This window comes from Pinus tabuliformis, chromosome 7, assembly GCF_031772625.1.
Source record: "Pinus tabuliformis cultivar Carrire ecotype Pingquan chromosome 7, CPIR1, whole genome shotgun sequence".
In the NCBI taxonomy this organism is placed as follows: Eukaryota; Viridiplantae; Streptophyta; class Pinopsida; order Pinales; family Pinaceae; genus Pinus; species Pinus tabuliformis.
Genome location: NC_142293.1, coordinates 1,730,089,472 through 1,730,233,650, shown reverse-complemented (window position 1 = coordinate 1,730,233,650; position 144,179 = coordinate 1,730,089,472).

Below are 144,179 nucleotides of genomic sequence, written 5' to 3'. Positions count from 1 at the left end.
AAGTTTAGGGTGTCAAGGTAGGGTAGGGAGGTTGATTCCTCTTTTTAGTCAGAGAGAGAGAGAAGAATTATATTGCCTGCTTCAATAAGACTATCTCTGATCCCACTTTTACTTTCTTATGTAAAAGAATATTTTTTTTCAAAGAAATTTAACTCTATAGGGGTTTGCTATAAGATGCTTGTAGCAAAAATAATTCACTCAAAAATTGCGTGGAAAATGAGGAGAAAATATGCCAGTTACCCCCCTTGGGATGATTTATTTATGTTTCTATTGTTTTAGAGAAAGGTTCTTGTTGCTTTGGACCCTTTTTCACCTCTTGACCTGATCCTATATCACCTCCTTTGTAATCATGTAGCAACTATGTTGGATCCTGCAGCACCTGCAAATCAACACTGTAGCTCCTATGTAGCACCCTAGGTAGCCCCTGGTAGCATCTAGCTCGACCTTCGATGCCTTAATTCCTCTCTAGCTATTTTGGGAATGAGAATTAGTACAACTGAAGTCGAGTCTTGTCCTTTTATTTCTTTTTTTGGTAATGGGTTCAGCGTGCTTAGTGATCTGGCCTCTACATGTATTTCCTTTTTTATTCATTATCCCCACTCCTCATAATTATCACCTTCCCCACTTTAACTTTTCCATGTTGCATGGGTGGATAAGTAAACTACAGTTTTACTATTCAAAGGTGGCCAAGTTTACTGGCCACCTCCATCCCATAAAAACTATATCCTCTCTCATTAAAAATATTTTTTAACCACTATGCACATAGGGAAGAGGCAATGGGTGTCATACTTGAGCCTACCTATGATGTTGAGTTGTTGTAGATGCATGCATTCTATTGTTGAACCGGTGGTCAATCAACTACTCTCTGAAGGTGTTATCTTCAAAACTTTTGCTTGTGCAGAGGTACTCATTTGAACAAAACAATTTTATGATGTTGTTTGATATGTATTTAACTGATGAAGTCTCTCTTTCATACAAGTTCTTATAATGTTCAATCTTCTACTGCTGGAGTGGGTTGGTGACCTTGTAGTTTCCTCTCAAGGATGGTGTGACTTCTTTAAATCTCAAGGATCACCTTTTGATGCTTCAGGGTGGCCAAATTTTCATTCTGGAAGCTGCAATAGTCCCCTGCCTTTGGTTTTGTTGGAATTTTGTAGGATGCTATAGGATTGGTCTCCTTCCTATATCAATCACATGGTCCTTTCCAAAACCTCATATTTCTTCATGAACTACATTCAATGACTTGGATAAATCATGGTGAGCCTAGGGACAAGTACAAGAGCTCTGATGGTTGTGAAAGCTTGAGAACAAGGGTTGGAGGCAGAGCTTTGTTTTATTTTCCTTCTTTTTATTTTTTCTTTTATGAACAAAGGTGGAATTTTGGGAAGGAAACTGGTTAAATGGAGTGGGTGAGAGGTGAAGGAGGCTTGATTAAACTCTCCTGACATTTCCCAAAGGAAAACATGAGTTTTGACCCATTTTCCTAAAAAGAACTCAATCATGTAGCACTTATGGTAGATCCTATAGAAATTTAGGACAACCCTGTAGCGTTCAAGACAATCTTGTAGCATTGTAGGATTGAAGCAGAATCGAGTGTAGTTGCTTGCTAGGTGATGAAGGAGTGTAGAGATATGGGTGATATGATGGAGGAAATACAATGGCTATGTTGAGAAATGGAAATATGGGTTGTGGTGTTCCTTCAATTGTTGTCCCTTTGACTGTCTAGAATCCTACAAAATAAAAGTGTTAGTAGAACTAATGTAAGGACTCCTTGACTTGCTTCCTCCTTTTGTTTCATTTTTTCTCATATTTTTTCTCTCTTTTTTTTAGACATGTAAAATTCCTGTCAAGAGGTTTTCAATCTACAGTCCTGCCCTAGGTGCCTTTTAGGAGGTTTTCACCTAGGGATATTTTCACCTTATTTTCCTTTTATTTTTTCTCTTAGGCTGCCTCATGGAGGTTTTCACCTATGCCCCTTATTTTCCTTTTTTTAATATTTTTTTATTCTTCTTTTTCTAGTCAGAGGTTGGGTGAACTAAGGTTTGTGAGATCCCTAATTACATTCAACTCCTTTCCTATTGAACTAGTAAACCCCTCTTTTGATAGAGGTATTTTGTATAACTTCAACCTGTAACATTAACAAGCAATGGAAGACCTTCTTTGTCAATTGTTTTGATTTGGACAAACCCATTTTCATAACATTTTTCCACTAGATAGGGGCCCGACCACCTTGTCATCAATTTTCCCTTGAAATACTTGAATCTTGAATCATACAGAAGGGCCAAATTACCCTCTTGGAAGTATATCTCCTTGACGTGTTTTTCATTCCAAACCTTCCATTACAGTTGGACTACCTCAGTGTGCATGAGAGGCTATAATATAAGCTCATCCAATCCATTGAGTTGGAGCAACCTTTGATGTTGTGATGCAGTAAGGTCTAAGTGTAATTGGGTTTCCATCCTTAAGGTATTGTATTCAAAATAAATGGATAATTGGGCCTTCTTTCCATAGACTAATTCAAATGGGATAAATCTAGTGGTGGTATTTCAAGTGGTATTGTAGGACCAAGTGGTTTCTATAAGTCAATTTGCCCAATCTTTTCTATTGCTACTAACAACATTGGTCAAAATGTTCTCCAAGACCCTATTTTTCACCTCCACTTACCCATTATACAGAGGGTAATAGGCATTGAATTTCATGTGCTTGATGGGGTGCTACTCCGTGACGCCTTCAACCAGATTGGATGTGAACTGTGTCCCTTGATCAGTGATCAACTCCCTTGTAAATACAAACTTGTAAAATATGTTTTCCTTCATGAATTCAACCAATTTATTCTCAATTTCCACCTTCACTACCTTTTCTTCAACCCATTTAGTCAAGTAAATAGTGCACACAGTGATGTCCTTCTTCTGTCCTGGTGGTGGATCAATGGGCCCAATCAATTCCATGTCCCACTTCTCAAATGGATCCAAAGTCACTTGAGGTTGTAGGGGAATCTCATCCTTGGATGTAGGCTTTCCCATCCTCTGGCACTAATCACACTTGGTGGTGTACCTTCTTGCATCTTGATGTAGAGTAGACCAGTAATAACTAGCTTGTAGCACCTTGAAGGTTTTCCTCTTAGCAACAAAGTGGCCTGCACAATGTCTATCATGGCACGCTAAAAGGATTTAAAAGACCTCCTCTTCCCTCACACATATTCTCAAAATATGATTTGGCCCCAACTGGAAAATATTTCCCCCAATCCAGGTGAAAGGGGCACTCTTTGTAACAATCTTTCTCTTCTCCCTGGAGGATAGATTAGGAGGGAACCTCCCAACAACAAAGTAATTTTCTATATTAGCAAATCAATGAGATAACACTGAGATAGAAAAGAGGTGTTCATCTAGAAACTGATCATATACCATCTCCTCATTTCCTATAGGCAAGGTCAGTCTTGGCAAAAAATATGCAACCACATTTTCTTTCCCTGGCTTGTCAACAATAGTTAAATCAAATTGTTGCAATAGTAACAACAATATAATAATTACGCCATTGATGTCGGGGTTATTCACTAAATACTTAATGGTTGCATGATTAGTGTGAATAAAAGTTTGATATCCAATGAGATAGTGCCTAAACTTATTCAAAGAGTGCACCACAACTAGGAGTTATTTTTCAGTGACTGTATAGTTAAGTTTAGCCTTAGAAATGTTCTTCCTAATGAAATACATAACATAGGGAAGTGTGTCTTCCACTTGTCCTAAGGTTTCTCCTACAACTTTATCATACACATCTGTGTGGATATGGAAAGGAAATTCCCAAGTGGGACCCCTAAGGATGGGTGCAGTGGTCAACTTTTCCTTTAGTACTTCAAAGGCCTCTTGACATTCATCTGTCCAATAGAAATCCGAGTCTTTAGCTAGTAATCCAAACAAAGGTGAAGCCAATTTACTAAAGTCCTTAATGAACCTTATATAATACCCAACAAATCCAAGGAAGCTTCTCACATCCCTTTGTTTTTTTATGGGTAGGGACCTTTTCAATGATAACAACTTTGTTCAGGTCAACCTGTATCCCTTCCTTAGATATCGAATGGCCCAAGATAATTCATGCATTCATCAAAAATTCACATTTCTCGGGACTTAATGAAAGATTCATCTCAATGAATTTCTTTAATACTTTACATAAATTACAAAGATCTTCCTGAAAGTCACATCCATAAGGAGTGAAGTCATCCATGTATATCTCAATAGTGTCATTAACAAGGTCAACAAATATACTCAAAACTGCCCTCTAGAAGGTAGCAAGAGCATTACACAAACCGAATGGAAGGACTTTGTATTGGTGTATTTGTTTCTATGATGTACCAAAAACACCTTATTTACAGTTGATTGTTCCTTTCAAATAACATATAGATAGAATTGGTTTTTGTTAGTGGACAAACATGAGTAAACAAAGCACTGTAAATGGTGAAAACAATGCATACATAAACATAAACTAAAAAATAAGAAATAAACACAAACAATTCTTGATGAAGCAAACATGTCAACAAAGTAATGAAAAATGGCTCCCTTTATTGATTATTTAATGTAGAAGAGATACAATAGATGAATACTAAACACTTGAAGAGAATGATTTGAGCAATGGTGCTCAAAATCCTCAACAAGGAGGTTCCTTTCCTCAATCTTCTTGCAAGCTTCTCCTCTCTCTCAAAGAAGTATGAAGACTCTCTCAATGGTGAAATCCTCTTCCCACTAGAATGTTTGATCGCTGAGGAGAAATGTTTCCAGCATAGCAATGCTATACTTCTTCTTATTTTTGGTCTTCTAATGGCCTGTTTATACATAATTTTGAATTCCTCTTCCCTCTCATGGTTCCTTAATGATAAAATGACTTATGAATAGGACAAGAGGATCCCTTGGTGGATGCATATCTCTAGGTTGACTCAAAATCGGTTGTCCTTGACTCGTACATGTTAAGGAATCCCATCTTCCATGTGTGTGAAGTGGTCCCCTATGTTGGAAATAATACTGAGAAGGGGGGTGAATCAGTATTAGCAAGTCAATAATATTTCATTTCCATATTCTGATTCATGTACGCTACTTCAGTTAATGAAACTTGCGTGTATACACAACTGGATATAAGGCGACTAGTGTATACCCTGTAAACTTATAATTTAGTTAATTCTTCATATGTTGATCTTTAATCTGTGCATCAGAACCAGATAAATAGTAACTAGGAGCAGTAAAAACAAAATAGACAGTCACACACATGAACACAAGATATAAGGTGGAAACCCAATGTGGGTCAAAACCACTTGCTGCAATTGTCTCTATCTTTCTTTTAATAAGAAACTTCTTTTTACAATATTTTGTACTGGTGCAGTCTTATACTAGTACATAGGCTTATACCTAGACAAAAAAGGAAGGACACATTGTATGTTGCACATATAATGTCAATACCTCTTAAGTTTGTATGAACCCCAGTTTGATAATTAAAGTTGGTAGCCTTGGGAGTTGCAGCATTATTGTTGCAATACCGAGGCTCATCACTTTTTGGCGTCGTTGCCGAGGAAGTGTCAAATATGCATTGTTTTCTTCCCTAGTTGATTCATTTATTTTTAATTTTTGAATATATATATATATATATATATATATATATATATATATATATATATATATATATATATATATATGAATTAGGCATATTTCATTTCAAAAATAGAATAGTGTTTTGCATTAGTGTTTTCATTCAATCATAAAAACAAAAAAAAAATTCCAACACCAACCCACCCCACATTTGATCACGTCGTGCAGTAAGAGCCACATCACCATTCACTTTTGCAGGTAGAAGCAGAAGATGGCAAACAATGTAGAAGAAATGGATGGAGATGATGAAAATGAGGAATATCCTCTCAGATTTCCCATTCAAGATACTGATGGTAGTGTGCACATGAAGAACATCCCTCCATCTTTTCTTCCAAAATTTCATGGTCTAAGGTCAGAGGATCCAGAAACCTTTCTCTTTGAATTTGAAATTGTTTGTAGATATGGTTACTTATTAAAAACTCAAAAACTGAGATTGTTTCCAGCAATATTAAAGGATAGAGCTCTTAAATAGTTCATGAGTTTAGGGACTAATTCAATAAGATCATGGAATGATATGTAAAATATATTTCTAGAAAAATATAAAGATCGTGATCTTAAAGAAGAAATATTTAGAATGAATTAAAGAGAAGATGAAAGCCTTGAGGATCTAATAGAGAGGTTCATGTATAATGTTAAGAGGGAAAACCTACATCATTTAGGATCCTACACACTAAAAACCCTCTTACTTAGAACAATTAGGGATGAATGAATTAATCTCCTTGATTTGATGAGTAGAGGTGATGTATACCAATTATCATTTGAAGAAATTTGTGAAACATGCAAACACATATCAAGAGGAAGGGCAAGAGTAGGTAAATCGTCATCAAGATCGATAAGTCAAGCTACACTTGGAAATTTGTTTGATGACTTTAAAACATAAATTCTTAGCAATTTATCCAAACAATTAGAAATGTTAAGAATACAAAATGAGCAAAAAGAAGATGCTGATATTTTTGTTGTCCATGCAGAATCACATGATGTTAAATGTTTCTCCTCATTACCAAGGTTGCAGGAAGTTCACCAAGAGGACAATGGAGCAAGTCAATTTCCAATGCAGCTATGTTATGTAGCTCCAAGAGGACCATGGCATCCTATTCAACATGATATAATGAAATAGCCTAATTCACAATTTCAATATTATGCACATTCATCTCAAAGTAATTGGAACACACCCTTTCCTTAGCAACATTGGTCATCTCAACCCCAAAACCAATATTGGCAACAACGTTGGCAAGGAACTTATGGGAGCCATCCACAATATCCTCCATACCCAACTCCATATTATCCCTACCATTCATCTCCACCACAACCACAACCCCAACCACATCCATCTCAAATATCCACTCCCACTCAACTACCTGTACCACCATTTCCAAACCCACACAATGAAGTAGCTCAGCCTACTTACAATGTTGAGGTACAACACTTCCAAACATCTCCTCTTGAGATCAATGGTAGTCACCATAGCTTAGGAAGAGTATTTCAAAAAAGAGATTATCTTGATATCATTGAAGGACCACATCTACAAGAAGAAGATTCAAATGATAAGACCACAGAATCATGAGTTGCACTTGATGAAGAGCAGACATCAAAAACAATGATTGAGAAAGCTCCCTCATGGTTACTATCAAATCCTCAATGTATTCAAGAGAACAATCAGCAAAAAGTGGAAGACTTGAAGGTCATGGTATAAGAAGACATCCAAGATGATCCAAATCAGCAAGTGGACCAAAGGCATCACAACTATATTGAAATATGGTTCCAGACAGTCACTAACTTGCAGCAACACTCTCTTCTTCAATTGCGCTTGATATCATCAAAGTCAAAACATTTGATCACTCAAATCCAGGTACATGTCAAAGCATACGTTTCAAGCATCCACATCATTTTGTATGTCATCTTGATGTTCACATGGCCCCATTGGAATTATTCTTATACTTGAAAGTGATTTTGTTTATCAAGTAGGGTAGGGTTGAAAAAAATGAAAAATAAGAGAAAAAAATAAAAATTTCAGGTGAAAACCTCCTTGGATGCGCCTCATATTAGCTCATTGATTGAAAACCTCCATGAGGCGGTCAATGGGTTGGGAAAAAAGAAAAAAGAGAAAAAAAAGATCCTTGGTGAAAACCTCCTTTGAGGTGCCTAGGTAGACCTACTAGTTGAAAACCTCCTTGAGGCAGCTAGTAGGCCTAGAATAAAAAAATGGGAAAAAATAAAAAATCCTTGCTCCATGTATTCCTTTGATGAATGTAGGTTCTCTCCAACATCTGCAAGGAACAAAAACAAGTTTCCACCAAAGAAAGAAAAAATAGGTCAAACCTAGTCAAAAGAAGTCAAATTTTGACTTTCTCCTCCTTTGCTCAAATGATCCAACAAGGCCAAGGCCATGCCAATCCATCACCCTCATATATTTCCACCATCCACCCATCATTGTCAAGCTTTTCCCATTCAATTTTCTTGTTGTCCTTAAAAACTACAGGAAGGTTATGTTTTACTACAGGAAACAAAATACATAGAGAAGAAAATTATTTTTTCCATAACTTAAAAACATGCATCCATTTAAAAATTTGTTCCATAGGGAGATGCATATGGATGATGGTAACATTCCCAAGCAATTTCAACAAATTCCAGTGCATGGTTTCCAAGAAATAAACCTCCATCACCTTCAACAATTTTTATTTTTTCTTGAGATCTGTGCATCCATTGACGAATTTTTTTTTATCGGGAGGTGCATAATGATGATGGAAACATGCTCAGAAATATTCAGGTCAATTCATCCTACAGTTTGGGAGATATGGACAAAACAAGTCTGCTACAAGAGGTTGTCTTGAATTACTATAGAAGTTTCCTATAGTACTATAGGAAGTTCTGAAAATCTACAGGAAGGTCAAGAAGAAGCTACAAGAGGAAATATGATGGAGAAATGGGTCAGGTATTCTTTAGGAAGATTGATATAGGTCCTCCAACACCTACACATCAAGATCAACTCAGCAGCAACATGCATGTCTCTCCAACAACCATGAGGTAGGTATAGGTATGCATTATTCTTGACCTCTTCTCTTGAGCATATTATAGTTAGAAAGTTGTTGTCAATGCATGAGAGATGCGGTGTTATAAGCTAAGGATGGTTCAATAGTCTTAGCCACCTTCAACTAGTTAATTTCAGCTCACTCCTTCACTCATGCAATGTTGAAAAGTCAAATTATGAAGGGTGATGGTTTCAAGGAATGAGGATAGCAGTTAAAAGAAGAAATTTTTGCAAAGTCCAAGTCACCACAACACTCCAAGCCCCCCATCCACTTCATATTCACTATATATTCATCATTCATCCATCCCATTTCATTCTTGAAAAACAAAATAGAGCATCCTCTCCATTTTCACAAACCTACACTTTCCCTCTAAGCCTAACATCATCATCCAATCCCTCTTCATCAATTCACATCACTCCCATACAGTTAGAAGACTCTAAAAGAGGAGGAATGACTACTACGGGAAGGTAGAATGTTGCTACAAGAAGGAAGAAATAAAAAAATTATGCTAAACCCCAAGATGCAGAGCTTAAGAGAGACCTAATCAAAATAGAGAACTCCAAGGCCATTAGGTAGTCATCTAGGCCACAAGAGAGAAGAAGAAGGCAACAAAAGGAAATTAGGCATTCACCATCAAAACAGAACTCAAACTACAGTGATGAAAAGATGTTTTCCAAGAGGTCTCTAATCTCTTTCTATCTTTTGTCTAAGGCCTAAAAATGGGAAAATGGCATGGGAGTCAAGTTGAGGGCCTGTACTAGGCTCAGAATATCATTTATGCTCAAAAAGGGTTTCATGTAGTTTTAACAAGGTTTCCTATTTCAAGAGGAATTACTACAGGAAGTCCTAGTTCTCATATAAAGACATTTTTAAGGTTTTAAAGGTTTCCAAATGGTGGAACAAGGTAGCAAAAGGTTGATAAGGATGTGGAAGACCTTGCCAAATAGAAAAGTATTCAAGAATCATCTTGAATAAGGAGAAGAAGGCAAACTAATGGTCTAAAAAAAATGAATTTTTTTTTCACAAATATATTGTTGGGCTTGTCCTTCCAAAACTTATAGCCAAGATTCTTAATGCACAAGAGGAAGGCCACTAGGGCCATGAATGAGGCACAATGAGGTCACTAAGTTGCTCAGAGGATGAGCAACACTTTCAGCGGGGGGTATGATTGACCTCTAAATTAGACATAAATTAAGGCCTGTGCCTCTGAATTAAACATAAATTAAGGCCTATGACCATCATTCAGGCCATTAAATATCTCTTTTTGCATTAGATAATGTATTTTAAACTTTAATATATTCATTAGGAAGGTTTATGAATAATTGCATATTTGTGTCAATATTATTTATTTTTCTGGAATATTATGAGAATATTGGGCAGATTATGAAGATTTGGGGAAGGAGATAATTTAAGGACTTGCTCCCTACTAGAGGAGTATCACTATTAAATAATAAATCAACAAGATATTATGGAATTATGGCACAGATTATGGAGCTCCACTGATTGAGAAAATCTAGGAATGTGTTCCCTGCCATTTAATGTAGATTCCTAGTATTGGGAACCAGATCCACTAATCAAGGTTTTTTGGTGGGGAAAGCTTCCTCCATTCATGGGGAATGATTCCTAATCATTTTTTATAAGTACTGAGTCAAATTTTCCTCTAGGGAGAGATTTTCATTAGTGTCCTTGTGGAGAGAACTCATATTTCTACAGCTCCATTGTATTTTATTGCATGGATGTGATTGTATTGGTGAAAAAATGAAGATTAGTGTCATGTTCAGCTTCTAAATCTTGTTCTCCTCCATAGGTCTTTGAGTTTCGTTGGGCTTGGCCATCCCAAGAGCTTAATAGCCCTTTCATTTTATTTCCTTCTTTTCATTTTTTATTCACATGCATCTCTTGTTTTTATTTCTTTCTATTTCTGCATTTAGTATTAATGATTTCTTGTTGTAGGATTAGGTTAAATGCTTGAAGTAAGTTCTTTTTCAGGATCACAAGCATCATTTCATCCTTGGAAATATTTGGAAGGTCATAGTAATCATTGAGCTACTTGGATTAGTCTTCTTATTCCTAAATCTAGATTTTTGGAACTCTTTCGTGGCAAAGAACAGTAAATTTCTGCTATTTTTTAGAGCATGCTAACAAGATTAAATCGAGTTGCTTCCACTTGAATTAGATCATAAAATAATTCTAATTCATAACAAAAATCACCCCATTTCATTTTCACTTGAGTGGGTTAAGCATTTTATAGATTTACTCACTAGTTCTCGAATTTCTAGATTTTCGAATAGTAATTTTCTGTTAGTTTTTAGCATGGGTTAACAGAGGTCTTTTTGAGTGATTCCACTTGGAATGGGGACCTAAGATATCCTAGTCAATTAAAAAAAATTTCTCATCCAAATTGGATTAGATTTTCTTGGTCATTCGATGAATTATAATTCATATAGTAAATATGTAACATCCTATACTAAAACAGGGGATTTTGTAGGAGAACTAGGGGATCATGTATCAGAACTAGTACATCCTGCAGGAAATTCTATAGCGGTCTGTTTTGAGCCCGAATTGAGAAAAATCATCATTGAAGCTGGGATTAGGCCCTTACTTGACCTCCAATCCATCAAAATCATTGTACCCCTCTTCCTCCACACCTGTCTCCCCTGCCAAAGATCAAGGAAAGATTAGCATTTGCATTTATAAAGCCAAAATATTTTGAAAAAATGAGTTCTTTTATATTTACACATGCACATAGTATTTAGTTCTCTCTAGATAAAATTTCATGTTAAGATGAGTTAAAACATCACATGTGACAAATAGGGTTAAAATAGGATGCTTTTGCAAGCAAAGTGTGTTAATAAGTAGATAGAGGATTACATGTTACTTTACAAGCATTTTTAAATTCATTCTTTCATTCCTGCAAATAGGCAACATTTCTTTTCTCTCATGACAACAAAGGAAGGACACATTGTATGCTGCACATATAGTGTCAATACCTCTTAAGTTTGTACAAACCCCAGGTTGATAATTAAGTCGGTAGCCTTAGGAGTTGCAACATTCTTGTTGCAATACTGAGGCTCATCACTTTTTGGTGTCATTGTTGGGGAGGTGTCAAAGTATGCATTGTTTTCTTCCCTAATTGATTCATTTCTTTTTAATTTTTGATATATATATATATATATATATATATATATATATATATATATATATATATATATATATATATATATATATATATATATATATATATATATATATATATATATATATTTGAATCAGACATATTTCATTTCAAAAATAGAAAAGTGCATTGCATTAGTGTTTTCATTCAATCATAAAAACAAAAAAAATTCTCCAACACCAACCCACCCCCCCATTTGATCACGTGGTGCAGTAAGAGCCACATCACCATTCACTTTTGCAAGTAGAAGAAGAAGATGGCAAATAATGTAGAAGAAATGGATGGAGATGATGACAATGAGGAATATCCTCTCGGATTTCCCATTCAAGATACTGATGGTAGTGTGCACATGAAGAACATCCCTCCATCTTTTCTTCCAAAATTTCATGGTCTAAGGTCAAAAGATTCGGAAACATTTCTCTTTGAATTTGAAATTGTTTGTAGATCTTATGGTTACTTATTAAAAACTCAAAAATTGAGACTGTTTCCAGCAATATTAAAGGATAGAGCTCTTAAATGGTTCATGATTTTAGGGACTAATTCAATAAGATCATGGAATGATATGCAAAACATATTTCTAGAAAAATATAAAGATCGTGGTCTTAAAGAAGAAATATTTAGAATGAATCAAAGAGAAGATGAGAGCCTTGAGAATCTAGTAGAGAGGTTCATGTATAATGTTAAGAGGGAAAAACTACATCATTTAGGATCCTACACACTAAAAACCGTCTTACTTAGAACGATTAGGGATGAATGGATTAATCTCCTTGATCTCATGAGTAGAGGTGATGTATACCAATTATCATTTGAAGAAATTTGTGAAACATGCAAACACATATCAAGAGGAAGGGCAAGAGTAGGTAAATCAACATCAAGATTGGTAAGTCAAGCTAAACTTGGAAATTTGTTTGATGACTTTAAAACATAAATTCTTAGAAATCTAACCAAACAAGTAGAAATGTTAAGAATACAAAATGAGCAAAAAGAAGATGTTGATATTTTTGTTGTCCATGCAGAATCACATGATGTTAAATGTTGCTCCTCATTACCAAGGTTGAAGGAAGTTCACCAAGAGGACAATGGAGCAAGTCAATTTCCAATGCAGCTATGTTATGTAGCTCCAAGAGGACCATGGCATCCTATTCAACATGATACAATGCTATAGCCTAATTCACAATTTCAGTATTATGCGCATTCATCTCAAAGTAATTGGAACACACCCTTTCCTTAGCAACATTGGTCATCTCAACCCCAAAACCAATCTTGGCAACAACGTTGGCAAAGAACTTATGGGAGCCATCCACAATATCTTCAATATCCTCCATACCCAACTCCATATTATCCCTACCATTCATCTCCACCACAACCACAACCCCAACCACATCCATCTCAAATATCCACTCCCACTCAACTACCTGTACCACCATTTCCAAACCCACACAATGAAGTAGCTCAACCTACTTACAATGTTGAGGTACAACACTTCCAAACATCTCCTCTTGAGATCAATGGTAGTCACCATAGCTTAGGAAGAGTATTTCAAAAAAGAGATTATCTTGATATCATTGAAGGACCACATCTAGAAGAAGAAGATTCAAATGAAGACCACAGAATCATGAGTTGCACTTGATGAAGAGCAGACATCAAAAACAATGATTGAGAAAGCTCCCTCATGGTTACTATCAAATCCTCAATGTATTCAAGAGAACAATCAGCAAAAAGTGGAAGACTTGAAGGTCATGGTATAAGAAGACATCCAAGATGATCCAAATCAGCAAGTGGACCAAAGGCATCACAACTATATTGAAATATGGTTCCAGACAGTCACTAACTTGCAGCAACACTCTCTTCTTCAATTGCGCTTGATATCATCAAAGTCAAAACATTTGATCACTCAAATCCAGGTACATGTCAAAGCATATGTTTCAAGCATCCACATCATTTTGTATGTCATCTTGATGTTCACATGGCCCCATTGGAATTATTCTTATACTTGAAACTGATTTTGTTTATCAAGTAGGGTAGGGTTGAAAAAAAATGAAAAATAAGAGAAAAAAAAAATTTCAGGTGAAAACCTCCTTCGAGACGCCTCGGATTAGCTCATTGATTGAAAACCTCCATGAGGCGGTCAATGGGTTGGGAAAAAAGAAAAAAGAGAAAAAAAAAGATCCTAGGTGAAAACCTCCTTTGAGGTGCCTAGGTAGACCTACTAGTTGAAAACCTCCTTGAGGCGGCTAGTAGGCCTAGAATAAAAAAAGGAAAAAAATAAAACAAAAACCTTGCTCCATGTATCTCTTTGATGAATGTAGGTGCTCTCCAACATCTACAAGGAACAAAAATAAGTTTCCACCAAAGAAAGAAAAAATAGGTCAAACCTAGTCAAAAGAAGTCAAATTTTGACTTTCTCCTCCTTTTCTCAAATGATCCAACAAGGCCAAGGCCATGCCAATCCATCACCCTCATCTATTTCCACCATCCACCCATCATTCTCAAGCTTTTCCCATTCAGTTTTCTTACTATCCTAAAAAACTACAGGAAGGCTTTGTTTTACTACAAGAAACAAAATACATAGAGTAGAAAATTATTTTTTCCATAACTTAAAAACCATGCATCCATTTAAAAATTTGTTCCATGGGGAGATGAATATGGATGATGGTAACATTCCCAAGAAATTTCACCAAATTCCAATGCACATTTTCCAAGAAATCAGCCTCCATCACCTTCAGCCATTTTTATTTTTTCTCGAGATTTGTGCATCCATTGATCAATTTTTTTTTATCGGGAGGTGAATAATGATGATGAAACATGCTCAGAAAGATTCAGGTCAATCCATCCTATAGTTTGGGAGATATGGACAAAACAAGTCTGCTACAAGAGGTTGTCCTAAATTACTACAGGAGTTTCCTGTAGTACTATAGGAAGTTCTGAAAATCTACAAGAAGGTCGAGAAGAAGCTACAAGAGGAAATATGATGGAGAAATGAGTCAGATATTCTTTAGGAAGACTGATATAGGTCCTCCAACACCTGCACATCAACATCAACTCAGCAGCAACATGCATGTCTCTCCAACAACCATGAGGTAGGTATAGGTATGCATTATTCTTGACCTCTTCTCTTGAGCATATTATAGTTAGAAATTTGTTGTCAATGCATGAGAGATGAGGTGTTATAATCTAAGGACGGGTCAGTAGTCTTAGCCACCTTCAACTACTTAATTTCAACTCACTCCTTCACTGATGCAATATTGAAAAATCAAATTATGAAGGGTGATGATTTCAAGGAATGAGGACAATAGTTAAAATAAGAAATTTTTGCAAAGGCCAAGTCACCACAACACTCCATGCCCTCCATCCACTTCATATTCACTATTTATTCGTCATTCATCCATCCCATTTCATTCTTGAAAAGAAAAACAAAGCATCCTCTCCATTTTCACAAACCTACACTACTCCCTCTAAGCCCTAGCATCATCATCCAATCCCTCTTCATCATTTCACATCACTCCCATACAGTTAGAATACCCTGAAAGAGGAGGAATGACTACTACAAGAAGGCATAATGTTGCTATAAGAAGGAAGAAATGAACAAATTATGCTAAACCCCAAGATGTAGAGCTTAAGAGAGACCTAATCAAAATAGAGAACTCCAAGGCCATTAGGCAGTCATCTAGGCCACAAGAGAGAAGAACAAGGCAACAAAAGGAAATTAGGCATTCACCATCAAAACAAAACTCAAATTGCAGTGATGAAAACATTTTCGTAGAGGTCTCCAATCTCTTTCTATCTTTTGTCCAAGGCCTAAAAATGGGAAAAAGGCATGGGAGTCAAGTTGAGGGCCTGTACTAGGCTCAGAATATCATTTATGCTCAAAAAGGGTTTCCTGTAGTTTCGAGAGGAATCACTAAAAGATGTCCTAGTTCTCATATAAAGACATTTTGAAGGTTTTAAAGGTTTCCAAATGGTGGAACAAGGTAGCAGAAGGTTGATAAAGATGTAGAAGACTTTGCCAAATAGAAAAATATTCAAGAACCATCTTGAATAAGGGGAAGAAGGCAAACTAATGGTCTAAAAAAATGATTTTCCTTTTCACAAATATGTTTTTGGGCTTGTCCTTACAAAACTTATAGCCAAGATTCTTAATGCACAAGAGAGAGGCCACCAGGGCCATGAATGAGGCAAAATGAGGTCACTAAGTTGCTCAGAGGATGAGCAACAATTTCAGCAGGGGGTATGATGGGCCTCTAAATTAGACATAAATTAAGGCACGTGCCTCTAAATTAAACATAAATTAAGGCCTATGACCATCCTTCAACACATTAAATCTCTCTTTTTTCATTAGATAATGTATTTTTAACTTTAATATATTCATTAGGAAGGTTTATGAATCATTGCATATGTGTGTCTAATATTGTTTATTTTTGTCGAATATTATGAGAATATTGGGCAAATTACGAAGATTTGGAGGAGGAGATAATTTAGAGAATTTCTCCCTACTAGAGGAGGATCACTATTAAATAATAAATCAACAAGATATTATGGAATTATGGCACAGATTATGGAACTCCAATGATTGAGAAAATCTAGGAATGTGTTCCCTGCCATTTAATGTAGATTCCTTGTATTGGGAACCAAATCCACTAATCAAGGTATTTTGGTTGGGAAAGCTTCCTCCATTCATGGGGAATGATTCCTAATCATTTTGTATAAGTACCAAGTCGAATTTTCCTCTAGGGAGAGATTTTCATTAGTGTTCTTGTGGAGAGAACTCGTATTTCTATAGCTCCATTGTATTTTATTGCATGGATGTAATTGTATTGGTGAAAATAATGAAGATTGGTGTCATGTTCAGCTTCTAAATCTTTTTCTCCTCCATAGGTATTTGAGTTTCATTGGGCTTGGCCATCCCAGGAGCTTCATATCCCTTTTGTTTCATTTTCTTTCCTTCTTTTCATTTTTTATTCACGTGCATCTCTTGTTTTTATTTCTTTCTATTTCTGCATTTAGTATTAATGATTTCTTGTTGTAGGATTGGGTTAAATGATTGATGTAAGATATTTTTTAGGATCACAAGCATCATTTCATCCTTGGAAAATATTTTGAAGGTCATAGTAATCATTGAGCTACTTGGATTAGTCTTCTTATTCCCAAATCTAGATTTCTGGAACTCTTTTGTGGCAAAGAATAGTAAATTTCTTTTATTTTTAGAGTATGCTAACAAGATTAAATCGAGTTGTTTCCATTTGAATTAGATCACAAAAGAATTCTAGTTCATAACAAAAATTACCCCATTTCATTTTCACTTGTTTGGGTTAGGCATTTTATAGATTTACTAGCTCACTAGTTCTTGAATTTTTAGATTTTCGACTAGTAATTTTCTGCTAGTTTTTAACATGGGTTAACAGAGGTCTTTTTGAGTGATTCCACTTGGAATGGGGACCTAAGACATCCTAGTCAACAAAAAAAATTTTCCCATTCAAATTGGATTTGATTTTCTTGGTCATTTGATGAATTATAATTTCGTATAGTAAATATGTAACATCCTGTAGTAAAATAGGGGATTCTGTAGGAGAACTAGGGGATCTTGTATGAGAACTAGTACATCCCGTAGGAAATTCTGTAGCAGCCTGTTTTGAGCCCGAATTGAGAAAAATCATCATTGAAGCTGAGATTAGGCCCTTACTTGACCTCCAATCCATCAAAATCATTGTACCCCTCTTCCTCCACACCTGTCTCCCCTGCCAAAGATCAAGGAAACATTAGCATTTGCATTTATAAAGCCAAAATATTTTGAAAAAATGAGTTCTTTTATATTTACACATGCACATAGTAGTTAGTGCTCTCTAGATAAAATTTCATGTTAATATTAGTTAAAACATCACATGTGACAAATAGGGTTAAAATAGGATGCTTTTGCAAGCAAAGTGTGTTAATAAGTAGATAGAAGATTACATGTTACTTTACAAGCATTTTTAAATTCATTCTTTCATTCCTGCAAATAGGCAGCATTTCTTTTCTCTCATGACAACAAAGGAAGGACACATTGTATGTTGCACATATAGTTATGATACCTCTTAAGTTTGTACAAACCCTGGGTTGATAATTAAAGTCAGTAGCCTTGGGAATTGTAACATTCTTGTTGCAATACCAAGGCTCATCAAACTGCTGAGCTGAAAGCACCGAAGACTCTTAGATTTGATGTGGGATGTCAAAGCTACAAGATCGATGTGAGGAATGAGCTCTCCAGTGTCTGGTTCATAAGTTTTATAAAATCGAGGTTATGACGTGCATGCCACAAATCTAAGAAAAAAATAAAAAATACACTTGGCGAGAGGTTTCTAAAATGATCTTTGCATGTAACCTCCAGCTAGTAAAACTAGATCCCTAAATATAGGAATTCCTTTTTCATGCCACCTTTCACTATTTCGGGAAAAGCATCCCATGAATGCAAATAATTTTTGCTCGGTCCTGGAGGGAACCAGTCAACCTGAATGCACATGCAACAAATGCAAGACTGGGAGAGGGATTTGCACAGTTTATGGGTTGATCTAGGCTGGCTGTCCCAGAGGGATTGTGCAATTTTTTGGGTCAGCAGGTGACTGCTTCCCAGAATTGTGAAATTTATAAGTTGAGCTATAGCGATGGGGCTGATTGTGTAGTTTTCTCAAGGAAGCCTGTATGAGTGCATTGCGCAATTTTTGAGCCCAGCAGGCTGCCCAGAGTATTTGCTCAATTTCTAGAGGGAAGGCTGGTTCCCTTCCAAAATTGCACAATTTTCTAAGGGAGGCTGCTCAGCCAACAACTAGTCTAATTCCATAATGTTGGCTTGAAAAAGGGATACAGACAAGCTGACATGCACGGGCCGGTAGGCCACTGAAACTAAATTGAATCTTATGTGCTTGACAATGCAAGACATGCTGCTAAGGATGGTTGCTAGGGAGGCTCCAAAACAAAGCTAAGGAAAACTTTTGGAGGGTGTTTGTAGCTACTATAACAGGTGGTAAACTTGAAATTCCTCAGTTAATGCTTCAATGGCCTTATTCAAGAAATGTGACCCTTGGTCACTTATCAATATCTTTGGACACCCAAATATGGACAGTATGCATTCAAAGATGAACTTTGCGGCAGTTTTTGCACTGTTATCCTTCACTGGTTGTTCTTTGGTCCACCTTATCAAATAATCAGTCGCAGTGATTATATAACTCGCACTAGTCCTTTTTCCTAGTGGATTGATAGGTCCAACAAAATCAATAGCTCGTTTATCAAAATCTTGCAATGTTACTTGTGGAACTAGTGGAATTTCATCTCTTCTTGAAGGTTTTCTTATTCTTTGGTAGACATCACAAGCTCAATAATACTCCTTTACATCTTTGTGTAGTGTAGCCCACCATAATCCTGCTCTTGAAATTTTTTTCACAGTATCTTTCCCTGCATAATGCCCACTAGCTGCGCCACTATGAGATTATGTTAAAATTATCTATCTTTCATTCTCAGGAACATACTTGCGCAGTATGTCATCTGGTCCCATCTTATACAAATGCCCTGCTATTAGTGAAAAATATGATTCCTCAACCACCAATTATTTCTTTTGTTGCATAGTGTATTCCAAAGGGGCCATTCCTATAGCCAAAAACTGAATAATGTCTACGAAGTGATCATCTGCAATCCCAATTGCAAACAACTATGCATCAGGAAGATTATCCTCTATATTCATTGGTTCTTCTCCTGTTTCCAACCTTGACAAATGATCAGGTCCAACATTTAGTCTTCCTGGCTTAACAACAACTTAAAAGTCATACTTCTGGAATAATAATAGCCATCTGCAAATTTTTCCTCCTAAAATAGGTTATTGACCAAATACTTTAGTGCAAAGTGATCTTTGAACATATTGAAGTGTAATCCCAACAAATAATGTCTAAACTTTTGTAAAGCATACACCATAGCCATTCCTTCCCTTTTTGTAGTTGTATAGTTCTTTTCTTCCTCAAACAATTTCCTACTTGCAAAAGCTATAGGGTGATCAAATTCTTCTACTCCAGGTTATGCCAATACCACTCCTAAAGCTATGCATGAAGCATCCACATGAACATGAAATTCCTTATTCCAATCTTGGAATACTAGTATAGGAGCAGTTACCATCTTTTCTTTTAGTGTGTTGTGGTTTTTTTCACATTCTTCATTTCATAGGAATGTTACATCTTTCTTCAGCAATTTTTCCATAAGCGTAGTGATCTATGCATATCCTTTGATAATTTTTTTGTAATATCATGTATGTCCCAATGAGGTGAAAATTTGTCTTACTGTCTTTGGTGGAGATAAATTCACAATAATAGCAATCTTTGCAAGATCCACCATCAGTCCTTTCTTGTAAACAATATGTCCCAACAATATACCAAAAGGTACACAGAATATGCACTTCTTGATATTCAGAGAAATATTATATTGTCAACATGTATTGAGCATTAGTCTTAAGCTCGCAACATGTTTCTTCAATAACCCAAATATTGTCCAATCATTGAAGTATACTTCTAAAAACTTGTGAATATCTTCTTTGAAATCTACAACCACCATTCTTGAAAATATTGCAAGGGCATTCTTTAGTCCAAAGGCATCATTGTATACTAATATGAACCCCATTATATAGCAAAGGTGGTCTTATGTTGATCCTCTGGTGCAATTATAATATGATGGTATCCTGAAAATCCATCTGTAGATGAATAAGCTTCCTGGACTCCAACATTTTCGAATACCTCATCAGTGAAAGGAGTAGGAAATGGGTCATGTAGACATGCATCATTTAACTTTAGTAAATCAACACAAATCCTGATTTCTCCTTGCGTTTTCTTTTCTTGTACCACCATAGGACTTACCCACTCTGATTCTTCCACATGTTCAATGATTCTAGCTACTATCATTTTTTCAAGTTCTCTCTTCATTTTTCTTTGTACTTTGGATTCAGTCTGTAAGGCCTTTTCTTAACTAGCTTCGCATCAAGCTTTAGAGGAATATTAATAACTCCTAAATCTCCTACTATGCCCTTCATATCTGAAAAATTAGTGGGAAATAAGTCCTAGTATTCATGTAGAATATCTATGACTTTGTTGACTGTTTCTTCATCCCAATAATCTCCTATCGTTGAAAACTTCAAGTCCTCATGTGATCCTATATTCACCTTCTTTGTCTTCAATGGCTTTGTTATATCAATCATTTCTAACTCAGGTCCATTCACTTCGCGGTAGCCTTCGGTTTCTAGTATGTCAATATTATGAGGGTCTTCATCTTCTTCTGCGGTCATGTTGTAGCATTCCAGTACATTTTGTAGCTGCGTAGCCCAATCAGACTACCAAGTGAGTGGAATTTTGTTCTCAAAAATATTCTTTTTAACTATCTGAAGTGTTGAATCTATATATGGATAATCATCTTCAAAGCTAAACGTCAATATAAACCCATCAACCATCTCTACCCAGTTTGTAGTACCATGTTGAAGTTTTATTTCATGGTACCATTTTTGAGGATCGGTCTCCAATGTATGGATGATCCCATGCCCCATTCTTCTTGTTGGGGTTTTTTCTTCTCAAAAGTGTATAGGAAGAAGTCACTTTAGGTTGCGGATGACAAACAACCTCAACAGTGAAAATGATTGTTAAACATTATAGATCTACAACAAATGATAGAAACAAAACCTGCCAAATCCTTGGTCTATGCAACAAAAATAATTAAATAGTAAAATTGAATAAGAAAATGAGATCTTTCCAATGGTGTTGACAGTTCGTCAAACTGAGCTGTGGTTTGGTCCCAATGGGCAACAGAAAAATTGTGGGTTTTTCCATAAAATGACATTTTCCCTCCAATTTGAATTCATTTTCTAAATGTGTTGTGGTGGATTTGGAGAGGAGGAAAGGGCCCTAAATCTTATGGAGATCATAGCGGACAAACCGACTATCAGAATCAGGATCTACGACTTTCAGGTAGGTGGCCTTACTCATCTCTTCAATTTTAGTGGTTTATTTTTTTTATTTTGGTACCTCACAGCTCCCTCAGAGACCCCTGTTGCTCCTCATGGACGACTCACACTTTTTTGGGCCTGAAGTGCGATCTAGATCACAAGAATTGGTCAAAAACCTGCGAGCTTGCAATTTTCTAGCTGAAAGCTACAAGTTGGACCTGAGAGGAAGGGTGGTTTGTTGGTCAAGTGGGGTTTATAGGCTGAACAATCAAGACCAGTGTTGTCATCTTTGAACTGACAATTCATGTGGTGTTTTGTAGGTATAGTAGATTTGAAAATCAACTGGCGTGAATGAGATTTGGTTACCCTTCTATCTGAGATTCATGGGGATCAGGTGGTTCGAGGGGCACTAGCTAACTATGGGTTTCTCAAGTTGTTAGAGAACCTATTGATGAGGGTAGTTGAGCCCTTGTTATCTAGGATCGTGAGTTATTGGGACCCCGACCAAGAGGTCTTTATAGTGCATGGGCATAGGATCGAGTTAACTTTCTAGGACATTTATTTCTTGACCAGACTCCCCCCTTTGGGGTTGGTGGGGGATATACATCTAGTGTTGCCTCAAGGGAGAAAAATTACAGAATTTGTGGATAGATATTGTCCACGAGGTGTTTGTGTGAAGGGCATGACCATCCTGATCAGTGATCTAGATAGGCTAGAGACACGAGTTGTTGTCGGAGCAGTGCTATGGGTTCTGGGCAGCCAGGCACTCCACCACATCACTTGTGGGAAGATGATGCTTGTGGAGAGCTTATTGGCAAGGACCTACTATGGGTGGGCCCAAATGATGTTTTCGTTGGTGAAATGAAAGTTGAGGCTATGCGAGAGACAGGTGAACCACAACTATGCATTTGGTACAGTGCTATGTGATTTCTTCTTTGAGAAGATCCCCACCATCTTCCCTCATGTACAGATTTCATATGGGGGCCCACAGGAGCCCAGGATGCACCGGTGGGGGTAGATACTGTGGAGAGGGGGGGGGTCAGACGTGTGTCCCGACTCAAATTTTTCACACAATGGGATCAAATGCCCCTTTACATAGATGATTATCTGTATAGCGAGATGAACTACCAAGGTGATCCTAACCTACCACTTCCACCCGGACAAGCATGGGGACCAGACGGTAAGTGTTAAGCTGCTATTTTAATGGTGCATTTCCTATTTTTATCACATGTATATGGTACTGAGCATAAAATATGCGATATGAAAATATAGCACCGGTAAAACCGGCAGGATATGCAAGCCGAGCCGCAGATCAGGGAACATCATTGTCACGCCAAGGTGCAAATGACAGTTCTCTACTCGCTAACATATGTCGTCGATGTGATGTGCTCCTGACTGGAGTTTCTAAGTACAGATGGCATGACCTAGATGATCAGTATGGAGTAAGTGTATAGGTCTTCCATCATAGTGGAAAGGGATCATGTGGTGCACGGTGATGGTTGTTCAGGTGGTACATGATCTACGAGCAGGTGGAGCAGAGCCTTTGGCACAGGATTCGCCAAACAGTGACTAGGGACGGGAACATGTGGGTCCCCTTTGTTTTGATTTTTGGTAACATGCTATGGGAATGTTAGATGTATTTAGAGCTATGGGTTCCAAACACTTATATATATATATATATATATATATATATATATATATATATATATGTATAGATGTTTTATGTGATACATAATGTTGTTATGCATATCTTATATGACGATGACGGTTCGCCATGTGTTGTGTTTATGGTTGTCTTCTATGGTATACATGTGATAAATGTAAATCTATAATGTTATTTGCAATGGTATCTATAAATTTATTTTGGACTCTAGGAACATGACTAAAAGTAATGGTTTCGTGTTAGATTTTAAGCTTTTGTGGTTGTTTCTTGGAGTAGCATGATCCGGATTATCCACAGTATCATGTTTAATTTGTCGACGTTTCAAATTCACGTACCAACATCTTAACTCATAGTTATTTTCTAAATAGGATTTGGTTATGCACATGATACAGACCATTCAATTGCATTACAAGTACCAAGGAATCTAAACGAACATGAAGATGAAGGATGCGATGAGCAAGGGCATTGACTAACAAACCTATCACTACATCATATTTGGCTTCGTTATTGGTGGCATATCCAATGCACATGCCGTTAAAATGGACTAACGTATGCAAGGGGGTGAAAATGGCCCATGTTGCCAAGGCTAAATTCCTAGAGAAGTGATTCGCACCGTCGGAATAACTGATATACGGTGTGGATGATGGATCCATCTTAAAGGTGCAAAAGACAATGAATTAGATGATGCAACCTACCTAAATGCATGACAGAAATAAATACACGCAAATCAATGGGATATGCTATGGGTAAAATTTATTGAGGTAGACTCCATTGCAAGGATTAGGAAGGAGTTGGCCTTCAAAATCCTCCAGAAGATATGCCCCCTTGCCTAAGTCCTTATGAATAATTTAAGATCCTAGACATAACAATTCGAACTTCCCATTTCCTAGGGTATCATGGGCTTGGTCATACACCATAAAAACATCTCCTTCATGGAAGGCACAAGGGTTGACTTTTTGGTCATACTGGGCTTTTGGCTGCTTCAATGGTTTCCAAAGAAACATGATGGTCTTTAGAGACGTGCTCAACCATGATAAGTCTTTGTTCTAATGGTTTCATGTTAGGGAGAATTTAGACCACTAGGTGAAGGGAAGGGATCTTACACTCTATCGGTAAGACTGCCTCCTCACTAAAAACAAGGTGGAAAGGAGTAAACTTTTGGCAATTTTAACATAATTTTTATAGGCCCACAAAGATGGGAAAAGCATAAGATGCCAGTTGGTATTCTGCTTATTCTCCATCCATTGAAGCATTTTTTTGAGAATCTTGTTGTCTACTTCAACTTGCCCATTACCTTGGGGGTAATAAAGCGATGAATATTTGTGATGGAAGCCCAACAGCAAGGGTAGCTCACACCATACGTCATCTTCAAAATGTCGGCCATGGTCAGAGACCAATTACTTTGGAACCCTGAATCGAGTGATGACATGGTTAAAAAATAAAAGGGTCTTGGTAACCGTCATGTTGCGAAATGTAGGCATGGCCTTAGCCCATTTGGTAAAATAGTCAACCGCCACTATAATATACTTATAGTTATTAACAGACGGTGTTCAACACTCAATAAAATCAATGGCCCATTTACAGAAAGGACCGGCTACAATGACAAGATGGAGGGGAGCTGGTGGGGCTCTTACCTTTGGGGAAAAATGTTGGCAGTTGGGGCGGCATTTGACTGCCTCAATGAAATCGCTAAAGAGAGAAGGCCAAAAGTAACCATCGTGCATGATTTTTTGGGTAGTGGCCATACCGGAGAGGTGACCACCACAAGCGACACTATGACAGGCATTAAGAAATTGCTCTACTTCAGGATGGGTGATACAATGATAAAGGATAAAATCCACACTGCGACGATAAAGATCATCATCGATGAGAAGATAGAGAGGCGCATGGTATCGAATTCGTCATTGATCATCACAGGTGAGATGGGGAATGAGTTTTTGGGTAACACAGATATGTTGGAATATCTTCGTACCAAGGATCATCCAAAGTGATTGTGAACAAGTGTTCATCAAGAAGCTCATCATTAACCGATAGATCACGTGCGCCAGTGGATAATTCAGAAATGATTTCAGCAAGGGCCAAACCTTTCTTACTCTTAGGTGTAACAAACTCATGATCAAACTCCTGGAGGATGATGATCCAACGTACATACTTCCCATTAATTATCTGTCTACTCAATAGGAAGGTCATGGGGTTGGAGTTTGTCACAACCCTGGTGGTACACATAAGGATATAGTGACAAAGCTTCTGGACGGAGAACACAATAGCCAGTGCCAACTTCTCTTCATGAGAGTAGTTCACAAGGGGACCTACGAGGTTCTTACTGACATAGTAGATAACGTGCTCATTCTGATCATCATCTTCCTGAATAAGGACCCCAGTGACCGAATGGGTAGAAGCTGAGATGTACAGGATGAAATCCTTTGTGAAGTCAGGGGGATTGATCAAGGGAGCGGAAGTGAGAGCACACTTCAGGGCATCAAAATACTGTTGAGCATAATCATCCCAAAAAAATGGAATGGTTGAGCGAAGGAGTCTAAGAAACCCATGTGCAGTGGTCACATAGTTAAGCACGAACCTACGAAGGAAGTTGGCCTTTCCTTGAAGGCTTTGTAACTGGTGCAAGGTACGAGGAGGTGGAAGCTCAAGAATGGCTTGAACTTTTAGAGGGTCAAGATTTATACCGTCTTTTGACATAATGAAGCCTAATAGACAGTTGGCAAGAACACAAAATATGCATTTCAACAGATTAATATGAATGTTATACTTGCGACATCAGAGGAAAATGGTGCACAAATCATGAATATGTTCCATCCAAGACCTAGAGTGAACGGTGATATCATCAAGGCAAGAAAGGATAAGGTGTAGCAAGTCATGAAAAAAGTATGACATGGCCCATTGAAATGTGGCTCCAACATTATTTAAACCGAATGGCATGACTCTATATGCAAAGGTTCCCCATGTACTAATGAACACAGTCTTTAACTGATCGACACGACAGATACTGATCTGGTTGTACCTAGAGAATCCATCCATAAAGGATAGAATCTCATGCCCCGCACACACATCAATGATCTGATCAATAAAGGGTGTGGAAAAGTTGTCTTTGGGACAAGATTTGTTCAAGTAATGAAAATCCGTGCAGACACGAATGGTTCCTTGCTTTTTGAGAAAAGGAACTGGGTTGGATACCCATGTGGTATACTCGATGGAATAGATGAAATCATCCTGCTTGAGCTTATCGATATCAGCTTTGATGGCCTCATGACAAGAAGGGTGAATGGTTCTCAACTTCTGACTGATAGGAGTGGCATCAGGCCATGTGTCAATATGGTGTTCAATAATGGCGGGATCAAGTTTGGGCATCTCTGAGTAGGACTAGGAGAAAACACCATGAAATTATTTGAAGGGATAGGTGTAAGCCTCAATTTATTATGAGGCGCACTGTGCCCCCAAGGTAATATTTTCTTCGACCCCTGGTTTATCAGAAATGTTGGTTTTGATAGTATGAGAGATGTTTGCCACATTGCCTTCTTCGAAAGAATATGGGGCAGGGATGGGATGTCTAAACCAATTGACTTCACCATGGATGAATTATTTTGATTCCACAGCATATTGATCCTAAGACTACTACGGCAGGAAGTACTCACGATGGTGCATATCATCCCAAGGGTATTCAAGGGTAGACATAGCTTCCATGATATCCTCATCAGAATCAAAGATGGATGGATGGGAGGAATATTGACTACATGATGCGGCAGTGGTACCTGGTGCATCATCCTCAAAAAGAAGGTTCACATATGCATCATCAGAACTGGTAGATGACGAGCTAGTAGATGGAAAATCTACCGATGTTGAGACCTGGGTTTCTGATGAAAGAGATTCAGTAGAGGCAGAAAAGTTTTCCTGTGAAGAACTCAAGGATGACGATAGGTAAAGAATATGGACCGTGGAGCCCATCATCTTGACATCAAGGGGAGGGATCACGATGTATGGATCAGAGTCCCCCTGTTCTAGTGTACTAGTGGTACCATAATCCACAGGTAGAGGAGTAGGTGATCCACTATGATTTGCCTTGAAGTCACGAAGCACTTGGAGGTAATCACGAAATTCATCGAGACGAGGGCAACAATGGGAATAATGACCATAATGATCACACAAGGCACATGGTGATTTGTGCACAATGTTTTAAGTCGTCTAGTTGAATTAGGTAAAGTAACTTGGACCTTAGGGATATTAGACTCAGGAAATGTTTCATGAACCAAAGGTTTGAGATGAGGAAGTTTAGGATAGTTATTGGTGGCATGCCCAACAACTTCACACAAAGTGCATGGAGGTGTCGACTTTGGAGGCTTAGGAGCTGGAGGTGCTTGGAGAACCTTGTCCTTAGGTTCCTTCTTCTCAGCTTTGCCCCCCTGTCTGGATGCTTTTACAACAAGAGTGGGTTCCTGTTGAGGTTGTAGTGAAACTAGTGTAGTGGCAAGGGTTGTAGGAACCAAAGCATGATATGGTCTAAGCTGACCAAGAAGAGTGTTCATTGGGGATCAATGTACTAGACTGGGATCCCCAAAGTCATATTAGGGAGACTCAACAAAGCCATGACAGGGACAGAAAAGATTCCAGGAGGAGGAAACAAGAAAGGTATATGTCCTGTAGGGTAATGTCCCAGTGGAACAACTCCTAGATGGTTAATACCTGGAGGAATAGTTCCTAGCAGGAACAAAGGAGAGGCACACACAAAAGGAAGAGTTCCTGGAGGGGTGGATCTGGATGGCTCGGCTGAGATGGTAACAATAGGGTGTTGAGGAGTTTTTTGTTGACCAGAGGTACCAGACTACTTTTGAGCAGCCTGTGATGCTTGTAACATGCAGACACTCGATGAGTTGGGCTCAAAGATGGGAGGGGGAGGACCAGGGAAAGCACCCAACAAGGTGGAATATTTGTAGACTCTGAGTGAAACACTAGTAAGAGGGGTGGCAGACTGCTTGCTAGACATCGATGAGATAATGGACTCAGAGGAGGTTAAGGATGATGGCTCATAATATGTCAATTGATCGATAGTAATGATCTTCCCTTCATTGGGGAATCACATCTTGTGGAAAACCGCAAACGCGGCCGCTGACATGGTGTATGTGTAACTACGACCCAATAGAATGGTGTAATCTAAAGGGGCATTGATAACCTCAATGTCTACAGAAACAATCTTGCCCATAAGAGTCACTGGACAATTGCGATACATGCCGAGAGGCTGGGAGGGGTGATTGTCCCAAGCATGCAAAGTGATGGTGGATGGGGCCAGTTCAGGTGACTTGAGTTGCTTCCAAACAGTAGCAGACATCACACAGCTGGATGTGCTTTCATCAATAATGCATCAGGAGATGATCGCATTAGGGACTCAGACTGGTATTTGGAAAGCAATGGATGGAGGTAAGGGAGGATGTTCTGATGCATCAATAGGAAAGACAATCAAAAGATCATATGAAGGATCTACTGTGCCCAAAGTTATTAGATCTTTGTTTTTATATGGGCATGACTAGAGAACCTCTAGCGTCGACATGGTAGCAGGTGATTGCACCAATTCGTCTACTACACTGTATGTGTGGGAAACTTGGTTAGAAGTCGTGTTATAAAGTAATAGCTGCTTGGGGATCTTGGGAGTTGAATCAACTTTAGGCTGAGGGATATGTAACAGACCATTTGGTGTTGTAAGAGGCTCAATAGATTCTTTGTTTTGGTCTCAATTGTGGAAGAAGTCGATGGCTTGTTGTATTGATGCGACCAAGTTTGCAAGTTGACATCAGAGGTATTGACCTCATCAGAATTCATCATGAGGATCTGGTAGTCACCAAGACCAGAAGGTTTGGGAGGATTGGTTGCTTGACCTTGTTGAGGTTGAGAAGAAACAAATCCTTGCAAAGGGAAAGGATTCATAAGCACAACCGTTGAGATGGCGGAGGATTATGAGGTGGTTTTTGCATGGGCAATTGACCCCTAGAAGCTGCTTAGGCTTCCCACATTTGGTGAATCTGGGGTAAGAGGGGACACTCATGAGTATAATGGCCATGTACACCACAACATGCACAAGTCTTGTTCATATGAATAGCCTTGTTCTTCTTGGGTTGGTTGCCCTGTTGCTAGTTGTCAGTGTTAGGTTGGTTCCCCTCGGGTTGATTAGGTTGATTACCCTGGTTACCCTTCTTACCATTCCCCTTATTCTTTTTCTTCGAATTTTTGGGATTGGTCACACTCTGTTGTGAGGGGGCGGTGGTTGTTTAGGGTGAGGATGCATGGGAGGCTGCTACGCTAATTCCTGAGGGGTTGGAGCACTCAGCAGTGCATAGGTGTAATATGGTGAAGGGGAAATGGTCTATTAGACAGGTTGAGAACTAGATGACCTTGACATTTAATGATGTGGTTGGGTGAATGCATAAGTTTTGTTTTGTCCTAAATACACGTTGCTGGTAGGAGGGGGATAAGGTTGGAGGAAATGGTGCTCTCTTGTGGTTGGCCATAACCCTGTTGAGTATATGGCGAAGGATGTGAAATAGACCCAATGATACCATCGGCGACGTGAGATGTTCCCGAGCATTGGCACCACTAGGACAAGGGAGGTCTGGTATAATGGTATAGACATAACCGGATTGAGTGTAAATCAATTCATATCTTAGAGTAGCCTATAGAGCCTCTTCCTCTGTCTAAGGAAAGTGAGATGCGACATCTTTGGAAATGGGTGCTAAAGAGTCCTAAGAAACCAATTGAGATAGACACGATCTTCAAAGGAAGGAGCACAACACATGCTCCTCCTTCTATGCCATTCCTAGACATGGTCGGAAAGATGGGTGGCAGAGTACTAAAAAAATGTGGTCAAGAACTCCGTACCAATTTCGTATCAGAGAGGTAACTGAAAATATGAAAGGAATGTTTTAGAAAGCATCGAAAAAGTGGAATGAGAAGTAGAGGGCTGGTTAATGTACCACTTCACAACATCTCCAGTGAGTGTGCATTAGAACAATACAAGACGAATGGAGTCATCGATGATGAAATTAGATGAACACCACATATGGAAGGAGAGGACATAACTAGTGGGGTTCTCTCTAGAACTACCCTCAAACTCGGGAATGGTTGAGGGAAGCTTAGCCGACATAGTTGGCCAACCAGCATCATGGTGTATCGGGTTTTTAATCAACTGGCTAAAATACGAGATACTTAACCCAACCATGAAAGGTAGAAAAGGGGTTGTCGGAACAGTTCCTGTAATGGTTCCACTAGATGTGATTACCGAGAGAGAACCAGAGCCACCACCAGGTAGGTTTCCTGCACCTGCAATGGATCCTGACATGGTGACCGTATGCGGTGAAGGAGGCTCGGAATCAGATGAGGAATCAGATGAACCAGAAGAAGAGTCGATATGGGGACTCGGGGGATGACTAACTCGAACCTTGCGAGGAGGAGTAATACGTCCAAGCAAAAATTGAGGATGAAGACCTAAAAGTCTCTGCGACAAATGCCTTGGTGGTGCAATGGTTACAAGACACAAGTGACACGGAAATGGTGAAGGGAGATAAACAAAATGTCTTCATCTCTATGTGGGGAGATAAATTAATTAAGTTAAGTCTTTCTTGGCATTGTAAACTAAGCGCCCTTCACTTAAGGTGTGCTTGTGTGTGCAAGTGTGTTTATTAATTAAGCCCAGATCATGTTTGAAAAAAGAAAAAAGATTGTTGAAATAAACTAAAATTAAAAATAGAAAATGAAATGCAAATCAACTATCTAAAACCCCACCCAAACTAGTTTTGCAAACAATGTGCTAGTTGGTGGAGAAATCAACTAAAAACACACAAAAAAAGCCAAGATATCTAAGTGTTGGTGTAACTGGGATCAAATGACACTATACTACTGGAAAGTGGTGCAGCAACAGCAACAAACCAGTGAAGAAAATCGCTACAAAAGATAAGGAGATGGGTGTGAAACCTAGGGAAAACAGTGGCACCCTAAGGCAAATGACCAAATAAGGTTCAAGAGGGAACTTTGGGTGGAAACAACCTATCTTCAAAAATCTGAAAAAAGGAGGTACAGATTTGGAAAATATGGCTGAAAGCTCTGCAAAAACTTAGACTTCTTACTCAGTGAAACTCCTCCTATAAAGGTGGAAGCGTACTAGAAGCCCTAAGGGGCTAAATTCCACTTCGATGAGCGAATCAAGGTAGATCAAGGTGTAGCGGCATAAGACAGTGGTCAACCAACCCAGTAGACTGCTATCGGCAAAACCCAGAAAAAGATCAGAAAAATTCCCAGAAACCCTAAAATCGCAGGTACTAACCTGATTCAGGGGATATCACACTTTTTGGGCTAGAAAGTGTGATCTAGACCTCTGGGTCACAGGTTTGGGGTAGAAAATTTCAATTTCTACTCATCAATTCTCGGGCGGCAAGTCTCGGAAAAATTTTCCGTCTCTGTCGCGGTTGGTTCCTGTGACTTGCGGAAATAACCAAAAAACTTGTAGAAGTTAGAAATTTGATTGATCTAGGGTTAGAATGCTAGTAAACAACATTAAGAGATTGAAAAAAGAAAAAACCTAAGTTGAAAACTGAAGGTCACCCAGGTTTCTGAATCAGAATTAAAAACACAGTGGAGTCACCATTTGTTGGCACCAATAAAAAATTCCCCAGTGTAGTGGCCATCTAGTGGGGTTTTTTCTTGTCAAAGGTGTGCAAAAAGAAATCGCTTTAGACTATGGATGACAAACAACCTCAATAGTAAAATGACTGTTAAACAGTATATATCTGTAGCAATGATAAAAAAAAAACCTGCCAAAGCCCTGATCTATGCAATAGAAATAGTTAAACAGTAAAATGGAATAAGAAAATAAGTGCAAGTAACTCCAATAATCCAATGGAAACCAGATATATAAAGAATATATTTTATTATATGACACCTATGAAGGGGACAAATAATGTTACCAATCCCCCTCTATGAGATCACTTCTCATATATCTTGAATGTCTTCAACTTTTGGTAGAGTCTCTCTTCTCTATAATGTATAAAACCCAGCAAACAAAATGTTTGAACTCAATGAGAACTCAAATGGAAAAGAAAATGGCGCGTGACAATGATAATAATCAAGGTTACAACATTGAGTGAAACAATGAAAATGATCAAAAGTGAAGAATGAATGTAAAAACCCTTCTATTTATAACAAAATATTAGGTTATTCTCAAATAATGGGAAATAATAAAATATTATTAACCAAATTCTAGAATTAACCGTTAGGAATATTTTATTATATTTGGGTGAAGTGAAAAAGTATTTAAATTGGTTAAATACTTTTATTTGTAAATAAATAATAAATAAATAAATGGTTTATTTATCATCTCAAGAAATATGGTTAAGGAATAATAAATAAATAATTATTTATTTAAGTATTCCCAGGGGATTTAGTCAAACTTGACAAGGAATATTACTTAAAAAATGGTTTAATTAATTATTCCTAGAAGATAATTAAATAAATGATGATTTATTTAATTATTCTTCATCGGTTTAACTAGAAATAACTTAGAAAATGTGGTTTATTAAGTAATTCCTTATAGTGAAAGCAATTTTACTATGGTAAAATTGGCCCTACATGCTGTACTTCGATCCATCTAGTAAATTATGGCTAGATGATCAATTTTTGGTAATAACAGATTGCCCCCCAACGTACGAGTGTTAGGAGAAAAATGTATCACCGAAGTACATTGTAAGGACACAATCACTAGAAACTGAAGGGGAGTCAAAGAGAGAGAGAGAGACTAATGGAGCTAAATCGAGAGAGGATAGTAACAGAGGGGGCGATACCAACTAATTGATGTAAGTATCCCTTTATGTTATGGTACTTGATCTCAGAGAGGCAGCGGAGGCATACCTATACCCGCTGAGATAACTCAGTACGAAAATAATAATGCACCCAAAAAAATGAAACTAAGCAATAAAGTACATGTTGAATGGTACATGACATGCTGGTATAAATGAGCCATAAAATAATGCAATGTGTCCCATATACATAATGCGCCTGGGAAAAACATGAGCCATGAATGAATACAATAACATCTGAGTACATGATATATAATGGCCCTTCCCTCAAAAAATGGGTTGGAGGGATGGTGTAACAACCAAAGAAGTCTTGTTGAACAGGAAAATGGCTCTACAAAACTGAATGGATTATCTAAAGGAGACATGCATGCTATAAGTGCTCCAAGTAGTAGGAACTGAACCCATCAAATCTGTGGAACTGTGTGTGAGGTTGTAGCGTAATATGATGTCATCTGGGCATGTGGGAGGCTAACTAAAGAACCACCCCCTTATGAGGTTTGAAACATCTCACACACAACTGAGAATCATTGGTACAATCTGGTGCATCACAGGACCATCAAGTGTATGAATCATGATCATGAATAATCAATTCAAAGGGAAATGATGATTCCCTTTGCTTGATTCAAGGCATCAAACAAGAGTGGAACTTGGGACCAAGATCACCACCCTCTAGGCTGTTTTTCTGGAATAGATGTGTCGATGTCAACAAAATAGGGCCCGCCATAGGTGAGGCAACGAGGATCCTCAACTAAGGCATGAGGAAAAACATTAATGTGACTACTAGAATGACACCAAGGAAAATGGGGAAAATGGGACTAAGGGACAAACATACGACTTCCCTTATCAGAGCATAAAGTGCATGGTTGACCTGGCAAAGACTTACTCGACTCTAGAGGGGATGGTGGACAGTATGACTGGAGGCCAAAAGTGCAACGCAGGATGAATGGTATGCAAATATGGATGGAATACTATGACATGATATAATGGGATGGGAAATAGACTCCATGGATGCAAAGGTGACTCATCACAGATGCTTTGAACAAGGGTGACTCGATGATGCTGCCACATAGAATAGGTTCGGTGGGGACCATGAAAACATAAAGAAAAATGATGGTTTCTCATGAATTAAACTAACACATGAGAAAACAAGCACCAAGGGAAGGTAGTCCCCAAAGTACAAGCGTCGCATATGAAGAAATTTGATTTTGAGAGGCGACGAAGTGACCCCTCTTGGAAAAATGGCTTCCGGGTGAAGTATCAAATCATCAAAAACTAAGATATACTCGATGAGAGATTTCCAATGGTGTTGATGGTTTTTGAAATTGAACTACAGTTTGATCGCAATGGGCGACAGAAAAACTATGGGTTTTTCCATAAAAGGATGTTTTCCGTCCAATTTGAAATCATTTGTTAAGTGAACTGTGGTGAATTAGAGAGGAGGAAAAGGCCCTAAATCTTGTGGAGATCTGTGACTTTCAGGTAGGTATCCTTACTCATCTCTTCAGTTTCAGTGGTTTATTTTTTTATTTTGGTGCCTCACAACTCCCTGGGAGACCCCTGCTGCTCCTCATGGTTGGATCGCACCTTTTTGGGCCTAAAGTGCAATCTGGCTCACAGGAATTGGTCAGAAACCTGTGAGCTCACACTTTTCTGGCTGAAAGCTACGAGCTGGACCTGAGAGGAAGGGTTGTCTGCTGGTCTAATGGGGGTTGTAAGCTAAAGAATCAAGACAAATGATTTCATCTCTGATCTGACAATACATGTGGTGTTTGGAAGGTATGGAAGATTTGAAAATCAATTGGCACGAACGAGATTTGGATACCCTTCAATCTGAGATTCATAGGGATTAGGTGGTTCGAGGGGTGCTAGCTCGCTACGGGGTTCTCAAGTTGTTATAGAACCCATTGATGAGGGCAGGTGAGCCTTTGTTATCGAGGATCGTGAGTTATTGGGACCCCGACCAAGAGGTCCTTATAGTGCAGGGGTAGAGGATCGAGTTCAATTTCCACGACATTTATTTCTTGACTGAACTCCCCCCTTTGGGGTGGTGGGGGATATAAATCCAGTGTTTCCTCATGGGAGGAACATTACAGAATTTTTGGATCACCATTGTCCATGGGGTGTTCATGTGAAGGGAATGACCATCCCGACCAGTGATCTAAATAAGATAGAGACACAGGTTGTTGCCGCAGCAGTGCTACAGGTTTTGGGAAGCCAAGAGTTGTTGGGATAGGGTCCCCTCCACCACATCACTGGTGGGAAGATGATTCTTGTGGAGAGTGTATTGGCAGGGACCTACTATGGGTGGGCCCAAACGATGTTGTCATAAATGAAATGACAGTTGAATCTGTTAGAGTCAATCTGGTCATCCCTCCATTAGAGATCATTTCTCTTATTGCATTTCATTTTTTAGCTGTCTCGCTCGATTCACTCAGTTGCATCCCGCTAGGGACATGCCAATATCTGATGGAAGGGTCTTGTCATGTATTTGCTGGCTTGTGTCTGATCATTAAAAATTTATCAAAATTCATCGAAGTCAATGTTTCAGTCATTCATAGTCATGAATGGTCTTTTGGTTAGCAAAAGAGTTTTTTTAGAGTTTTTTAGGTTTAGGTTTTGTCGATCTAGTCTTCAAAATGCCAGCAGATGCATGAGGGGTTCCAAATCAATTTCCATTACAAAATCCCATCGTCAATAATGCTTGAGAACGATTCTTCTTCAAAACTCTGTTTTGAAGAAGAAATCATCAAATTTGTTTTTCAATATGTAATTTTCCACAGTTTTTAGTCATGAGATGTTTTAGGCCCCACCCTAACCCTTTGCCAAAGTTCACTGCCAATCATCCCTGCAAGCAGACAAAGTAAGTTCATCATTAGTCCTAAAGTCAGAGGAAACAAGAAAACAGAGTACATTTCAAAATGTGAAGGTGCCAAAGTTCTGCAATGTAAACAATGGGTTTTTGCAAATCAAAGAATCAAAGTCCAGGCTATAAAAGATATTTTTTGTGTTTCAACATCTCATCCATGCTAAGATACATCAACTAAACCAAGATAAATCATCGAGGAGTGAAGAGAACACGTTGAAGGCTGAAAAAGTATTGCATTTGCAGAGCATGGTGCATTGAGCAGGTGGCGCGGCGCACTGAGCAAGCGCGGCGCATTGGGCGTCTCCACACAGTGTATTTTTACATGGGCGCAGCACATTGGGCCTGCCACACAGCGCATACAGCCAAAGGCCTAAAAAACGCTCAAAACCCGTTCAAATTGCTCAAATGGACTCGCCTCATTTCAATTAGTGGCAACATCTTTTGAAACTTCTCTTCTTTTTTATGGCACATTGAATATGCATCAAAATCTTTGTTCTAATAAATGGAGGCACTCAATGGCTGCAATACCAGATCCCGATCCTGTAACTCAAAAAGCTTCGAACAATTCGATGTGGAGCACTACCATGGGTCTTTTATTCATGGCAATTGGCATTGGAGGCATTAAACCCTGTGTCTCAGCTTTCGGAGGAGACCAAATAGAATGCTCTATGCCAGATGGTCAAACAAAAGAAAGGGTTCGCAGAACATTTTTCTCTACATTTTTCTTTGTAACTAATGTGGGCGCTTTCCTATCTCAGTTCTTGACGCCACTGTTGAGGGAAAATTTGTCGTATGCAGTTGCTTTTGGAATACCTGCTCTTCTCATGGGTCTCTCCATAATTATTTTCTGGTCTAGCCAATGAGCCTATGTCGACAGACGGGCTGTGGGGAGTGTTTTTCCAAGTTTTATTAAGGTCATAGTTAGTGTTGTAAGGCTGAGGAAGAAAGAATCTGGTTATGTAAATTATGAACAAGTTAATAGTAGTGGAGGGTCGAGCGGCACTGTTCATTGGCTTGATGCTACTAAGCTAAGCTGCGGTGCAGAAGAAGTTGCAAGATGTAAAGGCCATCATCAGATTATGTGTTTTCCTCCTCCTGGTTCATCTATTTTTTTTCCTCCGTGATCATAAGGCCTCGACGTGGGTATTTCAAGTGAACGAGATGGATGGACATGTGTCCTAGCTTGGAAACGTTGTGATTAGGCCGGATACGATGCAGGTGTTTTTTATCTAATCACAAGGCACCATACTATTAAAACAAAGTAACGACAACGGGAAGGTGAAAAGACTGAAAGCTAAAATTAGAACGAAGAATATCTACCATAGAAAAGAAATAGGATTGAAGGCCTATTTTTTTCTTTAGTCATGATTCAATGAGATTCACGCTACAATTTTCGCCTTGAATAATGTAACATTGTTATGTTTTTAGGACAGATGGACGGTTAACTTCCTATCCTTAGGATTTTAGTTGAAACAGCTCCCTATTTTCATCGATCTGTTTTCCCACCCCAGAGTCTGTTTTATTTGTATTGAAAATCATTTGTAAAGGGTTGGAGTTTCTGGGAGTAGTGTGGAGGAAAACCCAGCGCTTTCACTGTACAGTTTTGGCAGAGAATTAATGAAATGATGCAGCTCTGATTCATGAGACTCAAGTGGTATGAGTTTAGCATATGTTCTTCTTACTATATCATGAGTATCATGTTATGTTTACAATTCATTCATAATCGTTTCCACCTAAATTTTTTGAAGTAAGAAAGGTAGAATCCAGTTTATTGCTATGCCTGGGAAAAGCATTCATCCTCTATGTGTCTTCTTCTATCTGAAAAGGATTCATTATATATGCCCTTTTCAGCTTCTCAAACAGTCTTTCCACTCCATATTATTTCAGTTTGATTGCTAAACCTCCTGCCTATCTTGCCTCATGAAATAATATGTGTTTTGATTTAATTTCTCAGCTCAAGCTGTCCTTTGTCCCATACAGCCCAGAAAATTCAGTCATTCAATAAATTACCTTTTCCATATCAATTTACTAGCCTAAAATCAGTATTCATTTTGAGTCATCTTAGACCCTATTGCTTATTTTTACTGAGATTGACCCGAGGAGAGCCCTCTCCTATCCTTGTAGGGATAGCTACAAGGTTGAGCGTGGTTTGATGTGGACCTAGAACCTTGCCTTTTCAGCCTGAGGCAAATCTAGGCTCTAACATAGTGGCGACCATACTGGGGAAGAAAGTTTATTTTCATTGTTTGGCTTTGTAGACTACAGACGGAGCCTGAAGTTAGCCAGGTAGCCTTCGAAACGCTTTTGCTTTGCATTAACGGAAGTAGATAAACGTTGCTTCAGTCAATCTCCGGTCTAGTTTATAAACTGAACATCTGATCTAAACGATCACCCCAGTACATGTATCAAGTTAGATCTGATGGTTGATGGTGGACAACAATCAGACATAAGAAAGCTAAAATCATTCACCTGGTAACTCCAACTCAATGTAGAGACTCCACTTGAGGACTAACTCTTTCTCTGAAAAAAAGGAAGGATCTTACACAAAGTTCGGGTATCCAAAGTGGAATGGAATTCAGGATCTACTCCACTTTCTTGTAAATTTCTTCTTTGTTGTTCTTGAAGCTGTCCTGAAAGTTTTTCAAAATTTGTTGTATGATAAAGGTGATCAAAATATTCACTCAATCTATTCAAAAAGTGTAAATACTGAGTTTCCCTTTGATCCTGGCCTCCTTACTTTCCCCACATCTTATGATGACTCTCTTCAGAGTGATGAGCCTAAGGAAAACAAAACTGATCCCATAGCTCTTGTATATACTTCTACACCTTTTATAGTCCTAGATAGGTACAAACCTCTTGTTTTACCTTCTGTTCTTCATGCTTTCCCCAAAAACTATGATCTATACTTGCCAAGGTTTGATGGTGAATGTAATAATGTCAATGTTGAGCAACATGTGCAGAATTTTGAGTCTTTTCTAGACCTTTTTGAAGTTGATAACGAAGATGTCAGTATAAGGCTTTTTGCTCTTTCTTTGCAAGTCAAAGTCAAGATTTGGTTCAAAACCCTGCCTAATGCCAGCATCTCAGATTTCCAGCAGTTCGTCAAAGTTTTTCTCGATAGGTGGATGATCGGACAGAACCTTTTCCTTATTTTATAAGAGTATAACCAGTTGAAAAGACAGTCAGGGGAGACAGTACAACAATTTTTTGCCAGATTTAACCAAGTTTATTATTCGATCCCAATTGATATAAGACCTCCTCCTAGATCTACTCTCTTGCACTACTCAGGTGCCTTTGATCCGGAAATGGAGTTTCAACTGAGAGAAAGGAATATTGCAACACTTGAGGAGATGCAAAACAGTACAGTAAATGTAGAGGCTCATTTGCTTATCAGAAGGGCAAGGTTGAAGGAAGAATAGATGAAAAACGTGGATCCAAAGAAAATGACACCTTAAGAGGAAAAGTTTGACATTTTAGTGAGTGCAATAGAAGAGATGGTGCGGAAAATGACTGCAAAAAATGGAAATGGCGTTCATGAACAAGTGGCTGATCCAAAACATTTTGTTTCTTATCCCAGTTCTCATAGTGATTATTTTATAGATCATCTTGGAGAAGAGAGATCTGCTGATATGACATGTATGCTTGATGATGTGTTTTATACTGATGATTTGCCTCAGTTTGATCGATATGATGTTGATTATGTTCTCCAAACAAAAGCTAATATTGCAGACAAACCAGCAGCTAATTTGTGGAGGAGGAAGTTCACTTTCAGCAGCTTGAGTACAGTGATCAACCGATGCATATCAGCTATGACAGTGACGAGGAAAGTGCAACAAATTTTGAAGTAAGTGAAGGATCTTTGCCTTTTTGTTTTGCTTCATTTCGATTCATCAGAGATAACATTCATGTAATCAGAAATCAGCTGTCAACAAGTCCTGATTTGGACCATCTTGAGGGCAATGAAAACCTTGTTCAAGACTTCTCGTATCCAAATTTACAGCCCCTGAATGCCATTGATTGTCAAGTTGCAGATGAGGACATGGAAGCTGGCACATATGATCAAATAATACAAGAAGATTCCCTACCTTTTTGTTTTGAATCATTTCAGTTTTTGAAGTGTAAATTGCATAGTAAATTTTCGAATGAACAACTTGTAGGAAGGACAGATAGCGAAATTCTTGAGAAAGTTGTTAATGAGGAATCTTCCCCTGAAATAATTGATGAAATCATTTTGGATACAAAACCCTCCCTAGCACCAGATTTGCAGCCACCAAACGCAATTGAAGGTCAGATTATAGATGAAGGCGTGGAATCTGAAATACATGATCTAATGATGCAAGAGGATTTTGTACCCTTTTGTTTCGAAGCATTTCAGTTTATAAGGCAGAATCTTCGTAATATCTCTAAAGAAAAAGATGAACAGCCAGTAGGATGTCATACAGTTTTAATGGATACATTGCAGTAGTCTTCTCAAATTTTTGATGATCCTATTGCTCGTGTGTTGGATGATGTTTGCTGTAAAATTTCTTCCCCATCGGCTAACCATGTGACAGAAGAGAATGTTGATAATAATTTGATTCAAAAGTCGCCTTCATTGTCTTGTTTAACATATTTTTCATTACAAAGCTCAGATCAAAGTTTGCAGTCATATGATGAGATTGATAAGGGAGACTTTTGTTCTGTTTGGAATCAACAACAGAGTTTGGTTATTCACGAAATTCAAGATCCTTTTAACAGCTTGCTACTATCATCAGAGAAAGACAGTGCAGATGTGAGGAAAGGTTTAATATCCAGCTATGAAGACTACTTGGACCAGAGCAGTAATGTGTTAATGGAAATCAATAGTGATGCTTATGAAGATCCTTTCACAGTATTCTTGAAGTCATCCAGTCAATTCATGCTTTGCAAGTTTATCAACAGTCAACTTGATTCTGATTTTCCATGGGAGTTTTCATTCAGTAGTTTTCTCTTGTTGTTCCTAAGCGAGCACTTGCGAAGAATTCAAATAGTAGCCGAGATGCTTACATGGTTGCATTAGTTGTTCCATTTCACTTGATCAAGTGGTGAAAAGAACACTTAGAGTAGGTTTTTTAGTTATATTTTAGTCATGTTTGGTTTTATTATGGTTTTCAATTTTGGTTTTGAGTCAAAATTTCAGTCAATAAATGAGTCAAAGTCTTGTGTTGTTTGTCGAAATAATGGACTCCATAGCCCAATGGATGAAGGCACTGTCTACTCTCCCAAAGATCTGTAGTTCTTGGCACCTCCAAGGATCCACCATCCCCATTGGAGCCAATGTTAGAGTCAGTCTGGTCATCCCTCCGTCAAAGATCATTTCTCTTATTTCATTTCATTTTTTAGCTGTCTCGCTCGATTCACTCAGTTGCATCCCGCTAGGGACATGCCAATATTTGACAGAAGGGTCTTGTCATGTATCTGCTGGCTTGTGTCTGATCATTAAAGTTCATCAAAATTCATCGAAGTCAATGTTTCAGTCATTCATAATCATGAATGGTATTTTGGTCAGCAAAAGAGTTTTTTTAGAGTTTTTTAGGTCTAGGGTTTTGTCGATCTAGTCTTCAAAATTCTAGCAGACGCATGAGGGGTTCCAAATCAATTTCCATTGCAAAATCCCATCGTCAATAATGCTTGAGAACGATTCTTCTTCAAAACTCTGTTTTGAAGAAGAAATCATCAAATTTGTTTTTCAATATTTAATTTTCCACAGTTTTTAGTCATGAGATGTTTCAGGCGCCACCCTAACCCTTTGCCAAAGTTCACTGCCAATCATCCCTGCAACCGGACAAAGTAAGTTCATCGTCAGTCCTAAAGTCATAGGAAACAAGAAAACAGAGTACATTTCAAAATGTGAAGGTGCCAAAGTTCTGCAACGTAAACAATGGGTTTTTGCAAATCAAAGAATTAAAGTCGAGGCTATAAAAGACATTTTTGTGTTTCAACATCTCATCCACGCTAAGATACATCAGCTAAACCAAGATAAATCATCGAGGAGTGAAGAGAACACGTTGAAGGCCAAAAAAGTATTGCATTTGCAGAGCGCGGCGCATTGAGCAGGTGGCGCGGCACACTGAGCAAGTGTGACATATTGGGCGCCTCCACGCAGTGTATTTTTACATGGGCGTGGTGCATTGGGCCTGTCGCGCTACGCATATAGCCAGAGGCCTAAAAAATGCTCAAAACCCGTTCAAATCGCTCAAATGGACTCGCCTCGTTTCAATTAGTGGCAGCATGTTTCGAAACTTCTTTTCTTTTTGATGGCACATTGAATATGCGTCAAAATCTTTGTTCTAATAGATGGAGGAACTTAATGGCTACAATACCAGATCTCGATCCTATAACTCAAAAAGCTTCGAACAATTCGATGTGGAGCACTACCATGGGTCTTTTATTCATGGCAACTAGAATTGGAGGCATTAAACCCTGTGTCTCAGCTTTCGGAGAAGACAAAATAGAATTCTTTATGACAGATGGTCAAACAAAAGAAAGGGTTTGCAGAACATTTTTCTCTGCATTTTTCTTTGTAACTAATGTGGGTGCTTTCCTATCTCAGTTCTTGACACTGCTGTTGAGGGAAAATTTGTCGTATGCAGTCACTTTTGGAATACCTTCTCTTCTCATGGGTCTCTCCATAATTATTTTCTGGTCTGGCCGGGGAGCCTATGTCGACAGACGGGCTGTGGGGAGTGTTTTTCCAAGTTTTATTAAGGTCATAGTTAGTGTTGTAAGGCCGAGGAAGAAAGAATCTGGTTATGTAAATTATGAACAAGTTAATAGTAGCGGAGGATCGAGCAGCACTATTCATTGGCTTGATGCTACTAAGCTAAGCTACGGTGCAGAAGAAGTTGAAGATGTAAAGGCTATCATCAGATTATGTGTTTTCCTCCTCCCGGTTCCTCTATTTTTTTTGCCTCCATGATCAGAAGGCCTCGACGTGGGTATTTCAAGCGAAACAGATGGATGGACATGTGTCCTGGCTCGGAAACGTTGCGATTAGGCCGGATCAGATGCAGGTGCTTTTTATCTAATCACAAGGCACCATACTATTAAAACAAAGTAACGGCAACGGGAAGGTGAAAAGACTGAAAGCCAAAATTAGAACGAAGAATATCTACCATAGCAAAGAAATAGGATTGAAGGCCTATTTTTGTCTTTAGTCATGATTCAATGAGATTCACGCTACAATTTTCGCCTTGAATAATGTAACGTTGTTCTGTTTTTATGACAGACGGATGGTTCATTTCCTATACTCAGGATTTTAGTTGAAACAGCTCCCTATTTTCATCGATCTGTTTTCCCACCCCAAAGTTTGATTTATTTGTATTGAAAATCATTTGTAAAGGGTTGGAGTTTCTGGGAGTAGTGTTGAGGAAAAAACCCAGCGCTTTCACTGTACAGTTTTGGGAGAGAATTAATGAAATGATGAAGCTCTGATTCATGAGACTCAAGTGGTATGAGTTTATCATATGTGCTTCTTACTGTATCATGAGTATCTTGTTATGTTTATAGTTCATCCATAATCATTTCCAGCTTAATGTTTTAAGTAAGAAAGGTAGAATCCAGTTTATTGCTCTGCCTGGGAAAAGCATTCATCCTCTATGTGTCTTCTTTTACCTGGAAAGGATTCATTATAGATGCCCTTTTCAGCTTCTCAAATAGTCTTTCCACTCCATATTATTTCAGTTTGATTGCTAAACCTCCTGCCTATCTTGCCTCACGAAATAATCTGTGTTTTGATTTAATTTCTCAGCTCAAGCTGTCCTTTGTCCCATACAACCCAGAAAATTCAGTCATTCAATAAATTACCGTTTTCATATGGATTTACTAGCCTAAAATCAGTATTCATTTTGATTCATCTCAGACCCTATTGCTTATTTTTACTGAGATTGACCTGGAGAGAGCCCTCTCCTATCATTGTAGGGCTATCTACGAGGCTGAGCGTGGTTTGATGTGGACCTAGAACCTTGCCTTTTCAGCCTAAGGCAAATCTAGGCTCTAACAGAATCTATGCCAGAGACAAGTGAAACACGACTATGCATTTGGTACCATGCTATGTTCTTTCTTCTTTAAGAAGATACTCACCATCCACCCTCATTTACAGATCCGAGATGGGGGCCCATAAGAGCCCAAGATATGCCGTTGGGGGCAGCTACTACGGAGAGGGGGAGGGGGGGTTGAGCATGTGTTTCGACCTAAATTTTTCACACACTAGGATCAGATTCCCCTTTACATAGATGATTATCCACGTAGCGGGATGAACTACCAAGGTGATCTTGACCTACCACTTCCACCTGGACGAGCATGGGGACCATTCAGTAGGTGTTAAGCTGTTATTTTTATGGTGCATTTCCTATTTTTATCACATGTATATGGTACTGAGTGTAAAATATGTGGTATGAAAATATAGCACCGTAAAACTGGCAAGATATGCAGGCTGAGCCACAACGCCTGAGGTTGTAGATCAGGGAACATGATCATCACACTAGGCTCCAAACGACAATGCTCTACTCACTGACATACATCATAGATGTGATGTGCTCCTGACCGGAGTTTCTGAGCACAGGTGGCATGACCTAGATGATCAGTACGCAGATGAGTGTACAGGTCTTCCCTCAGAGTGGTGAGGGATCATGTGATGCATGGAAATGGTTGGTCAGGCAGTACATGATCTACGGGTAGGTGGAGCAAAGCCTTTGGCGTGGGATCCACCAAACAATGACTAGGGATGTGGACATGTGGGTCCCCTTTGTTTTGATTTTTGGTAACATGCTATGGGTATGTCGAATGTATTTAGAGCTATGGGATCCAAACACTTATATCTATATCTATATATATATATATATATATATATATATATATAGATATATAGATATATAGATATAGATATATGCTTTATGTGATACATAATGTGGTTATGCATCTTTAATATGACAATGATGGTTTTCCATGTGTTGTGTTTACGATTGTCTCTTGTGGTATACATGTGATAAATGCCAATCTAGAATGTTATTTACAATGGTATCTATAAATTTATTTTGGGCTATAGGAACATAACTGAAAGTAATGGTTTCAAATTCATGTACCAACAACTTAACTTGTAGATATTTTCTAAATAGAATTTGGTTATGCACATTATACACACCATTAAATTGCATTACAAGTAGAAAGGAATCTAAACGTACATGAAGATGAAGGATGGAATGATCAAGGGAATCGACTAACAAACCTATCACTGCATCATATTCGGCCTGGTTATTGGTGGAAGATAGAATGCACATGCCATTAGAATGGACTAACATGTGCAAGGGGGTGAATATGGCCCATGCTGCTGAGGCTAGATTCCTGGAGAAGCGACTCGCACCGTTAGCATAACCGATATATGGTGTGGATTATGGATCCATCTGAAAGGTGCAAAAGAAAACAAATGAAATCAGTAATGAATCCTCCCAAGATGAAATCAATCTAGAAATCAATAGCTCGTGATATCCTATTATTGGTGTTCTTGAGTCGTTGTATCAATTCAGGAGTCTACTCCTTAGGTTCGTCTCCTTTAAAACAATCCTTTCTCTCAATCAACCTTGATATCCACTCGTATAGCTCCACATGGAATGAAATGAAGAATATTTCATATTGATCTTCAAAAATATACTTCTCCAACCACCTTTAAGTTGATAGATGAGGGATTCTATTTTCTTGTTCTGCAAATTCTCGTTCCTTCTATTCTACCCAATCTTGAATTTCTTTCTTCAATGGATTCCACATAAAAATTCTATCAGACTGATCCTAGTCCTGGCAATGGAACCATTTGTTGGCTTAGGTTGGGCTGACCCAGGTTTGATTCTTTACTACACACCAACAAAACCCTCAATCACTGGCCCTTTCGGCAACAACCTGCAAGCAAGTCGCAATCTCACCCGAAGTGACTATGGGAGGTTGCAGAACTAGGTTTCTACAGCCTTGAGGGATACTATGATGTGGTAAATTTGTATTTTCTTATGCTTTAATACTTATAAACTACTTCACATTCATGAACTACTTCGCACTTATATATTACTTCGCAGAATTACATTCATCACTTAAACATATCATAAACATCCATAAACTTCATAGTACTGAAATAAAGTGCAGATAATAAGCAAATCAACACATGAAGACACAAATTTTATCGTGGTTCATCCCAATGTGGGACTACATCCACAAGAACTGTTGCTTATAATAGAGAATTTGGTACAACAAATAGTTATTCACCCGCGCACACAGCTGCAAGTTGTTTGTGCACTAACTGTAGATGATCTACACACTAAGTTGCAGACCTAAGCCTCCACACACTCAGCTGCAGAGCCTTGCCCCTCTCTCCGAAGTACAAAGCACAAAAATACAACCATAAGCATAGATCTAGATCCAATTGATTCATTATGCCTTCCTTCTCTATTATTCATCCCTTTATATATTATTACATTAAGGGATTATATCACTACTTTACCATGGACCCAATACCATGGTTTCCAAAGTACAAGGGACGGTGGTCCAAAACCAATCAACTTTTATAATATTATATTCTTTTACAAAAAGGGAGGGGCTTCACCGCAAAGACCCTATGCTGCGTGGTGATTTTTCTATGCGATCTTCGTTGTGCTCTGTTGCTCGACTACGTAGTCCACTTGGCATTGTGGCATCCTTTATACTGCGCGCTCTACCCACAAAATTTGGATTCCTTGCCCACAATCTAGCCAAGTTGGGTTGTGCCCAATAGGAGGACACACTATCACACTCTGAAGGGATGAATTATAAATAATGCAAAGCTTTGGGTCTTCAAAGTGAACTTATGCACTCAAGGCAAAGGAGGGCACACTATCGCATGTCAAAGGGTTGAATGGATAGAGTTTCGTGCCTTCGTGATGCACCTATATTCCCTAAGGTGAAGAGGGTGAATTTTAGCACTCTGAAGGGTCAAATGGAAAGTCTTTATGCCTTCGTGATTCACCCATGTGCTCAGGAAGAAAATTGGGTTAAATAGGGCGCAATTTTCAAGGTTGCAGGAACTTCGAGCTCAAAGAGTTTGTTATGCCTAGTAGAAGCCCATAAACAAGTTTACACAATATAATTTGATGATCAGATGAGGAGAATAATGATCTGCAAGGCTTTATAGCTACAATTGCATGCCTAGTGGAAGATTGAAGGTCTCAAGAATGTGAAAGGTCTCTTGCATGCGACAGTGGCTTAACACTTGTAGGATGAAGATTTAGCTAAAAAGCAAGCAAAAAAACTGCAAAGCAAGTGATTTATTGTAGGTTTTAACCATGTACAATAATTACCTACAAATGAAATCTTAAAATATAAAATATACAATGACAAGAACATAAAACAAATACACTGATATTTTCCCTTATAAACCAAAATCTGGGACTACCAGATTGATTTTTCATTATATTCCTTTCAATGTTACAATACATATATATACATGCCAAAGCATTCATAAAACCCAATCCATTAACCTTGGATTAGAACATAACCATAGTTTCCTGACTCAATCTACAAAATACCATGTGAAGAAAACCATCCTTCCCAAATCCATGTGCAAAACCCTTTCACAAAACCATAGGTAGGTCCGCCCACCTTTACCATCGACACCTTTTTATCTTCAACCATATCCCTCACAAAGTGATATTGAACATCAATGTGCTTTGTATTTCAATGATAAGCAGGGTTCTTTGACAAGAAAATTTCACTTTGGTTGTCACAGTCTATCCTTATAGCTCGTTATAATAACCCCATATGTGAACACAATCTCTGCAACCAAATTTCTTCCTTGCTTGCATGAGTGGCTGCCATGTATTCTACCTATGTAGTTGAAAGTTCCACTACATATTGCTTGTTTCTCATCCAACTGACTACTCCTATAAATAGGTTAAAACCTACATTGACAAAAAACAAAGCAATATTTGACAGTGAAATCATGAAAAATGGTAAAATATTGAGCATGCAAACTTACTTGTTGGATTGGTTGATGAACATCTTCTTGATTCTCTAGTTGTGCACTCAACTTAGATGAAATGATGATGGAAAGAATGATTAACTGAGTTTATTTAAAGAAATTGACATGAAAAATTGATTCATGCATGAGTGCCACTTGTCATTGCATGAAAGGATTAGTTAAGAGGGATTTAAGGTGGTTCCTATTTTCTATGAGTGCGCCCTCATGCAACAAGTTGGCTCATGCATGCAATCAGACAAGGCGCATGTCTTCGACATGAGGGAGTGCACCCAGGTACAATGAACTTGCTTAGCCTGAATAAATTCACCCATGTAGGGTGCATTTATTTAGCCTGAGGGAGTGCACTCACCTCAAGTGTGAGCCTTCATCAACTCGAAGTGCACTTTTGGATTTTGAGTGATTTTCTTGCTTTTTCTTGCTTTTTTCTTGCTTTTGTGTGCTTTTTGAGTGTGTGCATGGCTAGAAGGCAAGTTCTAATTCAAGACGAATTGTGAGTTCACCTAACCATAAAATTACTAACTCAAATTCTTCTAATGGTTAAATGAAGACGTTTGAGACATATTGACTTAGGAGGGTGCGACACTACGAGAAAACACACAAATATCAAATTAAAACACATGATGACACATGGGAGCTTGAAACGACAATTAATGTAGGCTCCAAAATTGACATAGGAAAAAATTTTGGAGGGTTTTTGTCATAGCAACAACATTGGCGACACACTCAGACAACCCCAACTTCTCTGAAATGGTTTCATTGTAAGTGCAAAGTCTCATTTCTCAACGAAGTATTGATTCAATCAATTAGTCACCTTCAACTCCCCACTCTACCTGATCAAATATATAATTTTCCTTGTTCCATTACTCGGTGTAACACAATATAACAAATCATATCAATATCCTGTCAATGTAAGTAAGGGTAATATAGTATGGAAAAATAAAATTAATTAGAGTGTGATTTTTACATCTCTAGCATTTCTCCACTACCAACATGCCTAGACAATACCCCAACAAAGTTGCTTCAAGAACACAAATGTTGCTTCACTGCTAGCAAGCCTGGATAGTACCTCGACAAAGTCACTTATTTCACATCCCTACGCAAGAAGCTTTTCTCTTCTTTCACCCTTTTGTATTTTTATTTTATTTCATATTATTGTGCATGGGCACTCATCGTTTTTAACGGTGTAAGAGGGATCCCAACTTATTGAGAGCAGAAGAGGTTGTTCCTTCAGAGACAAGTTTTAGACCTCTGATGCTTTGATCGCTAAAAGTTTTCACCTCATCTTATTATACACAGAGAGATAAGCAAGAACACACCTTTCATAACAAGACCAAGTATAGGAATGAGAATCCTAAATAGATGTGGGTTTCATGGTTTTCTTATAGCTTCCTGGTTCAAGGATCATATTTTCCATTGAAAAATCATTGACTTGAAAGATGTGAACCAAATCAAGGAAGAGGGTGATAGGTAATCCAATGGTTGTGCTGCTACAACTTTCCTTTCACAAAATATTATCCAAGCCATATCAAAGTTCAAACCAACTTATTCAAGAACAGACGAAATAAAAAAATAAAATCGTAACAAGAAAAACAAATAATAGTGCAATTCATCTAACTACATGCAACCTGACCTAGCCTAAAATAAAAAAATAATAGGCCATATAATGTAAAGTGGAACTTCCAATGCAGCCATAGAATCTACTAGCAACCTTTAAACCGAAGGATGTGATCATGTACAATCAACATGAAAAACAGTGTAGTGAACAAGAAAAAATGTGCCAACATTTGCACTAACCGACAAAAATGGGAAGTGGAACCACAACGGTGTATTACACTTGACTTCTCTACCAAATGGGTAACTTCACAACAACAATAATAATTGTACCTATGGCCACATATGACTCGAAAAATGGCATGCAATTACAAGCCATGATACATGAGCCCAGACTAAAAAGACTCTTCTAAGGAATTCACAACAGGATCATGGATACAAACTTTAGGAAAAGACATACCAGAATGACTACACAAGGAAAAATCCATTTCATAAGCCATGTCATCAGGTTGACCACAATCCAAGTTGTCGTGCATGTAATATTCTTTGATGGATGATGTAAGAGATTCATTAAGATTATTCCCTACTTCTACATTACATATTTGAGATTTGCTTGAAATGGAATGAAGTGGTGGAAGAGTTTAAAATTTTTATGTGAATAATAGAAGCATCCCTTAGGAAGGAATCATCAACCCATGTGCTAACATCGACGAAAAATTTGTGCAAGAAAATAAAAAACTAACTGAGATCACAAATATTGCCAGAGCAAGAGTGGCCTGACATAACCATCAGCCTTAGCTGAAGTTCCCTACTCACCTAACTTGACTTTGGATTCTGAGATAACACGGTGAGCTACTTGTCAAAAAGAGATTCAACATTTAACTCATGATATTTGACAGAAGTTATATGTTCAAGACTACTACAAAAATATTCAATGATAAGCATAACATATTCTTGATCGAAAGGAGATATACCTGAAAGAAAATCTTCGATAATCATGTCAAACTCCTTCTGAAGCTCTTGCAAATCCAAATCTTCATGTGGGAGAAAAGTTTCATCTAGATTACTTGAACAACCATGACCATATAATTCAGAAAGAATAAAATCATCGGGGCAATGATCATCCAAGGGTTCACCTTGATCAACGAGTGAAAGATTGACGGAAGGAATATTGAGATTTGAATATGGTTGATTAATGAGGTTGGATGAATCACCATCAAATGAGAGAAGTGAGAGAAAGATAAGTTCTTCGTCTACAAGATTGTCTTCCAATTCAAAAATTGATCTAGGTACGACAGATAGAACATCAAAAGGAGGAGGACATGGGGCACAAATCATATTTGATTCTTCCTCTGGGTGTTGAAAGTATCCTAATCAAGAGGATATGATGAATCTGGTTCAAAATATTTCCTTGACATCTAGACTAAGAATCGAAACTTTTCATCAAAGAACTGTCATTCCACGTCATCATCCAGAAACTGATAACAAAGATGAAGGAATTGGTTAGAAATATGCTCAAGAGATTCAATCAACTCCATTCTAAGTTGATCAATTTCATCAATAGCATCCTAATATTCATATTTATCAAAGACTCGATAAATCTCATTAACCAATGGATCAAAATATGTGATAGAAGAAGTGGTTAGAGAATAGCACCATTAATTCACATGACCATCCAATGTAAGGGTAAACAACTATGCAAGGATTTCTTCTTAATAAATACCATTTAAAAAGCAGAATTGAAAAATTCAATAGCATAATGAATGATAGTTGTTGTACCCTTTCCATAAAATTTAAATCATGAAAATTAATGTAAAAATTCTATGGGGATTGAAATATATAAATCTTTAGAAAAACATGTTTGGATGATGATTTGGGATGAAGCCATTGAAGGTAAGAGATTCAAATAGACTTCATAGGCTCAGCTTGTCATCTAGCCCTCCTTCTAGTGCCAAATATGTTGATGGTGTTGGATTCCACCAACATTGTAAGGGGATCTCCCCAATGTGAAGTCCCAATTAGACCTCACACCGTTTGGTGTAGGAGTCTCATCCAGTCATACAGACCGACCACTGTTGGAATGGTAATAAATGCCATGGTTACAATCAGACAAAAGATAACACAATTCCTCTTTGGGTCAGCAAGAATGTGAGCTTTGTGAGACTCCTAATGTAAGGTGTATGAGGGAGACTTACAGATTTGGAGAAAGAAATAAGCCCCTGGTTAGAAATGTAATAGTACTATCCTAAAGGGGGACCCAAGGATAAAGAGAAAGACTTGTTTGGTATCTATAGATTAGTCCACATAGTAAGCAAAAATCATTAAAACACAATATCATTCATTCAGTAATAAACATAGCTAAGCAACAAAATAGTTCATTAACTTAGTATGTGGATAAAGAAACATATACCATACAAATAACCATAATATTCCAACTACATATATGGTACATGTATGAAGGAATGTTAGTTCATTGAACTTCTAATAATAAGGGCAATATCCCAAGTACATTGTTACATAAGTGATTCACCATATCCAATAGTGGAAGATGAAGCCAGAAATCGCTTCTGCAAAGAATATCTATCTCCTATGTAGTACAAGAGAAGCGAAGGCTAGGACTCCAAAATCCTGGCAAAAAGCCTTTTGCTAGAGTTATGAGGAGCCATTTATAAAAAGTGCAATGACCTTTGATCTTCCTCATGACTCTTGAATTCCTATGACTATTCATATTCACTATATGTCTCTTTACATTCCAATGTGTGGCTTTTCATATTCCACATGTGTCCCTTGGACTTCATTACATAACATTTATTACATAAGACAATTTACAAATGAGACAGTGGCCTAATAAGACAAAACTGCTAAAAGGACAAAGACTCATCAAATGGATAAATCATTTTCTTCTTCATGGAGTTCATTTATGATGTAAGTGTGCCATGCTCTGAACTCCTTTGTGATTTCTTTGATCTGATCTGGCAAGTCCCCTTTGTAGTGCATCTTCACCTCTAGTGCCTTTGTCATTATTCTCTTGGAGCTTGACTGCATATTATTCCACAGCCATGAAAGCTTCATGTGAACTTTTATTGGTGAAAAGTCATACTACTGAATAATATCTTTAGTCACCTCCAAGCCTTCCCATTCTATTACTTACTTGATTTATTCAATGCAATCCCTAATCTCCTTGAAGACGACCTCCCTACCTCTGATTGCTTCAAGGGTTCTAATGGCGAGCATCCTGTTTTTCTATGTTAGAGACTCAAACCCATTATGTAGTCAGTTTTATGTAGCCATAGTACTAACCGACTGTGCTCCAATATGAGAGTAATTATGTAGGTGGAGTCTCAATTGAACTCTATCTATCTCGGTGGAAACCTTGTCTTTCCTTTCCAAATGTTATGGAGAATTTGGATATTTGGTAGCCCACTCTTACATCTAATCAACTGCTTTATTTGTTATCTTCAAGAGCTTCACCACTTCTTGTTCATTATTTTAAATGCCAATGAGAGAAGCCATGACCTATTGTATAAGTATCATCTCGTCATATATTCGTGCCATGGTATCCTTCATTGATCCTAACTCTTCTAGCATGGTTGAATTCCATTCTGCATTATTGATGTTTTATGATTATAGCTGCTAGTTTTCTATCACAATATGTTCTACCTATTGCTTCACCGCAACCAATTCTCTCATCAATCTGACATTCTCATTCAATAAGTACTCTGAGTTATCATGTGTCATCGTAGCAAATGCAACATTTGTCGACATAACTTCCGTCAGATTTCTTCTGGTTTTGGAGGTGATCACCTTTTATGTTGTTATTAATACTAGGTTTTGAGGATGTTGGGAAAGTACCTATTCCTTTGTTGCATGATACTCTTCTTCAACTTATCAAATGTTACATTGCCTATGTCCATGACTCGGTCTACTAGTAGCAGTGTAATCCCTATCTCTTCGAATGAAATATTACCTCATGTGAGTGGTTGTTCACCTGGAGTATTGGGCTCATCATCCATGGGTTGGATGGAATTTACTTCCTCTAACAGCTCCTCCTCCATCTCTTGAGTCAATTTTTCCTCTTCGAGCCTTTGTGCTGCTTCCTCCTCCTGAGACTGCCTCTGTTGTTCTTCCTCTATTTGTCTCCTTTCTTCTTCTTCTAGGTGTTCCTTCACAAGAAACTCATCCTTCTTCCTTCTCTCCTCCTCCTGGTCTTCTTCTTCTTCTTCCCCTTCTCTCCTCTCTATCTTTATTTTTGTAGCTCCTATATTTAAAGGATCATCCTTCCATTTCTTGTTTCTCTCACCCAATGAATACATTATCCTTTTTCTAGGAGCTAACCTCCTTACTTGAGTTGTTGTTTCCTCTTACTCTTGCTCCTGCAAGTCTTATGTTCATGGTTTCATGGGGTGAACTGATCTCCATGGTTGGGTGTGTCTTCATTCTAGGATTGTACCAGTTCTTTATCTTTTCATCTTCTAGTTTTCATATTGATGAATATTCCATGTTATATCTGATCCTTTGACAATACTTCTTGAAATTCACTGGGATCATATGCATGAAAGTCCTTGGTGGCTAAGTGTAGGCACTTCAGCTCTTAAATATTTGTTGCTAATGCCTTGTGACTCTTTAATTCATACAATCTGATCCTCAATGGAAAGATAGGCCAAGGGGATTTATTCCTCTTGTAAAGAGTTCCCGACAACCCCTTCTCCAGCTGATTTTCCACCTCTTGCATGACCACCCTATTTGTCACATATTGTGGCATAATATGAGAGGTTGTTTGACATCTGAATCATCTGATATATGTGCCCTTAGAAGCTGTAAACCAATCTGTGATATCTTTAAGTGATTCCTTCACTTGATTAGTCATGCATGGTGTATCAGTGTCAAATATTAGGCGAAAAATAGTTGCAAAGAAGTGTTCAACCAATTTTTCATATTCGCATCTGAAGCTTCCTTCTAATAACAACCTGCAATGGAAATAAACTAGGAACTTCTCTTTAGGAATCTAGTTTCAATATAGTTTCGGGAACACATACCGTGCACAGATTCCATCCAGGAGATATGTAGACATGTAGAATTTTGGAGCTTGATTTTCTTGTAAAGATGCTTTGACCTACCCTACCTGCTGTTGTAATTCATTTGATAACATATATCCCCAATTGAAAGCTTTACCACATGTCACCACTATATTGAGCATATATATCCAATTCTCTTGGAACACCTCAGTGTTATTAAGCCCAAACATCCGAAAATACATAGCCATCAAATACTGATATACGTCTCTTAAGATATTTTTCAGACAAACTATTGACAGGTGATGGAGAAACTTGGCAGGTTCTTGACACCATCATTAGTTGTGTCAAGGGTAGCCCATTTCATGTAGAAGTTGTCATTTGCATACTCATTGGGCTTGAGCATCTTATAGTATGTTTGCATATCCTCACCATAATAGGTGGCAAGGTGACTGCCACTCTCACTGCAAAGCACAAGGTGAGAGTCATCCATGTGTGTGATGATCCATTCAATAGCTTCAGTGCATGGCATGACTGGGAATCTGCATGTGATCCTATGTATCCTGGACCTCTTAATGTTGATGTATGCATGAACATCTTCTAAGTCCTCAGGAAACTTCTCCTACATGAATGTGTTGTAGATATTGCTCTAGGTAACCTTTGTAGTCTTGTCAATAAAACATTGAGTGTCTGCATATATAGGAATACTTGGCTTTGCAATTTTGATGGGCTCATCAATGCTTGCTTGTGAAAGTTCTCTAGAGGCTACTTTTCGAGGCGACATGTCTCCAACAGATGATGACAAAATGTTGACACTTATAGCATGGGCACTTTTTTGCGGAATGACACTCGTGATGGTAAGATCAACTTAAGACAACTAACTACGCAACAATACCTATAATTTATGTTCAAAGAGTCATCACAGATGATAGATCATGAAAAACTATGAATGATAGCCAAAAAAAATAACTTGCATGCAAGCAAAAAAACACATGAAAACTAGGAGGGTGTAATTTCAAAGAATGAAGGGGACATGCATGGTCATTCAGGGCTGTAGTGCACTCATGCGCTCAAGAAAGAGGAAAAAATCAGCCAAGGTGCACTGCAGCACCCTAAAGGACCGAAGGAATTGGAAAAAGGATCTCGAGGTCTTCCCTATGCACCCATATGCCCAAGGAGACAAGGAGGGTGCATTGTCGCACTCCAAATGGATGAAGGATGAAGAATGTAAAGCTTTGGGTATTCAAAGTGTGCCTATACACTCAAGGAAAAGGAGGGCGCACTGTCACATGCAGAAGGGATGAATGGATAGAGATTTGTGCCTTCATGATGTGCTAATGCGCTCAGGAAGAAAATTTTGTTAAACAAGGTGAAATTTTCAAGGCTGAAGGAGCTTTGAGCTCAAAGAGTGTGCTCTGTCTAGTAAAATCTCATAAACAAGTTTACAAAGCATAATTTGATGATCAGATGAGGAGAAGAATGATTTGCAAGGCTTTATAGTTGTTGTCGCATGCATGGTGGAAGATGGAAGGTCTCAAGAATGTGAAAATTATCTTGCATGCGACAGTGGATTAACACTTACAGGATGAAGATTCAGCTAAAGCACCGGAAAAAAAAACTATAAAACAAGTGATTGATAGCAAAAAAAGCAAGATTTGGAATCAAATCATGAAAAACGGTAAAGATTGAGCATGCAAACTTGTTGCACTGGTTTATGAAGATATTCTTGATTCTCTAGTTGTGTGCTCAACTCAAATGAAATGATGATGGAAAGAATGATTAACTGAGTTTATTTAAAGAAATTGACATGCAAAATTGATTCATGCATGAGTGCCACTTGTCATTGCATGAAAGGATTAGTTAAGAAGGAGTTAAGGCAGTTCCTATTTTCTAGGAGTGCACCCTCATGCAACAAGTTGGGTCATGCATGCAACTAGATAGGGTGCATGTCTTCGACACGAAGGAGTGTACCCAGGTAGGGAGGACTTACTCAACGTGAATGACTGTGCCTAGGTAGGGTGCACTTCTTTAGCCCGAAGGAGTGTGCTCACCTCAAGTGTGAGCCTTCGTCAACTCAAAGTGTGCTTTTGGATTTTGTGAGTGACTTTCTTTCTTTTTTCTTGATTTTTCCACTTTTGTGTGATTTTTTAGTGTGTGCATGGCTAGAAGGCAAGTTTCTAAGTCAAGACGGACCGTGAGTTCACCTAACCATAAACTTACTAACTCAAATACTTCTAATGGTTAAGTGATGATGCTTGAGACACATTGACTTAGGAGGATGTGACACTAGGAGAAAATGCATAAATATCAAATCAAAACACATGACGACACATGGGGGCTTGAAATGAAAGTTAGCATATGCTCCAAAACTGACATCAGAAAAATTTTTTAGAGGGTTTTTGTCACAGCAGCAATAGATTGTTACCATCGAAATTCCTCATATTTGTTGGCATTATGATACATATGTTGTACTTGATGGCAACCCACTCATCTCAAATGATAAATTATAGTGCAACAAAGTTCACGCACTTTCATGGAGATAAAAGTTTCTTTCATGTAGAGAAAAGTTCACGCACTTTCATGAAGATAAAAGTTTCTTTCATGTAGAGAAAAGTTCACGCACTTTCATGAAGATAAAAGTTTCTTTCATGTAGAGAAAATTTCACGCACTTTCATGCAGAGAAAAGTTTCTTTCATGTAGATAAAAGTTCACTCACTTTCATGCAGAGAAAAGTTTCTTTCATGTAGAGAAAAGTTCACGCACTTTCATGCAGAGAAAAGTTTCTTTCATGTAGAGAAAAGTTCACGCACTTTCATGCAGAGAAAAGTTCCCTTCATGCAAGAGAAAAGTTCACGCACTTTCATGATTGGTTCATGGTATTAGTCCGACAGTTTTTGATCCTATGGTTTTGGTCTGTGGCATTGCAACCAAAAGTGTTGATCTCACGCACTTTCATGGTTGGTTCATGGTATTAGTCTGACAGTTTTTGATCCTATGGTTTTGGTCTGTGGTATTGCATCCAAAAGTGTTGATCCCAAGTATTGGGTCCGTGGTATTGTGTTATTATGGTTTTGGACCGTGGTATTGTGAAAGGCCTAAGACTATAAAAGAGGAAGGAGATCATTCAGCAAAGCATCATCTGAATTATTGAATATCTGATAAAGTGCTAGATCTGGAATACTGTGATTGGGTTATGGTGCAGATCTGGATCTGAGCTAAAGAGGGATCTCACCAATTGATGGAGAACAAGATCTAAGGATAGATCGAGATCAAATGGCTTGAAATGAACTATCTTTATATAGTTGATTATGCTTATTCTAGATCTGTATACTAATGCTTGTAATGATCTGAATTGGGTATAACTTAAGTTTGAAATCGTTGCAAGTCATGATTGAATATTTATAGATATGTACGTGGGTTGGCTTTGGTGAAAGTGCGTATGTACGCAGGTTTGGTTCATTGTAGTAGCATATACCATTTGAGCTATGATGTTTAAAGTTACAGGTGGTTCAGGTTGTTGATGTGTTATGATGACTGTTTAATGGTGTCAGTATTCTACATATTCAGTTTGATTGATTGTGTTGATGGATGAGATCTAATAATGGATCAGGATCATAATGAATCATATTTATATGATCTAATGGACTATATCGGGTTGCTAACACACATATTATCCTTGTATATGTATTGATCTGGTGATTGGGTGATTCAGAAGATTGATTGATTATGTACTTCAATGATATTAATGGGTCCAGTATGAAAATTGGATGAAACGTGGCCTTTCAGATTATGCGTTGTGCTTCAGGTGTATCCAGTATGAAAATGTATGAAATGTGGTACTTGGAGGAGAGAAGATTGTAGGTCGGCGCCTACATACTAGTATCTTAGCTAGTACAAGAGCTAAGGGGGTGGTAGCTCCCTTCCAGTAGCAGTTGAAAACTTTGGAGCATTGTATCAGGTAGCAGCCTGCGTACTAGTAAATGGATCGGCTAGTACAAGAACTATGGGGGTTGTAGCTCCCTTCCAGGAGAATCTGGAGAATGAGAGAAGGTTGTAGCCTTCTGTAGGTAGAAGCCTGTGTACTGGTATAAGTCTGCACCAGTACAGAACTATTGTAAAAGGTATTTCTTATTAAAGCAGATTGAGACAACTTGCAGCAGGTGGTTTTCACCCACATTGGGTTTCCACCTTACATCATGGTGTTCATGTGTGCTTCTTGTGTGTGATGATCTGTTCTATTTTACTACTCTGGTTTACTGCTCATATGGTTAATAATGTTCTGATGCACTCATTAGAGATCAACTAATTGAATCATATGTTTACTAGATATATACTTGTTGCATCACATATGAATCTTAATATGGAAAGTGAAAATTTATATTGATATGATAATACTAATTCACCCCCCCCCCTCTCAGTATTATTTCCAACAATTGGTATCAGAGCAGGTCCTTTTGTAGAAGCTTGATCGCTTGAAGGAGATCCGTGGAACAATGGGAAAGAAGCTTAAGAAGAAAGTGCCTAAGCAGAAGAAGACATCTCAGAAGAACTATGACAGTGGGAGAATCGATTGGGGATTATGTGGAAGAAGCACTTCAGATTCAGAATCATTTCAGAATGAAGATGAACTATTAGGTATGAATTTGTTATCCTCTGATGTTCTATCTATCTATCCATTTGGAAAAGATGAAAGTGATAGTGAAACAACTGAATTTTCTTTTATGGGTGAGCAAGAAAGATATCAAATAGAGGCAGAGTTTAAAAGGCTTACAGAAAAAATTAGAGATCAACAAGATCTATTGAACAAAAGGAAATGTGTCTTCAAAGAAGAAGCTGCCAAACTAAAAGCTCAACTAGAGGAAGGAAACAAGGTAAGGAATTTATTCAAGGACAAATATCAAAAGTTTCAGGATGAAGTAACATCACTAAGAGATGAAGTCAATGAAAGAAGCACAACCATCAAGAAACTCAGAGATAGATCTAGTTACTATGAAAGTCTTGAAGCCACGATCCACTCGCTAAAAGAAGATCTTAAAGAATCAAAGAAGTAGAATAAAGAACTACTCCAAGCTCATGAAAATGAAGTTCTTGAACTAAGACGTCAGTTGGAAGAAGAAAGAAATGTTGAAGAAAATGTGAAGAAGCAGTATCTTGAAAAGGAAGAGCAACATCAAGTTGAGGTAAATATTCTAAAAGATAAATTAGAAGAAAAGGATAAATTGTTACGATTTCAAGATAGTACTAAAGTCTTAGATGATATTATTAATAGTCAAAGGTCTCTTGCTACCAAAACTGGCCTTGGTTTTCATGAATCTATTGAAGGTGAATCTAGTTCACAAAGTAAGACAAGGGACTCTACTGCAAAATCTGAAATGCTCAATAAGGAGATGAAAGGTCAATCTCATCATCAACCAAGGAAAGAAAATCTTGAAAGAAAATCTTTTACTCCTCCTATGAATAATGTTGAATGTTATGTATGTCATAATCTTGGACATGTTGCAGCCAGATGCAGAAGAAGAAGGTTTCAATACCATCATGCAGAAAGATCATCACATTCAAGGTACTTTAATGGATATTGCTTTGCTTGCAATATGTTTGGTCACAGAGCTGTTGATTGCTATAGAAGAAATATGAGATGTTACACATGTAACAAGCTTGGACATATAGCTAAGGAATGCAGGAACAAAGTATGGGCGCCATACCAAAAGGAGAAAACATCATAATCACACTTGAAGATGTGGAAGAAGAAAGAAGTACAGTCAGAAAGAGGCGGCACAGCACAACATACAGACATAACAGAATCAAAGGGAGTTGGAAGTGTAAAACTTCAGTGTCCTAAATCTCATACGCAGGTTTCTTAAAGAGAAGTCACGTATATACGTGAGTTGGTTATGGCATAGTCGCGTATATGATTGTTTGAGGAAAGGCAATAGGGACAGTTTCAGGAAAAGGATCAGTTATGATTTAGTTTATTATTTGCGCTGTTTGATAATGGTTACAATTTGTTGATGATGTGTGGAAATGACTTGATGGTTAGAAGTGTTTTGTTTCTAACTTGATAATGATGATGTCTTGATACTTCTTGCTGATATGCATGATCAGATCTGACAGTAAACAAGATGGCATAGGTTTAGGGGGAGCATATGCTTTTAATGCATTGTTGGAATTATGGTTAATAGTCCTTGGTGATGATGCTTATATGGATAAATGATTCATCTTGCTATGATATGGTTATGAGTTGTTCAGATGATTCTTGGGGTTACATAGTTGATATTTAGATCAGATTTGTGGTTGATTCTCTAATGATGCTTACATGGTGATCTTCATAAGGATAAGGAAAAGATTCCTATTGTTCTTGGCGCATATATGGATGAGGATTGTTGGCTGGATACATGGATGATTATTCAAAGTTTCATTGTTGGAGACATGATGATGATGAGTTCTTACCTATATGATGATAGGTTGTTTCGTACATATGTTGATTGATGCAGATATTCCCAATTGATGATACTTGGTTCATGCAGATCTGGATGGCTATGGTGTTTCTCATATATGATAAGAATGTGAATGATTCTGTATATACAGAATTCTGTTCAAAAGGATGAGTTGATACGGACATACCTTGATGATTCATGCCCTAATACAAGTTGCTGGTCTAGTTGTTGTTGACAGATGCTATGGAGCAGATCATACAGTGTCGTTGCTGATGTTTATCATGATCTTATTTAGGTGATTTGTCTCTATAAAGGTCATATCAAGAATCATGATGTAATAGTGTGTCTCTATCTATTGTAGTCATTTGATGAGATCTCTTCAATTCATGTAACGGCCTATGTTGGTTTCCCCACTATGCCTGGGATCAATGATGTTATTCTCTTATGTTATCATATGTAAACTTTTGGTATATCACCATTGTAATGGGAGATAGATGTATGTATGAATCTTTGGTGATAGGAAGGTCATTTATGATGTATAGAGTCATGTTCTTCTTGTAGAACATCTTTTTGCAGACATTGCTTACAGTCAGGGGGAGCATGAACATCACACTTCAGCAGAGCAGAGATTTCAGCATGTAGCATGGACAGATTGGTACACCTTGGCATATACAAAGGGGGAGCTCATTCAGAGATTTGAACAGGTACTCACAGGAAGCATGGACAGAGTGGTACTTCTTGGCATAGGGGGAGCTCATTAAGAGATTTCAGTAGGTACTCAGGGGGAGTATTGGCAGCGGAATGTTCATCTAGGAAAGAGATTATCTTGGTCTGCCCTTTGCCCTTGATGTCAAAGGGGGAGAGTGATTGGTTGTTGTTGCCATCAAGTCCAAAGGGGGAGATTGTTGGCATTATGATACATATTTTGTACTTGATGGCAACCCACTCATCTCAAATGATAAATTATAGTGCAACAAAGTTCACGCACTTTCATGGAGATAAAAGTTTCTTTCATGTAGAGAAAAGTTCACGCACTTTCATGAAGATAAAAGTTTCTTTCATCTAGAGAAAAGTTCACGCACTTTCATGAAGATAAAAGTTTCTTTCATGTAAAGAAAATTTCACGCACTTTCATGCAGAGAAAAGTTTCTTTCATGTAGAGAAAAGTTCACGCACTTTCATGCAGAGAAAAGTTTCTTTCATGTAGAGAAAAGTTCACGCACTTTCATGCAGAGAAAAGTTTCTTTCATGTAGAGAAAAGTTCACGCACTTTCATGCAGAGAAAAGTTCCCTTCATGCAAGAGAAAAGTTCACGCACTTTCATGATTGGTTCATGGTATTAGTCCAACAGTTTTTGATCCTATGGTTTTGGTCCGTGGCATTGCATTCAAAAGTGTTGATCTCACGCACTTTCATGGTTGGTTCATGGTATTAGTCCGACAGTTTTTGATCCTATGGTTTTGGTCTGTGGTATTACATCCAAAAGTGTTGATCCCAAGTATTGGGTCCGTGGTATTGTGTTATTATGGTTTTGGATCGTGGTATTGTGAAAGGCCTAAGACTATAAAAGAGGAAGGAGATCATTCAGCGAAGCATCATCTGAATTATTGAATATCTGATAAAGTGCTAGATCTGGAATACTGTGATTGGGTTATGGTGCAGATCTGGATCTGAGCTAAAGAAGGATCTCACCAATTGATGGAGAACAAGATCTAAGGATAGATCGGGATCAAATGGCTTGAAATGAACTATCTCTATATAGTTGATTATGCTTATTATAGATCTGTATACTAACGCTTGTAATGATCTGAATTGGGTATAACTTAAGTTTGAAATCGCTGCAAGTCATGATTTAATATTTATAGATATGTACGCGGGTTGGCTTTGGTGAAAGCGCGTATGTACGCAGGTTTGGTTTATTGTAGTAGCATATACCATTTGAGCTATGATGTTTAAAGTTACAGGTGGTTCAGGTTGTTGATGTGTTCTGATCACTGTTTAAAGGTGTCAGTATTCTACATATTCAGTTTGATTGATTGTGTTGATGGATGAGATCTAATAATGGATCAGGATCATAATGACTCATATTTATATGATCTAATGGACTATATCGGGTTTCTAACACACATATTATCCTTGTATATGTATTGATCTGGTGATTGGGTCATTCAGAAAATTGATTGATTATGTACTTCAATGATATTAATGGGTCCAGTATGAAAATTGGATGAAACGTGGCCTTTCAGATTATGTGTTGTGCTTCAGGTGTATCCAGTATGAAAATGTATGAAATGTGGTACTTGGAGGAGAGAAGATTGTAGGCTGGCGCCTACGTACTAGTATCTTAGCTAGTACAAGAGCTAAGGGGGTGGTAGCTCCCTTCCAGTAGCAGTTGAAAACTTTGGAGCATTGTATCAGGTAGCAGCCTGCGTACTAGTAAATGGATCGGCTAGTACAAGAACTATGGGGGTTGTAGCTCCCTTCTAGGAGAATCTGGAGAACGAGAGAAGGTTGTAGCCTTCTACAGGTAGAAGCCTGTGTACTGGTATAAGTCTGCACCAGTACAGAACTATTGTAAAAGGTATTTCTTATTAAAGAAGATTGAGACAACTTGCAGCAGGTGGTTTTCACCCACATTGGGTTTCCACCTTACATCATGGTGTTCATGTGTGCTTCTTGTGTGTGATGATCTGTTCTATTTTACTACTCTGGTTTACTACTCATATGGTTAATAATGTTCTGATGCACTCATTAGAGATCAACTAACTAAATCATATGTTTACTAGATATATACTTGTTGCATCACATATGAATCTTAATATGGAAAGTGAAAATTTATATTGATATGATAATACTGATTCACCCCCCCCATCTCAGTATTATTTCCAACAATATTGATCTTTGAAATGAAGTAGCTCCTTAGTGCTAAACTGAAGCCATAATGATGTGGATATTGGATTGAAAATTTATGATTATGCTTTTGTGATTCAATATTTTTTCTCTTTAATTATGTTTTGTAGCTACTAAAACCCCCCTCCAAAAATTTGCCCATATTTTGATTTTGGAGCCTCCCTTCTGTCTACAGGAGATCATCAATCATTATCATCAAGTATTCATGTTATTTTAAAGACTTATCCTTTCATGCAACACTTGTGATGTCTTGTTTTAACCCCGATCTAAACCTTTTCAAGCACAAGCCATCTCCTACCTTGATCTTGCAACATTCCTAGTCTTCCCTTCATAAACTATGCAATCCTTGAAGGCAAACCAACCTTGCCGATTTGAACTATGCAATCATGGAAAGTAGGCCAACCTTGAGCTTAGAAACTGTGCAAACCTTGAGGGCAGCCCAGCCTTGCCCTTAGAAACTATGCAAAGCTATCCTTCCCCTCAGAAACTGAGCAATTCACTCAGGAAAGGACTTTCCCAAGCCTTTGAGCATGGGAATTGTGCAATATCCTTTACCAGTGTGAAAAAATAATTTCCTAAAAAAGTGGAGTTAGCATCCCTAAAAAATAGGAGTTTCCCAATTAATGTTTGGTTAAGTCCACTAAACTGTTAATCATGACTTTCAAACAAGTGGTGCTTTTTCCTTGATTTTAGGCATGTGGATATGAAACCCTAACCCGCCTAGGTCAATTTAATAGATGCCACTAGATTCCATTTGCACACTTGATCTTAGAGCTATAGATTTCCCAAGGAGATCAATGAACTTTTCGTTGAATTTGCAGCACTTTTTTTGGTAAGTTTTGCATGTGTTGCTTTTTGTCACTTTTTCTGTCACTTTTTGTTGTTTTGCTTCTATGAGTCTTATTTTCCATATTTATTTTCATGGTAGTTGGTTTTTCAACTTAAATTACCTTGTACAAGTGTTGGTTCAGTCTGTTGTTCACTTTTTACAAGTGTCGCATCAACTTCTTGTTTCTTCCCATCAATGGTCACCGCTACAACATCCTCTTACGCATGTTTGTTTTCCCTTTTACATGTTGACATTCTGCACTTGATTCTCATTTATCTCTATTACCTTAGTCATATATACTCTCTTTCTTTCACTATCACTCAGTTCTATCACTTTTCCCATCTTCTTTCCAAGCATATATGCCTTTAGCTTGGCTAGCAATTATCCTCTTCAACTACACATTTCGCAACTCCAAGGATCAAGCTTCATGCTTGGCCTCAGAGACTATGTAATACATAGTCGCTGGCTTTCCCAACTATGCATTGTGCAGTTCCAGGGCTCAAGCCTCACCCTTGGCCACTGAGGTTATGCAATGCATAGTCTCTCCCTCATTCTGCCCAAGCTGAGACTGGCATTGTGCAGTATCAAGCCTCAAGCTTCCCCTTTGCCTCCTAAGACTATGCAATGACTAGTTCCTAAGCTCAATATCTCCCTTCAGTACAAGAATTGTGTAGTTATTCCTCTTAGACTTGTGGTTGTTGTCTTGATCTTGATTTGTGAGTTGTTTTTCTTAAGCTAACTATTGGATCCTACGTTTTTGAGAAATTAGCATGTTTTTTGGAGGAATAAGTTGGTGACAAGTGGAGGAAACGACCAAGAAGCTATGGAGCTAATAGTTGAGGAAAGATAAGGGACTGGGGGAAGACTAGAAGTTGCAGAGGGGTGGCAGGAAGAAGCAGATACAACCAAGTGGGAAACAAGAAAGAGCAACTAAGGAATGAAGATAGCCAAGCAAGGGAGAAGGAACTCGCAGTTCAAGTTGGCATGCAGGAAAAGAAAGAAGAAGATAAAGGCCAGAAAGGAGAACCGAAAAGAGGTTGTTGTTGGGTTATGTCGTGGTTGTTCTTGGTGATACTATTCTTCCTGTGTTTCGGATCTATTAGAAAAACTATTTCACTGTCTTTCTATAAGCTTGTATTCCAACTGATAGCATTCTAATATTGAGAAATAGGTCATGAGCTTGATGTAATGGAATTACCTTTATATTAATGAAGAAGATTGTTATGGGATCATAGTGTATTCACTGTGTTATTCTGGATATTTAAATTTTTTATGTATGCACATGTTTAGGTAGTATTTCTGTTACAACATGTATAGACTGTTGCGATATGATTTCTTTGAGGAATAAGTCAATATCTTGTGCTCTCTATCCCTTGATATGGTTTTCCCTTATACTAAATTCCAACCCTCATTTAACTAAGCTTGCAGCATGCCTCAAGTGAGACTCCTTACCCTTCCCAGGTAAGGTGAAAATGTTGGTGTTGTGCTAAACTATAGTGGAACCTTTTTGTCCCCTGTGCCTAAACCCGAGGTCTTAATTCAAAATCTATTTATGCACCAACAAATGGTTATGTTTTCGAGACCTTAAATTCAAAAAGAGGGTTGGGAATATGGTATCGAGGATCTTTAAGAAAGAACTATGAAACTGGTGGGATGATCAAGTGGACCAATTTGTTTCTTGGAAAGCTCAACTACGTCGACAAACTGTTATGAAACTGAAGGACAATATCCTGTATTCGGAACCAGAGAGTGATCAATACGAGATCTTCTGGTGAAAATTTCTAGAAGAAATTTACAACTGTTTGTGGAGATTGCAGGTGAAAGGGAGTTCCAATGGACAAAAACCATCTCGTCACAACTGGACTCAAGCAGATCTCACTGCATTACAATGTCTTAACACGAATCTAATGAGAGCAGTAGATTTCTGGGTACAAACCACACTAGAAGGGTATATTATCAAATTTGCAGCAGAAAGCCATCAGTCATTTTCATAGGATAAAGTTGTGTTTCGATCAGGGTTGACATGGAAGTTGCTAAAAGAAGTAACCCTTTGGATCAAGGTATTAATGGTGGAAGAGGGATTGTTGGTGTTCCAAATTTCTACGCATGGAAGCGTAAACACCTAGTACTGGGGGAAGGATCTAAAGGGAGGGATGCTACCAAGAGAGGAATTGTGAGGCTATTAGGAGGATCGATGCAGATGACTCCTGAAAGGTCAGGGATCTAAGAGTGAAAAGGAGAGCATGGATAGTGGATAAATTATAGGAAAGGGCCATATAGACGATTAAAAGTCAAAAGAAGGGATTGCACCAAGTAGAAGTGGTGTCAATAAATCCATAACAAAGAGACAAGATGGAAGGAAGCTCAGTGGGAGGAGTAGAGATGGCTACAACCTCTATGGGTCCCAAAGGTGATCGGAATCCACCCTCACCAGTAGAGAGGGAGATGTTGGATGCAAAGGAACACGTAGGCTTGGAGGAAAGCCTAGAGGATGACATGAATTATTTTATACGGAGACTGTTTGTTGCAGATAATGTGTCAAAAATAATCAACGATCTGCCTCCCTAAAGCTCGGGTAGTGTCTCCCCCAACCTTCCCCTGGTACTCTATAACAATCCTGACAAATTCCTTTCTAAGTTAATCAAAACTATAAGAGTTCATAGTGTGCATGTTAATTACAAAGCTAGTACTAGTACTGGTGGAACTGGTAGTAGTGGTACGGATTTGCAAGGATCTATATAACTAGGATCATAAGGATTTGTGATTTTAGCACAGACTCGATAAAAAATGGTAGGATCATTCACAAGGTATCCTGAGTTCTTTGACAAGGGGAATGAAGACGTAAAACAACATTGGTATCTATGAGAGGCCATCTAGAGAGCCCACTAGACACCGGATAATGTGAAGATAATCGAATTTCAAACCACTCTCAGGGAAAGGGTCTTGAGGTGGTTCATAAAATGGTCAGAGTTATACCAGAACCCAACTGTGGATGGTGTTAAAATAGAATTTGTACAAGAATTGAAACTTCCCCAAACTGATCAAAAAGGGTTGTCAGAGCTATGGGAGATAAAGCAACAGGAGGGAGAGACTGCATGCGAGCTTATGCAAAGATTTAAGGATGCAATCAGTAAACTCAGTTACTGAATAGCTTTGAATCACCAAAGGGATTGGTTTATTAAAGCACTGCTACCTCTCACCCATAAACCATTGATGCAACAAAATATTGATACACTACAATATTCTCTTTAGAAATCAACTCAGATAGAAGCTATGGCAAGATACTCACATGAATATCAGGGGGGAGTGGCAATGCATGATCCATCTATATTAGGTCTCCAAAATAAAATTGTAAGTCTAATAGAGAATTTGAAGGATCTGCAACCACCCCGTCAGCAAAGTTGAACGTGTGGTGTACAAATTGCTTGGTGGAAGCTCATGTGGCTACAGAATGGCTGACATTGTGAAGCAAAAATACCACATCTACACTAGTAAGACCACCAGCACCTACACCCACAATGGGAGTCACGTAGGTAGTTTCACAAGGTTTGTATCCTGGGCGCAACCAACTAGAGTACTATGAAGTATGAAGGGGGTATGGAAACTTCCCTCGTATGTTCCCTATATTACAAAAATACTATAATGTTCAAAATAAAAATTATTATGATCTATGTGCTTCCCCAACTCACCACACCAACTAGTGTAGAGCGTTGGATGCTCTAGAATATAGGTTAGACCTCTCAACCTTATGAGTCAATGAGACTTCTCAAGGAGGGTGAGGAGGAGGAGAAACAAGGGGCGGAAGGGGAGGAGGAAGAGGCCCAATTCGTTGTTACAACTATGACCAGGAAAGACATGTTGTATTTGATTTCTCGCTACCAAGAAGGCCATGGTGCTCTCAGTGCAGGGTCAATGCACATGCAATAGAGGATTTTTTGGAACTAATTTCAAGATGGGGGGAGCAGAACTAGTAAAGGGGAGCTAACTTGATTAACAAGGAGCCCAAGGTATCAGAGGCAGCCCCCTATCGAATATTAATATAGTCACACACAGAGGCAAAAATACTTGGGCTAATCTAGGAGCCAGAGACCAGCCCACGATTATCATACTGGCCTCCCCAAAGCACTCATATGACCCCAAGCAACAGAAGCAATATTACGAGGAAACAAAAGCTTTTGACAATTTGGCTGAAGGTGCAAGATCACAGAAGGGGCAGGCAAAGTCTCATAAAGTTAAGAGCTCAAACCTTTCATAATCCACAGCAGTCTGACCTATCAAGGAATGGTTTAGATTATTTATGTAGATCATGAATGATGACCAGATGGTGGGGCACTTGAGGAAAAGTCCGAAAGCGACCATCCCAGAAGAGGAGGTTGACAGAGGATTTATTTCCACTAACATACCCAAAATACACACTAGGAGAGTATGGAGGAACAAGAAGAGAACAGTCAGAGAGTTCAGAATTGATGCTCAAATTACAGGATTCCAGATCAAGGACATTGTGTTAGATCTAGGCTCTGTTGTCAACATTCTACCAAGGAAAAGTGGGAAGCACTGGGAAACCTCATATGACATTTTCACCAATCCAGTTGCAGATGGCAAACAAATATTGTATTCTTCCAATTGAGAGATTGGAGGATGTAGAAGTGGGCGTAGCAGGGGTAAAAACCCATGCAAGTTTCGAAGTAATAGATATCATATGAGACAAGGATCCCTATCCAACACTACTCAGGATAGACTAGGCACTGGAAAACTTTGTTATAATCGACTTGAAAAAGGAACTAATGACTTTTGAGGTAGAAAAGGTTAGAGTGATTCAACAGATAGACCCATATCAGGGACCGACTTTATAAGATAAGAACGGGAAAAGAGGAGGACTACATAAACACAACAGCTGAAGGGTCTGTTAGCTAGCGAAGTATTTAGATTTAAGATGTTGACTCAAAATTCGCTTGGGATGATTGGCAGAGAGTGGATATGAGTTCAACACTAAATGTTGTGCTGCAATAGGTCGGGTCAAATAGATTAGCACTAAGGTAAGGGAAATCCCCATCTTTAATGGTATATACTCAGTAAATTCATTTCTCAACAAGATTGATTCAATTGTTATTGAAGAACATAAAATACCATTACTAAATGTCGCTTTAGCTAGAGACACCAGTCAGATGGTGTGGAGTCCACCACAACTACCTCCAGGATTGGGAGAAATTTAAAATAGCAATAGAAGTAATATTTAGACAAGCGGGGGAGTGCCCTCAATTTTTTGCTAAGTACAAGGGGGACTCTAACCCTTGAAAACACATAGAAAATTGTAAGGACAAATGGAACTGGGAAGGATTTGTGGGTGCATGTGTTCATACATACCTTGGGAACCTTTCCAAAATCCTAGTATGTCCAAGAGGAAATAAGGAGGAAAACAGGGAATTGGGATAGCTTGGATGATCAGTTTGTCAGCGGCTTTTATTTCTCAGACAATGATAGGAGCCTGACTGAGGCATTACAAGTTTTCAAGCATATTTTGATCACAATGGGTTAGCTAATGGACATATGCATAGACCACAGGACCTTAGAGCATCTCTATGAGTCGGGGTATCCTGAAGCAATGACTTGTGGTAAGGTGGACAAAGATCTGGATGAGAATGATCTGGAGGAGTTACGACATTTGTCATTCCATGAAAATGAAAGGGAAATGGGTATCAAGGATGGACCTATAACCAATGCACCACACTTACTCCCACTGAAGTTATAGAAGCATAACATCAGGACAAATTACAAACCAAAGCTAGCCTCAATTGGAGATTATTGGGATGAGCAAAATACAAATGATATTTTCGACCTCCTAAGAGAATATGAAGGTTTGTTTCCTTCATCAGTTGTGGAACTGAAATGGATCAAGGGAGACCTAGGGGAGATGAAAATTGTATTAAAACTAGATGCAAATCCATTGAAGCATCGAACTTACAAACTGAGCCTGAGAGTCAAGGAGAAAGTGAAGAAAGAGATAGACAAGATGCTAAAAGCAAGGCTTATTTTTCCAATGGACGAGGAAGAGTGGGTAAGTCTAATTGAAATATAAAGCGAGAAATATGCTATAGAGGTAAGGGTATACATGGACTACTACATCTTTAACAATACTTGTGTGCATGACATGTTTCCTACACCATTCAGTGATGAGGTTCTAGATAATGTAGTGGGGAATGAAGCCTACTCCTTTACAAATGGATTCTCAAGTTATCACCAAGTCAAGATTTCTGAGGAGGATAAGAAGAAAACTACCTTCACTACAGAATGGGGATCCTATTCCTATCATGTTATGTCATTCAGTCTCAAGAATGCACCTACAATGTTCTCGAGAATTGTAATTGCATCCTTTAGAGACTATATCCACAGGTTCCTAGAGGTCTACATGGATGACTAGATGGTCTATAACCTGCTCAATAAACATTCCAGTCTGCTAAAAATTAGGTTTTATCAATGTAGACAGCTACAGATATCATTGAACCTGAAAAAATGCATATATACAGTCCCGTTTGGCACAATTTTGGGCCACATGATGTGTAAAGAAGGCATATGCATAGATCCTACCAACGTTGCAGAAATAGTGAATAGGAACCCCACCCATAAGTGTAAAATAGATCATATCCACTTTGGGACATATTGGATACTACGGGAGATTTATCCGGAACTATGCCTCCATTACTGCACCCATGGAGAAACTATTGAGGAAGGCTAAATGATTTATATGGTCTGAGTGTCAAGCTGCACTCAACATACTGAAAGAAAAGTTGGTAAGTGCACCGATTATAGTCTACCTCAACTAGAAAAAATAGTTCCATGTCCATATTGATGCATTAGGCATTGCTCTAGGGGTCGCTCTGGCTTATCCGGGGGAAGGGAGCCTCGACCACCCCATTTATTTTTCTAGCAGAAAGTTATCCACAATAGAAAAGAATTATACCATGATGGAGTGGGAGGCACTGGTGATGGTATATTCACTTCAAAAATTCAAACACTATTTGTTGTGGGGGTTGTTTAAGTTTTTCACTGACCATTCTCCTTTGAAATAATTGGTGAACATGCCTATGATTAAAGGAAGAATTTGCAGGTGGTTGTTTTTATTTTAGGAATTTACTTTCAAGGTAATTGTTAAGCCTACCCAATTGAATGTGGGACCTGATCACCTCTCACGGATAGAATCAGGAGAAATTGGAGGATCCTTAGATGATCAACTACCATACATAGATCTATTCCGGATTGAACCAATACAATATTACCTAGAAGATATTGCAGCCTTCTTAGCTACAGGAAAATGTCCAAACAAGTACATAGCTAGACAAAGGAGACATATGGTCGTCCGAGAAATTGATTATCAACTAATTGCGGGGAAACAATATAAATTGGGCCTTTATCACGTGTTATGTAGATGTATACTTCACCATGAGAGACACGATGTGCTATGGGAATGTCATTAAGGAGTCACTGGTGGTCACGTTCGAGGAAAATCTACCGCAACGAAAGTGTTACAGGAAGGACTATGGTGGCTAATAGTATTCATAGATGCGAAAGAATATGTCAGAGGATGCGATGTTTTCCAAAGTGTTGAAACATCATCACATCGACATGAACTCCCATTTCAACTGGTACGTGCACTGCATATATTTGATAAATGGGTGGTTGATTTCATAGGGCCTATCAATCCACCTGCACGTCACTCTCATGCCAGGTATATAATCACCGCAACAGAGTACCTCACCAGATGGGTCGAAGCAGCACCTGTAAAGGACTATACTATGGATAATTCTGCCAGGTTCATACTTGAGAATATCATATCCAGATTCAGGTGCCCCAGGAGTCTCACCGATGATTAGGGGACCCACTTCATAAATAAGACAATTTCCTCCTTACTTCAAAATTTCATGATACAGCAACACAAAAGCATGCCATACCACCCGCAAGCCAATGGTACCGTAGAGGCCTTCAACAAGATATTAGACATGGGTTTGATTAAGATATGATCGGCCAACCGAGATTATTGGGAGGAGAGGGTGCCAACGACCCTATGGGCATATCGTACAACTGTTAAACAATTACACAAGCATGCATCTTTCCAGCTTGTGTACGGACGACAACTTGTGTTTCCAGCCAAATTCGCTATTCCAATATTATTCATTGCCCAAGACACTCATACGATAGAGGAGGAATCAATTCAGAAGTTGTTAGATGAACTCTCGAAGCTTAATGAGGAAATATTTATAGCATATTTCCACCAAATGGTTGAGAAGCAAAGGTAGAAGGTGTGGCATGAGTGGCATATCAAGAGGAAATCATTCATAGTCAGTAGGCATGTTCTGTTATATGACAGCAAGTTCTTGAAGTTTCCTAGGAAGCTATAAATGCACTGGTTAGGACCATTTGTTGTTGCAGAGGTAAGGGAGTCTGGAGCAGTCAAGCTTGCGCAACTGGGCGGGATATAGATACCAAGTTGGGTGAAGAGTGCATGCCTAAAACCCTTTCACACATCAAACAATGTTCCTCAAAATTGATTAAATCTCTAAAAGGATACCATAGGTAGGAATGGGAAGATTTAGTAGGAGTCATTTAGTTGCATCGTCACTAGTCGCGTCAGTCATTTGTTTTTCTCTAATAATTCATTCCTTTATGTTTCCAAATAAAACTTTCACCAAGTCAGTGCCATTTTCAAATGTTCTTCCATGACACTGCAATTATTTATGGTTGGGGGGAGTCACATGTGTTAAGCATCCTTTCCGTAATAATTAGACAATAATTCTGGTGTCAACCCAGATTCCCGTAAAATCTTTTCCATTATAGCAATAATTGATTCCTTAATGTATTCCATTATGATAACATAATTACCCATCAATTCCACCTTTCCTTTTTCAGAATTGTGTCATCCAAGTCAGGTCCATCTCAGCCGAAGGTAGGATTAACATGATTGAGTCTGTATCGGGAAATTTTTCATAGTAATTAGTTAGGAGGTCTCATCAGAAATTTCGTGTTGAGTTGGTCTACTTAATTTTCATGGAAATGCTGAATTCCTCAGAGTATGAAGCCAAGGAGATAGAGTCGCTCCAATTTTAATCTGGTTCTAAATTCTAAGTTCTAAGATTAGCTACCATCCCCCTGTGATTTTTGTTTATCAGCGCCCCTCCAGTATGACAAAGACCATTTTATATGTTCTATAGTTCAGGGTGGATGAAAAAATTGAATTCAGGGAGCCGCTTTATGATAAGTATGACAAGGTGACATTGGTCGACAATGATCTTTCGAACTCCTTCCAATTTCTGTCCATGAAGTGTGAGGTCTACATAGAGCCAGTCACAAAGGAAGATTGCACCCTAACAATCAAATTCAAGGCCGACTTCAAAGGAATCCAGTGTTCCACCCTACTGAATTTGAGGAGTTTGTGTGTGTTTGTAACAACTCTGGTAGAGATGTAATGCATAAAGTTACTGGTCAGAAGAATGCATAGAGGATTGCTCTGGCTCAATAAAGAATACCCAATTCATGTATTAGATATTCAAAGGGTTACGGTTTATCAGCGGTAGGAGATGCAGTTTTAACCACATTCCAAAAAAATCCCAAGAGAGCTAAGAAGTCAGGGGACGAGGACTACTATAGTATGTATGATATAAAGAGAGGAGGAAAGGGAGTGCAAATAGACTTGATCAACTCCCCAAAAATTAAGTTTTCCTACCACATTGTTGTGGGGAAGCTGATGCATCACTTTTCAAAGAACGAGTGCATGTTGGATAGAATTTCAATTGTGGAGCATTTTATAGCAGGGCAATAGTTAAACTAGTGTACTTTCCTCCTCGAAATTTTTTCTGAAGCATGTGAAGATGTCTACAAGTGGTCTACCAATTTTATTTATGGTTATCTTGTTGTTGCCATGGAAATGTGAAAATGGTGCCCACCAGAGGGTTGGGATCTAGCTCCAATCACATATGACCAACTTTTGGCCCTCATATATGTGCCATAGAGAACATTAGGTGACTTGAGTAGTAATGAGATAAATGAGGCTTCATTTAGAAGCCGGTACATAAAGATGTTTACAAATCATCATGGTTATAGAGTAGATTCCCAAGTCCCTACTTACTGAATATTTGAACGATATTTGGTTCAGTGTTTCTTATGGGAGCACCTAGGTAAGGTAGCACTATGTCCATCCTCATACATTCCATATATGGGCCAAGAATTGTATGTTGTCAGCTAAAGCATTCCACATAGAGGTTAGGTCGCGATCAGGAGTTACAAGGGAAATTTTGGAAGGAAGATACATCTATTTATTTGATGGGATGGTGCCTCCATCAGTACCAGGTGAAATAGTTGTGGATTCCAGAAAGTGCATGAACGAGTAGGAGCTATAGTCGGTCATCAAATAGTTGAAGAAGATGATCTCCTTAAAGGAAACCATCTCTAGTATAGGCATATCTATAGTTTCGATTTCCAACTTTCCTGACTCTCAAAGTTTAATACAACATGTTGTCACTCACTTCTAAATGTGTTTTTAGTTGCCCAAAGTGCAAAAGAGAAGTTAACTTTGAACCCATATTCCAGGACATAGAAGCTATCAAATCTAAATTGGACCCTCTCCATTGGCTAGGGCTTGAAATAATCTTTCCAACAATATGTGGAAGTCTAAAAATGGACTTCTAGATCAGAAGTTAGAGAAAATTGAAGTTTCCCTTTAAGAGCTAGAAAACAAAGAGAAAAATACCAAGGGTAAGGCTCATTGCAAATTACAATCAGATCATACTGAAGCAGTAGTAGGGGAAGATAGTGAAATTTGCGATTAGTGATCGTTGATATCGCAAATTGCAATCGAAGCTTACTGAAGCAACAGTAGGGGAAGACAGTGAAATCTGTGATGAGCGATCGTCAATATCACAAATCACAAGTCGGAGTTTCAAGGCACAGTCTATCAATGATCAGAGGTCTTAGTAGCGACAGATGACTAGGAAATCAGAGGTTTGAGGGGAATCAACATATCGACGATTATAAGTACCGGAGGGTACAACCAAATACGGCATCATGAAAACACCGAAGACCGATAACATTGAAAATCACCAAGATTTGGGCCTCTAGTGTTAAAACACCAGAGATGGCCAATTGTGATTAAAAAAGGAATTAGCTGCAAAACCAGAGAAGGATGGGCCTTTTCTCTCTCCTCCAATAGGCAATGTGGCCGAATAAAATTGGTCTTGATGAATCCACATGGAAGCTGATGTCAGCATGACGTGGTGGTACAGAGGACACGTGGCATGAAAATCCGGCATTTTCAAGGGTACAAAGAGGGAATTTTTGGGTTACATGTGTCACCACTCACAAGTTGACACGAGGCAGAGGATGACATCACATCAGAGATCGTAAATCAGTGTTTGTAGGTTGAGGCACATTGTTACATTAAATTTGAAGCCCCGATTGCAATCCACCAATAAAAGGGGCTTCGATGCAAGGGTTAGTCGTGGTCACATAAGGTGTCAAAGATCCAAGGGCTTAACGTAAAGGTGATTGGTGATCACAAGTTTCAGGAGGATGCACCAAAGGAAATTGAAAGGAAATCGCCAATTTTCTGACCTCCGATATTTGGCTGAGCCCCAGGTCACAGCCTGTGGTCCTATGATGCAGAAACACTAAAAGGGGCTAAACCATAGGGGACCAAAGGAGATCGGTGTTCGTAGTTTATAAAGCTTATTCAGTTTTAAAGCCCCCAATCTCTGAGCTCCGATACACTTGTATTAAATACTTCACAGGGAATATATGGCTCTGATAAGCGTAGTACAGAGCTTTGAAGGCGGATGGGTTGGTAGCTGAAGTATTAAATGAAGGCATGGTGCAACAAAAAATCAGTATGGGGGAACTCAGGAAGATTAATGGCTTAGCATGGATCTCCACTCAGTCATAAATGTAAAGGACTACCCCGAAAAACTCTGCTTCTACTCTGTGACAAGAAAAAATAGTTGATCATTATCAGGTACTGAGAGTGGGGAAGTCAAGAAATTAAGATGAAAGAAATGGGAACTGGCCGAGCAGTAGGAAAGGCATATCATGACAGAGACGTGGCCTGATGAGGGGCCTTCATAGGAGCTACAGGATGATAACTTCCTCCATCATCTTTCTGCTTTCCTTTTATTTTCATTATTCTATAAAAAAAAATTGTTTTCAGGAAAGGAAACAAATCCTTGGAAATCATTTTAGGCAGCAGAGCTATTGCAAGTCGAGCCATCTAGTCCATCGGACAGCTGGCCCTTGTCTAAGATATTTTATAATTGTAAATTTAGAGCTCCCCCTCTTCTTATAAATAGGGGGAAGAAACACTTAATATAGGTTCTGGAATTCTGTACCCTAGTGGTCCTAATTCTATGATTCCACTTTGGTTCTAATTGCATGTTCATGAGGGACTTGAGCGATACACCGCTGAATGTAATGGACTGTTTATTTGGACCCTCCAAGTATTAATGAAACCATTATGTTGATTCCAAGCATATAAATTCATATTATGTTTTCCCCTCTATAAATATCATTCCATATATGTTTTTCTTTCTCTAAAATAGTGTGATGAAGCTGCATGTTTCCCCCTTGTTCATGATTGTATATTTTTTTACCAAGTAGCAGTAGTACCAGCATTAGCTACAGATTTACTTAAGTACGTGTAATGTGCACATATTTTCTTAAGATTTTGGATACAAATGTGCCCATGAGTATAGGGCCTGAAACCCTAACTAGCACTCCACTCTTTTATATCCTCCCTCTTCCATATTTCTGCTAGAACATTGTTTCTTAGGATTCTGTTGGCAGCTCTATGCATCAAATTCCCTCCTTTCTTTCCTCCTCTTCATGTTACTACAACGTTGATATTAAGACTTCCTATTGTTGTGTGTCAACCACCAGAATAAGGCATTTCACTTTGAGGTTGCCCTGATTTACCCCCTGAGCATTTGGATCCATGTTTTGGCTTGAGCTTACGTTCATGAAGGCCTATTGAACCAAGCCCCCTTTATTCTTTTTTTAATTACATGACAATTGGAGTGCTATAGAAACCCCCTCATAGATAATCTTCCATGCACTCCTCTATCTAACATGTCCTAGGCACTGGTCTACAATCAACCCAGAGGTTGTCTCTAGGAAGATTTCTATGTCTCCCGAAGCACTTGTGCTATAGGTGCCATTTAAAGTGACAACATCTTTTTGGCATCGTTGCCGGGGAATGGATTAGAATATTTTCCCCTGGGTACAACAAATCTTTACATTCCCTCTATTAGGTGAGCAAGGGAAGTGTGGGTTGAATATCTCTCACCTTGGCAATTCCACTATCTGAATTTCATTATAAACACCCTGGCGACTCCATTATCTAAATATCAATTGTAAACACTTTGGCGACTACATTGTCAAGACATGGAAGAGACGATAAAATTAAGGGATGATTCAATAAAGAACTCCTTATATAGACTGATAAAACTAGACTTAGAAAGTATAAACCTTCGACGATGGTATTCCTCTTTCTCTTGTGAAGAAAAAGAAGTCAGGCTGCATGAAGAAGAGGAGGATGATATTTATGCAATGCTAAATGATGATGAAATGGATGATTGCTGCAAGAAATTCTTTTATTTCATGATATCTTAGTTGCACAAGAGAAATGTTCTTCGATGATCTAGAATGAGATCAAGGGGACACAACCAAAACAAAGGCACCTCCTCCGAAGAGCTTCCCAGGCCAGCTGACAAAGGGAAGGGGCCTTTAGATCCAAATTTCTTTAAACCCAAAGTCCTCAAAGAAGAGAAGTAACCCTCCCCCACCTGGCCCATCTATAAAAAAGGAAAAGAGCCAAGTCTTGTTTGTGGCTACCCTAACCAAGAGGATATTGGTTAGCGGAATTTTCAAGAAAATGATGCAGCTGCAATTTTCTCTCGTCAGTTCTACAACTCAACAGTTAACAACATGAAAACATTCCTTGGTCAGCAACAGATGTCATCCCTGGGGTATGTATCAAAACTTTTGTCTGCATATTTTTCATGGTGTGTGCCTATTTTAGTCTCTGATTTTCAAGAACACATCCAAATTAGAAGGTTCATGGAGATCAAAAGAAATGAGCCTCGAATATCTGTTTGGGGGCAGTGGTGTATGCCTGTTTTAGTTGTTGACTCCCAACAACACAATGGCATAAGGTCCAGTACTCTGATGTTGGTTTGGTGTCATTGGAGGGTTGAACTCACTTAGGTGGATCAATGCCCTATGCGTAAGTAGGAATTGTATATAAATAAGATCACTAATTGAGCATTTACTTTCTAGTTAGCAGAATTTATTTTTTTTGCATTTTAGTTTGATGAGGAAAGCACTCTCTGCGAATAAAGTTTCATGGATATTTTATGGCTGTATAAGTTCATTATATTTTTACCTCCATTCCCAATGGTGAAGGCTACTAGTATGCAAGTTCTCATAACCTTGCCAGCAAGGCAATGTCCCCAGTTCGAGCCAATGTTGTCACCCACTGCTAAATGTATTTTCAATTGCCCGAAGTGCAAAAGAGCAATGAAGTTTGAAGCCACATTCCAAGCCACAAAAGCGCTCAAAGCTAAATCAGACCTTCTCCATTCGATAGTGCTCAGAATAAGATTTCCAATGGTATGTGGAAGTCCAAAAATGGACTTTTGGATCAGAAGTTAGGGCACATTGAAGGTTCCCTTCAAAAGCAAGAAACAAAGAGAAAAATACCAAGGGTAAGGCTCATCTCAAATCACAATCGGAGCTTACTGAAGCAGCAATAAGGGAAGAAAGTGAAATCTGTGATCAGCGATCACCGATATCGCAAATCATAATCAGAGCTTAATGAAGCAGCAATAGAGGAAGACATTGTAATCTATGAACAGTGATCGCTGATATCGCAAATCTCAAATTGGAGTTTCAACGCACAGTCTATCAGCGATCAGAGGTCTTGGCAGTGACAGATAAGTAGGAAATCAAAGGTTAGAGGGGAATCGACATATTGGCAATCAAAAGTACAAGAGGGTATAACCAAATACAGCGTCATGAAAATCATTGAAGGCTGATAACATTAAAAATCGACGAGATTCAGGCCTCTAGTGTTAAAAAACCAGAGAGGGTTGATTGTGATTAACAAAGGAAATCAACTGCAAAACTAGAGAAGGACGGGCCTTTTCTCTCTCCTCTAACAAGTCATGTGGAGGAATACCATTGGTCCTCCAATGAATCCACCTAGCAGTTAACATCAGCATGACGTGGTGGTATGGAGGACACGTGACACGCAGATATAGCATTTTTAAGGGTCCAAAGATGGCATATCCGGGTGACACGTGTCACCACTCACAAGGTGACAGGTGGTAGAGGATGACGTCATATTAGAGATCGAAAGTTGATGTTTTCAGGTTGAGGCATGTTGTTACATTAAATTTGAAGCCCCGATTGTGATCTGTTGATTAAAGGGGCTTCAATTCAGGGGTTAGGCGTGGTCATATAAGGTGCCAAATATCTAAGGGCTTAACGTAAAGGTGATCGGCAATCGCAAGTTTTAGGAGGATGCACCAAAGGACATTGAAAGGAAATTGTCAATTTGTCAACCTCTGATATTTGGCTAAGCCCTGGGTCACAGTCTATAGACCTATGATGCAAAAACACTCAAAGGGTCTAAACTGTAGGGGGAAAAGGAGATCAGCATTCGCAGTTTCTAAAGCCTATTCAGTTTTGAAGCCCCCAATCCCTGAGCTCTGATACACTTGTACTAACTGCTTCACAGGGAATATATGGCTCCAATAAGCATAGTACAGAGCTTTGAAGGTAGATGGGTGGGAAACCAAAGTATTAAATGAAGGCATTGTGTAGAAAAAAATCAGTATGTGGAGACTCAAGAAGATTAATGGCTTAGCATGGATCTCCACTCAGTCGTAAATGTAAAGGACTGCCCCAACAAACTCTGCTTCTGCTCTGTGACAAGCAAACATAGTTGATCACTATCAGCTACAAAGAGTGGGGAAGTTGGGCAATTAAGATGAAAGTGACGGGAATCGACCGAGCAGCAGGAAAGGCACATCATGGTAGAGATGTGGCCTAATCAAGGGCCTTCACAAGAACCATAGGACGATAACTTCCTCCATCATCTTTCCATTTTCCTTTTCTTTTCATTATTCTGTAATTTCTATTTGTTTTCAAGAAAGGAATCAAATCCTTGGAAATCATTTTGGGCAGCAGAGCTATTGCAAGCTGAGGTAGCTATTCCATCAGACAGCTAGCCATTGGCTGAGATATTTTTTAACTGTAAATTCATAGCCCCTTATTCTTATAAATAGGGGGAAGAAACACTTAATATAGGTTCCAGAATTTTGCACTCGCAGTGGTCCTAATTTTATGATTCCACTTTGGTTCTAATTTCCTATTCATGAGGGACTCGAGTGATACACTGGTGAATGTAATGGGCTAGTTATTTGGACCCTCCAAGTATTAATGAAACCATTATGGTGATTCCAAGTAGATCAATGCATAGTATGTTTTCCATTTTGTAAATCTCATTCCATATATGTTTTTCTTTCTCTCAAATAGTGTGATGAAGCTGCATGTTTCCCCCTTAATCATGACTGTATATTTGTTACCAAGTAGCAACATTACCTGTGTTAGCTACAAATCTAATTAAGTGCCTATAATGTGCACATATTTTCTTAATATTTTGGATACAAATGTGCCCATGAGTATAGGGCCTGAAACCCTGACTAGTGCTCCACTCGTTCCACTGTTTCATCTCCTCCCTCTTCCATATTTATACTGGAACATTGTTACTTAGGATTCTGTTGGCAGCCATATGCATCAAATTCCCTCCTTTCTTTCCTCCTCTTCATGTTACTACAACGTCAATATTAATATTTCCCATGGTTGTGTGTTTGCCACCAAAACAAGGCATTTCTCTTTAAGGTTGGCCTGATTTACCCCTTGAGCATTCAGATCCATGTGTTGGTTTGAGTTTACCTTAATTAAGGCTTATTTAACCAAGCCCCCTTTATTCTTTTTTTTAATTACGTGACAATTAGAGTGTTGCAGAAACCCCCTCATAGAGAATCTTACATGCACTCCTCTATCCAAGATGTCCTATGCACTGGTCTAGAATCAACCCGAAGGTTGTCTCTAGGAATATTTCTATATCTTCTGAATAACTTGTGCTATGGGTGCCATTTAAAGTGACAACACAACAAAACCCTTTGGTTACTTCTCCTCTCATTGTTGCAATGTCGGTTATAGGACCTCACTTGCAGTCCAAACCCACCATCCCAAAAAACCATAAATAAAAAGTTACCAAACCTCTAGTCAGGGCCAAGAAGTAGAAATCAACCCTTGCCAGTCACATTGTCGACCTCACCCTTGAAGAGCCCCAATCCAATATCGCCTCGCCACTCATTGAAGATATTTCCCCACATACTGCATCCACATCTGCCACCTGCTCAGACACCATACCCTCTGGGACACCGTTAGGCATGAATACATACATGTAATTCGATTCAATTATCCAGTCCCTCATGGAAGTCTCCAATGGAGAAGTCTTCATCGCTTCCATGATGTCTTTATTACTAGATTCAGGTCCATTACTAAGCACAAGACCCATCATTACACAGTCACTCACCACCACTATCAACCCAGTTCCACTACCACTTCACCTATTTCTTCCTTTTACACAACTCCCCTTCTCCATCCAAACCACTCCTCTAGTGGTTGAACCATCGTAGCAAGCTACCCCACCTCATGGATACTCAGACAAGTCTATTTCCAGTGGGAATCCCCTATAAAGTTAGTTCCTAGATCTAAAAAATATGCACCAAGATGATCTTCATGGTTGGTTCTCAGCCCAGTTATTTACTTTTATTCAACAAGATGCATAGAAGGTCGCAGTGTTGTACAATGACCTAACTGCTGACCATGAGCAACAGCAGTAGAAAATTGTTCTCCTCATAGCTAAACGGAATCATCTCCATCAACATAAGTAACAGTTCCAAGAGAAACTAATGCTACTCAACTCAAAATTCTAGGTACTTTGGTCATCCATTTCTAATGGTGTAACTAATGCTCTGGAAGATTTCTCAAATTTCATGTTGGTCGAATGTTGCAACCATATCTAGACCGCATTCAATGATTTAGTCATTACCAATTGAGATCTCAGGAAAACCCTCACAGCCACAAGGAGTGCATTGCCAGACCATGCCATGACATATTCCAATGAGATTGAACAACATATAATTGTTGCAGCTGCTCTCAAGGACTCCATTGTTGAGGACATGAATGATGACTACACCCTCCCACAATAAGTTCACGACTTGTAAAGAACCCTAGCAAAGAAGAATCAGTCGGTATTCCCATTCCGAGATTGGTTCAATTAGCTCCTTGTCAATATCAAGAACACGAAGAATAAAGAGAAAAGGAAGAAGTTCTGAGCAAAGATCGACACTCTGGAGTTTTGCGTCCAACATATCGAAGATGAGTTGGCCAGGACAAAATAGTACTCTGAGATCTCCAGCCCCCCATTCAAATACATGTCGAGACACTGCAGGAGCTAAGTGAGGAAATGGAAAAATAGTGTACCTCTTTGCTAATGGCACAGCCAGCCCAACCGAAGTCAAGCACAATGACTGAATTCCTCACGCAAGTATTCATGATCACAAAGACTTGGAAAGCAACACTCAATAACCACAATTAATTCCATAGGGTGATGACTACGGATGTCCCTGAATTAGGGCCTTCATTTAAATAAGCCATCCAAGAGGAAGCATTAGCACCACCAACAATAGAAGCACCAGTAGCAACACTAGCAAAAGCACCAGGAGCAATTCCAGCAGAAGCATCAACAACACCGACAGTGCCAAAGAAAGATTAACTCAGGGATGAGTCAATGAACTATGGTTGGGGCCTATTGGGACCTTCATTTTTGAGAAATTACGATGTTTTGTGGAGGAAGAAGTTGGTGACAAGTGGTGGAAATGACCGTTGGGAAGTTGCGGAGCTAACAGCAAAGGAAAGATAAGAGACTGGCAGAAGACTGGTAGTTGCAGAGGGGTGGCGGGAAGAAGAAGATACAGCCGAGTAGGAAAAGAGAAAGAGAAACCAAGGAATGAATACAACCAAGCAGGGGAGAAGGAACTAGAAGTTCATGTTGGCATGCAAAAAAGAAATAAGAAGATAAAATGAAGAAATGCGAATTGATAAGAGGTTGTTGTTAGGTTATGTCATGGTTGTTCTTGGTGATACTATTCTTCCTATGTTTTGGAACTATGAGAACAGCTATGTGACTATCTTTCTATAATATTCCATTCTGCCTGATAGCATTCTAATGTTGAGGAATGGGCTGCAAGCCTGATGTAATGGACTTACCTTTATATTAATGAAGTGGGATCATAGCATATTCAATGTGTGTTATTCTGGCTATTTAAATTTTTTATGTACGCACATGTTTATGTAGTCTTTCTGTTACATCATGTATAGACTGTTGCGATCTGATTTATTTGAGGAATAATTCAATGTCCCCTGCTCTTTATTCCTTGATATCGTTTTTCCTAATACTGAATTCTAACCCTCATTTAACTAAGGTTGCATCACGCCTCGAGTGAGACTCCTTATCATTCCCAGGTAAGGTGAAAAGATCAGTGTTGTGCTAGACTACAACGGAGCCTTGTTGGCCCCTATGCCCAAACCTGAGGTCTTAGCCCTATTGCTATTTCTTTCCCAACACTAAATTATGTTTGTCATGAGTTCATTTTCTCCTATAGGTACTACAGTTTTTAAGTACTTCTCTTTATCAGTCACTGTTACTATGGCTCCCAAGTGATCTGTCTCAAAGGACAATAGAGAAAGCAACATCGGGGAGGTAGTTGAGAGTACTCCAATGAACTTTCCAGTTTCCTCAGACACTCAGTTGTTTATAGAGAAAGATTTAGACATTATATGGAAGATGGTTAATGAGATGTTCTTAGCAAGCAGCTTCAAAGCAGATCTTGAAGACCGGTAGATTTACATCAATTTCCAAAGGTTAGGGTTACACAAGATTGCATGCAAGTACCCAAATTTTCAATGCATAGACGTTGTCAATTGGATTTTGTAACATATGGACACGAAGACTATGACTCTCAACAGTCCCAATGGATAAAGGCTTGGCTCTTTTATGGCAAACAATTATCAACTGATGTATCTTTTGTCATTGCTAGAATCATACATGGATTCCCACTTTTATGCAGTCATTAGCTACTTCAGCATGTAGGATGTCATCAAATTTTGGATAAAAGAGCCTCCAAATTCTGCTAGACACCCAGCAACACCTACAAGACAAAATATCTCTAGAAAGATTATCATTCTATTACAAGTATTCAACTTGATTACATCATGTCCCCACAAGCTACCACTTGTAGGTTTATTAGCTGCTATTAAAAGGAACTTCAATCCCTACTCATTTACTAGTACTCACTGGAAGGGACTCTTGCTCCTGCTTGTTTACCAGTATTAACTAAAAGGTACACTTGGCCCTACTCGTTTATCAGTTTTTGCTAAAAGGGACTCTTGCCCCAAAGATTTACTAGCACCCACCAGAAGGAGTTCCTACCCCTAAGCTACAAGCTACCACTTGTTGGTCTTTTTGATCCACCTTTCATCCATTTTTATACAAAAACCAAGGAACCACTCACCTCACAAAAAAATAACTATTCTTACTACAACTTCTCACCAATTCCACCTTAAACACCTTCAGTAATATCTAGTTGCTAAAAAAATCACCAATACATTCAACAATTTTTCATTACTGAACACACCTACTCCTGCTGCACTTTGTCGCTCTCTCTCATGCAACCACCTGCATCCCACTGCTGCTCTCGATTTTGCTGAACATGGCATAATCTATTGCTTGAATTCTCATTCAACACCTTGGTCCTTGCAACCACCTGCTTCTTCTCACCACTGCAGAAAACAAACTCACCATACCAACACCTCGCTACACCAAAAGCTCTGTGTTTCCTAGGAAAATCCTCTCTATGGACATAGATGATCCCTCTAGCCCAATGAGTGGGACTAGCAACCTACGTGACAATCTACTAGAAAATTTTCTAAGTTACAATTGAAATAGGAGAAGAGGAACATGGCCTACCTTGTTCTGATGTTATAATTTCCTCCTTTGTTGAAGACCTCGAATCATTTGTGCCATAGGCTCAGTACTACTCCTCACAGCATTTGAATGCTTGCACAAGAGATCAAGACACAACAAATCATACAAGTACAGATAGCATAATCGAAAGTAACCTACTTAATAGATCAAGGAGCATTAAGATAAATGATGCATGAACACACACATTTATGGAAAATGAACCAGAAGTTGTATATATTAATAAAATAAAGGAGGAATCATACAACCAAGCCTTGATGTTAATAATCTCTCCTTGAGTGAATGTCCAAGTCCAAGCTCAAGCTCTCCAAGGACTCCTTCTCCAAGCCAAATGAGTAGCATGTAGGCACTATCTCAGCATAAGGGTGCAAATAGCCAAAGACCAACCATTTGGGAATGGGAAAAGATGAATATATAGGTAGGGAAAGGGATTTAGGATCTCTCCAAAGATAGGAGAAGGCCCTCATCTCAAGGAGGTAGCTCATAGGGATAAGACCAAAAGGCCAAGTTGAGAGAACTCGACCTCATCCATGTCGAACAACCTCCAGCTCGTCGTTCTAGAAGCCTCTAGATCACAAAGCTTCTTGTCCTCATTGGGAAAAAATTCCTTTTAGGGATCATCGTGGGTATCCAAGCCAAAAGCGTGATGGCATCACAAGGCTTGTGAAATACAACTTGGGACTAGCACGGGTATCTAATATCAAGGAAGCGATGATCCTCAAATTAGTGTTTTAGAGATCTTTTCTTCAGGGGAAGCTCAAGGCATTTTTCCATCAGTTCTTTAGGGAGAATCTGAGCTACATATTAGGATGAGTACATTGCATGATTTCTAGGTTTCAAGAACTTCAGGGTATGTCACAGGGAAGTGTGGGAGGTGTGAAAAAATATTTTGTAACACTCAGTCTCAAAAAAAAAATGTATCTATTCTTCTTGCTCAGACCTTCTTTTATGGTTTTTCTTTTGCTAACTTTGGCTTCTTGGATTTATGTATGCATCACCTATTTATATTAGTCTTATAATTGTGTTTAATCTTGATTTATAGTTATGGGCTTAATTTTTGAGTTAAACTGTTGATTTTCTACTTATTTCAGTTAATCTGGAGCTTTTACATATTTTAGTAGAGTTGTTCTATCTTTATATATTGTTTAATTTGGCTTAGTTGTCAAAATTGTCTCTTAACAAGAAATTACACCAAATTGTTGTTAAAAATAGGCTACCGACTCATTCATGTTGTTGTTTCCAAACCATGCTATCATGCACAACACTTTGGTGTAGGCCAAAAATGCCTTCACAAGCCCTTTTTTATTTTCAAAATAAAGAACATTTTTAAAACTTCCAATTCTGCCAAATCTTACGTTTAGGCCCTTTACCTATTTTCTTTCCATAAGATTGGGTCTCCATGACCATCAGCTAGGCCATTAGGTGTTTAGACCTATCAAGCCTTCTGCAAGCTGATTTATTTATATAAATGGATGAGTGACATTTATTTTGTTTCTACACAAAAAATTCAGGGGCCAAGTTCTGGTGCTAAGCACTTTGAGCCCTACGTGGACCAATTCCCTATGTTAACGGCTTTGTGTCATTGGTCCCACCTCTATGTGAGGCAACCAAGGAGCTAGCACTTAGCTACTCCCATAGCGTCCACAGCTCTATATATATGTTCATGTGTTTGTTCTTACCTATTCCATAGAGCCTTGTGCAGGCACTTAGCCCATAGCCCCAACATCCCAGTGCATTGAGTTTGCACACATAATAAACTCGACGAGGTATAACCTTTGGGTGTACCTATCCATGGGTACTTCGTGGCGCTTCTCTAATCAGTTCTTCTAGTGCCACCATGGCTTGGCACTTGCTTCCTGGTGCTTCTGCTAATGTGCACCAAATTGAATCTTCTGAGGTTTGTCCAGTGGGATGAGTTGTCCTGTGGAGTCCTCCTGGCAGCTCTTTGATTGGCCGCCATCCACCAATTGTCACACCTTTGTATCCCATCAACCCCATCTCCTGAAGCTTTTGCTTAGTGAACACCAACCATATCATCATAATCATACCACCGGGATGACATCATTCCTGCCACGTGTCGACTTGTGAGTGGTGACATGTGTCACTCAAATACAAGATATTAGGATGCCCAAAAATGCCAAAAATGACAACCACGTGTCCACCTCCTATTGGTTGTGCTCGCATCACCTTCCTATGCCATCTAGCCCAAACCCATGTTTCCACCTTTCTTATTGTTAGAGAGGAGAGAGAATGTCCTCCAAGGCTTGTTTTGCGACCATTTCATTTTTCAATTCGTTTTTGGGCTTACTGGCCATTTCTTTGTATTTCACTTCAAAATCCTCAGGGATGGCTCTCCCTTTCTTGCAGCTCTATTATACCTTTGGGCTAGCCCTCAATGGGTTGATTTGTTCGAGTGGGCCTCTCACTTGACTCCTCATAGGACAACACTTAGTTGTCGTGTCCCCACGTTCACCACCCAGACCATTCCTTTTGTGCACCATAAGGTTTCATCAAGTTATATATCGTCGGGCTATACCTCCACTGAGCAGGCTCCACCTACTCAATTGCAATCCCAGTCGCTTAGACCTAGGCTTTATAAAAAATACCATCAAGGTGCTCCCTCCAAGTTAACTCCTTTAGGCCAACTTGTAATTTGGGCTCCTTCAGCCCAATGAAAACACTTCCAGCTACTTCAGTGTTACTCCAAGTCATTTTGGAGCTTCACATAGAGGATCTTCTGCTAGGTTTGGCTACTTTTTACAACTTTAGCTACGTTCCAAAGCTCATCCATTCACCTCTAGGTTTGCTAGATTTAATTTTGGGGTCCCTAGCTTTTACTGGCTCTAACTTTTGATCTAGGAGGCCATTTTAAGACTTCCACAAACCATTGGAAATCTATTTCATATCTATATCCATATGAGTGGGTTTCACCTGCATCTGAGATGATATACTACTCTAGAACTGGCTCCAAATCCTCTTCACCATTTTGGCTACCTTTTCCACTCTTTGCTATTACCTTTACCAATTGTAATGATTTGTCTTTGCCTATGCCACCTTTTCCATTGCCTTTGCTTTTTCCTATGCCTTTGCATTTTCTTTGCAATTATCACCTTCCCATTATCTTTTCCATCAATGACAACATATTTCCAACGACCTCCCCCATTAGCATTGATGGAACTACCAAGATCAAACAACACATCATTACCAATGATCAGTGATTTTATTTGATACTTCTCCTTATGCTTTTCCAATTATCATTTACCATCTTGTTGACAGTGCTGGACCCGCCAACATGTAAAGGGGATCTCCTTGGCAAGAAGTCCCAATTAGACCTCAGACCGTTTGGTGTAGGATTCCAGCAGTGGGTCATAAGGTAATGCCTTGACCACGATGTCACACAAAGGCAAGTGGGATAACTCTGTCAGTAGAAAGGGTGTGACTGTTGTAGTGAGTCAAGGAAGATGTATGAGAGGTTCTAACACAAAAGGGGAGAAAAGGGTGAAGGTGAGTTCTAGGTTGAAAGGGATCAGTCCCAACTCAGCTAGGAACAAACAACACAAAAGGACATACATAGCTTCCGACAAAGTAGTCCACTCAGATATGGTAGTCACAACATACAAGGTAAGCTAACACATACAACACTCATGGATCAGTCCGAATGAGTGCAACAATTGTTGCAGCAAGGTTCATGTGAAAGGTCTATCTGGTGTCCAGTAAAGCAGTTGACACTGACGGTGACAACATTAACAACATATACAACACATTAACAACAAGATTCATATAATTTAATGTGAATCAATTCATACACAAATACATAAGTTAAACAACATATATCATTAAGGCAACCAGAGTAGTCCAACTACAATAACAACATATGCATAAAAATGTGTTGCCTCTTATTATATAAAAGTGTAAGTTCTAGTCATACAATGCATCCATGTAAACCTACGAGCCCCATCAGTGAAACGTTACAACCACATTCGCCTGCTCCTCCAAAGAGATGTACTAGCTCCATGCAGTGGAGAAGCCAAGTCGCGTTACAATACTGTCCAAGCCTTCTTCAAGATATTCTTAGTAGAAACTTGGCTTACCAAAAGCCTCTACAATGATTTATGAGGGAATATTTATAGCAAAAGGTGGGGTGACCCTTGGCATTCCCCTTTGTGACAGTTCAACTACCCTCATGACTCTTCACCTACTATATGACTGTTACATCCAATTGTTGACACTTGACTTACACTTGACATGACTCAACGTTACAATGCACATGTACTCATGTGAGACAACATGGCTTGAGCAAGCCACGCAAGACATCACTGACATTCGGTCCATTGTGATGAGACCAACTCTTTGACATGCTTGTCATGGTTAAGGTGGTGAGCTAATGCGAAGCTTGGTCATCTGTGATGGTGTGCATGAAGCTCATGGTGACATCTTGTTGAAGTGAACTCTTGCATCTGTTGCAACCGGTGCATTGGTTCAACCACTTTATCCAACTCGTCTACTAACATGCGCATGGTCTTCTTGGGTACGGTTGAACCAGAAACATACTAATGCATAGTGTTCGTGTTGATCTTCAAGTGCGTGTTGGTGGTCATGTGCATCCACTAGCCAAAGTACATGTTCAGCCCCAATTGGACTTGCTTCTTGTCTTCACCTTGGTGAGTGTGTTGAATGGGTTGGATTGCATGTGTGTGCTCAACGACATGCATGTTGTTGAATCCCTTACATGCGATCAACAACACTGCTCACCATATCTGCTTTGTGTCAGCCACTGGGATGGATCCTTAACTTGTACAGGTGTAGTTTCATCCATGAGTGCATGTTGCGCCCATTTTTGTTCATGTTCTTGTTGCAACTCATTCGTTCGTCTGTGCAGCTTCATGTTCTTCCTAAGTTGTTTCTTCAACACATGCAACTCCTTCTTTGTTCCATATTCTGCCTTCTCGCAATATTCATGTATCGCCGTCACTTCATAGCCGAAGTCTCTGAAGTTGCTTTCATCATCAATGGATCTGCTTGATCTTGCAACTTTGTTCCACCTCTGTGTTGTCAACAACCTTCCTCTTGAATTCGCTACATTAGCTGCATTCGGTATGATGCCTTCAGCTGTTGTTTATGATGTTGTTGCTTGATGTCCTTGTCTACAAACAACTTGATGTCTTCATGGGTAGGCAAGTCCACGGACACTTGATCATCTGCATCCCAAAGTGTGCTTTGAACGATGTCTTCATCTCTACTCTCCTAGAAACCATTGTACCTATACTATTGAGAGGTAGATGAACACCTGGGATACTTGAAGACATGGCACCACTCACGTCAAGAGATCTGTCAATCAAAAACCAAAATGAACATGAGAGACCGACTACCAAGACTGCGCAAGGCATAGTCTAGGCTACTGGGAGACTGACTCACTACTGGAACTGTACAATGCACAGTCTAGTCTACTAGGATTGCACAATGCGCAATTCCAGTTGGGAAGGATTGTTGGCCTAGGTACAAATTTGTGCAATTTCTTGGGCCAAGCATCCATTGTCCTCCAGAAATGTGAAAAACAGTCCTAGAGGCCAGTACTGGGCAGGAATGTGCAAATCTAGAGAGGAAGGTGAGCCTTCCTTTCCCAGATTGCGCAATGCAGCCTTGGTGAAGGCAGAGCCTGGGCCAAGGTTGGCCTGACTCACCGACAGACAACTGAAAGCAAGTAAGTCAGTGAATGCATGGCGACACTAAGTGATAGCAGAAGTGATTAACAGTGCATGCAAAACATGAATGAAAGATTCAACAAACAGATCAACATGCATGTGGGTGAGGCAGTTCGTCGGTTGGGTGAATGTCCATGAAAAATAGTTTCATGCATGCAACAGCAATGAGATAGCAACAAAAACTGAAACAAAGCTACTACAAGCTAGTAAATTTGTAAACAATAGCAAGTGTTCAAAAAAATCAAGAAAATAGTACTCCCACAAACGAAAACACAAATAGTGACAGAAATGTAACACAAGGAATGGGAAGTGGGCTTACCCCAAAATAGTAAAGTTGAATGTGCCAACTGCTCCTAGATGTGATGTGGGATGTTAGAGCTACAAGTTTGATGTGAAGAATGAGCTCTACAACGTCCGGTTGATGAGTTTTGATAACATCGAGGTTGTGACACGCATGCCACGAATCTAGGGGAAGTGACACTTGGTGGGAGGTTTTGGAATTGCTCCTTGCATGTAACCTCCAACTGCTAAAAATAGATCCCTGAAACAAGGGATGCCTTTGCATGCTGCCTTGGGAGAAGTAGCCCATGCATGCAAGTTTTTTTTTCTCAGTCTCAGACTGAACTGGTCAACTCAGCTGCACATGATAGAGACTGCTTGATTGTTGGAGAAAAATGCACATTTCTGGTTGGGAGATGGGCTGGCTGCCTAGGAGATTTGTGCAATTTATGAGCAGAGCAGCGGACTGCTACCCAGATTTGCGTAAATTTTGGGCTGAGCAATCTTGCTGGGGAAATTTGCGCAAATCTTGTTGGGAGTGTTGGCAAGAAGGATTGCGCAATCTTAGAGCCTAGCAGGCTGCCAGAGAGGATTGCACAATTTCAGGGAACGTAAATTGGTTGCCCTCCAGAAATGCGCAATTTTCAAGGGGAAGCTACTTAGCCTGTAGCTGGACCAAGTCCAGGTGAATAGCTTGTGAGGGGAATGGATCAAGTTGTGACCGACGAGCTACCTTTGTGCAAGAAAGACATTGAAGCTTGTGGACTTGATGAAGCAAGGCAAGCTGCTGTGCAGGTTTGAAGGGAGGCTCCAAAATGAAGCTAAGGAAAAATTTTGGAGGGTCATTATAGCCACTACAACACATATTTTGTTTGATAATAAATACTTACCCCCCTTTGACATCAATGGAAAAGATACTAACATGCTTCCCCTATCAACAATCTCCATCTATCTTTTGATCTTGTGGACCTATCAACTGCTTCTTCTTAAGCTAAAAAAATCATATGCCTTTAATCTTATCCAAGCGGCTTCTTTATTTCCTATAAAGAAGATTGAATAGAAATGAGAGGAGTATTTACTCCCTAATATTTGCCTCAAGCAAACAAGAGGAATTTTTTGCAACTGAGTAATGAAAAAATAACTCCTACTAGTCTGATTCTCAACTAGGATTGCATTCATAATAGTGCCTGCCTAGACACATACAATTGACCTCTAGCAATAAGAACAACAGTTGTTATGCATGACACCATCACTTGTCAACAAAGTACAACACTTTGACATACATAGAGTAACTCTCACCAATGCATGCCTAGACCAACAACTCAACTTGTGCTTCACCTGGAAGACTTCTAATGACAACAAACTCACCATGAACAATAGTCATATAAACCAATATTTTCCTATCAACATTAGACAACATGAACACCATACTCTAACTATAAATACCAATTGGCAATACCTTTGATACCATGTGGTACCAATTACCAATTGGAACAACATTATAACAGTTAATTCATGCAAAAAAAACTATTAGCCTCTATCATGCAACACACAACTAATACTAATTAATTATACCAACACTCAATGCATAATTTGATACTCAAATCTTGACTTGATTATACTCCCCCTGTGGCCATGCTCCCTCTTTGAATTGGAAATCTGTAAACAATACTCACTGTAAAATCTTGTAAATAGATCATCACCAACTACACATGCTTTGTTGAAAATAGAAACAAGAAATGCTAAAAATAGAAGTGCTATAAATAGCAGTTTGGGTACCAGTCCTGGATTGAGAAATAGGGAATGAAAAATGGAAGTGCTAAATATAGCATTGCTATTTTTAGCAGTTTAGGATAGATTCCAATTTAGTCAGTCCCTGGACTAAAATAGGAAGTAAAATTCGAATTTGAACTTAGCAGTTGTTTGAAAATAAATTAATTAATTCACCATGAGTTAATTAGTTGTGAAAAATCAAACATGAAGTCTATGTGAGGACATGTAATAGTTTATCTATTAATTGAGGAATTTATCCATAGTTAAAGAGATAAGGATGAGTTCTAATTTGAGTTGTAATTAGTTGGCTCAGTTAACTAAGTCAAGTCCAGTTAGATTGATTTAAACAGTTTGTTTAAGTTAATGTGAGTTCAGTTAGTTAATGCATGCTTGCATATAACTGTTGCACTTTAGATAACTAAATATTCTCTCATAAATAACTCATGCATCTCAGTTCAGACAGAGACCCAGTTGAGATCAAAGGAGGGAAAATGTACTATAAGTTGGATGGATTTTTCCTATAAAGTAAATTCATCCATGGAGAAGCATTTATCTCCTTTAGGATATCATAGTTAGATTAGAGGTTAGTGAGTGTGCGAAGAGGCCAATTCACACAAGTGGTTGCAATGGACACCAAGGAAAATTGTGCAAAGAAATAGGAGGCTTGGAGGGTAGAGGAGAAGGTTTGAGAGAGGCCTTTGACTATCTATGAGCAGCAAAGAGATTGCAGAGAGAGCAGGATAGCTTGTGAGCTAATTCTTTTTGTAATCCAAACTATATTTCCACTTGTATGATAATACAAAGTTGGGGTTTTAGGCTAAGGCTTTCCCCTGTTTATTTCTTCTGTGTTATGTGCGATTGCTTCTCATTCTCAGTTATATGTGTTCTCATTGATCGTGCTCAAATTGATTAAGCTTCTGCAAAGTGTTGTAGAAGTATGTCTTGTATTGTGCTTTAGTATATTGCATAATCTATTGATCTACAGTGGGAATTTCCACATGGTATCGGAGCTAGCAGATTTGTAGAAAAGCTCTACATGGTATCGAAGCAAAGGTGATCAAGGAAGAACAGTATACAAGAAGGAAGAAGTTTGAAGTTTGTGATTCCTGAATATAGAAATCAAGTTCTTATCACATCTCTATTTCACCTATGGCGTTCAATGGTTTAAGACTCGAATATGCCCTTGATGGCAATTCAAATTATATAGCCTAGAAGGATCGCATGGAAGCAGTACTAGAGGATAACAGCCTAAAGGACTTCATTGATCAAGAAGTCCCCAAGCCGACTGGTGCTACTGAATTGGTTGAATGGAAGAAATTTCTGGCCAGAGCAAGGAGAATCCTTCTGGAGGGAGTTTGAGATCAGATAGTCTCAAGTCTCCATGGGAAGGAGACACCTTTTTAAATGTGGAAAAAATTGAAATATCTATATCAGAATAGTAGTGATCAGAGGAAGTTAGCACTGAAAGACAAGCTTTGGAAGATCAAGTGTGAAAAGGGCAACACGATCTCTACGTATCTGAACAAGCTCACCACATGCAGGGATGAGCTTGGAAGTGTAGGGATCACTACAGCTGATGATGACATGGTGAGTCTTGCACTCCTCGGTCTTCCTAAGTGCTGGCATAGCTACTAGGACTCAGTTAATGGAAGAGAGAAACTACCAGATTGGGAATGACTTTGGTCGGATTTGATGCAGAAGGAGATAAGAAGAAGCACTAGAGATGGTTCTTCATCCATGGAGGATGAAGAAAAATGTGCCTTAGTGAGTAAGGCAGAGAAGGGGAAGGAGAAGCTTTCTCACTCCGAATCCAGTTCTTCCCATTGTGGGAAGAATTTTGACAAATCAAAAGTGCGATGCTTTCGTTATCATGAGGTGGGCCATTTTGTTACAAATTGTCCACTAAGGAAATCCAAGAAGGGATCCGTGGAAGGATCAAAAGGTGAGGCACTGGCCTCACAGTTCGAGTTGGATTTCACATTGTTTGCATGCATGGTTTCATCCATGGTGGGAAGTGGGGTTCTTGATAGTGGAGCTTCTTTCCACATGACCGGTGACAAGAGTTTGTGTTGGCATTATGACACTGGTTGGCTCTATGGCACTAGTGTGGCACAAGTGTTGTTATGAAACCAGCTCAAGAAAAGATATAAAAGATAGATCAACGCCTTAGAATTCAGCCTCTTCGAGGGGGCAACCTCCTTTACATTACATAAATGAACAATTCTTGGATGATTCAAATGAAAAAACCTCCTTTCTATATATAGGAGTCTAAGGAGTCACAATATAATCCAGCCGACCTAACAATAATAATATAAAGCCACAAAAATAACAATAGAGGGATTCTATGGGGCACAGTAATAACAATATGGGGGCAATAGGGCACAACAATATTAATAAGGGGTATAACTACAATAGTAATGGGGTAATCACTAGTATTATAGGGACCCAACATGCCCCTCTCCTTCAAAAAAGTGTTGTCCTCAACACTTGAGTAGTTCTGGATACTTCTGCATAAAATTCTCATCCTCCCATGTGGAATCTTCAGCGGATAAGTTCTTCCACTTGATAAGATACTCTGAAATTGATCGATTTCGTAGCTGTCGAGTTCTTGTTTCTGTGACTGCTTCCGGTTCCAATATAATTTTTCCTTCCTCGTCAAGTTCTGGCAATATTGTTTGAACTGGGAGCTTGTCGCCTATAACCTTCTTTAAACATGAAACATGGAAAACTGGGTGCAATCGAGAAGCTGCAGGAAGCTCCAATTTGTATGCCATAGTACCAATCTTTTGCAACACCTTGTACGGACCATAATACTTTGGTGATAATTTATTATCCTTCTTAGCTTGCTTAAGGGACATTTGCTTATATGGTTGTAGCCGTAGGAATACCCAATCACCTACATCAAAACTTCTTTCACTGCGATGTTGATCTGCCTGTTGTTTCATTCTATTCTGTGCCAACACGAGGTTATCCTTTAAGAGTTGGAGGACTTGTTGTTGATGTTCGATGTGATGTTCCACTGCCTGAACCTTAGAATTTTCTCTTAAATATGATGTGATGGATGGTGGTTGATACCCATAAAGTGCCATAAATGGGGTCATTTTTGTTGCTGTATGGAAGGAAGTGTTATACCACCATTCAGCCAGAGGCAACCATTTGACCCATTGTGTCTGTTTATCAGATACAAAGCAACGAAGATATCCTTCCAAACATTTGTTTACTATCTCAGTTTTCCCATCAGATTGAGGATGATAAGATGAGCTATGAGCTAACTGAGTACCAAGACAAGAAAATAATTCTGTCCAAAAATTTCCAGTGAAAATGGGATCTCTGTCACTTACAATAATCTTTGGGTTTCCATGTAGCTTTTGAATTGTTTCCATAAATGCAGTAGAAACTGTACTGGCTTTAAATGGATGTGATAATGCACAAAAGTGTGCATACTTGGTAAGTCTGTCAACTACCACCATGATGACACTCTTTCCCTCAGACTTGGGTAAACCTGTGATAAAATCCATTGAAACCTCCTCCCAACGTTGGCTTGGAATGGATAAAGGTTGTAATAGACCCGGTGTCTTAATTGTTTCAACTTTATTTTGTTGGCAAACCAAACATTCAGCCACAAACTTTTGAATATCTGATTTAAGGCCATCCCAAAAAAATTCCTTCTTAACCCTGTGGTAAGTTTTTAAAAATCCTGAGTGCCCTCCTAAGGGAGAAGTGTGCAATTCCATAAGAATCTTTTGTTTTAGCTGGGAATTCTTACAGAGGTATAAGCGATCTTTGTACCATAACGAATCATTTTTCCAGCTAAATGTATCAGACGTACTGGAATCTTGTTGTAACTTTCGAATAAGTGCCCACACTTCTTCGTCATTCTTCCATTCCTCCCTTGCTTCGTTTATCCAATCTGGTTGGATAATAGAAATGGCGCACAACAATGCTTCCACATCCTCATCCTTTCTTGAGAGTGCATCTGCCACCACATTTTGCTTCCCTTTTTTGTAGATGATTTCAAAGTCATAACCCAACATCTTTGTGACCCACTTTTGTTGCTCTTCAGAGGATAATCTTTGTTCTAAAAAGTATTTAAGGCTATCATGATCCGTTTTTACCTTGAAGTGTCTTCCCATTAGGTAGGGTCGCCATTTCTTAAGTGCATGGAGTATTGCCAACATTTCCTTCTCATAAATAGCTTTTCTTAAAAACTTTCCCTTGATTGGACGACTTTCAAAAGCAATGGGTCTTTCATCTTGCATTAGAACAGCACCAATTCCATTTCCTGAAGCATCACATTCCACAATAAAGGTTTTTGTGAAGTCCGGTGTAGCTAAGACCGGTGCTTGGCACATTGCCTCTTTAAGATGTTCAAAGGCCTTTGTTGCTTCCGGAGTCCATGAAAATGCATCTTTCTTCAATAATGTTGTTAGAGGTGCTGCTATTCTCCCATAATTCTTAACAAACTTGCGATAATACCCTGTCAACCCAAGAAATCCTCGCAGATGCTTTATGGATGTGGGGATTTTCCATTCCTTAATGGCTTTAATTTTGCTAGGGTCTACCTTAACTCCTTCATGAGATACAATATGACCCAAATATTCCACCTCCTGGACTCCAAAGAAACATTTGGATCTTTTTGCATATAATTGTTTCTCCTCCAATAGTTGTAGCACCTTGTCAACATGTTCAACATGATCCTTCCAAGACTTGCTGTAGATTAGTATATCATCAAAAAATACTAACACAAATTTTCTAAGGAATGGTTTGAAAATTGAATTCATCAAACCTTGAAATGTTGAAGGTGCATTGGTAAGGCCAAAAGGCATGACCAAAAATTCATAATGACCCTCATGAGTTCTAAATGCTGTTTTCGGAATGTCTTCAATCTTCATTCTGATTTGATGATATCCTGAACGAAGATCCAACTTGGTGAAGTAAATTGATCCATGCAATTCATCCAGTAATTCATCAATGACAGGAATGGGGAACTTATCTTTAATAGTGAGCTTGTTGAGCTCCCTATAATCCGGACACATGCGCCATGATCCATCCTTCTTGTGCACCAATACTACTGGAGCAGAGAAAGAACTTTGACTCGGTTGAATTATACCAGCCTCTAGCATTTCTGCAACCATACGTTCAATTTCACTCTTTTGGACATAGGGATATCTGTACGGCCTGATGTTTGGAGGAACACTTCCTGGAATCAGATGAATAGCATGATCATGATCACGCATAGGTGGGAGACCTTTGGGAGTCTCAAATACCTTGGAATGATTGTCCAGGACTTTTTGGAGATCTGGAGAAATAGATGATTCCGATGTGGAAACATCTAGCGAACATAATTGTGCAATTACACCTCTTTGCTCCTTTTTTAGAAGCTTTGTCATACCATTAGAGCTGATTATCTTTCCTGGTTTCCCTGCAATACCCCTTAATTCAACTTCCTTTCCTTCCGTAGAAAATTTGATGAAAAGTTCTTGAAAATTAAAAGCTATTGTACCCAAGGATTGTAGCCATTGGACTCCTAGTACAACATCAGCACCTCCCATTGGAATGGAAAGCATTGGGCTAGTCAATACATATTCTCCCATGGATAGCTTGATATTATGGCACTTTCCAGAGCAATTTATTGTTCCTCCATTTGCAATCATCACTTGACACTCTGGTGCTGGATATAGGAAGCAATTCAATTCTTTTGCTACCTTACAATGAATAAAATTGTGGGTGCTTCCTGAATCAATCAACACTATTACCTTTTTCTTCTTGATTTGTCCTTCTATCTTGATGGTTTGAGGAGTGGTAATTCCCGCCAATGCATTACAAGATATGGTCGGATTTATTTTTTCTTCATCTAGGCTTTGTTCCTGGAGTATATCCTCTTCTTTTGACCTTTCTTGCTCCTTTTCTTCTTCCTCTTCACAATCTATGTAGAATAATTTCTTCTCAGCACACTTATGACCTTTAGTGTATTTGCTATCACAACTGTAACAAAGCCCTTTTGCTCTTTTTTCTTCCAATTGTTGTGGTGTCAACCTTATAGGTTGTGGAAGACTAGGGGCAACAACACTTCCGTCTTTATAGTTGTAAGTGGTATGCTTCCTGGTTGCCATAATTTTGCTTTCCATTTTTCTTGCTAACCTGAATGCCTTCTCTAATGAATCAGGTTCCCAAAGGCGAACATCATGTTGGATATTATCCTTTAAAGACCCTATGAACACATCAATCCTATGCTCCTCTGGAATATCTTTTACCCTTATGTTCAATTTTTGGAACTCCTCAATGTGCTCCATTATTGAACCCTTTTGTTTGAGACTTATCAATTGGCTAAAAAAAGTGTTGCTTTTTGTATCCTCATAATGTGCTATCAATTCTTCCGTAAAAATTGCCCAAGTGATAAATGGTTTACGAGAGCAAAGCCATTGATACCATACAAACTGATTTGGTTCCAAATATACAGTTTCCATACGTACCTTTTGTGTGTTTTGCACATTATTGAGATCGAAGAATTGCTCCATCTGTAATATCCATGTGGCAGGATCCTTGCCATCAAACTTCCTCATATCGATTTTTGGAATATGGTGAGTCTTCGATCCAACATTAGCGTCTATGGAATCATGATTAACATTTCTTTTGTTCTCATCATGAGTTTCCTTTAGTACCCTTTCACCCTTAGGGACCATTTCTTGTAGCAACTTATTCATATTTATCTTCAATTCGTCCATGTTTGTCTTCAAATCTATCTTCAAATCATCCATCTTAGCTTCCACATCAATCATCTTAGCTTCTACGCCTTTCTTTAAACAGTCCATCTTAGCTTCTACACCTTTCTTTAAACCATCTATCTTAGCTTCTACATCTTTCTTTAAACCATCCATCGTAGATTCTGTTCCTTTTTGTGCAAGGGACAGTTGTTGCACTTGGTCTTGTAATTTTGGTATATCATGTTGCATTTCTTCCTCTTCTTCATGAATCATGCTAGAGCTTTCAGGTTCCTTACTAGGTGTTTTCATTTTCTTTCCTCGGGGCATCAGTTACCGATAATAATGCTCTACTATGCCCTTTGAATTCCTTCAAAATAAATTTTCAAACCAAGCTTAAGCAAAAATTTAAGAAAATCTACATGCCTTTTTTCACGTTGTAGGAGCTCGATATTGCCTCTGATGTATCTCTTTACTTTCCAATCATCTAGTTCTAAATTTGTGAGTTGCAGTAGCCCTCTATGTCCTCTTTCCAATGCCACAAGTCTGACCCAAATTGGATTCTCCAAGGAAGAGTTAAGTGAAATCTCCCACAGTGACTTGCTTATAGACTAGTTCAGTAGAGCGAACTTGTACGACGTGCCACGAGTCACTGTTTCGACCTTTGAATTTGAAACATGCACACAATAAACTACAGTCCGTCCTCTTTTTGTACCTTCTTACAAAATTTCCATCCGATCCCCAGAGAGAAAGTTATGACAATTTTCCCCAGGTCACCTGTTTTGAATGTAAATCAGGAGTCTGCAAAAAGACCAACTTCCTCACATCATATCTCCGCAAATATCGCGCGAAAAGCTCTAAAATTTGGACCCAAGGTTCAGCGTGATTTCTTCTCAAATGGTTTTTTTTGCGACTTCGTAAACGTCACAGAAAAAAAAATTATAGCGAAAATGCCACGATGACCTTTTTGGAGCAGCAAAACCATAGAATCCAAAGCTCTGATACCAAATGTTATGAAACCAACTCAAGAAAAGATAGATCAACGCCTTAGAATTCAGCCTCTTCGAGGGGGAAACCTCCTTTACATTACATAAATGAACAATTCTTGGATGATTCAAATGACAAAACCTCCTTTCTATATATAGGAATCTAATGAGTCACAATATAATCCAACGACCTAACAATAATAATATAAAGCCACAAAAATAACAATAGAGGGATTCTATGGGGCACGGTAATAACAATATGGGGGCAATAGGGGCACAAAAATATTAATAAGGGGTATAACTACAATAGTAATGGGGTAATCACTAGTATTATAGGGACCCAACAGGTGGTGTCCTTGATGGCAACTCACTTTGGTGACAGATCTCAGTTCAGGCTCTCAGAATGAAGGAAAAGATATATACGCAGGTTCACCTAGACGAAGGCGCGTATACACACGGGTTAGACGTTACAAAGGTGCATATGCGTATACACACACTTTCACACAAGGAAAAGCGTGTACATGTTGGAGAACTTACTTTTGGTCCGTGGTATTTAGTCCTTGGTAATTGAACCTATGGTTTTGGGCCATGGTATCTCGTCAAGAGTGTTGATCCCAAGTATTGGGTCCATGGTATTGTTTTGTTATGGTTTTAGACTGTGGTATTGTGGAAGGCCTAAGACTATAAAAGAGGAAGGAGATCATTTGGCAAAGGATCATTTGAATTATTGAATATCTAATAAAGTGCTAGATCTGGAATAGTGGTGATTTGGTTATGGTGTAGATTTGGATCTGAATGAAGGAGGAACTTGAGCGCAAAGAGAAGGATAAGTTTTATTGATGGGTCATAATCTTAAGACTTGAATAATAGTATCTTTGTATGATTTTGATCCATTATATGTGGCACATGCTTGATCTATAAATCTGGTAATTTGGGTTAATTAATGTCTGAATATTTGAAAGTGAATTATCATTTATAGATCTGTATGCAAGTTCAGTGAAGCAGGTCCTTCTGAAGAAGCTTGATCGCTTGAAGGAAGATCCATCATCATGAGCAACTACGAGAGAGAAGCATCTATCAGGCCACCAATTTTTGATGGGACCAACTTTGTCTATTGGAAGGTAAGAGTCACAGCCTATCTTCAATCTCTAAGTACAGAAGTCTGGGATATCATAGATACAGGGTACACTTTTCCATCCACAACTCCTAGAGATTCGGCTGGTAAGAAGCAATATGAAACAAATGCAAAGGCTGTAAATACTCTATTAGGATGTCTATCTCAATCAGAATTCGTCAAGGTTATGAAGTATAAATCCGTGAAAGAAATATGGGACAAGATTGTTCTGAGCTATGAAGGAGATGAACAGGTAAAACGAGCAAAACTTCAAACCCTCAGAATTCAGTATGAAAATCTCAGAATGCACAATGATGAAAGTGTGGCTAACTATTTCCTTCGTGTAGATGAGATTGTTAATTGTATGAAAAACTTGGGTGAAGAAATAAAATAGGCAGTGGTGGTTGAAAAGGTTCTAAGATATTTGTCCTTTAAGTTTGAATCTAAAGTTTCTGCAATAGAAGAAAAAGAGAATCTACGAAACCTTACCATGTCACAGCTGCACGAAATTCTAACTGTTTACGAAATGAGGAAAGGAGGACCATCAGACAGGAGAGAAGTTGCTTTCAAGGCTTCAGGCAAAGGAGATTACTATGAGTCAAGACATATGTCAGAAGAAGAAGAAGAATCAAATTTTGTCAAGAACCTTCAACGGGGTGCTGGAAGATTCAGAGGTAAGTTACCTTTCAAATGCTTTGCTTGTGGAAGAGTCGGTCACTATGCTGCCAAATGTCCTCATAAAGATAAGCTTGACAAGGGTAAGGAACCTGTTAGATGGAACAAGAAACAAAATGTAAATAAGAAAAGCTATTACACTCATGAAGACAGTGATGGACTTTCAAATAGTGATGAAGATGAACAAGGTAATAAATATAGACTTTTAATGGCTTTTGAAGATGAAGATTTCATGGATGCTATAGATGAAGAAGGTCTTTATGAAGATATTTCTAAACTCAAAATTTGTTTAGAAGAGAAAAATATGATTATTGATACTCTGCAATTCCAACTGGCTGAAAGGGAAAAACATCATGAAAAGTTAGAATGTGAAATTGTGGCTCTTAGAAAAGAGATTGAGAAATCTAAAGCTCTTAATCTTAGATTTTTTAAAGGATCTGAAACATTAGATGAGATTATCAAAGTGCAACGTTCTCCACTAATCAAGATAGGTCTGGGATATAATGAAGAAACAACTCAAGCACACGAACCATCTACCTCCAAAAGTTATCTTGATGGTGCAAGGAAAAGTGAACAAAGGCCAAATGGAAATCACCAGGTAAATCAGGGACAATTCACCTCTAGAATGAACAAAGACTATCAGATAAATCGAGGGCAATCTACTTTTAGAATGAACATAAGATACAACCAACCATAGGTAAAACCTTCTCAACCTGCCTCAAGAATGGATGTCAATAGGAACTACAATCATTTCGCTGGTAGATATGATAATCACAGGAGTTTCTTCAATGGCCAATGTTTTTCTTGTCATAACTTTGGTCACAAAGCAGCTCAATGTGTTTCCTATAAGACAATCATGACTAGAGAAGCTCATAAATAGAGGAGTATGACTGGGATCATGAAAAGGACCTACAATAACTTCTCTGCTCTTGAAAATGTAATAGAATGTTCTATTTGTAACAACTTCGGTCATGAAGATTCTGAATGCAGGAGTAGGTTTCGGCAGACAACTCGGAAGGAGCAAGCCTCAAGTGCCAAATCATGGAGAATAAAAGAACCACAACCAGAAAGATGTGGTATAGCCTTATATGCGGAAGGGCAGGAAAATCAATGGTACATCGACAGTGGATGTTGGAAACATATGACAGTTGATAAAGAAAAACTTCAGGCATATAGTGCCTTAGAGAAGGAGAAGAAGGTCTCTTTTGGAAATGACACCCATGCTCTCATAAAAGGTAAAGGTTCTGTTCAGTTGAAAGAAAGGGTCAAAGCTAGAAATGTCATGTACGTTGATGGCTTAAAGCATAATCTATTAAGTGTCAGTCAGATGTGTGATCAAGGAACTGAGGTAATATTTCGATCAAATGGATGTAGTGTTCGTGACCTTGATATAGGAAAAACAGTGATCAAAGGCGTAAGAACTCCAAATAATTTATACATATTCAAAGAAGGACAACATCAATGCTATCTAAGCAAGAATGATGAACACTGGCTATGGCACAGAAGATTGGGGCATCTCAGCTTCTCACAGATAAGGAAAGCATGCAAATACCAAGCAGTTCGTGATCTTCCAGACATCAGAATTCCAGACAATGCAATATGCAAATCATGTCAGTTTGGTAAGCAAACCAGAACTAACTTCCCTGAGAAGGAAGGATTAGCCACCGGGCTGCTTGAACTTGTCCATACTGATGTATGTGGTCCATCTAGAAAAAGGTCACCTCGAGGAGAAGAATACTTTATATTATTCATTGATGACTTTTCCAGGATGTGTTGGATAGGACTTATGAAGCACAAAGACGAAGCCTTTGAAAAGTTCAAATCATTCAAAGCCTTGTGGAGAATGAATCAGATCACAGAATCAAATGCCTCAGGTCTGATCGAGGAGGAGAATTTACCTCGAATGAATTTTTCAATTTTTGTGAAGAACATGGAATAAGAAGGGAATTCTCTACAGCTAGGACTCCTTAGCAAAATGGAGTAGTGGAAAGGATGAACAGAACAGTTCAACAAATGGCTCGTGCTATGCTTGATGAGTCTGGAACTCCCGCAACCTTTTGGGGTGAAGCTGCATTTGCTACAGTTGTTATTCTCAACAAAACAAATGTCCGGGTGAACAGCACTCAAACTCCTCATGAGCTCTGGTATGGTGAGACTCCTTCGGTAAAATATTTCAAAATTTTTGGAAGCAAATGCTATATCAAAAATACTGATGAAAATATTGGCAAGTTTCAACCTAGAGCAGATGAAGGCATTCTCCTTGGTTACTCTCCCCACAGCAAAGCTTACAAGTGTTACAATAAAAGGCTTGGAAAAATTGTTGAAAGTATTGATGTAGTAGTTGATGAAGAAGAAAACACTCCTAGGCAGGTAAGATCTAAAGATTTCGAAGATGATGACGACTATCCATCAACATCAAATCAGACTTATGATGAAGAAGAATCTCAAGAGGCACCAGAAGAATAGATAAGGATAGAAGATAAGACTCCATCCAGGTACATCCAGAAGAATCATCCAGAATCCCAAATTTTGGGGCAGAAAGAGGCAAGTATACAAACAAGAAGAACAATTGCAGAAGCCTCAAGCTATTTGGCATTGCTCTCCTCCACTGAACCACAAAATGTAAAAGAGGCATGCAAAGATGAATGCTGGGTCAAGGCAATGGATGAAGAACTTGAGCAGATTGAAAAGAATAACACTTGGGAGTTGGTTCCTAGACCAAAAGATAAGAATGTCATAGGGACAAAATGGATATTCAAAAACAAGTTGAATAAAAATGGGGAAGTTATTAGAAACAAGGCCAGACTTGTTTGTAAAGGGTATGCTCAACAAGAAGGAATAGACTTTGAAGAAACTTTTTCTCCCGTTGCTAGACTTGAGGCCATCCAAATGTTCCTTGCTCTTTCAAGCTTTTAGAAGTTCAAAGTATTTCAAATGGATGTGAAATCAACTTTTCTGAATGGAGACTTAGAAGAATAAGTGTATATTGAGCAACCAGATGGATTCATTCTTGGAAATGATCCAAAACTTGTATGCAGACTTAAGAAGGCTCTCTATGGTCTTAAACAAGCTCCAAGGGCTTGGTATTATCATCTAGACAAATACCTTCATCAACAAGGTTTCTCAAAAGGATTAGCAGATAGCAATCTTTATATAAAAATTGAAGATAACAAATTGCTAATACTTGTTGTGTATGTTGATGATATCATTTTTGGTAGCAATGAAGAAGCTATGAGTCAAAGCTTTGCCTTGGTGATGCAGAAAGAATTCGAAATGTCCTTGCTTGGAGAACTGACATATTTTCTTGGATTACAAATCCAACAAAATGAAGGCGGTATCTTTTTATCTCAAACCAAGTACCTCAAGCAGATTTTGAAGAAGTATGGCATGGAAGATTCAAAACCAGTATGTACCCCTATGGTTACAGGATGCAGCCTTAGTGCAAATGATGAATCAGTAGTAGTGCATCAACCAACTTATAGATCCATGATTGGAAGTCTTCTCTATTTAACAGGTACCCGACCAGACATCATGCATGCAGTGGGAATGGTTGGAAGATTTCAGGAAAATCCTAAGGAAACTCATCTTCAGGCAGTAAAGAGAATTTTCAAGTATCTTCAAGGAACTCAAAACTATGACATGTGGTATTCGAGAGATACAGATCTCACTCTTCATGCTTATACAGATGCAGATTGGGCTGGAAGCATGGATGACAGAAAAAGCACAAGTGGCGGTGCATTCTTTATGGGTTCCAGATTAGTATCTTGCTTCAGCAAAAAATAGAGTTCGATTGCCTTATCTACAGCTAAAGCAGAATATGTGGCTGCCACATCTTATTGCACACAACTCCTTTGGATGATGCAAACTTTGCAGGATTTTCAAATCACTTGTACTCCTCCTATCTCCATCTTATGTGATAATACAAGTGCTATTAGTATCTCAAAGAATCCTGTCATGCATTCAAAGACTAAGCACATACCGATCAAGTATCATTTTCTCCGGGAACAAGTATTGGAACAAAAGGTCAAATTGCAGTATGTTCCCTCTAAGGAACAAGTTGCTGGTATTCTCACCAAACCACTGCCCAGGGAAACTTTTGAATACCTCAGACAAAAGCTGGGAGTAGTTGATGCGTCATCTTGCTGTTGAAACTTGTCTGTTTCAGAGAAGAGTGGGTGTACGCAAGTTGCCTGAGGAGTATCCGCGTACATACGCCGGTTTATGCAGAGACAGTCGCGTATATGGTAGTTTGAAAGAAATCAGTGGGAATAGACTCTGATTGAAGAGAGTCTGATATGGGTCTGACAGAGACCATCTGGCACAGGTTCAGGGGGAGCAGATAATCTTCTAATAATGCATTGTTGGCATTATCTTAGAAGCTTTCAGTTCGAGTACACAACTATTGTTGGTTTCAGATGGAACAAATGCAAAGGGAGAACAGAGAGAAAAAATGGTTGCTGATCTGAATAGTGATTGATAGATGCTGCTGATATTAGTTATTGGTGACTTTCATAAGTCTTGCTCTAGATATTTCGTCTCTATGTCATATATCTCTTTTATGGTGTCAAGGTCATGTAATGGCCTATTTTGGTTTCCCTACTATGCCTGGGATGAATGATGTAATGTACTTGGTTGTCATACGTAAATTTATGATGTATCCCCACTTGGTTGGGTGATGGATGTATGTATAGAGTCTTTTGGTGATAGGAAGGTCTTTTATGATGTACAAGTCATGGTTCTTCTTGAAGAACATCTTTTTGCAGATCTTGCCTACAGTCAGGGGGAGCATGGTCAGCACAGCAGAGCAGATATTTCAGCACGTACATAGGGGGAGCACGACCCTTTGCCCTTGATGACAAAGGGAGAATGACTTTTAGGATCTTGGGGTTGCCATCAAGTCCAAAGGGGGAGATTGTTGGCATTATGACACTGGTTGGCTCTATGGCACAGGTGTTGTCCTTGATGGCAACTCACTTTGGTGACAGATCTCAGTTCAGGCTCTCAGAATGAAGGAAAAGATATATACGCAGGTTCACCTAGATGAAGGCGTGTATACACGCGGGTTAGACGTTACAAAGGCGTGTATGCGTATACACGCACTTTCACGCAAGGAAAAGCGCGTACATGTTGGAGAACTTACTTTTGGTCCGTGGTATTTAGTCCTTGGTAATTGAACCTATGGTTTTGGGCCATGGTATCTCGTCAAGAGTGTTGATCCCAAGTATTGGGTCCATGGTATTGTTTTGTTATAGCTTTGGACTATGGTATTGTGGAAGGCCTGAGACTATAAAAGAGGAAGGAGATCATTTGGCAAAGGATCATCTGAATTATTGAATATCTGATAAAGTGCTAGATCTGGAATATTGGTGATTTGGTTATGGTGCAGATCTGGATCTGAATGAAGGAGAAACCTGAGTGCAAAGAGAAGGATAAATTCTATTGATGGGTCATAATCTTAAGACTTGAATAATAGTATCTCTGTATGATTTTGATCCGTTATATGTGGTGCATGCTTGATCTATAAATCTGGTAATTTGGGTTAATTAATGTCTCAATATTTGAAAGAGTGAATTATCCTTTATAGATCTGTACGCAGGTTCAGTGAAGCGAAGGTGTGTATACACGCTAGTTCTGTGAGTAAAAACTGCGTATACGCAGGTTGGTCCAAACACAGAAGCATATGCACACAGGTTTCTGGTAATTGAAGTAGCGTATATCTCTTGAGTTGTGTTCTAGCTGCTTCTGTTTATTGCTGCAGTGTTCTGGGTTCAGAATTTTGTGTGTGGTTACTGTTACTGTGTTTTGGGTACAGCTGTCAAAGAAGTGTCTACTTGATTCAGTTCTAATTAGTGAAAAGGAGACTGTTTGATGCAGAAATTCTTGATGATTGATTGATGTTCATGGATCCAATCTGAAAATTTATGAAACGTGGTCCCTGGAAGAAAGAGAAGGTTGTAGCCTTTTGTAGGCCAGCACCTATGTACTAGTATCTTGGCTAGTGCAAGACCTAAGGGGGTTGTAGCTCCCTTCTAGGATAAGCTGGAGAACGAGAGAGGGTTGTCTCTCTCTGCAGGTTGCAGCCTGAGTACTGGTAAAAGACTGCACCAGTAAAAAATCATTGTAAAAAGAAGTTTCTAATTAAAAATAAGATAGAGACAAATTGCAGCAGGTGGTTTTCACCCACATTGGGTTTCCACCTTATATCTTGTGTTCTTGTGTGTGATTGTCTTCTTCTCTGTTTCACTGTTTCTGGTTACTGTTTATTTGATTCTGATACACAGATTAATGATCAACATCTGTAAGATAAAGTAAATTATAAGTTTGCATGGTATACGCGGGTTTCCTTATACATAGTTGCATATATAAGCGGTTTTCACTAACTGAAGTAGCGTACATGATCTGGATTTGAAAAAGGAAATAATTGACTTGATAATACTGATTCACGCCCCCCCCCCACCCCCCCCTTATCAGTATTATTTCCAACAGTTTGTTCAGTACTTTGGAGGAGAAATATCTCCATATACTTATAGCGATGGATAATGATGAAAAGTATAGTGTCTTAGGTGTAGGCACGGTTGTTTTTCATAGGGAGCATGGAGATCACATTACCTTGACCAATGTCAAGTATGTACTAGAACTAAAGAGAAATTTGGTGTCGATCACAATGCTGGAAAACAAAGGCTATGATGTAGTCTTCAGTAAGGGAAAGGCTTTCATTAGACACATCATCACTAGATAGGTGAAGCAGATTGGTTCACGGGTCAAGAACCTGTATGCTCTTGAGGTTCAATATGCATGCAAAGCCTTGAGGAGCAAGGCAACTAGTGGAGACTTGGTGGTTGAGAAGGAGAGTACATTACCTCTCAACATGTAGCACCATAGGAAGTCTTAGATAATTGTGGAGGAACCACAATTGGTGAAGCAGCTTCAGGAGGTTGTGGAGCAGCCACAACTAGAGAAGCTAAGAGGAGATCAAGTAGAGACATCTACTCATGCAGAGACCTCTAGTAGGGGGAAATTTCGAGCCAGGTGGGCAGAGGGATCACATGCATCCATACCTCTAGGTAGGAGGTGGGGTGATGTGGAGTGATCATCCCAAGAAGGCTAGAATAGGGACAAGATCCTTGAGGTACCCAACCTCTTTGATTCGACTTTGCTACAGGAGCCCCGATGAGGAGTAGCAAGACTCGTTGAGTGGGTAGAGACATATGCAGATGGAGTGGCAGAGAGAGCTACAGTGCAGGAGTCCCAAGACTATTTAGAGCTAGCAGGCTGCAGCAATGCGAGAGGCATAAGAGTGTTGCACTAGTGCAGGATGGCACAGAGGAGTGTGCAATGGTGTGTGATGTATGGAGTGTTACAGCAGCTCAAAGGTTACAGAGGGAGCACTTGTCAGCAGGAGGTAGAGCTTCAACATCAGAGTATGTTTCTAGCCCAACAGAGAGGTCAGTGGGGAGTTTTCTTGCTTCTAGAGTTGCTGGAGCAACCACACTTGGTAGAAGTGTTGCATGCAAAACATTCCAAAGGTACATGATCGGGTTCGAGTTGAATGCCTTTCTTGTTGAGAGGGAGTGTTGAAAATAGCAACAAGAAATGCTAAAAATAGCACTGCTATAAATAGCAGTTTGCATACCAGTGTTGGATTGAGCAATAGGGAATGAAAAATGGAAGTGCTAAAATTAGCATTTCTATTTTTAGCAGTTTAGGATAGATTCCAATTTTAGTCAATCCCTGGACTAAAATAGGAAGTAAAATTCGAATTTGAACTTAGTAGCTATTTGAAAATAAATTAATTAATTCACCATCAGTTAATTAGTTGTGAAAAAACAAACATGAAGTCTATGTGAGGACATGCAACAGTTTCTCTATTAACTGAGGAAGTTATCCATCAGTTAAAGAGATAAGGATGAGTTGTAATTAGTTGGCTCAGTTAACTGAGACAAGTCCAGTTAGATTGATTTAAACAGTTTGTTTAAATTAATGTGAGTTCAGTGAGTTAATGCATGCTTGCATATAACTGTTGCACTTCAGATAACTGAATATTCTCTCATAAATAACTCATGCATGTCAGTTCAGACAGAGACCCAATTGAGATCAGAGGAGGGACAATGTACTATCAGTTGGATGGATTTTTCCTATAAAGGAAACTCATCCATAGAGAAGGATTTATCTCCTTCAGGATTTCGTAGTTATCAGAGGTTAGTGAGTGTGTGAAGAGGCCAATTCACACAAGTGGTTTCACTGGACCCCAAGGAAAATTGCGCAAAGAAATAGGAGGCTTGGAGGGCAGAGTAGAAGGTTTGAGAGAGGCCTTTGGCTATCTATGAGCAGCAGAGGGATTGCAGAGAGAGCAGAATAACTTGTGAGCTGATTCTTTTTGTAATCTGGACTATATTTCCACTTGTATGTGTTGGAAATAACACTGAGAGGGGGGATGAATCAGTATTATCAACTCAATTATTTTTCATTTCACAATCAGATTTGCATACGCTACTTCAGTTAGTGAAAACGACGTATATATGCAACTACAGTTAAGGAAACTCGCGTATAACTTGCAGACTTGTAATTTAATTTATTTTTCAGATGTTGATCATTAATCTGTGTTAGAACCATATAAATAGTAACTAGGAACAATAAAACAAATCAAACAGTCACACACAAGAACACAAGATATAAGGTGGAAACCCAATGTGGGTGAAAACCACCTGCTGCAATTCGTATCTATCTTCTTTCAATTAGAAACTTCTTTTTACAATGTTTCTATACTGGTGCAGTCTTATACCAGTATGCAGGCTGCCACCTACAGAAGGCTACAACCTTCTCTCATTCTCCAGCTTCTCCTGGAAGGGACCTACAACCCCCTTAACTCTTGTACTAGCTGAGATACTAGTACGTAGGTGCTAACCTACAAAAGGCTACAACCTTCTCTTTTCTTCCAGGGACCACATTTCATAAATTTTCAGACTGGATCCATGAATAACATCAATCAAACATCAAGTATATCTGCATCAGCCAATCTCCTTTGTACCAAACAAAACTGAATCAAATAGTCACTTCTCTGAATGTTGTACCCAGAAAATAGTAACAGTAACCAGACACCAATTTTAAACCCAGAACACTGCAGCAATAAATAGAAGTAGCTAAAACATATTTCATGAGACGTATGCTACTTCACTATGCCGAACCTGCGTGCATACGCTAATGTATTAAGGCCAACCTGTGTATACGCTATTTTGAATTAATGAACCTGTGTGTATACGCGCCTCTTCTATGTCGAACCTACATACAGATCTATAAAAGATAATTTACCTTTCTCACTTATTCAGACATCAGTTAAACCCAGATTATCAGATTTATAGATCAAGTCATGCGCCAAATATAACATATCAAAATAACACAAAGATATTACTATTCAAGCCTTAAGATCTTGACCCATCAATAGAACTTATCCTTCTTCTAGTGCTTAGGTTCCTCCTTGATTCAGATCCAGCTATGCACCATAACCGAATGACCAGTGTTCTAGATCTTGCCTTTCATAAGATATTCAATACTTGAGTCAATGCCTTTGCCCAATGATCTCCTTCCCCCTTTATAATCTTAGGCCTTATTCAATACCATGGTCCAAAACCATACATAATCAATACCTTGGACCAAATACCTGGGTTAAACACTTCAGACGAGATACCATGGTCTAAAACCATAGGTCCAAATACCAAGGACTAAATACCATGGACCAAAAATAAGTTTTCCCACACATACGTGCTTTTCTTTGCATGAAAGTGCGTGCATATGTATACGCGCCTTTTGATTGTCTATCATGCATGTATACGTGCCTTGGTTAAAAGGAACCTACGTATATCTCTTTTTCCTTCATTCTGAGAGCCTAAACTGTGACTTGTCATTTGAGTGAGTTGCCATCAAGGACAACACCTATGTCATAGCGCCAAACCTATGTCATAATGCCAACAATCTCCCCCTTTGGACTTGATGGCAACCCCAAGTCACTCAAAGTCATTCTCCCCCTTTGTATCAAGGGCAAAGGGTTATGCTACCCCTAAGTACATGCTGAAATCTCTACTCTTCTAAGTTGTCCATGCTCCCCCTGACTGTAGGCAAGGTCTGAAAAAAGATGTTCTACAAGAAAAAACATTAGTTTATACATCATAGATGACCTTCCTATCACCAAGGACTCATACATACATCCATCTGCCAACCAAGTGGGGATATACCAATATTGACTCATCCACCCAACCAAGTGGGGATACACCAAAAGTTTACACATGATAAAACAAGAATATTACATCATCCATCCCAGGCATAGTGGGGAAACCAACATAGGCCATTACATGACCTTGATAATAAAATAAATACGTGACATAGAGACTAAATATCTAAGACAAGACTGTGATAGTCATCAGCAACTAGCAACATTTGTCAATCATCATTTAGACCAGCAACCATGATCTCCCTCTGCACCTGTTCCACTTGAAACAAAAACAGCTGTGAAATTGAACCAAGATCTTCTAAGATAATGCCAACAATGCATTATTAGAAGTATATGCTCCCCCTAAACCTATGCCAGATGGTCTCTGTCAAACCCATATCGGACTCTTTTCATCCTGAGTCTGTTCCCATTGTTTTTCTTCAAACCAACATATACATGACTATACCCATAGAAACCAGCATATATATACGAATACGCTTCATTAAACTCGCATACAACCACTGTTCTCTGAAACAGATAATTTCAACAGCAAGATGATGCATCAACTACTCCCAGCTTCTATTTGAGGTATTCAAATGTCTCCCTGGACAGTGGTTTGGTGAGTATATCAGCAACTTGTTCTTTGGAGGCGACATACTCCAATTTTACCTTTTGTGCAAGCACTTGTTCCCAGAGAAAATGATTCTTTGAAATACTGATTGCACTTGTATTATCACAAAAAATGGATATAGGTGGAGTACAAGTGATTTGAATGTCTTGCAATGTTTGCATCATCCAAAGAAGTTGTGTGCAGCAAGAAGCAGCAGCCACATATTCTGCTTCAGTTGTAGATAATGCAATTGAACTTTGTTTCTTGCTGAACCAAGATACTAATCTAGAACCCATAAAGAATGCTCCACCACTAGTGCTTTTTCTGCCATCCACGCTTCCTACCCAATCTACATCTGTATATGCATGAAATGTGAGATCTGTATCTCTAGGATACCATAAGCCATAGTTTTGAGTTCCTTGAAGATACTTGAAAATTATCTTAACTGCCTGAAGATGAGTTTCCTTTGGATTTGCCTTAAATATTCCAAATATTCCCACTGTGTGCATGATGTCTGGTCGGGTACCTGTTAGATAGATCAGACTACCAATCATGGATCTATAGGTTGGTTGATGTACTGCTGCTTATTCATCATTTGCGCTGAGGTTGCATCCTGTTACCATAGGGGTACATACTGGTTTTGAATCCTCCATCCCATATTTCTTCAAGATTTGGTTGAGGTACTTGGTTTGTGATAGAAAAATACCGTCTTTGTTTTGTTGGACTTGTAAACCAAGAAAATATGTGAGCTCACCAAGCAGGGACATTTCAAATTCTTTTTGCATCACCAAAGCAAAGTTTTGACTCATGTCTTCTTCTTGCTACCAAAGACGATATCATCAACATACACAACAAGTATTAGCAACTTATCATTGTCAATTTTTATATATAGATTGCTATCTATGGATCCTTTTGTAAAACCTTGTTGATGGAGGTACTTATCCAAACGATAATACCATGCCCTTGGAGCCTATCTAAGGCCATAGAGAGCCTTTTTGAGTCTACATACAAGTTTTGGATCATTTCCAAGGATAAACCCATCTGGTTGCTCAATATACACTTCTTCTTCCAAGTCTCCATTCAGAAAGGAAGATTTCATGTCCATTTGATATACTTTGAACTTCTGAAAGCTAGAAAGAGCAAGAAACATTCTTATCGCTTCAAGTCTGGCAACTAGTGCAAAAGTTTCTTCAAATTCCATACCTTCTTGTTGAGCATACCCTTTGCAAACAAGTCTGGCCTTGTTTCTAATAACATCTCCATTCTCATTCAGCTTGTTTTTGAATATCCATTTTGTCCCTATGACATTCTTATCATTTGGTCTAAGAACCAACTCCCAAGTGTTATTCTTTTCAATCTGCTCAAGTTCTTCATTCATGGCCTTGACCCAGCATTCATCTTTGCATGCTTCACTTACATTTTGTGGTTCAGTGGAGGACAGTAATGCTAGATAGCTTGAAGCTTCTGAAATAGTTCTTCTTGTTTGTACACCTGCCCCTTTTTGTCCCAAAATTTGAGTCTCTAGATGATTCTTCTGGACGGACCTGGATGGAGTCTTTTCTTCTACCCTTATCTGTTCTTCTGGTTCCTCATAGTTTTCTCCTTCATTATTAGTATGATTTGATGTTGAAAGATAGTCCCCATCATCTTCGAAAGCTTCGGATTTTACCTACCTTGGAATGTTTCCTTCTTCATCAACCACTACATCAATACTTTCAACAATTTTCTAAGTCTTTTATTGTAACACTTATATCCTTTGCTTTGGGGAGAGTAACCGAGGAGAATGCCTTCATCTGCTCTAGGTTCAAACTTGCCAAGGTTTTCATCAGTCCTTTTGATGTAACATTTGCTTCAAAAAATTTTGAAGTATTTTACCGTAGGAGTCTTACCATACCAGAGTTCATGAGGAGTTTGAGTGCTATTCACCCGAACGTTTGTCTTGTTGAGAATAGTAATGGCAGCAAATGCAGCTTCACCCCAGAAGGTTGTGGGAGTTCTAGACTCATACAGCATAGCACGAGCCATTTGTTGAACTGTTCTGTTCATCCTTTCCACTACTCCATTTTTCTGAGGAGTCCTTGCAGTATAGAATTCCCTTCTTACTCCATGCTCTTCACAAAAATCGAAAAATTCATCCGAGGTAAATTCCCCTCCTCGATCAGACCTAAGGCATTTGATTTTTTGATCTAATTCGTTTTCAACCAAGGCTTTGAATGTTTTGAACTTTTCGAAACCTTCGTCTTTATGCTTCAGAAGTCCTATCCAACACATCCTGGAAAAGTCGTCAATGAACAATATGAAGTATTCTTCTCCTCGAGGTGACCTTTTCCTAGATGGACCACATACATCAGTATGGACAAGTTCAAGTGGCCTACTAGCTAATCCTTCCTTCTCAGGGAAATTAGTTCTAGTTTGCTTACCAAACTGACATGATTTGCATATTGTATTGTCTAGAATTCTGATGTCAGGTAGATCATGAACCGCCTGATATTTGCATGCTTTCCTTATCTGAGAGAAGCTTAGATGCCCCAATCTTTTGTGCCATAGCCAGTGTTCATCATTCTTGCTTAGATAACATTGTTGCTGTCCTCCATTGAGTATGTATAAGTTATTTGGAGTTCTTATGCCTTTGATCACTGTTTCTCATGTATCAATCTCATGAACAATACATCCATTTGATCGAAATATTACCTCATTTCCTTGATCAAACATTTGAATAACACTCAATAGATTATGCTTTAAGCCATCAACATACATAACATTTCCATCTTTGACCTTTTATTTCAAAATAACAGAACCTTTACCTTTTATGAGTGCAGGGGTGTCATTTCCAAATGATACCTTCCTTTCTTTTTCTAAGGCACTATATGAGTGAAGTTTTTCTTTATCACCTGTCATATGTTTCGAGCATCCATTGTCGATGTACCACTGATTTTCTTGCCCTTCTGCATGTAAGGCTATACCACCTCTTTCTAGTTGTGATTCTTTCTTTTTTCCATGTTTTGGGACTCAATGAAGCTTGCTCCTTCTGAGTTGTTTGCTGAAACCTACTCCTGCATTCAGAATATTCATGACCGAAGTTGTTACAAATAGAACATTCTATTTCATTTTCAAGAGCAGAAAAGTTATTGTAGGTCCTTTTCATGATCACAGTCATACTCCTTTGTTTTTGAGCTTCTCTAGTCATGATGGTCTTGTAGGCAACACATTGAGCAGCTTTGTGTCCAAAGTTAGGACAAGAGAAACATTGGCCATTGAAGAAATTCCTGCGATTATCAAACCTACCGGCCAAATGATTGTAGTTTCCATTGACATCCATTCTTGAGGAAAATTGAGAATGGCTTTCCTGCAGTTGGTTGTAGCTTTTGTTCATCCTTGAAGTAGATTGTCCTTGATGTACTTGGTGATCTTTGTTCATCCTTGAGGTAAATTGACCCTGATTTACCTGATGATATGCTTTATGCCTTTGTTGTTGATTGTCAACTTGTTCACTTCTCCTTGCTGCATCAAGATAACTTTTGGAGGTGGATGGCTTCTGTGCTTGAGATGCTTCTTCAGTATATCCAAGACCTATCTTGATTAGTGGAGAATGCTGCACTTTGATAATCTCATCTAAAGTTTCAGATCCTTTAGCAAATCTAAGATTAAGAGCTTTTGTTTTCTCAATATTTTTCCTAAGTCCCACAATTTCACATTCTAACTTTTCATTGTGTTTTTCCCTTTCAGCAAGTTGGAATGTCAGAGTATCTATGATCATACTCTTTTCTTCTAAACATATTTTAAGTTTAGAAATTTCTTCATAGAGATCATTTTCATCTATAGCATCCAAGAAATCATCATCTTCAAAAGCCATCAAAAGTCTATAATCATTACATTGTTCATCTTCATCACTAATTGAAAATCCATCATTGTCTTCATGTGTATAATAGCTCTTCTTACTTACATTCTGTTTTCTATTCCATCTAACTGGTTCCTTACCTTTATCAAGCTTATCTTTATGAGGACACTTAGCTGCATAGTGATCGACTCTTCCACAAGAAAAGCATTTGAAAGGTATCTTACCTTTGAATCTTCCAGAACCTCGTTGAAGGTTCTTGACAAAGTTTGATTCTTCCTCTCCTTCTGACATATGTCCTGACTCATTGTAATCTCCTTTTCTTGAAGCTTTGAATGTGGATTCTCTCTTGTCTGATGGTCCCCCTTTTCTCATTTCGAAAGCAGTTAGGATTCCGTGCAGCTGTGACATGGTAATACTTTGTAGATCCTGTTTCTCTTCTATGGCAGAGACTTTTGATTCAAACATAGAAGACAAGGATCTTAGAACCTTTTCAACCAAAGTAACTTCTTTTTATCTCCTCACCCAAGCTTTTCATACGATTAACAATCTCATCTATACGTAAGAAATAACTAGCCACACTTTCATCATTGTACATTCTGAGATTTTCATATTGAATTCTGAGAGATTGTAGTTTTGCACGTTTTACTTGATCGTCTCCTTCATATCTCAGAACGATATTGTCCCATATTTCTTTTGCGGTTTTGAGCCGCATAACCTTGAAAAATTCTGATTGAGATAAACTCCCTAACAGAGTATTGACAGCCTCTGATGTGTTTCATACTGCTTCTTACTAGCCGTATTTGTAGGAGTTGTTGATAGAAATGTGTATCCTTCTTCCACGATATCCCAAACTTTTGTACCAAGAGATTGTAGATAGGCTGTGATTCTTACCTTCCAATAGATGAAGTTGCTCCCAACAAAAATTGGTGGCCTGATCAATGCCTCTTTTTCATAGTTGCTCGTGATGATAGATCTTCCTTCAAGCGATCAAGCTTCTTCTAAAGGACCTGCTCTGATACCAATTGTTGGAAATAATACTAAGAGGGGGGGTGAATCAGTATTATCAAGTCAATTATTTTTCATTTCATAATCAGATTTGCATACGCTACTTCAGTTAGTGAAAATGATGTATATACGCAGCTACAGTTAAGGAAACTTGCATATAACTTGCAGACTTGTAATTTAATTTATTCTTCAGTTGTTGATCATTAATCTGTGTGTTAGAACCATATAAACAATAACCAGGAACAGTAAAACAGATCAGACAATCACACACAAGAACGCAAGATATAAGGTGGAAACCCAATGTGGGTGAAAACCACCTGCTGCAATTCGTCTCTATCTTCTTTCAATTAGAAACTTCCTTTTATAATGTTTCTTTCGTGCAGTCTTATACGATTACGTAGGCTGCTACTTGCAGAAGGCTACAACCTTCTCCCATTCTCCAGCTTCTCCTAGAAGGGAGCTACAACCCCCTTAGCTCTTTTACTAGCTAAGATACTAGTACGTAGGTGCTGACCTACAAAAGGCTACAACCTTCTCTTTTCTTCCAGGGACCACGTTTCATAAATTTTCAGACTGGATACATGAATAACATCAATCAAACATCAAGTATATCTGCATCAACCAATCTCCTTTGTACCAAACAAAACTTAATCAAATAGTCACTTCTCTGAATGTTGTACCCAGAAAATAGTAATAGTAACCAGACACCAATTCTGAACCCAAAACATTGCAGCAATAAACAAAAGTAGCTAAAACATATTTCATGAGACGTACACTATTTCACTATGCCAAACCTGCATGCATACGTTGATGTATTAAGGCCAACCTATGTATACATTGTTTTGAATTAATGAACCTGCGTCTATATGTGCCTCTGCTGTGTCGAACCTGCGTACAGATCTATAAAAGATAATTTACCTTTTTCACTTATTCAGACATCAGTTAAACCCAGATTATCAGATTTATAGATCAAGTCATGCACCAAATATAACATATCAAAATAACACAAAATACTACTATTCAAGCCTTAAGATCTTGACCCATCAATAGAACTTATCCTTCTTCTAGCACTTAGGTTCCTCCTTGATTCAGATCCATTTATGCACCATAACCCAATGACCCGTGTTCTAGATCTTGCCTTTCATAAGATATTCAATACTTGAGTCAATGCTTTTTCCCAATGATCTCCTTCCCCTTTTATAGTCTTAGGCCTTACTCAATACCATGGTCCAAAACCATACATAATCAATACCTTGGACCAAATACTTGGGTTCAACACTTCAGACGAGATATCATGGTCCAAAACCATAGGTCCAAATACCAAGGACTAAATACCATGGACCAAAAATAAGTTTTCCCACACGTACGTGCTTTTCTTTGCATGAAAGTATGTGCATATGTATACACGCCTTTTGATTGTCTATCCCACGTGTATACGCGCCTTGGTTAAAAGGAACCTAAATATATATCTTTTTCATTCATTCTGAGAACCTGAACTGTGATCTGTCATTTGAGTGAGTTTCCATCAAGGACAACGCCTGTGTCATAGCGCCAAACTTGTGTCATAATGCCAATAGTATGATAATACAGAGTTGGGGTTTTAGGCTGAGGCTTTCCCCTGGTTATTTCTTTTGTGTTATGTGTGATTGCTTCTTATTCTCAATTATATGTGTTCTCATTGATCGTGCTCAAATTGATTAAGCTTCCACAAAATGTTGCAGAAGTAGATCTTGTATTGTGTTTTAGTATATTGCATAATCTTTTGATCTATAGTGGGAATTTCTACATGCTTTGACTACCAATTCATTTGACAACAACAATCAATAAAGCATACTTCTTAACAATCAACATATTTTCATTTATCCTTCATATTCATTCCTTAGATTTTTCCTTTCTTCTCCTTGCATCTGACTTTTTTGGCTTCCCTTGAAGCTAGCCTCTTCTCTTTAATGAAGAGGAGCAAGGGATCTACTCCCCCTAAGTAGATTATTTTCCTTTTTCTTCCACACCTGCACATGTTGAGTTTTCTTTCACTGGTTTGCGTAATTGGGTGATTTCTTTCCATTATATAAGAATATATAACACTTTTTCTCTTCTTTCTCACTATCTTCCTTTGGAGATCTATCAAGACTGATGTTGCTTCTTTTAATTGATTGGAGTCTTTTCCTGTAAGAGAGATCAACCACTGGAATTTTAGACTTTGAATCTTCTTCATCAAGCACTATTTTGCGCTGCCTCCATTCACCATTTGATATGCCTTTCTTTTGGGTGTTGAAATAGCTCATGTGTAGTTCTTTTTGTTGGCTCTCAACTCTATTTGCAGCATTCTGGAAAAATAATTTCTTACTAGATTTGCATGTAGCTGCTTTATGCCCAAAATTCTTACACCTGTAGCATTCAACTTTATTCAAGAAGGGGACAAAAGAATTATAATTCTTACCAAATATTGTGCTTGTCCAATTTCTTGGACTATAATTTTCTCTCTTGTTGCTCTTGGGCCATTGAAAATATTTCCTTTGAGGAGAAAAGGCTCTTTGTGCTTGGCTGGTTGAATTTCTCTTCTGAGGAATTCGTGGTTGTGGCTGAAATTGTGCATTCCACCTATGTTGTTGCACCTTCATTTTCCTTTCTAGACACTTGGAGGCAAAGTTCCATATGTTATTACAACAAAATCATATGAGGGGTTGCATACCTTTATTTTGACTCCTGGAAGTCCCTTTATTTTTTTGTGTTCTTTTCTTTGCCATTGCAGCATTGTTGGACCTTCTTTTATCCAAATTTGTGGGTCCCTTTAATGTTTTTGTTGAGTCACCATCATCTTCAATTGTTATCTTAGCCTGAGAGGAACAATCGTTGGTTTGATTGTCTTTAAACGCTTCAGAATTCTCTGCATGCTTCTAAAGATTCAACACCTGCTCTTTTAATGCTCTATTCTCTTGTTCCAACTTCGTATTTATAGCTCTAAATTTCTTAATCTCCTCAAGAGCTGATATGAGTTGCCTCTTCAAACATATATTTTCTTCAAGATCTTCCAACTCAATTGAGGAGCCACTAGATTCACCACTAGTGTTTATTTCACTCAAAATTTTGTTCCCTTGATGACTCTAGGGATTCTTTTGTTGATATGTGAGATGTCCTTTCTTCCTCTTCACTAGAGGTGGACCCATTTTCTTCTTGACCAATGTCTAGATCTATTATCACTATTAAGGTAGCTCTATCTTCATTACAACTTCATGAGAAACTCTTACTTTCACCAGTACTTGCAGCTAAGCAGTTTGAAGATAAATGATATATTGTTCTACAATAACAACAAAACAAAAACTTACTTGCAGATTTCATCTTCTCTGGGTGTTGATCATTAACTTGGCCTATTGATATAGAAGAATCATCATCTGATTCATGATCTTCAACACTCTTTGAATCTTTGATTGCTTCATCCTCCATGGAAAGCCTCTTGACATCACATGAAACTTGCATGTCTACTTCATAGATGGACTACAATTTGTCCCATATCTCCTTTGCATTTTTAAAACATATTACTTTTTCAATATCTAACTTAGACAACCCTCTCATGATTTACTTCCTAGCTTGTCTATCAAACTTATCATTTATTACTCCATACTCCACAGATAACCATACATCCAAATCAAGATCTTGCAAGTAGATTTTCATCCTTACCTTCCAAGTTGTATAATTTGAGCCATTCAAAAATGGAACTCCATCTAAGGTAATCCAGTCTTGGTTCTCCATGATGCCTGATCTTTCTTCCAGCTGTTAAAATGATCCTGAAGGACACTTGCTCTAATACCAATTGTTAGAAACACTACTGAGAAGGGAGGTGAAACAGTAGTGTGGCCAAATTATACAATTATTCACAAATTATACTTTTCAATCACTTTAACAATTATTCATAACATCATAAACATCAAGCACATGAGAAACATATACACAAGACACCAATATTCCTTTTATTACAAGTCTTCAACTTGATTACATCATGGCCCCACAAGCTACCACTTATAGATTTATTAGTTTCTATTGAAAGGAACTTCAATCCCTGCTCATTTATCATCTACCACTAAAAAGGATTTCTACCCCTACTCGTTCACCAGTGCTCACTAGAAGGGACTCTTGCCCCTGCTCATTTACCAGTACTCACTGGAAGGGGCACTTTCCCCTACTCATTTATCAGTCTCTGTTGAAAGTGACTCTTGCCCCCAGAGGTTTACTAGCACCCACTAGAAGGAGCTCCTACCCTGGATCTGCAAGCTACCACTTGTTGCTCTTGTTGGTCCATCTTTCATAATAGAACCAAGAGACCACTTACCTCATAAAAAAATAAATATGCTTACTACAACTTCTCACCAAAGCCACCTTAAACACCTTCAGCAATCTCTAGTTGCTGAACAAATCACTACTATGTTCATCATTTTTTCCTTACTGAACATACCTACTCTTGCAACGCTTTTCTACTCTCTCTCATGCAACCACTCACATCCCTTTGTTTCTCTCAAATTCTGTTTCACACAACACAATATGTTGCTTGAATTCTCATTCAACACCCCAGCCCTTGCAACCACTTGCTTCTTCTCACCATTGCAGAAAATAACTTCACCATACCAACACCTCGTTGCACTAGAAGCTCTGTCTCAAAAAAAAATTGTGTCTATTATGCTTGATCATGCCTTCTTTTATAGTTTTTCTTTTTCTAAATTTGGCTTCTTGGATTTCTACATGCATCACCAGTTTATTTTAGTCTTCTGACTGTGTTTAATATTGATTTGTTGTTTTGGGCTTAATTTCTAAGTTAAACTGCTAATTTTTTGGTTATTTATATTAATCTAGAGATTTTACATATTATAGCAAAGCTTCTCTATTTTTATCTATTGTTTAATTTGGCTTCACTTCCAAAATTGTCTCTTAATAGGAAATTTCACCAAACTGTTGTTAAAATATCTTGTAAACTCATTCATCTCATCGCCAAACCGTGATGCCATGCACAACAATTTGTTGTAGGCCAAAAACACCTTTGCGGCCCCTTTTATTAATTTAAATAAAAAATGTTGTTAAAACTTCTAATTCTACTGAACTTTTCCTTTAGGCCCTTTGCCTATTTTCTTGCCACAAGACTGGGTCTTCATGACCGTTGGCTAGGCCATTGGGCGTTCTACCCTATCAAGCCCTCCAAGGGCTGATTTCTTTATATAAATGGCTCAATGTCATTTATTTTGTTTCTACGTGAAATAATCAGGGTCCAAGCCTTGGTGTTAATCCCTTTGAGCCCTACGCGGGCCAATTCCCTCTGTTAATGGCTTCATGCCATTGGTCCCACCTCTACGTGAAGCAACTAAGGATCTGGCACTTAGCTGCTCCCAGAGCCTCTACAGCTCCTTATATCTCTATGCCCCAGATCTTACTTGTTCCATAGACCCTGATGCGGGCACTTATCCAATAGCCCCCAACATCTCGGTGCATTGAGTTTCCACACCACAATAAACTTTTTGAGGTCTAACCTTCGGGTTGACATGTCCATGGGGACCGTCCAACGCTTCTGTGACTGGTTGTCACTATGCCACCGTGGCTTATTGCTTCTCCCAGTGTGCACCAAATTGAATCTTTTGGGTGCTATCCAATGAGATGAGCTATCTCATGGGGTCCTCCTGATAGCTCTTTCATTCAATGCCATCCACCGACTGTCGCACCTCTGTATCCCGATGTCTTTATCTCCTGTCACTTTTTCTTAGTGCACACCAACCATACCGTCAAGCTCATACCACCTGAATGATTTCACAATGATGTCACTCCTGCCAAATGTTGACCTATGGGTGGTGACACGTGTCACCCAAATATGGGCCATAAGGGTGCCCAAAAATGCCAAAAATGATTGCCACATGTCCACCTCCTATTGGTTGTTCTGAAGTAACCTTCCTCTGTTATTTGGCCCAATTGCATGCTGCCACCTGTCTTGTTGTCAAAGAGGAGAGAAAAGGTCCTTCGGGGCCTATTTTGTGACCATTTCCTTTATTAATTTACTTTTGGGCTTACCATCCATTTCTTTATAGTTCGATTCAAAATCCTTTGTGTTGCCTCTCCCTCGCTTTCAACTCCATTATACCTCCGAGTTAGCCCTTAGCAGGCTAATTTATCAAAGTTGGCCTCTTGCTCGACTCCTCATAAGACAATGCTTAGTCTTTGTGTCCCAGCATCCACCACACACACCATTCATTTTTTGTGCCAAAAGGTTTCGTATATACATTGTTGAGTTATACCTCCACCAGGTTAGTTCCACCCACTTGATTGCAATCCCAACCGCTTAGACCTAGACCTTATAACAAATACCATCAGGGTGCTCCCTCTAGGGTAACTCCACAGGGCCAGCCTTTAATATGGGCTCCTTTGACCCAATGAAAACACTTATCATTGCTTTAATGTTGCTCCAATTCAACTCAGAGCTTCACATAGAGGCTCCGCTACTAGATTTGGAACTTGTTCCAACTTTGGTTGCACACCAAACCACATCCATTCACCTCTAGGTCTGCTAGGTTGACCTTTGGGTTCCATAGCTTTGACTGGCTCTAACTTTTGATTCAAGAGGCCATTTTTAAACTTCCACACATCATTGGAAAGATCTTTCAGAGATCTATCCATCTTAGTGAGTTTCACCTATATCTGAGATGATATACTACTATACAACTAGATCCAAATCCTCTGCATCATTTCAGATGCTTTGCCACTCTTTACTATTTCCTTTACCAATTGCAATGCTTTTGCCTTTTCCTTTTCTTTTCCTATGCCAACTTTTCCATTGCTTTTTTTTCCTATGCCTTTTCATTTTTTTTGCAACTATCACCTTTGGAATTACCTTTTCCATCAATAAAAACATATTACCAACAATTATCTCATGTGGAGCCTGAAGAAAATGGCATCTAGCATCCATCAAGACTCTAGAAACATAAATTTGGCTCTATATCATCATGGTATAGTGTAGATTCTTGTAGAAGCATTATAATCATCCTTGTAAGCTCCAAATGCATTGGCTTGGTCCTTTTTATGTTGCAGAAATCAAATATTTTGGTGTTGTTCAGCATGCTCAATTAGATGGTATGCTCTATTTTTGAATGGGTGAATAACGCTCATTCGAAGCCCTGTTTTTCTATTTTGAATTTGAAATAATGTGTCCTATCCTTACAAGAGTAGTAAGTAGGAGTTAGGGTAGTAGCCTAAATAAGTCTTTTGACAAGTTAGTAGTTTTTTTTGTTTTCTATATTTTCTGTAAGTTCGTTGTCTTTTCAGTTGCAACCCACCGCAACCCATTGTGGTCGAGGAGATTTTGTCATATCTTGTCTTATTAATGTCATTAATGCTTGTCTTGTCTGCCATTATTTTTGGTCATTTCATAGTTACCAAATGTGTCTCCCAATTTTCGTTAAGATTTCCTTCTACCGTTAGATTTTCTATTACGTCACAACATTCCTCGATATGTGTTTGTATTGCCTGTCATTGATTTGAATTTAATTCACATTTCCTGCACCTAACAGCTAAGTCCCCCACCTCATCGACTGTTTTATATTCCTCCTCTTCATCTTCATTTTCATCTTTTCCCTTTACACATTCTCAGTTTCCACTTTGGCTCCACTGTCACCTATCCCTGAATCCTCCTTGCCTTATTGCCCCATATTCATTTTGTTTATACCCGTCGTTTTGTAGCCATGGTCCACCAAGTTAAAATTATTGTCATTTTGTACCCTATTGACTCTCATATTCACTGTGAGGATGACCTCTTGGGGAAGTATGACAAAGCCCACCTTGTTGATAACAACCTCTCTAATCCCACTTTGTTCCCTCTGCTCTAAACCAAATTTTATATGGAGCCTAATACTCGTCTTGATGCTTGATTTACCATGAAATTCAGAACCGTCTTTTGTCCCTTAAAGCGGTCTAATCTCATCCTTTCACGTGACTTACCTGTTTTTGGCACCACTAGTGAAGGATTGTGCTCCACCAAGTTCCTAATCAGTCTACTTCATAGGGGTTCTCTTTGGTTGGTCTGTGAAAAACCCATTAATGCGATAGATATTTACATAATCATACAATTGTCTGCTTGTGGTGTTGACATTAGCTCAGCTTTTCAGAAAATTTCTAAGCGTGGAAAGAAGACAAATGAGAACAATTTGTATAAGAAGTATGGAACCACTAGGAAGGGTCGAGGAGTTGTCCTCAATATGATCAATAATATGTCAATTCGCATTGCTAGTAAAATTATCACCACCAAAATCATGTAACATTATACCATAGGTGAATGTACATTGGATTCCATCACAGTTGTAGAAGCTAGCATCCGAGATGATCTTCTGAATTGGTCTAGCTATCTCCTTCGTGAGCTATTCAAAACCGCTAATAACGCCTATGATCGGCCTACATACTTTATTTTTGGGTTTTTTCTTCTTCCTCTTGTTATGTCTAAATGGTGTGCTCCACAAGGCTACGACCTCACCACAATTTTGAAAGATGAACCTCTTTCATATGTGAACACACCTTGGCGCAACACTGAAGATACTGTCAACAAAGAGTTTAATGATCAAGCATTTGGCCATTGGTTCAACAAAATGGATGTTGTGACAAGAACCATTTCGCGGGTGTCGCTCCCTCTACTTGAACAGTACTCTCCTCTGGTCTGGTTCGGTATCTCTCATAGTTCCTATTATCTTCGGTCGATGCATGTCTCTTCTGCCACTTTTTCTGTGTCCATTGCCATTCTATATCAATGAGAATGACTTCCATTCTCAATTCAGCACTTGGATAGGGACCGTGTCATGGGTTTAGGATGGTTAGATTCTATACAAATTTGATGCAATGAAGCCTACGAAATATGCCCCTTCATCGTTGCACAAGCATTCTGAAAATGTGTCGGAAGATCTCCAACCCCTGTTGAAGAAGGCTAAGGAATTAGGGGATTTTTGAGGTATAAAATGGGCCTCCTAAGAAAAATGTGCAACCAAAATAAACTTTATAATAACGAATAGGATTCAAGATGATGATGTCAACCATGGGGGATGATTCACCATTTTTGGAGTAAAAAAGTAAAAAGATTAAAAAAATATAAAATAATAAAACTACTTTTTCAACTCGTATTTTCAACATATATCACTAATATTTTACTCAAATTTCGAGTGGGAGTACTCGTCAGATGCAAAATTTAATTCCTCATCCAAGGAGTACCCATGTTGCATACTTTTGATGGACCCTGCTACACGAAAAATGAGAAATACATGAAAAAACGTGATTGCAATCACATTTTTCATGTAGTAGGGTCCATCAAAAGTATGCAACATGGGTACTCCTTGGATGAGGAATCAATTTTTTCATCCAACGAGTGTTTCTACTTGAAATTTGAGTAAACCCATAGGGAGATAAGTTGAAAATGTAGTTTTTTATTTTTTCCCTCTAAAATTTGATGATGTAATCTAATATTAATTTATTATTTCCACTATTATTTTATAATTTCCTTAGGAGGCCCATTTTAGACCTCAAAATTCCCCTAATGGATTGTATCAGTTCAGCCTATGTTAATTGGTCTGTGGTCGGCTCTTATGTTCAACAAACTCTTCAGGTACATCAAGTCACTCTTATGTCCACTACACCCCCTACCATCATTGCCACCATCCCAATTGCTACCACTACCATCATTGAACTTGATGTCGATCCACCCTCCACTGATCCTATTGCTCCAATTGGGGAAGAACATCTCAGATCCCTGCATATAGCCTATGTGACACCTCATTCATTGCAAAAAACCTTATTAGACCATCTGAAGTCATCTATAGTCGCAGTTGAGCCAAGAGATATGGAAACTGACTTTTCTCTTATCCCTTCCACTAGTTTACTTACCACTTTCATCTCCCCACCATCAACCAATCCTCCTCCTACTGCCACTTCATCTCATCCATCTCCTTCCACCACTTCATTAATTTTTCTGAGCAAGTGGCTGAGTTTATGAAAGACCCTGAGCAATGTTGCCAAGTGATTCCCTTGCTGCCCAGCAACATGACCTCATTACTTTTATTCCTTCCCATGTTCTTCATAGAATTGCGCAAAATCAAAACATTTTTGTCCATCAAGAATCTTCATCACAGGACCAATCAGAGCGTTTAATTGTTAGTGGCCAACCATTGCAATTGCGACTTCTGCCAGCAGACACGGTTTCAGTTTACACCCTTGGTACCTGGTCTTCACCGCAATTATTTCAGTTTATTCATGCTTCAGTTTCTCAGTTGGAGCATCGATTGGTTCAGACAAAGACTAGGTGCACTAACCTTCAGGTCACCTGTGAAGAACAACAGCATTAGCTCAATGCCATCGTTGCAGTCCAAACGAAGTTGTGTTTTGAAAAAGATAGATTAGAGACTCAGATAGGTGATGTTCATTCTCAACTGCAGTCACTATGGCCTACTCTTTCTCCCTGTGTCGAACCTCAACCTAAATATCTTGTTGCATGTTCCCTTGTTGAATGTTGCACTTTTGTTGAAGCGATGTGCAATAAAGCACTTACCAAACATATCAATTTGTGGGACACTGTCACCACTATGCAGTAGTATTCATCATACCCTTTGGTGCGCTATCAAGATCAAATCACTGATAACATTCAGACTGCCACTTATGTCTGCACCACTTTACCACATATTATGTAGGATTCTCAACACATGTTCTGCCAAATTTTAGACGGCAATGGAATTCTTGCAAAGAAGAATGTAGCTCTTTATCTCTTGTGTGAGAATGTTTAGCAATTGTTCCAGCAAGCAATTATAACCATTGATTTGGAGCTAAAGAAGCAACTTCTTAATCAAGTTGATTTTATAGATTCCTAGATCAACCAATTGCAAGATGTCGCTCATGAAACAAAGTGAGTTCTTCGTGACCTTCACACAGAAGCACAGAAAAACTTCCTCACTTTGAGCACGCTCTCTACTATTGTTGATCAACAGCTCTAGGAGTTCATTCAGTCAAAGCCCACTGATCTCAGTGCGCAAACAGTGGAACAATTTTCAAGAAATGTGTTTACCCTGTTGGAATCATGGAATTCTTCAATTTCTATCTATACAACATTCAAATAGTGGACTCTTAAAAACGTTCTAGAGTTTGGTCCTTCATTTGAAGGTACCTCAGTTGATCCAAGGAGAAGCCACTCTCCACAGAGATCAGATCCAGCAGCACCAACACATTGACTTCAGGGTGAGTCAATCGGTTGTGGTCTGGACATGTTGGGTCCTTTGTTTTTAAAGGAATAGTAGTTACAAAGTGTTAAGCCTCCAAAATGTCTTCACAATGTCATACACTTTCACCTTCATTCCCACTTTATTGCCTCATTTCATCACCTTGTCATTACATTAGCCTCCATTTTCATTACCATATGGGTTCATATTTGTATTTTCCAAAGTTATTAGTTTCAAGTATTTAAAGTGAATTTATGATTAAAAGTTAGAAAAATAACATGTATTTACTTATACCTAAAGGTGGAATGAGTTTGGTGACATGTGTAGGTGATTTGGAAGCTTCCAAGACACTCTTATGTGGCCTCCAAGGTTCAATTTCGAATTCTCTTCAAGATTGGAAGGAGAGTTGGAATAGGAGTCAAACATATCTCATGGAGAAAAATCATGGATATGTGTCTAATTGGTTGAGAATTTTATGGATTTAAGGAGAGAATAGTGGATCACCATTAATGAGGTAGTTGTTTAATTTTTGTATAAATAAGAGAACATTCTCCTTTCATGAGGAGGATAAGAGGAAGAATTTGTAATGTGAAACTTGTAATATTGGAGAAGTTTGGAATCATAGAAGGAGATGTAACGTGAGGATGTAATAAGATATGTTTGTTTTAGTATATCATTTCAATTCATGCAAGTGTGTTTTAATTTTCGCAAAGTGTACTTTAGATTTATGATTTCAATTTCTGCAAAATTGCTTAGATTAGTTATTTCATTTCTGCAAATGTGTGCTTTCAATTCTCGCAAATGATTTTTACTTCCGGAAGTATGTGGTGTGATTTATTTCTTTCTAGAATAGATTTATTTTTATGTTAATTGTCATTTTTCATTTAATAGATTAAGATTTCTCTTTCGAAATTGGAAACCGATCTCTAACACATATGGTGCACGTGTGCCTCGCAAGTCCACGAACCCCTAGGTTGATAATTTATGTTAAGGAATTTAAGTAATTAAATTACCTCTACATTTTGGCGTCGTTGCCGGGGAGGCATACATAGGGATTAGTTTTCAATCTAGAATGTCATTTCATTTTTTTCCAAATTCAATTTCATTTTTCATTTTTACCTGCAATTTCATTTTTCATGCAATTTTAGTTTTCATTTTTACACAGTTAAAATGTAATTTCATTTTCTAATTTTTCATTTTTTTTATATATAGAAATCATTTTGCTGCATAAGAATTTCAATTAGTTTTTGTATTAGATTTTGAAAATATATACATCTAATTTAAAAAATAAAAAATAAAAATAAAAATAATTATATTTTGACAAAATAGAAATCAATGTGGACAAAGTTTTTTTTTAGTTTTTGAAATTTTAATTTTTTTCAGTGGTGTTGTACGAGCCACCCAATTTTTCTAATAAATTACAAATAAAAAGAGATGTTAGGTATTTTTATAGCAATTTTAGCAAAAATACATTGCCATCTCACGTAATGAACAGATAAACTTCAATCACGATGCAGAAACTTTGTGATTCTGCTTGATTTTCTGTGAATGGTTTAGATGTGATTCTGCTTGATTTTTTGTGAATTGTTTAGATTGATCTAGAAACTAGCCGATATCTGGTCAAGATCTCATTGCTTGATTAATCTGGCCAAGATTTCTATCTCTGGTACCACCAATTTTTTCCTCTTTTCAAAGATTTTAATGACAGCCACCTGCATATGCATTGTCTTGTGCGCTACAACTCCACTGGTCCCCAATCATAATCTCAGTCATGAAGTTTTAAGGAAGAAAATCCATCTCATGGCTATGGAGGTCATCTTGGACCTTATGGCGATGGGTTTGGTGGCTATGGCAGTGGGATGATTGGTAGTTATGGAGGCAGAGGTGATGGTTATGGTGCCTATGGTGATAGTGGTTATGGTGGCAGCTTTGACTCATCACATGTTGGTGGTGCTTACGGCAGTGGTGGTGCATTGGTGGAATCTATTTGGAATGTTGCACAGTGTTTGAAGTCGATACAACAGAGATATTAATGGCTCAAACCATCAACCACATTAGAAGATGTCTTTCTCCAAACATTCGCAGAGCTACTAGTGGCGTTGGGTGTTGGAAATTTATACAGTCGAGGGTGTGGAATGAACATCGTTGCTCTAAGTACCTCGTTGAGCTACGGAGGGTGCTACGAGATTTGATGCAGGATGAAGGCAGATCCACAGTGGTGCTGCCCAGGAACTTCTGTCATTAACACGACCACCAATTTCTGCCCACCAAACTACGTTGAAGCCAATGACAAATGGTGGGTGGAGAAACCCACCTCTGAGCCACTTCGACATGGCCATGACAGTTTTTGAGCAGATAGCCCAGGTCAAAGCGGATATCGTACCTGTACGCTACAGAAGGGTGTACTGTGAAGAGTGGAGGAATCTGATTCACAATGAATGGACAATGACGATGATGACAAAGACTACAGTATTTGTGACTATGTTGTTGTGTGATTCTCGTTCGATCTTGATCTAATGACCACCGTAACTGCCGGCTTGAATACACGGAAACCAAATCTTGATTTCGATGGTTATTTCAGTGCCAGCCAAATTTGGTTCGTGAACCAAAATGGATGGTGTCTCAACTTAAATATGGTGATTATCGACCAAGATCTCGAGATTTTTTTTTGAGCAGTTTAAAGAACACGTTATCACCAGCCAATGAGTGCCTTTGTATTTTCAACATAATGGACATTCAAGAACAATTGTTGTAATTCAACAGAGATGCAAGTCTGGAAGTGCCAAAGATGAAGAATCCATTCTTCTTGTTCTAGAACCTGCTCATCGCATAGAATAATTAGCCAAGGCACTCAAAGAAAATTCTAGATGGAAAAATCTTGTTAAACAAGGGGTGCATACCCTAAGAAAACCAGAGTATCAACTGTGTTATGTTGATCCTTTGTATTTCTTATGGCAAGGGGATAGAACAATTAAAGATTTTGGATGGATCATTCAAATATTAAAGTATGGTGGAGCATAAATTATGGATGGATTGAGAGGAGCCTCACAATGCTACTTTTCCATGGGATGGATGAAGATGGAACTGTGATATTTGCACAAAATAAAGGGGAGTGACAACAAGAGTGAGAATCTAGGCATTGGTCCCTCTTGGAAAAGAATCGTTGGTCCCTTGATGAGGACTACATCTGTAACCAAGTTTATTTAGAGCTTTGACATCGATGAAGAGTTCAACAAGAAATAAACCAGGGATGAAGGTCAAAATCATGAAAGCCTTGAGATTAATGAAGCACAAATCAGCTCCTTTGTCAATCGAGTATCATCCCGAGATGTGCTTTGCAACAACTGCACTAATCAACATAAATGAAATTGGGACAGAACATGGCCATCAAGAAGAATCTATCTCAATGTCAATGATCTGGTAAGACTTTGTGCTAATACCCAGCTTCAAAGGAACTTTATAATTCGTTCTGGTGGTATAAAAATGTTTGAAGGAGAACAAGAATATAAATGCACCAAATGCAAGCACAGTGACAGTCCCTTGAAGTGGCTTGACATAACATGGTAAAGTTGCAGATTTCTAGGCATTGGGTGTGACACTTTACTATCTAGTGCTGGGTTAATATCCTTTTATCGGTGAAACATTGCAGGATACTTATGATAAGATAGTCAACAATGAATTAATCATTCCTGAGGGTATGGATTCCGAACTTGCACACTTACTTGAAGGGATTCTCTACAAGGATCCTAACAAAAGGATGACCTTGGATGTTGTTGCAAGTCATCCATGGGTTGTAAGAGGCTATGGGCTAGTCCAACAAGATTTATGGAGATGTGAGCATGGAAGCTTTACAAATTGTACTGAACAGTGTGTAGAGGTTGTAGCTTCTTCAGCAGATCTGTCTAAATAAGCTTAGCATAATATTTTTTGTAGATGTGAAGGAATGCTTTCTGGTTTCTTTCTAGCTGTTGAGAGTTCTGAAATGGTGGATCACTTTCTCAAGAACTTTGTAATCAGGTCATATTTGATGTCTTTCCTCTTGACCACTAAGCTTTCAATGGGACATGAACATTCGGCTGATAGAAACAAGCAAGTTAATTTGAAGGTCTGAATAACAAGACATATTTAGTTCATTCAGGTTGGATATATACAAGCAACAGGAAACACATCTAAGGCAACCAACACCGAGAACAGATGCATGTCGAGGATAGCAAAGTCTGTCATGATTATCAAAGAAATCAAATCCAAGAAAATATACAAGTGATTGATGATTCAGTACCTCACTTGGGAATATGATCCCATTGATTTCTGTGAAAGTTGGTAATGATATTATTGTAACTAGAAAAGTGGTGAACCTTGTACAAAGATGTTCGATGCATTGCTTGCAAATCACATAAAGCGGACTAAAGAGCTCAAGTCAGCAATTGACATCTCAGAGGAAGTAATTGGGAAATTTGAACAATTTTAGGTGCATTTCAAAGGCAATCCAGTGAAGGGAATAAATATAATCTTGCAATCTCACTCATTCTTAGTGGGTGATCCAATATAAGAGGACCTGATAGAGAAAATATACATGAAGCAATGGAACATAAAAAAAATCTCTTTGCCATTGTTCAACCATTGAAATTTTACAGGTAAATAAGCAGATCAGAAATTCCTTGCATTTTTTATAAAAATTTGCTCTTTTTCATTTTCCAATAAATAATCAATAAAACCAGTAGGGTATTTTCTAGTTTTATGGAAGAGGTACTATTTAATTTGAAGATTGGACTGATTATTTGTTCATAACAAAATGCATAGTTGTGTGTACTTAACTGTCTATTCAGGATTTTAGCTACAAAAATTGTGCACATTCTGCAGCTGAAAAACAATTTTGCAGCTTTGTATTCAACTCAATGATCTATCTGTCAACAATGCATTCTAATCAGAAACTCATGATCAACATGCCATATCATCTATCTACTTCATCTTTCACATCAACATCATGTTGCCATGTCACACTCACATGACTATTTTCACTGTTTCACAAAAATTTCAAATAAGTGTAACTTTCTCATACGACATTGATTTTCGACGATTCAAACGTCGACGGAAAGATCTCGATGATATATACACAATGAGAAATATTTCATCAAAATTTGAAACAGTAAAATAATGAATAAATTTCCAACAAGACATGGCAAGTAAACAAAGGCACTAGTTTCGAGACAGGTAAAAATTTAAAATTATTTGATCGTTTTTCATGAATTTGTTTTATTAGTACCAATTCTTACTTTTTTATATAAATGTCATAAATAGAGATATTGATCACCACTATCTTTTGATAATATTACATTTTATTTCAAAAAAATTACTAAGTTTTTTTGGTAGGTTCCAAGAAGATAAACATATTTTTGTAGGTTCCAGGAAGATAAACAGATGACCATAAGAAAACAGTGTCTCTCAAAGACCACATTTATTTTGAAAGAAAATGATCAGAGTAACATCAAATATGAAATATCCAAGCATGAGAACATGATTTTGGATAAATAATTTCAAATCAAATCCATCACACCATTTTAAAGCCTCTCATATACCAGTTTTACCATCGCATTCCTACTCATTCAATCAATAAAATCTTTATCTAATTTTCCTTCGTAGTCATTCTACTTTCCTACTTGCTTTAATTAACCTATAACCCAGCAATAAAACCATTCAGATCCCCTACAAATCTCATTCATTCCGTTTCCCTTTTCATTTTGTCAAATAAACCTTGATCCACTGCAAAAAATTTCATCCATAGCCCTTCAAAATTATTGTTTTATGCTCGCGTTAGATGATGGAGGATTCATTAAGGCCTTCTTTCTAACAAGTCTTGGTCTATTGACATTAGCACATTATCTAGGTTCAAGACTAGAGTCCTTATCAATACCTTGAGGCTTGTATGCCTTAATGACAGGTTCTCTCGCTGACAATCATGGGGATACATCAATGTCCCTTGATCGTTGGATCTTGCAAGTGGCTCGACATCAGCTCATCTATTCAAACTTCACAAGATGTAGTTAGGTACCTTGGCACTAATTAACATTAATAGTGATTTTTCTTCACATTGGTTAATGACATTCATTAATGGTAGGTAATCGAATGACTTCTCTTCATGGTCGACAACAACACATTTATTCGCGTGACTAGAATTGTACCATCGGGTTTTTAGCAAGTGAAGACTATATCACTTCAGCATTTTGTAGCGGATACATCAGATTTAGCAGAAGATATAAAGAATCAACTTTCACAACCTCATCCACCATTTATGCAACCAATAAGTAGATGAAATTCTACATTTTGTTTCATGATCTAGCAACAGCCACAACTTTTCTACATATGCACAACTTGTCCACTTCATAGGTAAGTAAAGGTATGTTCTTTTCTAGATTTTTATCATATAATTCCTTCAATACTGAAATTATAATTTTTGGAAAATGCTTCACCATATTCGCTTTCTCATTTCATAAAAACTTAAAATACCTTTAGTTGGGATGGGGGGATACCAATTCATGTTCATACCTCATATCACATTCATATTTCATCACCTTTTATATCACATATCATCCTAACCAACATACTTTTCCAAACAACTACTATTGCATTATGATTCAAAAAGTTATATGTTTTGCAAATGATGATCGAAGAATGAGCACATTAGATGGTTGATTAAATGATTTCAAAAGTATTTTTTTTATGCAACACTAAAATGAGAAAAGTATTGTTACACAAGAAACGATACTAATAAAATTTGGTTTCCACACAAAAATCAACCAAAGTAATATGTTGCAATCAAATGTTTTTCAAAAGGAAACTTTGCAAAAGGAACAAAGTTATCAAAATATTATGCAAAGTAGAAAGAAGAATCAACATCAGCCAAAGTTCATATAGAAGCAAGACAATTCAAAAGATCAAATCATGATCAATGCAATAGATTGCATGAGGACATGCAATAACTTCAGTTGGGGGGTATGTTGGGCCTCCAAAATGTCTTCACAATGTCATACACTTTCACCTTAATTCCCACTTTATTGCCTCATTTCATCACCTTGTCATTACATTAGCCTCCATTTTCATTACCATATGGGTTCATATTTGTATTTTCCAAAGTTATTAGTTTCAAGTATTTAAAGTGAATTTATGATTAAAAGTTAGAAAAATAACATGTATTTACTTATACCTAAAGGTGGAATGAGTTTGGTGACATGTGTAGGTGATTTGGAAGCTTCCAAGACACTCTTATGTGGCCTCCAAGGTTCAATTTCGAATTCTCTTCAAGATTGGAAGGAGAGTTGGAATAGGAGTCAAACATATCTCATGGAGAAAAATCATGGATATGTGTCTAATTGGTTGAGACTTTTATGGATTTAAGGAGAGAATGGTGGATCACCATTAATGAGGTAGTTGTTTAATTTTTGTATAAATAAGAGAACATTCTCCTTTCATGAGGAGGAGAAGAGGAAGAATTTGTAATGTGAAACTTGTAATATTGGAGAGGTTTGGAATCATGGAAGGAGATGTAACGTGAGGATATAATAAGATATGTTTTTTTTAGAATAGTATTTCAATTCATGCAAGTGTGTTTTAATTTTTGCAAAGTGTAATTTAGATTAATGATTTCAATTTTTTAAAAAGTGCTTAGTTTAGTTATTTCATTTCTGCAAATGTGTGCTTTCAATTCTCGCAAATGATTTTTACTTCTGGAAGTAGGTGGTGTGATTTATTTCTTTCTAGAATATATTTGTTTTTATGTCAATTGTCATTTTTCATTTAATAGATTAATATTTCTCTTTTGAAATTGGAAACCGATCTCTAGCACATATGGTGCACATGTGACTCGCAAGTCGATAGACCCCTGGGTTGATAATTTATGTTAAGAAATTTAAGAAATTAAATTACCTATACACAGAGGACATTTTAGACAAAGATGCCAGAAACAGAGCACCGAAAATCAAAGTAGCAGTGGAATACTTGTTTTAAGACTTGTGCGGCAGAAACTTAAGGGCTCACACCGAAGAACTAGGAGTCAATTTTGATGCAGTCAATAGAGAACCAAGGTAGTGGCCCAAAGCATTAGAAAATCATGGGGTCAAGCGAGCGAGGGACCAAAGACTAAATCAATCAAGTGTTGTTATAAAAAAATGATAAAGAGCAATGAGAAACAAGTTTTGTGAGTTTTTCAAAGCTTTGCTAGTTTCGTAGAGTTCAGAAAATGTTGTACAATTTTAACTACTCTGCAAAATTTAGATTTTGTTGTAATGTTAAGGATCTGGGTTATATGGGAGAATGATTTCTTATATACAGATCAGGATATGTAATGATCCATTTTGATATTTGTTTTGAATTGTAATGTTGGCCACAAGTCTGTAGTGTGCCGCAAGCTGTAATGGAGAATTGTTGTTGTAATTGGGCTCTGTTGTTTTAATAATAAAAGGAGAATGGGAGTTATGTCAATTGTTTGTGTATTTTGTGCCCCCTTTTAAAAAAAATTGCTTATGTTTATTTCTAGTTAAATGCATGAGTTAAATAATTGTAAATGAATGCTTCAATGGTTGTGCAAGTTGTTTAGATAACTAAATATAGATCCCTCACACTTTTATATGGTTCTAGCTTGCCTTGGGTGAGACGCTCCTTTAATCCAAGGGAGTGAAAATGTCGGTGAAGTGAAAGACTATGCAGAGACTTTTTTTGGCACCCTAGGCCAAACCCTGGGTCAAACTTGATTTAAACTTTTCCTCCAACAGTGCGCTCTTCTTGTTGGAATCTCATAAATAAGTTCAATCGATAGGATTCGATGATAATATGGGAAAGAGAAGGATTTGATAAGATTTACAGTTTTTTTCCCATGCATGGTGGAAGATGAATGGTTTCAAGAATGTGAAAATTTTATGCATACGACAGTGGATTAACACTTGCAATGTGAAGATTGAGCATAAACGCCAGCAAGAAAATTGAAAAACAAGTGATCGATAGCAAGAAAAGAAAGATTTGGCAGTGAAATCATGAAAAGCAATAGAAGGATTTGACATGCAAAACTTACTTGCAACACTAGTTGATGAAGAGCTTCTTGATTCCCCAGTTGTGTGCTCAACTCAAATGAAATGATTATGAAAATAATGATTAACTAAGTTTATTTAAAGAAATTAACATGAAAAATTGATTCATGCATGAGTGCCACTTGTCGTCGCATGAAAGGGTTAGTTAAGAGGAGTTAAGTGGGCTCCTATTTTCTAGGAGTGTGCCTTCATGCAACAAGTTGGCTCATGCATGCAACTAGATGGGGTGCATGTCTTCAACATGAAGGAGTGCACCTAGGTAGGGCACACTTTCTTAGCATGAAGGGGTGCGCTCAAGTAGGGCACACTCCTTCAACCTGAAGGAGTGCGCTCAACTCAAGTGCATGTCTTCATCAACTCAAAGTGTGCTTTTTCTTTTTGTAAGATATTTTCTTGCTTTTGTTTTATTTTTCATGTTTTTGAGTGTTTTTCGAGTGTGTGCATGGTGATAAGGAAAGTTTCTAAGTCTAGAAAGATCATGAGTTCACCTAACCATGGACTAATTAACTCAAGTGCTTCTAATGGTTAAGTGACGATGCTTAAGAAACATTGACTTAGGGGTACATGACATTAGGAGAAAAGACATAGATAACAAATAAAACAACATGAAGACTCAAGGGGGATTGAAATGATAGTTATTGTAGGCTCCAAAATTGACATAGGAAAAAATTTTGGAGGGTCATTGTCGCAGCGACAACACTTGGAGACACACTAGGAGAACTCCAACTTCTCTAAAATGGTTTCATTATAAGCACAAAATATCATTTCTCTAGGAAGTATTGATTCAATCAGTGGGTTACCTTAGCTCCCCACTCTTACCCAGTTAAAGATATATTTTTACCTATTCAATTACTCAAAAAATGAAACATATAACAAGCTATATTATTATCCTGTCGATGTAAGGGTAATATAATATGGTGAAATAAAGGAAATCAAAGTGAGAGTTTTACATATATGGTGTTTCTCTACTACCAGCAGGCCTAGACAGTACCCCGACGGAGTCACTTCAGGAACACAATTGTTGCTTCACTGCTAGTGAGCCTAGATAGTACCCCAGCGAAGTCACTTGCTTCACCTCCCTACACAGGAAGCCTTTCTCTTCTTTCACCCTTCATTTTTATTTTCCTTTTCTATACAATTAAGCATAGACTCTTATTATTTATCAATAGGTAGAAGAGGGATCTTGACTTATTAAGAGAAAAGGATATTTCTCCTTCAGAGACAGGTTTTAGACCTCTTATGATTTGATCGCTAATTTTTTTCCCCTTTTCTTAATTTACACAGAGAGATAAGCAAGAACACATATTTATAACAGGACAGATCATAGGAATTGGAATATTGGATAGATGAGGGCTTCATGGTTTTCTTACAGCTTCCCGACTAAAGGATCATATTTTTCATCAAAAAATCATCGACTCAAAGGTGATGTAAACCATAACGAAGAAGAGGGTGACAAATAATCCAAGGGTTTCACATTATTACAACTTTCCATTCACAAAATATTAGGCATATCATCTCAAAGCTCAAAACTAACTTTATTCAAAGACAAAGAAAAACAAAAGAATAAAATTGAAACATGAAGGATGAAGATACACAACAAGAATGAAAGCATCTAACTACATGCAACCTATCCTACCCTAACCTAGACAAGAGGGGGTCAGGTCACGTGAAGTGAAACTTCCAATGCAACCATAGAAGTTGCTCCCAACCTTTAAAGAATAATATGTGATCCTGGAGGATCAAAACAAAATGCAATACAGTGAACAAATGAAACCATGCAAACATAGACATTGATTGACAAAAAGAGGAAGTGTAACCACAATGGTATATTTCACTCAGCTTCTCTTCCAAGCAATAAACTTCACAACAGTAGAAATGACCTAATTCATGACCATACAAGATTTTACGAAGAGCCTACAAGTGCACCCCATGAAATAACGGTGCGGGCCTAAAAGAGACCTCAAGTGAGTCGGCAACGAGATCATGAAAATGTAGAAATTTCTCATTTCCCACCCCGATTTTCAATTTCTCCTTATTTATCCCATATAGTTAAATGCCCTTTTCCATAACCATACATTCAACAAGCTGGAAAAAATAAATATTGTTGAAAACACAAATTCTGGAAATTTTACAGAATGCTGGAAATTGCAGAAATAAAAATCAGCAGTAATAAACAACCATTAAAACACATTTAAACACTGAGATTTTTTGTCAATGTGACCCAGGAAAAACCCCCTACAACTCTTGGGGAAAACCAGTTTGAGAGCTCTTCTTTATTTCTGGAAAATGCCTTTTTACAGTAAGAGAAATGTTCAGCAAAAAAAATCAGCAAATAGACTTTTACATCTTATCTCAGCCTTGCTGATACTCCGCTGCTGTTACACCGCTGCTGATACTCCGCTGCTGTTACACCGCTGCTGATACTCCGCTGTTGTTACACTGCTGCTGATACACTGCTGCTGATACTCCGCTGCTGTTACACCGCTGCTGATACACCGCTGCTGGTACACCGCTGCTGATACTCCACAGCTGTTACACCGCTGTTGTTACACCGCTGCTGATACTCCGCTGCTGTTACACCGCTGTTGATACACCGCTGTTGATACTCCGCAGCTGTTACACCGCTACTGTTACACCGCTGCTGATACTCTTCTGCTGTTACACCGCTGCTGATACACCGCTGCTGATACTCCGCAGCTGTTACACCGCCCAGAAATCTCCCTTGCTCTCTTGCTCTCCTTCTCTCAATCTGCTCATGAAAGAATTGGATCAAATGTGATCTTTTCCTCTTTTTCCTCCCTTAATATAACTCCAAGTGACTTTTGGGTGATCCAAGTGACTTTTGGGTGATCTCTAAATCCAATGGATGAAATAGATTTAGATCAATGGCTGAGATTAAATGCTCATTTAAATCTCACTTTTTATTTTTAATTCACCCCACTTTAATAAAGACCCACTTAGTCATTTATTTCCAAAGTCACTTTTCCTTTCTAATTTTTCATTGACTTTATAAAAGTCACTTTAAAATTAGACTTAGTAACTTTATCACTTAAAGTCACTTTTAAATTAGATTTAACTTTATAAAATTATAAAGTCACTTTAGGAGAAAAATTAAATTCTTTTGGACACTTTTCCCTAGGCCAAAGATCAAAGCCTAAGGGAACCACCTGTCCTCCGGTACCAAATTTCAACACTCCCTCTTACCGAGGAAGGTGTTCCTCACCACACCCATCTTGTCTCTGAAGTAGACATGCTTGCCCCGTGGTAAGGCTTTGGTAAGAATATCTGCAACCTGCTCATCAGTGGAAATATACTCAAGCTTCACAGCTCCCTTCTGAACATAGTCTCTGATGAAATGATATTTGATCCCGATATGCTTTGACCTGTCATGACATACTGGATTCTTCGTGAGTTTAATGCAACTCTGATTATCACAGTAAATCACTAAAGGTCTCAACGGCTGACCAAATAAGCCAAACAACATCTTGCGAAGCCAGATAGCTTCACAACTAGCTAGACTGGCTGCCATATACTCTGCTTCCGCTGAACTCAGTGCTACTGACTGCTGCTTCCGGCTGAACCATGACACTACTGTTGAACCCAACCCAAAACAGCACCCTGAAGTGTTCTTCCTATCAGAAGCACAACCTGCCCAATCACAATCAGTGTATCCTGCCAATCTCACTCCATCTCCCTGCCTGTAGTCCAGACCATAATCCACTGTCCCCTGCAAGTACTGCAAAATGTGTTTTGAGCCACCCAGTGAACCTTCCTAAGCTCACACATAAACTGACTCATCGTGTTGACTGCAAAACAGATATTTGGTCTAGTGTTGACCAAATACATCAAGGAACCAATCAGCTGCCTGTACAATGTGGGATCCACCAACTCGGAATCCGAAGCATGAAGCTTCTTCCAGTTGGTGATCGTCGGTGTCGACATGGGTCTATAATCCTCCATGTGGAATCTGCTAAGGATGTCCACAATATACTTCCTCTGCCCCAAGAAGAAATGCCCCTCCTCCTGCCACACCTCCAAACCCAAAAAGTAATGCATCAAGCCAATGTCCTTCATCTCAAACTCCGTCGCAAGATCTCTCTTGCAGTGCTCTATGAGTCTCTTTGCATCAGTAATGATCAAGTCATCCACATACAGCACCAGAATGAGAGGCTCCTCACCAATCACAATAAAGGTTCGGATTTGCCTCACTCTTTGTGAAACCCATCCGCTGCAAATATGTATCTATCCTGGAGTACCAAGCTCTGGGAGCTTGCTTCAGGCCATAAAGGGCCTTCTTCAGTCTGCACACATGGGACTCCTTCCCATGCACCTCAAAGCCCTGTGGCTGCTCAATGTACACCTCCTCCTGTATGAAGCCATTGAGAAATGCGGTCTTCACATCCATCTGGTGGATCTTCCAACCCATCTCTGCTGCTATCGATATAATGGATCGGATCGAAGTATATCGAGCCACGGGAGCGAAGCTCTCCTCATAATCAACTCCCTCTACCTGGGAGAACCCTCTAGCCACAAACCTCGCTTTGAATTTCTCAATGCTGCCATCTGCAGCATGCTTTACCTTGTAAAGCCATCTGGAAGTAGCCACGGATTTGCCCTCAGGCCTCGGCACCACCTCCCAAACATCATTCTTCATGATAGAAGAATATTCCTCCTGCATGGCCTCTCTCCAGACCTGCTGGCTAGCTGCCTCCTCATAGCTAGAAGGCTCAGAGTCAAGGATGCTAGTAACCATCGCCATATAGCTACAAAACCTCTCAGGTGGTCTACTCTCTCTGACCGGCCTCTTCGGCTCAGCAACAGATGTGGCATCTCTCAAGGTGTCCTAAAGCCACTTGGGCTTTCTCTTCCCTGAGCATGCTTCTCCCATAGGAGAATGAAACTCCTCCTCCTCATCACCATCAGTAGCCTAAACTCCTGACTGTCTGT